The following is a 144,179-nucleotide window of genomic DNA, read 5'->3' as shown; positions in this document are numbered from 1 at the left end:
GCTATGGCCTCTGTTTGCTGATGAGAGACCTGTAATGCCTGCCTTTCAAGGCACGCTAGTATCATGACAGTTATCTTAAGGCACCTGGGACCTGGAACCACTGCAGCCATTGTGAAAATGACCAGGTGAAAGTAAGTTGAATGACTTTAAGGAGGAGAAAACATTTTCTGATGCCGTTGGACTGATTTTTATGTAATGAAAATTTAGCTTGGACTTTTTAACACACAATGGTTTTAGTCCCCTATCACCCTGAACCAGATAAGTATTTAAGAAAATGGATGTACTTTCACACCCTCAACATTTTAACATCCACCAGCTTACCATCAACCCATCTTTCCCTGACTCTGTGTATTCAAGCACCACCTTAAAATACTTGGAGTAGCATATAACTAGCACCAATCAGGGTTAAACAGAATTCATGGTACCATGTCTGCATTATATACTGTTATTATTGTTAACTAAAAAAAAACTTAAAAGCTAAAAATAGATACTTAACTAAAAACTACACTAGACAATTTTGTAATCTAAAATCAAAAGTAATCTCTGGAAACTGAAACTAAACTAAATGAAAAACCAAAAATCAACATGAAATAAAAATAATAACTAATGAGAAAATACAAAGCTAGAACAACTCTGGTCTGCACAGGTCTTTGGCTACACAAAGTGACAGATTTTGTGTATGCAACCAGTACAAATACCGATTAGTTCAAAAGCTAGCAACGGGAGCAGCAACGGAGTTCATAACAAACAGGAAGCAACAATCTAAAAATAATAACAATTTAAAAGAAAAAAAGAACCCTTGAAGAACTTACAACTTCTGCAGAAGTTGTTGTTGTTCTGTATACTGTTTGACTTTAACCTATGATGCTCTTACAACATGTAAACGATGGTCTCCAAAGATCTGTGTAGAACCTATACAGCCATGCTGCTCCATTCAGGCACAGAAGGCAAGTTTTAGGTTTGTAGAGCATTAGTAGATTAGTAGAGCACATCTTTAGAAAGCAAAATATGTCTTTTTTCATACATTTGTAAATTTCTGTTATTTTGTTAAAAGATTCAATCTTTAAAAAGGTTAGCTGCTAATGTAGCCCAAACCCTAACCCTAGATGAAGTGTTGGATGTTGAGATTAATGAAGGTTGATTGTTGTGGCTCTAAAATTATTTTTTAATACATTAAATGAGCTTACTTTTGACCTGTTTAAAGTTTGAGGAGATATATTTTCAACTATGCCATTTATTGTTGACTTTAAAGAAATTTGAAGTGAATGACCACATGCAGTCTGACTACAGGAGCTGTCCGTTCAGCACCGCAGCACAACACAAAGAGCTGCAGCCTCCTGCCTCTCCGACACTTTATCTGTTTCCCTCAGCGTCCTTCAGCTTCAATATGTACTTTTTCCTGCCTGTTAATGACTTGTAGCAGCTCCAGTCCAGTGTGATATGATTGAAGCAGACAATTAACTACATAATAAGTCAGGGTTTTAAAATATGTTTACAGCACCCCTGTTGGTAATCTCCAAAAGGCTTAGTAAATATCCCACTAAGTTGCTGCATAATGGCTTTTTAAGCTGTCTTTATTGTATAGAAGCACCAGCACTCTGTCATTATGAACTATTTTACTGCTCTGCTGTTTTCTTCCAACATTCAGCGTCATGCCTGCTCAACTTGAGGGGGGATTTTGTCCCTATAGAATCACTTTCCTGCTACTCTGCTTGGACAATACAAACCACTCTCTCTGGACATCACGTCACTTGCAGTTGTATGAAGTGATGCCTCAAAACAAGCCATTTAAATCACGATTAAAAGCAGGATCTTAAACTGAGGACTGGTCATAAATAGCTCCACAAGGAGCACATTTTATGTCTAATGTAAAGGTTTTTTTAAATTTGTTTTTTCCCATTAACAGTATTCTTATGGTACGAATCACTAAACAAACATCCCAAGTAAAATTTCCAAGAGAGAGCAGAGAAGAGATGAACACGGGACTTGCCTTAACTTCGAGAAATTTCAGGCTGTGGTGCTGCATGGTCCATATAAGGTACAAAGTTACGCTGACATGAACCAACATTCAGGTGTTGCTTCAGCTGGCCATGCACCAGATTTCTGTAAGCTGGTGTACTGTGCCTCTGCCTCTTTTTTGCCTTTTTTCTGAAATATCAATACAGAAGCTCAGAGATTATACCGAGGGAGATGCTGCAACAACATGAAAGGATGAAATTTTCTGAAAAAACAACAACTTTGAAATAAACATTCAGCAGTGTCTTTGCTTCCAGTTTTGACTTCTTCTCTTCCTATATCAGCGCTAATGTGAGGGACTGTCTGAGTGGCTGCTTTCATTTCAAGTGTCTAAGATCACCATGATACGGATGAATCTGCACAGACTCAATGATGCCCTTTGTTTGCAGTTACGGTGTATCTGGTCAGATCACAATTTACAGACAGCAACCTGAAAACAGTGGCAGGGCTGGAAGCTGTCTGGTCATTCCCAGGAAGAGGACCGTGAACCTGAGATCAGCCAATTTTAAATCAGGTAGGCTTTAGACGTTTATAGACCTGCTCTCAGAACTTGAATAAAACTCCTGCTAAACTGGCGCGACCCTACAGGTTCTATTTTGAAAGTGAATATCCATCTGTGCTAAAATGTTTTCCAGGTTCTTCCATGACCACATGAACCTTGATTTTTGTTTGAGGGAGAACTCAACCGAACCCAAATTTTTTCCTAAATTAAACAGAGCTGACTTGGAAGGCAGTCCTGAACAAAAACACCTTTTCTCTCTTTCTATTTTCAGTCACACTGCCAGATGGCCTTCTATATTTTCTGTCTGTACTCTTTTGAAAAGCTCCTGGCCGAGTCTCAGCACTCAAAGCACATTCCAAACATCACCGAGTCCAATTTATGCTTGAGGAGAAGATTCCTACTATTGCACGTGTGGAGTTCATCCTTGCATTTCTCCAACTGGTCTCTATCAAATATTAATATTTCTGTGAGTGCAGAGTAAATGTGGATTATAAAAAGAAAGGGCAACGGGACTTAGGAAATGTGCTCGAGACGAGAGCTCGGAGAAATGCACACACTAATCGAAAGACCTCCGGGTCAACGCAAATATCTCGGAGAAAATGAGAATTTCATTTCGGGGCATTTTTATGAAGCCCTGCTCACTCAAACTATAAAAAGATCTACCTCAAAGCATCATGGGAAACTCACAGTAAGCAATACAGCTGGTTCCAGGTTGGGGTGAAGGCGTTTTTGAGTGAAAGTCAAAACCAAACTTCACTCTGTCTCCTTCTTTATTGGTTTCTTGTTGCCATTACTATTTCATTGTCAGTGATGGGAAGTTCAAGGTGGTCAGTCAACACAGCAAATGGCCAGGAATTTGGACTGAAAGTGCAGTCACATTTATGAAGCAACCTTCATAAAACTTTAAGCATTCCTTACAGAGTTTGGAACTGAATATGAGTAAAAACTGAGTAAATGCACGGCCATCAGTCCGACATCACCTGAGATAAATATAACCCCTGAAATAAGGACGAGCAGTGATGGATGATGACATTCCAGGAAGTTTTACTCTGTCTATTGAAACTCTAATGTTTGAAACTGTTACTATAAAAACATTCAAATCGGATTTGCATTACTCATTCACAGTAACAGCCAACCTGATTGCTCTCACCTTGGGTCGTGCTGTTCATTTGTCCGTTTTGTGCAGCCGGTGATAAGCTCAACCCGCTCATTTAAAAAAAAGAAAAAAACAGCTTGAGCTGTTTACATCTGGCTATCTATGAGGCAGGTGTGCACGGACTCTTTGACTTTGTAAGCTATCCTCAAACACAGAGGGGATTACCTCTACTCTATTCTTCCAGTGCCAAAGGTGCATCCCGCCGAGGGGGGGGATGGGGGGATATATTTTACACAGGTTCACCATTGCAGGATGGACAGATAAGCAGTTGTGACCCGATCAGATATGGAAATGTTGGACATGTGCTGACACTGTAGCTGACAAGAGAGGCAGGTCTGTGACTGACAGGAAGAGACAAGTAGAGGGAGAAAATAGAAAACAAATGGTCTACAAATGGTTACTTAATCCTGAAACCTGAATTACAACGAACTGGACTTATTCTGCTCATTTCCAGCTCTAGATTTTTCATCTTAAACCCTACTACAGTAGCTTTCCATGATTCCCAGTTCAAAATCATCAGCTTTTCTATCAGATTTGATTCTATACATGCAGTTTTTATGTCCTGGTGATTATTGAAATTAAAGTTGATTTTGAAGCACCAGGACGCCACTACAGGCTCAACTTCCTGAGTTTCCTTCTAAAGAATGGCCCGCAGTGGCTACGTAATAGTTATAGTAATAGCTGCCCAAATTGCTGGCTGCAGACATTACCAAGACAACTGGTGAATTAAAAAAAGAGACCGAGTCAGAACTGAACAGAATTGTACTTAATCAGATAAAATTGTGTAGATAAGAGTGGGTAACGTCTGCTCATTTCTGGTGCCTTCATTCTTGGACTTTATAATAGCTTTGCATGATGCGCAACTCAAAATCATCCTTCTTTATCTCATACTAGACCTTGATGCAGCGCCTTTCTCAGTCTGAAACAAGCCGCTGTAGCTCCTCCCCCTCTTTTAATTGTCTCCATTGACCTGATGCAGAGCAGGGTGTGGTTGTGGTCACTGTTAGGTCAGGTCAGGTCAGGGTTAGCAGCCATCTGTCTTAGTTTAAACCAATGACAGGTTTAAACTAATAATGTTCTTTAGTATGAAGCACCAAATTCAACCATTATGGTTGCTGGAAAAGCAACCATAATGGCGCTTTAAAATCTGCTTATATGTTACAGAAAGAAGACTGCTAAACCCACAACGAGCAGCAACAGCACAGGTCAGCTGATAAAAGAGCACTTTTTAAAAAACACAAGTTTCTTGTCCACAAAGGAAAACCAGATCAAGAACAATGTAGCAGCTCATCTGGGTTACGATCCATGAACACCGATATGTTACCACTTGTAACACAAAGACATCAAATATGACCATGAGTTTGATGACAGTTTGGGGAAGACCCATCAGGTGATCATTTTGGGCATGATTGGTTAAATTCTGAACAATACTGTAGGATGAGTTGCGATCTTGTGAACTGTGGACATAAGAATGCCTCATCAGTCCTTCTGTCGGATGAGTTAAACATTTCCCTGGGGCTCATAACATAAATCTGACTCTGCACTAAAAGTTCCCACACCTACTAAATCCTACTGTAACATGTTAGCATAAGACTTTAGCTGTTAAAGTCCATGGTGTTGAAATATATTAAAACAACTTAATTTATCATTTATGTAATGAAGGCTCAGTGATTTGAGATCCTATGGTTTCTTACAGTTTAATAAGTCAAAAAAACAAATTACATTGGCGATCACATTGTTTGGATCTTCACTGTTAACCAAGAAGCTGACAAACTGGGCTCTTTCACTCCTAAAACAGAGGCTAAAAACTTTGACAAATAAATAAATAAATTTCAGAAATATGAAATTTAAGAAAGCTAAGGTCAAGAGCAGCTTCTTCCACCTCAGAGCAATCTCCAGAGTTTTTTTTTTTTTTTGGTAAACAATGAGATATTGCAAGGATTATGTACCGCCTTATGTAAACGCTTGACTATGAATCAGTTTACTTTATTTCCCATGGTGCTTCCATCATGTAAATATCCCACATTTAGCCACACAGACTAATTTTCATCTACAGTCAATGCAAACAGCAAGAATTTATACACAGCACAGAGGCAAAAGCATATGTGCATAAATCAGAGTCAGAAGCATCCAAATGATGAAAAGATATAACCATAGAACAACATTAAACTTGCGCACAAACACAAGCAGTGAAATAAAGATTAGTAGCAAAACCAGACTTCATATTAAGACATGTTTGATTATCCTGTAACTTGTGGATCTGGAGAAAGCGTTAAAAATATTTTCTGTGGGCATAATGCGCTGCTGAAGGGAAATAAATTGAAATAACTCATGCACAAGATGAAACTAATTAATAATGTTTAATTCCTGGAAGGTAGGTTCATGTTACTTGTAGAAGCTAAAGGACTCTAATCATGCATATAAAGCTGCATTCTTTCTGCAAAGCAACATTTGAATAATAGGAAATAAAATGCCTATTTATGAATCTAAAAAGGTCTCAGAGAACTTTCGAGCCTTGAGAGAAACATGTGGTCTCCTGCAGGTGATCAATTACAAGGACGTGCAGTTTGCACTGTGTTTCAACAAACTCTGACTGTAAAGATGACGGATGAACTCTGACCTTTATTCACTGTATTCATTCAGCTCGGGTCCAAGGTTTACGCAGTTGGGAGTTTATAGCTATGTGTACATCCATGAATAAGCACTTGACACAGAGGAAGAGACAAACCAGGAGAAGAAGAAGAAAAAAACGGCCCAGCCAGCGCACAGAGGGGCACCCGGAGGCATGAATCATCCCAGCTGACAAGGAGACAAAGGTCTGAAACATGTAATAACTCAACTCTAACTGTGAATCTGTCACCACAGTTTGAATGTTGAATTTTATACCAGGAACTATGTGAGGAGAGAGAGATATGCAACGTTCACCCACTTAGATGAAGGGCACCTCTGTGGAAAGAGGGATGGGGAGATGCGGTCTCTGTGGGATGGAGGGGTATTTGTCAGCGATGACGTCCTGGTCAAAATAATTTCAAGCTGATGCAGCTGGAGGAGACATGAGGGTGTGTGAGAGAGAGAGAGAGAGAGAGAGAGAGAGAGAGCGAGAGAGAGAGAGAGAGAGAGAGAGAGAGAGAGAAACAGCAAGGGAGGAGAAAAACTGAGGAACAGGAAAAAAAATCAGGTGAGGAGAGCGATTCTTACCTCAGCTTGTAACACGCCACGAGACTACGCTGCGGTGAAGGTTTCCCATTCTATTAACAGCATCAAAGACATTCTGTGCTCTCTCTTTGTGTGTGTGTGTGCGGGTGTGTGTGCGTGCGTGCGTGCGTGCGTGCGTGCGTGCGTGTGTGTGTGTTTTGCCTGCAAACACATCAGATTCAAACTGAATTCCCTCGTGGGCAAAATGAATCTCTCTGTGGATTTGTATAAGAGCACATGAACTCGTGGCTGTCCTTGCACATGTCAACACTGCTATGTTAAAATACAAACGTGTGCACAAGCGCACACACAGACACACACACACACAGCCCTTGGCAGAAAATAACCCAGAGGCCTGAATCAGTCAGGAAAGGCAGAGAATTCCCGATTCTGTCGCCTGATACAACACGCTGTGACCTTGAGAGCAGAGAGCAACACAGACGGCTCAGATGTTCAGGCCTTATCTCACATGAGGTTTCCTCAATCTCACTGATCCATCACCACAAAGGATTTTGAAAGCTTTTGTGCCCAAGGAGGAGGAGGGTCAAGGTATTTTCTTTACACCTTGAAGCAAGTGTGGGGTTGAATGAATGAAAGTAGGACTTTTATTTATTTATGTTTCATTTCAATAATGATTCTCCATCCACCTATTTTCTGCTTCATGCACCTCTGTAGTCGCAGGAGATTGGGTAGCACAAGACACTACGTCCTGAGCTAGTTCCCCCTGCTCCTGCGCGATATTCTAAGGGGGTTCCAAGGTCAGGTTGGATGTATACACCCTCTGGTGAGTTCTATGTCTGCCTTGGGGTCTTGTCCCAGTTGGATGTACCAGGAAAAAGGAAACTGGGGAGATGCAGATCAGATATCCAAACCACCTGAACTGACTCTCTTCTCATTGGAAATATGGAGGAAGTGGTGGATGAGTGCACTTCAGAGGTTCAAACCTCTTATACCTGGTTGAAATAAATTTCAGTTGCTTTCAGTGAGTATTTTAGTTTAAATCTGATATAAAATTATGAAGGAAACTAACACTGACCTATCAAAAGGCTCTGGAAACTTTATCATTTGACTCTACAAGAGTAGCTTTGCATGATTCACAATTCAAAACAATCCTTTATCTTTTTCTGGGCTGGGATGCCACCCCTCAGTTTATGGAAAAAGAGCTCCACCCTCTTTTAGGTAAACATCTTCTGATAGGCTGACCAAGCAAAAAGTTCAAACAGTAGATCGTGGAGCGTCTCTGTGATATCCCTATTATTGCCTCAAAATCTCAGACACCCAAGAATATATAAAGCTGATAAACTGGGATTTTAGAGCTGACAGGGATTACTCCTCTACACTGACATCTGAAACTCAGGCGAACGTCCACCAGTGGAACATGATAAAAGCAAGTTAAAGTAAAATAAAACAGAATTTTTGTGAAAAATCGATTCCAACCTTAATATAAGCTGATTAATAGGTTTATTAATGTTGATAGCAACTAAATTTATTGTTCTGATTACTTCAGGATCCTGGATTCACTCACTACTCTGTGCTTTTTAGTAAGGCTGGAAAAATGCTTTATAAATGCCTGTTTGTTCCATTCCTTGTATTTTCTGAAGTCTAATTGAACAACTTTGATCGAGTGCAGGGCTTCGTAATCTGAAAAACAAATCCTCGAACTTCCTCTCTCTGCAGAGCATCATTTGTCTGTATTTTCTTACAGATTTCCTTGCAAACATGCTGCTCTGAGCTTTACTGGCATCTCAGAGTGACCTTGAGACAGAAGGAAAACGTGTCAGAGGTGCTTCAGCACAACCTAATTCTCTGTGTAAACAGCGGCAGATAAACAGCCCCGGGGGGATGCTCGGTGTCAATTCTGAGACTGCCTTTTTCTCTCAGCCTTTTTCCCTCCTCCCCATCACTCCGTCTGTCTTTCATGCCCCCCTTTCTGTCTCTCTTTCTCTCTGACAGTGATATCATTGTTTGAACCCCCGTGACAGTGACTGATATCGGAGAAGGTGAAAATGTTAAACAGATGTACCTCCTGACCTTTTCCTTTTCTGCACAACTGGTGTCTATTTGTTTTGCTGGGACTGATATCGATGCTTTGAAATTTTTTGAGGTTGAGAAAAATCCATCGGTGTTAAAGAGAAACGGGGCGAGGACATTTATTCAAAAAACAAATCTCATATAGTAACACTTCTACCTGTGATTATCCTTATAAGAAATGTCTGCAGCTGAGAACTGGAGTCATACGTGGAGCATATTTATGATGCTCCGAATGTGACTGAGGGGGAAAGATGCCGCGGTGCTGACAGACAGAATGAAATTATTAAATGCAGCCTGAGCTCAGGAGGCCTTTGGCTGAACAGCTCACATCTATCACAAACAGTAATCGCTGGACAAGTATCATTTACAATAAAATAAATTGCCTTCACTCCGATCTTGGCAGGCCCCGGTTTAGATTTGGTTTAGTGGTTATGGAACTTAAATCGCTTATGACAGCAGAAGTGCCACCGCTGGCATGTTTCCCTGCATACAGAGAGGTGGCTGAAGCAGGGGCATCGTTTGTGTGTCTGCATGCATGTGGATGAGTCAACATGTATAGTGTATTTGCCTGTTAAAAGTCCATTTTCTTTGTAGAAGCTGTAAGTCACTGCTCTGCTCATGGATCCCACCCCCTCCGCCTGCTCTTTTATGAGTCGTGGACCATCAGCAGCAGATCTGAAGCCGCTCTGAAGAGAAACGCCCATTCAGTCTCCCCAAATGCCTGAAAAGCTGACAGCGCTATCGTGGCTCTCTGAGTGATGAATATGAACTTTCTGAACCCATCCTGCCTCAACAATCTTTGTGGATCCTACTTTTCACACCAGCCGTATTTTTAAAAGCGCCTAAAAACAGTGTGAATTTTTTCAGATCTGCTGTGTTCAGGCCCAACGACTCAAAAAAAGATCAAATATCAGACTTCACACAGCTTTGTGCAATTTTGGTCCTTTGAAGAAACCTTCGGACTGACCTATGCATATTTTTCCATTAAAATGTGATCACATCTCCACAGTTTCTCTGACTAAATGATCATGTTTGTTTTTGAACTCTGAAACAACCAAGCAGCAACATCCAGGACTATTAGTGCCAAAAGCTGTGAGTCCAGCAGTGAGTCAGTCTGCATAGATTCCCAACTTTACAGCAGGAAAAAAAACATGTTTACATGCACAAAACAAACAAACAAACAAAGAAAAACCTGATATGGTCTCTATAGCTAATTTCATAATATTAAACTTTAGGGGTGTGGCCTAATTGACTAACAGGTGGATGGTGACACAAGTGGCTGTAACTGCTAGCTGGCTGCTAGGCTTCACCTCAGCTAACAGGAATCCCTAAACTTGACTTCTGGGAACATGATTGTGCTGTTAGAGCAATTTTCTGAACACGTGGTCCTCGAAGTCCGAGCTCCAGTTTTGGAGAGTAAAATTAAATGATTTTATTTGAATGCATTGATGTGTGTAATATTTCCGGACGAGCCCCCCAAACTGCCGGGGGTATCTGGATGACATAGTCGTGTATTCCAGTGAATGGGCAGAGCATCTTGCTACTTTGTCAGCTGTGTTTGAACGCCTCTCAGCTGCCTCGCTGACTTTGAACCTTGCCAAGTGTGAGTTTGGTAAAAGCACCATTCTCTATCTAGGCCAACAAGTTGGCGGAGGAAAGGTATGCCCAGTGGATGCAAAGATCCATGCCATTTCAACCTTTCCAGTTCCATCTACAAGAAGGGAGCTACGTCGTTTTTATGGAATGGCTGGATATTATCGCCGGTTCTGTAAGAACTTCTCAACAGTAGCTGCCCCATTGACTGCCTTGACCAGTCCATCAGTTCCATTTTCCTGGTCTGATGAATGCCAACATGCCTTTGAGAATCTTAAAGGATTGCTTTCATGTTCACCTGTTCTCTCCGCCCCAGACTTCGGCCGACCATTCAAGTTGGAGGTCGATGCTAGCGCCGTTGGGGTAGGTGCTGTCCTTCTACAGGAAGATCAGGATGGACTCGATCACCCTGTGTGCTACTTCTCAAAGAAGTTCACTCTTCCTCAGAGAAGGTATTCAACAATCGAACAAGAAACTCTTGCCATTCTGCTGGCTCTGCAACATTTTGAGGTTTATCTTGGATTAAGTGTAGAACCCGTAAAAGTCTTTACAGACCACAATCCGCTTGTTTTCCTTTCGAGGATGTACAATAACAATCGTCGGCTTATGAGGTGGTCTTTAATCACCTCATAAGCTACATCATACATTTGTAGATGTAGCTTGGTAGCCCAGCTGTTTGGCCTTAGCTTAGCCTCTTCACAAATATAGTCACTCTAAAAAAAAAAACCCCAAAACTAAGATGGTGATGGAATTAAGATGAGATCATCTGATAAATATTGATAAATACAATCAAAGATTTGACATCTCCACACTTCAGGTGGAGGGTGTATGAAAAACCCCTGGATGAGCTCTGGTCCAGTTAACTCTGACTTCTTGTTTTGGTTTTATGGACATTTAGCCAAATCTTCTCATGTTTCTATATATTGAGGAGAAGCATGGTACAAAGTCATTATGTAAGAAATAGTATTTTATGGGTTTTTTATGGGTTTTTTTTCATGACTTTATCATTAGTAGGATGAACCACCATTGTACTAGACCAGGGGTGTCAAACTCAAATACACAGTGGGCCAAAATTCAAAACTGGAACAAAGTCGTGGGCTAACGTTAATATTTATTGAAAAAAAAAATCTTCCTCCAGATATAAGAATGAATCTTTTCTTATAGACTCAAACAAGTTTTGCTGAAAAACTGAATATGGAACAAAACAAGCAAAGCTTAATACTAAACAATATATATATTAGCTGTATAATACCAGTAGGCCAGCTCTAATAGTAATTTGGTATGGCTTCGGTATGTAATTAGGCTGCGGGCCAAACTTGGCCCGCGGGCCAGAGTTTGACACCTATGTACTAGACATACAGTCCAAGCACACAGTCCGCCTGTGTCTGCAGGACGTGTGTCTCGAGCGGATAAAGTTGAGGGTTATTGCTGTTGTTGTGGAGTTACATTTCAAATTGCTTCTTTGTTCTGTTTTTTTCCGCTGCAGTGGAGGGGGGGAGGCAGTGGAGGTGAAAGTGAGGCTGCGGAGACGTTTAGGTGATGGAAGAGTTGGTTCTTTTTGTTGTTTTTCCTTCCCCCGCTCTTTCCTCTGTCTGCAGTATCGCTTCAGATCTCAGTAGGGGATGCCAAAAAGGCAATCTTTTCCTTCCCGCCTCTGAAAAGCAATTCGGATATTACAGTGCTACTTCATGTTGTATATCTGTATGTGCAGCTGTGAAAGTTCACATCAAAATTTCACAGGTATTTTTGACATTTCTACAGAGTGCAGCACTATAATATGTTTCTAAATGACTAACCACCGTGATAAGTCAAAAAAATAAACTTGGAAGGTTCATTGAGCCAAAACTCTTGTGAGAATTTAACTTTTTCATTACACCTGATTTATTTATCACACCACAGAGAGCTCCTTATTATAACGAGCATTGTTCAGATCATTCATTCAGATTCTAGTCATTATAATTTGCCTGCAGGAAATCTGAATATAAATTTCGAAAAATCAAAAGCCAGAAGTTCCTAATTTTTCTTCTTTGTGTGTGCAAAGTACCATCACCATTCCCCGCCCGTCTGCGGGCTGAATTATTAAACTCACTGAGACAACAGTCTTTGGGCTGAGCTCAGTGTGTGCACCATCAAATCTGGATGAGAATTAAATAAACTTAAACCAACGAATATTTAAACTAGTGGTGTCAAACACAGGGGACTTGGAAGGTTGGGTGGGTGGGGTGAAACCACACCGGATAGCTATAGAAAATGTGAACACTGCATGGCCTGGTGTACTCCCCCAAAATAACTAATAAATAACAAACACACCTAAATTTCTGTTGGAGATACAACATTCTTTTCCTGACATTAATGGAACATGTGTTTAAGGCAACTTCTTATTGGTTGCCATTTATAAACAACAGGCGATTGAAATTTTGTGCCAAAGTGCAGAAGTGTGTACCTAAGGCCATGTCCACATTAATATGTTTTCGTTTGAAAATGCATCTTTTTTTCTCCATTTTGGCCTTCTGTCCACACTGAGATGGAAAACTGAGCTTTTTGAAAAAACTCTCTGTGGTGGGGCGTGGTCTGCGGTGCAATGGGGCATTGTACAGCAGTTTTGTTTGCTTTCAGTTTTGACAGCCCTATTAAAGATTAATATCATTTTGTACATGATCCAGATAAAACTCGGCACTTTTCTTCGACATTTTGCCGCAATGTTTCGAAGAGCCGGAAAGTAAAGGAATGGCAGACGGAAATGACACAGGTCGAATGGTCTTACATTTCACGCATGCCCAGTGCAGGACGGTAGCGTTTTCAGTGTGGATGAAAACGACTGAAAACGATAGTGTGGACGCGGAGCATTTTTAGACGAAAAAGCCGTTCTCAAATTTATCCCGATTAGTGTAGACATCATATGGAATCATGAGTAGAAGAAATTGTGTAAAACTGAGTATTCAGAGCAGTCTGCAGCCTGAGCTTTTAGCTCATGAATCTCTGTACATACATTGAACTTATTATTAAAATTCCAACCGTGTTTTATTGACTGCACGGAAGAGAAAATGGCCTTCAGTTCCCTTCACCCACACCTTCAGTAAACACATTCCTGATGGCTTTATGGTCTCATCCGCTAGTTTCAGGCCTTACTGAATACAACATTATTACAGCCTCTGCTCTCTAGAAGGAAGGAGAGTGACATTATTCAATCACAAGGAGAAAGCTGAGCCACAGTTAATGGTTTTTAATGGGTCATTCTTCCTAAATAACATGAAAAAGCACAAGAGAAGCTGCAGAAGTCAGGGAGGAGGGAGCTACTTTACCCTAAAGGAACAAAAAAAAAAACACAAGAAGATGGAGACGCAATGGAAGCAACTCTAATCTAATTCTCTAATTCAAATAAAAATAAAATAAACATTGACTTCACAATTTCCCTTTCAAATAAATCAAGTTGATTCACACACACACACACACACACACACACACACACACACACAAAACAAAAGCTAAACCAAAGAGAATAATTTGTTTCCTTCAGGTTATATTACTCATCTTTGTAAGCATTTTGATTTGACTATTTTAAAAAAAAAAGACGTAAAATAATTTCCCTTTTCTATTTATTTGAGTTTTCAGCAGTCACTGCAAGGTGCTTTACATCGATTGGTACAAACCCCACGATAATAGAGAGAAAACCCGAACAAACCTGTGAGCAACCATTTGGTGACAGTGGGAGGGAAAAACTCCCTTTTAAGAGGAAGAAACCTCCAGCAGGACCAGGATCAGGGAGGACCAGCGATCTTTCCCGACCAGCTGGGGGTGAGGGAAAGAAGGCAGGACAAAGAAGAGAAGAAAAAGAGTGGTAGAGATGAATAATAATGATGCAAAGTGGAGAAAACTAAGATGATGAGCTCTGTTAACATTAAGGTTAATAAGTGTGGGTACAAAATAAATATTTAATTGGTGAGCAATCATCAGCCCATCACAACCGTACTGTGGCATTTGCTGGGATGATGCTGATTGGCTCTAAGGCATGTCCCAAAGGCTGCATGCATGAACATCTAATCAGAATCCTAATTTTCACAGAAACTTTGGTGTTTAGATGGAAGCTGAAAATCACTGTGAGTCCCTCCTGATATTCATGAACTGCTTATTGTCTTCATTTTATCAACCCTGTATGCACCAAGTTGAGCACGTCTCCAATACTGCAACGAAAATGACTTTACACATGCTGTAAGAAGTTCATTTGTTCTGTGATGTCTTTCTAATTCCAGCTCCCTCCGGAGTTCAACCTGCCAGCACACTGCAGCATATGTGGTGTAGATCACTTTATTTTTTTTTTCTTCAATCAAGGCCACGACAGAGCTGCTAAACATTAAGATTACTTCCAACAGCCTCCATGTAAAGATCAGTGTTTAGAATAACTGAACGGGTTCATTGCCATACTGGGAATGAGGATGTGTGTGATGCTATAATGTTGACATCAATTTGGAGCATATTTTATAGGCAGTGAATGCTACATATAACAAATAGCCTTCCATTTGTGTGTAACGCACAATTGTTACTTCCCATTTGCAGTTAAATGTGCAAGCTCTCGCGTACTCATGCCCGTCTTGAAAGTATCATGTATGTTATGATTAAAGTGCCAAATGTAACTTGACAAAGAAAATTATCTCACATTGCAAGTCGCAGCTTTCTTGTTGGAAATTTCCTGAAACGAGGCCCTGGAGAAAGAAAAAAAAAAAAATTTCTTTTAAACTGAATCTCAAACGGTCCGACTCAGCGTGAGTTCAGAAGCCGCAGAGAGCAGCAGGCGAGCCAGCTGTCAATCACAGCTGCCAACAAAGACATCAAAGAGTCCTATAAGCCTTCAAATCTCATTACCAGAACAATAATTTCCAAACAGACCACCAGCACACACACACACCATAATGACTCATTTAAAGAATTACTGACTTCACTTCGAGAGATGTGAGCTAAGGACTTTAGCTTTGGCTTAAAGTCCTGGTACTGGACACTCTAATACAAAATCCACAAAGATTTTAACAGAATGGTGGACTTTGAACACATGCACAGATTATGATCTTTCCTGAATTTATACAATATACCTGGATACAAGCAGTCATGACATGCACAAATTCATTGATTTTAACAATTCAAAAGAACTTATTGACTCTTTAAATGTGTACTATACTTGTGACCAGAGTATGAATAATTGAAATTCAGACGCTACGAGCCGGTGGCCTTCCGTCAGGAAACTATAAAAATAGACATAAATTAAAAGATATATCTCACAAGTGCCTTCATAAAGCTACTTGCCTGTTTGTTAATCTGTGCATCCAGCCCTTATATAACTGCCATCTAGTGGTTGCAGTTGGCTATTATCACTGAATGCTGCGCTTATTTCAATCTCATAGCAAAACGTAGTTGCCTCCGTCTCTGAGGCTGTGTCCATCTACCATTAACAAGAAATGGAAGTGGGCAAGTCAAAACGCTAGCAGGTTTTTTCCAGTGGTCTGCGCGTGCGCATTGTTGACAAACTGCTGCTCTGTTACACCAATGAACGAGGCAAGCTGCTGCTAGTCTGCTTTCACTGCTCTGACATCAATTACGATCTGCAGTTTGTGGTAAAACACTGCTAACATTAGCAAGTAAACGAGCTTCAGTGACTTAGCATCATAACTAGTGAGTTTCTTCTTGTTAACCACCATTGGTCAACATGTGTGATGTAGAGTAGATGGAGCTCTGACAATGATCTCTGATATCATGAAGGCTTCTGTTCATGGATTCTTTTTCCCCTCATCTTTATACATTTTATCAAAAGTAAGAGGTACCTCTGAGCATATACCTGAGCTGAAAGTTAGTCACCCAGATTATCATTACATGTGTCTAGTATGTAAGATATTGACATCCAACATGCTTTCTGCCGCAACAGAGAGGATGATAAGTAGCAGATCTGCAGATGTTTGAGATGCAAACACAGTTTTACTCACTGGGTTTTATCATATTTAGTTTAACATAATTCAAAGTTTGAACAACCCGTATCTTATTCAGGAACCCCCCCCCCCCCCAAAAAACAAACAAACAAACAAACAAACAAACCCCAGACTCTTCTCTCAGTTGAGTACCAAAGACTGAATCCCTGCAGGTAGGAAGTGATTTCTCTTGTTTCTGTATCATCTCTAACTTTCAGACCTTAAAATAAAATAGAATAAAACTCTAGAGAAATGTAATAGCCTAAAATAAAAAAAAAACTAAAATCCATCAAAACTGACCATTTGAGACGGCATAAGGATCTGCAGATACACCAACTCATCTGATTGCTTTATGGCTGAATGCACATCAGCAGCGCCATTGACGTGTTTGTTACTGATGCGCAAATGACGTCCCACAGAGACCGAGATTGTGACAGCTTCCTCTGAATCATTCAGGCACTATTAGATAGACGGATGATAGATAGATAACAATCCTCCTGCTCGCTACAGAAAGGAGGGGAAAGCGAGGGGTGGCGGCTGGGTAAGTAACTAAATTATAATTGTTGTTGGTTTGTGTGTTTGGAGTGGCTGTGTTGATTTGTTATGTGTGTTATGTGTGTGTGTTTGCATGTGCATGTATGTGTTGAGGGGTAAAACAGTCTCAGCAGGCAATCATCATCATCATCTGTAAAGACTTGAAGGTGCAAATAAAAAAAAAAACAATGAAACAAACTCAGGACTGCGTGGAACAAATGCTTCAATCATTCAGCCTATAGGCACAAAATTACATTCAGCTGATAAGCTCTAATGAGCGGAGAGCTATCGGAGGGCCAGCTTCCGATGCAAATGACATTACCACTCAACGGAAGCATCGTGGTAGAGCCTGCAGCTCCACAGCAATCAATCCAGCATCTCTGAGTGTAATACTGGAGGATTTTCAGATACTGAACAGAAGTGATCGGCTCCACCGAGAAAAAATTTCAATGGCTAATGATGATAACATGACTTAGATCCCGTCAGAGAAGCAATTAAAAGGTTTTACCCTCTTCGTATGTACTGTAACATCCTGTCTCAGAGTGATGCTGAAAAACTGCATTGCATGTATTGAAACTGCATTGCATTCAGCTGATCCTGACAGGGATAAAAAAGACACACCACTACTATATTAGCTTTGCATTATTATTTAGATCAAATCTCTCTCACAAAGGAGATCTGGCCACAGTAGCAGCCATATAGATAAAAATATACCAATTCTGTTTCCTGCAGGTGGTCAGTGATGGCCCACCCACCAAATCATAAAGTGGAAATCATAAAGAGTTTTGATTTATAAAGTTAGCATTTGAATCACTTTATACGACACACCACATTCACCAATTCATACAAGCAAATTTTTTGTATGCATCCTAACATCAGAGCACAACTTGGGGTCAGTCTGTTGCCCAAGGAAATTTTGCATACAATTGGAGCCAGCAATTGAAACACCAACCTTGAGATTAGCAAATGACCTGATCTAGATCTTGAGCTACAGCCACACCATTGCAGCTATTCCTGTTTTTGTATTGCTCCAATTCCAGCCTCGTATTTCCAGATCCAAGGTTAGTTAAGAGTGGTCAAGGTTTGGTGCTTATAGCTTCACAGGGTTAAAAATGTCCTCATATAGAAAGTCCTAAATAATCAGGCCCCATACCCTTGTATCTTAAAGACCTCATAGTATCGTATTATCCCAACACAACGCTTCACTCTCAGGCTGCAGGCTTACTTGTGGTTCCTGGAGTAAGCAAAAGAAGAATTGGAGGCAGTGAACAGGAGCGTGTATTTCCCAGAGACATGCAGATTGATTTCTGGTGTACGCTGGATTTAAGACAGTGTTCTGCCAAAAGAAATGGACAAAATCTTATGATCAGGAAATTTATAGTGGACTACAAGGAGAGAGCACAAATGAAAATAAATGAATGTGTGAAATACTACAAGACTCTACAAGTGACTGAGGTGTTTTATAGGACGGGAAGGTGAGCTTTGATGCTGTATGTGACTCACTACGACTACCTTTCTTGTCTAAGCATGTGCAAGTGGATCAAACTTCACTGTTTTAACAAATAGAGGAGAAAAATACATGCAGCGCTTCCTTTTGTTCCCTTTGTGCGAGCATTGATTTCTGCAGAAATACACGTCTTTCTCTCAGCCTTAAAAAAAAATGAAGCTTACTGTGCATATGAGATTATAAACATCAATACCTGGCAGAAATACCTAAGATTTATCCATGGGGACAGAAATAAGAAGCTGGTGGCGCTCACACAGTCGTACCTAACTAAATAAAAGAATCATAATTAATTTTTCGATCTCCTGAGGAAAGCAGCGTCAGTGTTCCTTCTGTACTTTTTCAGAGTTATGTCCCTAATGTAATGTTCAGAATAGGCAGCTAATACTTTAAAGAGGTGATTTCAAAGTTTGTCTTTTCATGTGTGCACATAGTAGAATATTTATGAACAAACAAAAAGTTATCAAGTACAAAGTTGATAATGATCCTGACTGTGCTCTAAAGTTGTTGCAACCTGTTTTTCCTAATGTCCTGCCATATATCACCAGTTCCAATAGTGGGTGTTAATATTAAACATGAGCTGAGGGAAATTAAAAGAAAGTTGGAGGAGCTAAAACAGTGTGTTTAACAAAGAAGAACAACTGAGGGGCTACACCAAAGCTCAGTACATACAAAGATCCTCTATCCTCGAGTCCAAGGATAAAAATATGGAGTTTAAAGTGAGTACAACAGGTCCCCTTCAAAGGAAGCCAAACTGAGGGTGCAGTGTTTTTCACTTCCAGCTCCTTATGAACAACAAATACAAAAATAGAAGCTGGCCTTTAAGCTTGGCTCTTTGTGTCCAAGCTGTTTTATTTGTCAGTTACACAAGAGTAATGAAGAGACCAAAGAGCCTGAGACAACAGTTTAAAGGAAAAACAAATAAATCTGACATCATCCATCAGTTTTTAAACAGAAGAGGACATGCTATATGACATACTCCTGGGACAAGTAAAACACCTTGAGTGGGCTCATGGTTGAGCCCACTCAACCATGAGCTCAACAATGCTCCTTTCTAGAGTGCCTTTACATATTTCACAGGTCAAAATAGTTGCTAATCTGATAGTAGGTCTCTGTTCAGCTCCGCAGTTCATGCCGTCGGAAACAGGCTGTTTTAGCTCCACCCCCTTTAAGCCCAATTTTTCCTGATTGGCTGTGTGCGAAACCTAACATCTGAGCAGCAGGTATTTGTATTTGTATTTGTATCTTTATTTATTTCAGACATAATAAAACAAACAAAAAAAACCAATATATACTTGTCTACATGTATTTTCATTTACGAATATGAATATATGTGTAGATATACACACACACACGTATTTGTACAGACAAACAAGAAAAATATAATAAAATAAAACACATTCGTCTAACATGAGATAACAGTTGTTTGGTCTGAACAGGACATTAGGAATTGCTCCTCTTTATGATCATATACACTACTCAAAATATCCATTCTTTCATGGAAATAAATTTCAATCTATTCAACGGCACTGAAAAAAAAAATAACGGCAGGCTAGTCCATTTTTTGAAATTTCATTGCATTACTCAAAATGGTACTCTGTAGCTTGTCTGGCACCCACGTGCCTGACAACATCAGGGCATACTCCTAATGAGATGACAGCTGGTGTCCTGGAGGCTCTCCTCCCAGATCTAGACCAGAGCATCACTGAGCTCCTTCACAGTCTGAGGTGCAACTTGGTGTGGTCGAATGAACCGAAACATGATGTCCCAGAGGTGTTCTATTGGATTTAGGTTAGGCGAGCATGGGGGCGGGTCAATGGTATCAACTCCTTCATCCTTCAGGAACTGCCTGCATATTCTTACCACATGATTCCAGGCATTGCCATACAGTAAGAGGAACCTAGGACCCACTGCACCAAGGTAGGGTTTTGGCTGTTCCTCCATAAACAAACAATCAGATAAAGGTGCTGTTGGTGGGTTAAGGACCTTCTAAGGCCTTGTCCAGCTTTCCTGGAGTAACTGTCTGTCTCCTGTAATCTCCTTGCTCTTGAGACACAGCAAACACAGCAAGAGTTGGACTACCTGTGCAGTCGCACCCACCTGTAAAACCACTGCTGTTTGAAGGTTGTCTTGTTGTTGCTCCTTTAGTGCACCTTTTGTTAATTTCATTAACACCAAAGCAGCTGAAACTGATTAACAACCCCCTGCTACATAACTGACCAGATCAATAGCTGACTTATGCTATACTCTGATTAAAACGTGTTCCTTTATTTAATTATGTTTTTTTTTTTTGTTTTTTTAGCTCCAGCAGCATACAAACTAATTGTTTAAAGAGTCTGAATTTTTGGTTCACGGGGATTACTGCACCTATCATTGTATGAGCTTCAAACATGTTTCGTATGAACATTAGCATTGCAGTTGGATGTAAATGACAGAAAGTGACGACAAATAAAACCAATTTTTAATGGAAACAGTTAAATGCAGTAAAAAATTGTTTTATCTAAGTTTTCCCCATTTGGCAGTTTCACTGTTAAATCAATCAGTTTCCATTTATTCCACAAAGCTTTGATTTAAGACATTGTTTATTTCTCACAATTATACCCACTGCACTGTCAGAGATAATAATGGGTTTCACAGCCAGCTCCAGATCTGATATCTTCACATCATCACCTTCCTAATGCAAATACTGTAAGAGCCCACACTCTGTTAGTCTTTATCAGAATTCATCAGGAGTGCAAGTCTAGCCAGCTAATTCAAAGCTTGTAATTCTCAGTGCCCATTAGTGAGGCCTCTTGTTCATATATTTACTTAATCATATTGCAGCTGCATTTTAATGGCCAGCATATGTAGACACACTTGTTAGCCAGTAAATTCAATTAGACTGAAGCTCAAAGGAAGTGAGCATTAAAGATGAGTCAAAATAAATCAAAAGAAAACGCACCACAATGCACTTAACACAGAAACACGTGCATATGACTCTAAGTGACTTGATAGCTGTGGATATGGACACAAATACAGAAGTGCATATAAAGATTTGCATCTGTACAGCAGATAATAATATTTCTGTATGCCTTTGACTCTTTACCAGCTGAGATCTGCAAATACCTATCTTTAGTTAGGGTTTCTTTTGCCCCGAGCTCAGCCTGCAGGCTCTCACTGGTTGACTAATTCAACAAGAGCAGCAGCCTGAAAATTCCCTCCACATCATGCATGAATTGAGTCCCTGGAGCCAGAATGATTTCCACAAGAATATTTTCTTTAGATGAAAAAACGGCTGCAGTCAAATAGTCAAAAATATCTATATTTTCCTAATCATTTTATATTAACGTCTATCAAAATGATAAGGTTAAGGAAAGCTGTGATAATGATAATTTATGATAATCTAAAGTCTGCAAAGCAACAATGGCCAGAAATAAATGGAATTATAGTGAATGTTAAACTCACTTTGACCCTTTTAATATTAACATATCATCTTAAATTGATAGAGCTATTCTCTACAAATAAAACTAGATTCTTCATCCAAGATAACAGATTAATGACTCACCTGAAGGTACAGCCTTAATACAATTTAAAGAGGTGAGATATAAATACATTTACTCAAGTATTTTTTTAAATTTATTTTTATTATTTTATTTCTGCTGTAAAGTTTGAGATTTTTAACATGGCAGTCTGTGGAGGTTGATTTAGTTCAGATGATTCAGTGCTGGATTAATTGTTGGGAGCAACACCAAAAGTGCAGAAAATTTCAAAAACCCTCTAAATGCCTTTACATCTGCTGTTACAGGTAAAATTGTACCAATATGAGTGTGGATGCTCTAATTTTGTTCAGCTCCCGTTGATGTGAGAGTCATGTTGCGCATTTCTGACAGTAACAATCATCAAATATGGCCCAGCACAGTTCATAACTATTACAGTACTTAAGAAGCGGTTTTGCTATACGATGATGAATTGCTCTGCTGAGTAAATGCAGAGGTAGCTTTACTGCACCGGTGGAACTTTTCATTACGCTGGCCATCTGTGCACAGCCTTATATATAGAAAAGTCTGACACTGAGTCAGCTTCCACCATTTTTCAGTCCACTTAATGAGTCATAGCTCTTCTTTCGTCGTCCACACTGACCTTAAAACAAACTTTTTTTTTTTTAAAGGTAGGTCTACTTCCTTCCTATGGAAATACTTCCTTCTAGCTTTCCACACTCTGGTGCTGCACACACCTCGTTTTCTCTGCTCTTGTTACCCGTACATACAAGTCAAACTACCGGTTAAGCCTCCTTGTTAAAAAGATACAAATCAGTGTAATTGAGAGCAGATGGTGTGGAAGCATGTGTGTTTGTATGTGCGTGTGTGTGTGGACATTTATACCTGAATGAGGCCTGTGTTACGAGGTGAAGTGGGCACTCCACGGAGCCAGCTGGTGGCTGATAATAAGGCAGCCTGAACTCTTCCTAGCTGTGGTTTTCAATCTAACAGCCTTTGCATAGTGCACAGGTGGGGAAAAAGCCCAGGAGCTTCTGTAAAGGGCCAAAAATAATGATGAATGACATTCAGGCATCAAAAGCTCCCGTTGACACCAAGCCGCGCCTGTGAAGCAACACGTTGACATAGCTAACAGGAAGGGGAAATAACTAGCTGCCTTTCTCGAGGCTTCTGACTGAATTTGGCTGCCATTATGAATGCAAAGCAACAAATACTCAGTGAGCCCACTCGCCATTACCACAGCCTGTGAGCCAGGGACAAAGCTGAAAGTCAAATGAGGCATACGGCTTGTAATGAGCTTTGCAATTTATATTCTCATTTTCAGTGTGCTGCCCTCTGCCATCTCAGTCCCGCTGGCTTCCCTTTATGTGAAAGAGCGCACTAAACAACACACTTCTCACCATTTAGCAATTAAAACCTGGTTTCTTTGGACATGCACCCTTACCTTCACACTAAAGGAAAATTACATCTCATTTCAGCCTGGTCTGTAACCCTGTTATGGCTGTGTGGATCCAACTTGTGGTAACCATCAAAGATTTCTCAGGAATAAGGGCTCCAACAAATAATCAGGGTTTTTACATCCATCAATTCAAAAGCTTACATCTGAGTCTGATAGAAAACCTTGGCAAACTGAGCTGAATTTTCATCCTCTTTAAAAGATGGCACTGGGAAGCTGATGTCTGGAAAAATGCACCCGTGTAGTTGTTGTGTAGCTACACAATGGTATAATTTATGTGTCCACTATCAGGGCTATGTTAAATTCATGAACTGGATGTAAAAGATAGTCTTAGACTTCACATTTTGTCCACACAATTTTTGTTTTTGGAGCCAAAACTGGCCATATTTGGATACTATGCTATCAGCTAATGATAGGTAGCTTGGATAACAAGCTGCATGCATAAATGAATGAGTGCAACATGCAGACACACACATCGCAGAATTGCACTCATGAAATCTGGAACAGACAGTTGACCAAGTTTTATGAAATTCACCCATATAAATTTACCTCAAACTTGCAGACAAACTGTGCTTTATTGCATTTTGGCTCAGTGTATACCTTTGTGGACGGAAGTTGTAGTTGCTGTAATGTAATGAGTGTAATGAGTTAATTTAATTCAAAATCAAATTTGGTTTAAGAAAAGTTCTTTAATGTGAAAAATTCACCACAAATATAGATATATATTTAAACCAGAGGTGGCCATATCTAGACACAAAGCTCCCACTTAGCTCTCAGTAACATCCAAATATAATTTGACCAGCTCAGAATTCTTGGATGGTAGAAGTAACTGCACAGCAGCCATATTATTGGTCAGATAATTGTATTTAAAATGCTCCAAAAAGCTCCAGCAGCTCAAAACACAGTCCAGTTAAGAGACTCCAATAATCCGAGGTGAAGCCTAGCAGACAGCTAGCAGCTACAGCCACCTGGGTCACCTTCCAGCTGTCAAAGAGTCCACATCCCTAGTAATGTAAACTCTAAGTCTTAATACAATTTAATCAGATGAGGTCTGAAAAATTCACCCCTGTACAGTTTTTATGAAGGAGTAAAAATGTGCAACATCAGGCTGTAAGCATGTTTATTTATGGTGTAAAGTTGGACATTTTAACACGGGAGTCTATGGGGACTGACTCACCACTGGAGTCTCAAATGGACCATTTAATCTCCTTTGGTGCTAAAGTCGACACTGCACTGCTTACCCCTTTCACACAACTCTGTGCTCCCCCAAATCTCGACAATGAAGGGAAAGACTGCAAAGTTGGCACAGCCCCCAGAACCACAATAGCCACACTATTGGGAGCTACACCAAGTTGAAATAAGCCAGAATTACCCTTTAAGCATTGCTACAGACTGTGTCATAGGCAAACTGATGAGGCAATAAAAGAAACCATTATACATTTCAAATAGTTTCCTTCTAAGTTAAGATGATGTGAATGTCCAGTGGCTGATGATGATTGTCCTCTTCGTCTCCTCCTCTTGGTTGAAGCAGACTTATTCAGGTGGAGATGAAAGGATGAGGCAAGGCCAGGGATACTTCAGAGGCCTCACCGAGTGATGTGCTGTTTGAAGCGGACACCGACCATTTCAAAGACATCTGGAGACCGAATGGCCAGTGGCACTTTGTTGCCATGGCAGCCACATGCTGCACCATCCTCTACCACCTCTGGTTAGAATAAAGTACTATAATATTATATAATATAATATGATAAGAAAGCTAAAGCAGATCCAATGGTGGACTTGGGGCAGATGGTGAAATTATGGTTTATTGCCTGAAAAGGTGATTACTCCAACTGCCTCTCTACCCGCTGAATAAAAAGACATTATGTGGCAGTTAGGTTTTCAAAGAAGGGCTAAACTGGCAGTAAGCCTCCCCGCCTGATGCAGCTGTATGATGAAAAATGTTGGCGTGTAAAATATGGCATGTGATGAAGCTCTGGGAAAGTTTCTGAAAGAAAAATCTTCTTTAATGCTGGGCCTTCACTCCTTTTCTGCTTCCTCTTATCTCTCCAATCTGAAACTCTAATCTTCTTTGTCGCTTTTGTTTTTCTCCGAGCTGTCGAAGTCATTCACAGTCCTACTGCCACCATATCTCGCCATTGATTTCCATCACTATCTTTAGTGCACCAATCAGTGCTTTGAAGTCTTTTTTCATCACTGTGAACTTGTCAATCTGTTTTTTTTAGACGTATTCCCACCATCATGACCTCCAGGATGTCCAGAGGATTCAGCTGAGAGTTTCCATCAACCACCTGCTGGCTCGGTCCCACTGTGGACTCTGCGGGGAAACACTATATTTAATAGTCAGACTAATGGGGTCGGAAATTGTGATGAGTCCTTCCTTTCCTCAGTGCTGCACTATAAACCCAGTTTTATTTTTTAATTCGATGACTGTAAACGTTTTCACAGGAATATTTTTATTACCTTCTACATCTACCTGTTGGTCACAACAAAAATACTGACTACTTGTTAGTTTACTTTGCGTCGCAGTTTTGGGCTCTTTCTTGGAGACGTGGGTAGGAGTCAGGTAAATGGAACAACATCCAGGGAACCTACCAATAAATATAATTTAACATTGAATCGACACATTTTTTAATACTTTGACTAAGATGTGTGCCGTAGCCCACAACTATCGAGAGAGCAGATAATGCTGAAAATACAGAGAATTTAACAGTACATGAACAAATTTGTCTTTTTTGGAGGTTTTTTGTGTTTGCTTTTAACTTTTAAAAGCTACAAAGCTGATTTAATGTCTAGTATGATTTTAGTTCCATAAGAATGTACCCAATTTTCCTTATTGTAGTTTAATAATTTCATAAATCCAAAAAATATTACTGCAATGTTTATGTATCCAATACTCATGAATTTATACTTAACATCAAGGTTCACCTTGACTATGAGGACCAAATATAAATGCTAAGCATGAACAAGCTGGACACCTGTGATGCTCTGCACACCCACTAATGTGCCGACATCAAAAACCTGACTCAGAAATGATCTTTTAAAGCAGTCCTTTCTTAAATCAGCAAAATATTTCAAATTAATTAAAAGAATAGTGTACAATCTTCTGCAAAGGTTGCATCTACAGTATGGATACAGCCTGAAGAGTAAAAAGGCATCATGGTCTTGGGTGCAAGCACAGTTAATTAAATGGGTTTTATAAATTTGTTATTTAAGTCTTGAGTTAACCCCCATTGGACTTTTCAGAGTTGATTCAGAATCAGAGAATCAAAGATTGAGCTCAGACTTCAGATTTGGTTGTTAATCAGTGACTCATCAGCATCATCAGCAGCAGCAGCAGCAACAGCAGGAGTACTGATGGACAAGAGCACCAAACATCCCACAAACTCCAACAAATCTCAGACCGCAGACATTTCTGAGGAAACCTGTCGTGGGTTTGAACTCTGTCAGCAGCCTGACAAAGACATCTTGGCGTATAATCACAGGCAACTCATCTGGAGCAGATGTTATTTATGTTTTCTTTTGTTACCGGCTGTCTAATAAGGCATTCAAATTGATGTTTTCTCCTGACATAGGAGAAATTATTCATATCTTTATGTGAAGGAGACAATGAAGCTCAAGTTCAGACACTTGAAGTGCAGACTTTGTTTCAAGGAGACCCTGTTCTTGAAATTATAATTAACTTGCATGCCCAAACCTCCCAATATTGCTCAGGTATTTCCTCATACACTTAAAAAAGATCACAGTGCAGCCGTGCCTCTAGTAGCGGAAAACATCCAGTAATGTAATGTAAAATATATTTCATGATGTAGTGAGAAATAGACATTAAAAATGGAGCACTTCACCAAGAAGACCTTGAATGGGAAAAGGGTGTTTTTTGATCCTACATGTATAACATATTAAATAAGAAAAGAAGGTCTAAACAGGCGGGTATGAAAGATCACACGGGAGAAACGAGCCCCGAGGAAGCGAATGTAATCCAGGATTGGATCGAGCCACGGGCTGCTCTTCATCGGGCGCAGCGGCGGCGCCTTGTGTAGACACAGAGAGTTGGATGTGGAGAGATCAAAAGAGGGGTAAATAAAGTATAATAAAAGCAGAGAAATACACAGAGACAAAGTAAAGCGCCTGAAGCTGAAAACAATCTCATGAGCTCTGTTTCACCGAGGACCACATATAAGGTCAGAGCTTTCATTCTGTCCTTTCATTTTGAAAGGGGGAAAAAATGGACCACCTACTATGACTGTTTGCTGCTGGAGATATTAGTTCTTGTCTGGTGTGAGTTTTTTTTTCTTTTTGATGATATAGACATCTTGGATGAAAACTGCAGCACAGAGAAGTGAAACAAACAAACAGAAAAAAACTTGCTGAGAGGTGAGAAAGACTCCAGCAATCAGTTGAGCAGGAAGGCTGCGTCTCTTCTGTCAGCCTCAAGACTTTTCTCTTTGATGGTAGTACAATTTCATATAAATACATAATCAGTGTTTTACTTTTCCCAGTTTTTACACACCATGGAGGCAAATTTTATTCGGGAGTTTATTCACTAAGAGTCAGAGTCCAACAATATTGGATTTAGTTCAAAGACTGCTTTACTAATGCTGGCTAAGAGTGGCTAATAGCAGCTAAAAGCGCTTCACAGCAGCAAAGTTCAGGGTGTCCTCAACATCTCATGTCAGAACCACTATCAGATCAAATTTATCTTCACTGACTCATATCAGACTCCTTTCAGAAACTTTTACAGTTTCTTCCAGAGTAAATAGACATGAACCTACATAGACAGAAAATAAATAAATTAGAAATTTAAAAAAACTCAGTGGATCCAGTCCAGACTGGATCGAGCCACAGGTTGCATTCTTTGTGAGCCAAAAAACTCTGACTGCTCTAAATAGTCACTTTTACACATTTTACACTTTTTATTTTTACTCTTGAATTTTTATGATGTCTGTGGGTGGGTCACGGCAGACATAGAAATCCGACCCCCTTGATGTACTAGCTGGCATCAGAGTCATAGCTGGCAAACAAACGCTGCCACTGGATCAGTTTATTCAGGGTACACAGACACAAAATCAATGGCATTAACTCGTTCGCAGTAAAAGTCAACCATGGGAATAATAAGGGTCCGTTTCCGGTTCGGAGAAGGCCTCTGGCCCCTCTCAGAGGACCCTGCAGCTCTGCTGGCTCAGTGGTCTCAGCAGAAACACCAAAGAGGGCCAATGCAAATGGATAGATTGACCCAAGGTCAGTCAATCAGACTTCAGCACTGGCAGCTCGGCCCTTAAGGGCCCTCACCGCGCCATTATATCAATCTGTCTGCCTTCAAAAGCAATTCCAGCACATCAATAGTGTGCTATTGTGCAGCCCAGACGTGGCCACGAGGGCCGATCAATGCTCATATATTCCTTCTGTAGATACTCTCTTTGTCTCTCGCAGGGCTGAGGAGTATTTACCAGGCGTTTTTCTGAGAGCAGCTCTTATTTATTGTTTAGGCATGTGATGGGGCCTAACATGGGGAGTGCTGCGAACACAAAGAATATCTGGCAGATAAACGAATGCAATAATATGCAGTTAGAGTTTCTGTGCAGCTTTTTTGCAGAAGAAAGTTGGATTTAAGGTAGGAGACATAATTACAGTAGCAATCTTTGTGAAGAATGCTCATTGAAGCCAGTCGGTAGCTGAACTGTATGGATTATAACTGGCACATTCGTGGGTGTAGAAATGATTATTGCCGTGTTTTGTTTAGTTTTTTTTTTTTTTAGTTTCAACTCACATCTTTTCCTGTGTAGCTGATGAGAGTGGCGTATACGTAATAATTTCAGCCCACAAAGGGGGAGGGGGAAGCCTTTATCTTGCCTTCATATTCTTTTTGCTCATACAGTGCATGACTCAGGTTGTCATTTCATTTTTATTAAACATCAATCAGCAATCAAGACAAGATCAAACAGCTAGTAGTAGATGTTTTCAGTCTTAATTTAGTGAAAGTGAGGCAAGTGTAAATACTACTATTCCATGGACTGCACCTACTACACATATAGGATCATTACACTGCTTAAATAAAATGTAATAATACTTGTGAAACAAGTTAGTTTCACTTTCAGTGTCCAAAACATGAAGGAAAATTATTAAAGACAAAATATGCTGCAGTTAATTGTTAATATAACAGACATCAGGACACCCTGATGCAAATAAATCTGGACCCAGGTGACCTGAAAACATCAATGGATTTAACGTCTTGATGCATTCTCAATCATCCAGGGAAGTAAATCTCCAAAAGTTGATTCTGTTCATCTGGACGTAGCGTTTTGTGGGAGAAACGTTTCGTCACTCATCCAAGTGACTTCTTCAGTCTCAGCTGACTGCAGGTTTCCTCAAATATTATAAACAGTACATTTGCATAATGACTGAAACCAGCCCACTGAAGGAACAATGGGCTGGGAGGTCAGTTCTTTAATCTTAATTATGCAAATTCTCATGACCATTGATCAACAAACACTGACCAAAACCCACTGATCAAAGACCCCCGATCAATGGCCATGAGTACCATTCACAGAGAGTTGGGGAATGACTGAAAGCACAGCACTGTAAGATGGCGAAAGATGTACCCTTAGGCCCCCTCCTCGATTCAGAGATGGTCTTTCCCTTTTCATGTAAATGGCCTCCTTGACTGCCAGGAGGATTGCCAGGATTTATACATCTGGGAAAACAAACCTCTGGCGAAGCGGATGGCAAAACACAGAAGAGCTACCTCATCAGGCCAGGACTCTGCAGTCTATTTACACCTACAGGCCAGTGGACACTCTTTCAAGTATGAGGATGTACACATCCTGGACAGGGAGGAACGCTGGTTTGAGTCAAGGAGGCCATTTACCAGCAAATAAGAAAATGTATAATAGCATGTTTAGCCAAACGTTGTGCTTGTAGAGTCCTGTCTGTGGCTCAGTAAATGATTCAACTGGAAGTTTCCTATTAGCTTTAAAAGTGTTAAAAGACAAGAATAGGCCAGATATAATTTAATTTTAAGAAATAAGAAATAAGAAATAAGATAACCTTTATTAGTCCCACACGTGGGAAATTTGTTTTGTCACAGCAGGAAGTGGACAGTGCAAAAGTTATGAGGCAAAAATTAGAATACAATAAGAATAAATACAGTACACAACTGTACAGAATAGAATAAAATAAAATACTATATACAGTAGAATAAAATAAAATAAATATACAATAAGATAAAAATAGAATACAAATACAAATACTATATACAACTGAGTAAAAATACAACGATGACAGAAAGGATTATTGCACTTAGTATTATTGCATATGTATGGATGTGTGTGCTTGATCAGTTAAAGTCTTTATTATGGAGTCTGACAGCAGTGGGGAGGAAAGACCTGCGAAATCTCTCCGTCCCACACCGTGGGTGCCGCAGTCTCCCACTGAAGGAGCTGCTCAGTGCTGTCACAGTCTGCTGCATGGGGTGGGAGATGTTGACTAAAGTCCTGCTAGACATCAATCATAGCAGTAAGCTAGCAGGACTTGCTGTAAAAAATGTTTTTAAAAATCGTTCCGCACTGTTAAATTTTCCGTTTCCCTTGAATGTTATTTCTTTGGATTTGGACTTCATAGCTTGAGGACTCAAGAAGAGTCATTTATGTGTACTGTGTTCACCACTGCTATAGAGGTTCAGCCAAACTGGTGATAGATTTATCCTATGAAAAATATATATTTTAGTATATATTTTTTTAAATACCATGCAATTCCACACTTTGTTTTAGTTTTCATTTAAGCTTTAATTAAATATAATGACCTTGGGGAATAGCTCACTGGCTATGGTCTCAGTCTCATAGGGAACCTTTATTTGAGTTAATGATTCTTTCTGTAAAATAACAGATACAACTTCCGAGCAACATATGGCAGTTCCTTGATATTTCTTTACTTAATAGTTCTGAATTTTTCAAGTCACAAGTGGTTTTATGGTTAAAAACTGGCCTCCCGGTAGCCCAAATAAAAGGGAAAGCAGGAAGCAGCAGACGTTCTTAAACTGCCATAAGTTGTCTTAGAGAGAAGGTCAGGGAAAGATGGATAACTGTGAATAGTGTCCAAGTTCAACACCAGATCCAGACACACCCCATCCACTGGTTTCTTTGAAGACATATTACTCCAATGTTAAAGCTGCATTAATCACTTTTTACTCCAGTTGTTGGCAAAAGTCCACTAAAAGCAAGAAAGCACGTGCTGGACCTGTGAAGCATGAAGATTTGTGAATGGACACGAAGGTCCATGTGACATCAATTCCATCATCTGCACATCTGATTACCTGACTTACAAAAGGCTGGAGCAAAACTGATAAATTACATGAGCATTAGCTGAAGGAGATCTGCCAAAGTCTCTTCTCTACTACTTTTTTGCATACATATGAAAAACATTTTGGTAAATGACAGCTCCTTCTAAATCTAACAGATCGTAGTTGGATGGTGTTTACTGCTTAAAAACAATGTCGTTTTACTGCTAAGGGGATATAAATCACAGAGTCTAGCCCGACTGGCAAGAGCCTTCGATTTGGCTCAGAAACCCATAATCTGTGCCTTTACAACCCTGTGGAGAGTCTACTGACATTATTGGGAAACCTTTGAGCGAAATACAATGCAACTAGGAAACTTATTTTAAAGTCTGTAGTTAATGTAAGAGCAATAATGCATGGTTGTGATACAAACAGCACAAATTAATTCTGTTTAACCCTGGGTTATCTACTTTGGGTCTGCTCTACTCAAAACCTCTGAGGCGTCTGTGAAATATTGACGAATGAAGAAGGAGTCCAAAAACTTTAAGAATGGTTAAGACATCTTAACGTAGTCTTTTTTTTCTTCAAATATCTCACAAAGTAAAAAAAAAAAAAGAATCATTAACTGTTGCTGTGGTCCCACTTCAGAGGTCTTCCAATCTATGCTCAGGACTCCATACAGCCTTCGTGGATTAGCTGAGTCTTGATGCAGTGGTGCAGTTTACTCAAACATTTATGAATCTACAATTCACAACTCAAAATCCGAAGTGTTTATTCCATTTTATTATGACTGTTTGGACATCACCTCATACTTCAGCTAACAATTAGATCAAGTTTGAACAACACCGATTGAGTTTCTGAATCTAACCAATTCATTCTGCTTTTAAGGCTTTTTGGCCTCAATCAACTCTAAAAGACAACTCTGAAATAAATATTGATGTAAAATCCCCCAAGATGAAGATGAAGAGGATAGTAAATCATTACATAGTGTCAGATGTTAGACGTTGGTTCTCTCATTCAGCATGTTGTGTGAGGGGAAAATAGGCCGGTATGAACACGGCTTACATGTTTCAAACTGAATAACACAGAGTTTGTTGAGTGTATACTAGCAGAGGTGCAGACAAACCACTGATGGGTGACAGGAAACCTCTATGGCTGCAGCCTACTATGTCATTATCCAATCAGCTGATCACCTTATCTTTGGGGCTTCTGGGAACAATGAACAGTTTGTCGTGGCTTACCAGTGGAGCCAACTGATATCCTGACAAAAACATTTTCTTCCATGCTTTAGACATTGTTCATGAACGTTGGTAAAATTAAAATTAAAAGTATCATGATTGTTTTGAGATCTTTCATCCCCTCTTTGGCTCTCCATACAGACTGTACCTGTATGCAAAAAAAAGAAGAAAATCCTACTGAAACATGACCACAAAATACAAACAACAATTTGTAGGCAAAGGGATAAGATTTCTGACCCATTACCTCCAGGGTACCACAAGACTATTAAAACTACATTTTATTCAGTGTACAGTAAAATCTGTTTATATCTTGTCTTCATTAAAAATAAATAAATAAATATATAAAAGAACTTACAAGGATGTCGATGAATATTAGCGTGTTGCCATTTTCAGAATATTTGTGTCGTAAAAACTTCCAGTTGTATTAAATGAGTTGTAAAGACGCACATTTCTGCTAGTGCTGTAAACATAATTTGAGGGACTCTGCTTGCTCTCTTCACATGGCTGCTCTCAGAATTGTTTTTTATCTGCACTCATTCCGTCTGTGATGACCTCGGACAGACATCATTTCATTCTCCATTACCCCATTGATACGGCAGCACCGGAGGCCGGCCCTTTGACGCCACTCTGCGTGAACGTACAACACCGCCATCTGAGAAAAGCCTAAGTTTCAACCATAGCTTTATGCAACTTTTGAAGCCTTGACAATGTAAACTCAGGGAGAAATCAAAAAGTCAAGTCTTAAGATAAATACCACTCAGCAGTGTTAAAAGAAAACCAATGAAGGCCGTATATTGCTGTCCAAAGAATTCAAGCTCTATTTAACCTTGTCAAAGAGTAACCATGATACAAAATTGCTTTTACAAAAGAAACTACTCACTGTAACTCAAACCTTTATATTCAGTTCATGCATGCAGTGTTTACGAGGTCAGCAGCATGACATTCAGAGTTTTTGTGCTTTCACACTGCAGCATGTTAAAGGCTGTCAAATAAGCACAACTAACTTCTGAAAACACAGATGGACGTAAATCATCTGCAGGAAAACATTAAGGACTTTAAAGAATTACTTAAAACCATCCTACAAAAACCTAATTCTACAAAGCACACATGTGGAAGCTCAGAATTATCCACCAAGATGACTGCAGTGAAGATGACTACACTTCTACTTCAAGTTGAGCCATGCTTTAGTTACATGTTGATCAGTTGATCAATTCAATGTTCAGAAAGAGGTGCAAAACCGCTATGACGAGATGAAGAAGCAAAATAACTGATGCTTATGAAGATCTGTATCCCATGTATGGAGAAAAGAAAAAATGCTACAATGAAAACTCAAATTTAAAAACTCAGACTACACAGAAAAAGAACTCTTTACATAAATACAACATACAGGATGTTTGTCTTCGTTTCCACCGCCAACCAACCAGCCTGCCCCACGTGAGGTGGAGTTCCCGCTGAGTGATATGATTTGCATTGTGTGACTGGTGAGCTCTCGCCTTCATTTCCTCCCCTAACAGCCTCACACCTGCTGTGCCGCACAGACCCGGAGCTAGCGGGCCGCATCCTATAGATGAAACTACCTGAAAACAGCAGCAACCAAGTGCTTTTTAAACAAAGTAATTTTATCCACAGCAGCTCCGTGTGTGAGAGATGGCAGAAAACGGAAAATGTGAAAGTGGAATCAGTTTGTACTATGACGGTGCTGACAGACTTTCAGGCAGTCAGGGGAGATAGACTCAAGATAATTCATTTTCTATGAATTCTAAATATTGCCTGATCTCAATCTAGTCGACCACTTTCACACTGACATTACAATCCACTGGTGATGCATTCAGTCAGACCTCTGCAGATGTATCAGCAGGAAATAGGAGATGCAACCATCCATGTTTTACACTGCATGGTCTCCAGTAGCAGCTGTTTGAATCTCATGGCCCTGCTAATGTCTGCATCTTATAAACATACTAAAGGCTTCTGTAGAACCTGATCTGACTAAGATTAACAGTTTGTTCACACTGGGTTTGCAATTCATGTCAGCGACTCGCAATACGGACTTCTTTTGATTTTTGACTCACCCTATCTACAACTTTTGGGCATCCAGGTTCACCCAAAGAGGAGGTTGTGGGTGGAGCTGGTTCAAATGCAAGTGGACCAGACCATCTGATGAGATAGCATGGCTGACAGCAGTAATCAATCTAGTTCTTGCCTCTGTGGTTTTCCCCCTTTGTGTTTACAATGGTTTGCAAATGTAAAGTTTCACTTTTTTCTCACTTGGTTGGATTAATTTGCGCGGTGGCTGTGGCTCAGGAGGCAGATTGGGTCGTCTACCAATCAGAAGGTTGCATGACAAAGTGTGATCTTAGGCAAAGCACTTGGGTATAGAAAAAAAGGGTGATTGGGTGAGAGTAAAGTAACTGAGCACTTAAAGCTCTTTTTTACTGCATTCACTCAGAGTATATAACTGCCAGTCCATTGCACTGTAATCAGCCAGAATCTGCCCAGTATCTAATATCAGAGTGTAGAGCCTGATAGAAAGAAGAAAATTACACACTAAAAGAACTATGGTGTATTTATGGCCAAATAATGGCATTTGTGAAATTATTTAGAGCTTCGGATCTGCACTCAAGTCCAATAGGTGGCAGTAATTCACCAGTAAGCTGGTTTGCGCACTGCCAGTGTACCCATAAATAAGTAGAATTATTGGCAAGGGCGTTTTCTTTGTTAAGCAATAATTTTGAGTTATTCCTACAGAAGCATGTTTGATTTCTCTGAATTTGGGGTAAAACACATACACCATGCATGTCTGTACTTTCTCTAGTTATCTAGGAGGATGATGAATCATAAATTATGGGGCATTTGAAAAAGAAAATTAAAGTAAAGAAGTGTCTGACTTTAAGTACCAACTGCATGACCTCCATCAATTCTACAATCAGCCTAAAATCAGCTCTAAAAATGAAGATTCAACAGACTGCTGTGTTTGGAGCGGAGCTTTTCAGGCTTACCAGACCTAAAAGTGAAACCGAATTAATCAGTAATGATCTCGACTGCTCAGCATAGACAGGAGCTATCCTCGTGATGGGAACGTCTGTCTGAAGTTTGAAGCGTGAAGTTGCTGAAACGGTCGGTTTGGATCAGGAAAGTTGTTCCTGCTTCTGCATGAATGTCTTTTCTCTACAGGCTGTTTCTGCCCCAGAGGGTCTGAATATGTATATCTGATGGAAATTGCTTAATGATTTGCTTTCATCTGCCAATCTTCCAATAGAGCTGGAAACCTTTGTGAAGGAGGAAAATAAGTCAGCTCTGATTGGATGTAATTAGGCCTGCCAGAGGCTACGAATAGTAGAGCAGGTAGAAAGACGAGGCTCAGCGAAGAAGCAAACTATAAGGGAGCTGTTTGTATCCAAGCAGTCTTGAACAGGAAGACATTGCTTCAATGTTGTGACACTTTTTTCAGTACTCATTCACACGGCAGCATGTTCTTGACATACAACAGAAGCTCCACAAGCCTAGAAGAAGAGATTATTCTAAGAGCTTCTGTAAATACGGTTACCATCAAGATTTTAAAAGATGCCCTAAATATAGAAACACTACTTACCACATTTCCTTTAAAGCCTGATACTAGATTCATCTTTTAAACCTGATTCCTTCAGTGTCTAAATACTTTCCTAATATAATCATATTTTAAGACTCACTGGTATAGCTTATGGTTGTGAAAGAGAGAAACAACAGTGATGATAAATCGGGCACATAACATATATTAAATTACTTTGGGTGAGGAAGTTTTCCTAAAACCTGGATGTAGGATTGGATCGAAAGGGTCACGAGGGTCCCAGAATCACTGGATGATCAAAGTGTAAGAAGCAGTCACAGCAGTTGGATGTTCTACTCCAAAGTTTAATCAGAGTGTCTTAAACTGAACAGGCAGTAAAGTAACAATAACAAGAAAGAATAACTTCTTAAAATTTTACCTAGTGAATTATTGGAAAACAGATTAAACGGACATATTTATTCTCACAGGCCTACAGTTAATAGGTGTTGTTTTGTTCTGTTTTTGCTGTTTTCACTGCCATAAGGCATTGTAAGACGACACAGGTTGTTTTGTCTTCATTTCTGTGTTAAGCACATTGAATTTTCACATAATGAAATGTGCTATATAAATAAAACCATCATCTAGGGAACCAGTGCTTGTTTTTGCTCCTCTACATCACAAACAGCTGTGATAGATCCATCAAACTCTTGCTCAGTTGATTAAAGACAATTCACGACACCGTGAGTTGATGTAAAACTCAGTTAGTTGCTGTTTTTAACAGCGCTACATATGCATTTGAGTCCTGAAAATGTCATGTTGATATGTCCTGTATATGTCTGAAAATAACTGAAAAGCATTGGATTTGAATCCACCCCTCTGCACTTTAAGGTTCTATAACTATTTTAAAGTACATAGAGGTAAACCTTTGCATGATTCCATTAAATATAATCATTTTATTGTACAAAAAATACAAAAGAGGGGATCAGGTGGGATCTGCTGATTGTTTTTGTTCCTGAAATGACCCATGAAAAGATGTCCTGTCATTTAGCAAATATCCAGCATTGTCTATAACAGTCTCCACTACCTGCCATCAGCTGATGTTTTTCACTTAATCTTCTGACAGAAAACTGAAAAATTCCACAGAAAGCAGCTGTGATTGAGTGACATGTAGCTCTGCTGTGACTTTGACAGTCCAAAAAAAAGGCAGGAGAAATCTTCACTGCCCGCTGTAATGCAGTGCCACTTACTCCACATGCCAGTTGAGCCCATGCTGGCTCTTCCTCCCTTCTCCTTTAGTGCCGTGTCTGTCCAAGCAAACTAAATAACTATGACTTAAAATGCTACCAGGCTGACAGGCTTTGAAAAGGCGCTGTCTGCCCCCGTGACACACAGCTCCCTTTGATCCTCTGCCGTCAAGACCAACACAGCTCCACTCGTCATAAAAACCTGCCTCAATTAACTTTTCAAAATCGCTTTTTTTCTTCCTCTTCCTCACACAGACACACTCCTCGTTCCCACTTTCCTCTCCAGCGCTCTGTTGCATTTGGTTTTTCGTCCTCGTTTTGCTCCCCATAGGTTTCTGTTGTCTGCATCTCTTGATTTGGCTTAATGACGACATCTGAAACAGTACAGTAATCAGCTGAAATGATTCCCCCCGCAGCTGCTGATAGACACTGAGAGGAAATGGGTATCTGTAGATGACGATTGGCAGCTTTTCGCATTTACATATCTTCTGTTTGACTCCCTTTGCCAGGCTTTGCATCAGGGGAATATGTGCACACAGCAGGGGAACCATATTCTGAATATTTTGTCACCTGCAACAGATTTCATGGAGCAAAGTGCTTTTTTCCCCCCGACGCTGCCTGGAAGTAAGTCATCATTTCTTATGTAACTGACTGAAAAGAGTAAACCATACAGTAATGTAAGTGATATAAAAAAAATGCATGACAGAGCAAATCCATTAGCAATCGAACTGTACGGCACCTGGGATTTTTCCCTGTTGAAAAACTCTCTCTTTATGATTTATTCATTTTACACGGTGGTAGGATGCTGTTGGAATGGAAAATATGCTTCTTTATTGAAGGAGAACAGCTAATGCTGCTATTAACAACAGAAATATCTTCTCTAGCATCCACCTCACCAAACAGTCTGTCAGCACAAGACTGAACTTAGGCTGAATCCAGAGTCGCTGTCCTGCAGCTCACTCTGACCTCCATGTGAGTGAACACAGCTTGTGTACAGTAGAAACACTTTTACAAGAAAACCCATTTTTGCAGTGCACGGCTTATGTCACTACAATTTGTGTGATTTCATATTTCACTTAGTGTCCTTTGCTTGCCATCTGCACGGATTCAATCTGTGCCAGCCTGTCTTCTGCTTCTTTAAATACAGCAACAATCCAAATGCAATTTTATTTCAACTGTCTTGGATTGTGGTCATACAAGCTGTGCTAGAAACTGCTCCAAGTTTAGATTCTGGGCCTTACGTTGTAAGGACAGTCTTTTAAATCACTTAATCTACAATAATATAGCTTATGTTATCAGTAGTTTATAATAATGATCCACGAATGCAAAATAATTAGTAAGTAACGTGCACTGTTACAAGGGAGCAGATGAAAGGGTGACTTTTGACACAAGTGGGATCAGCCTGTGAGTTCAGTACTTAAATTTGAACATTTGGATTGATGGTTTTGGTTTCCACTGAGACAAATTACAGATTGCACTTCAATAAAGTGTGATTTTTACATTTATATTTTTAGTTAAAAAATAGTGCTGTCAGCATTAATCTCATTAAAATGTCGTTAACGGCATAACCGCATTAACGCAGCAAATCTCCTTTAGCGAGTTAATGGGGATCGCCCGGAGCGAGGGGCTGTATGACACGTTAAGGAGCTAACCAGGCTAACGCATCGACACTGTGCAGCCCTCGCACAGAACGATCCGCGGTAACTTGCTAACGGAGATTTGCTGCGTTAATGCGGTTATGCCGTTAACGGCACTTTAACGAGATTAATGCTGACAGCACTACTAAACACATGGGCTGAAAACGTGCATGCCCGTCCATCCACCCTAACCTCCTCCCAGTTTTGTCTTGTCTTGTCTGTTGATTTGTTAGTAGACAACAATCATTTTATCAGTAATAATTAAATAAATATTACGTGTATGGCTGACGAGAAGGGAGCCGGAGATCGACAGACGGATTGGGGCTGCAGCTGCAGTAATGCGGACGCTGCACCGGTCCATCGTGGTGAAGAGGGAGCTGAGTGTAAAAGCGAAGCTCTCAATTTACCGGTCGATCTACGTCCCTACCCTCACCTATGGCCACGAGCTGTGGGTAGTAACCGAAAGAACGAGATCGCGGATACAAGCGGCAGAAATGAGCTTCCTCCGAAGGGTGGCTGGCCTCTCCCTTAGAGATAGGGTGAGAAGTTCGGCCATCCGGGAGGGGCTCGGAGTAGAGCAGCTGCTGCTCCACATCGAAAGGAACCAGCTGAGGTGGTTCGGGCATCTGACAAGGATGCCCCCTGGGCGCCTCCTGGGTGAGGTGTTCCAGGCATGTCCCACCGGGAGGAGGCCCCGGGGCAGAAGATGGATGGATGGATGGATGGTGTATGGCTGACACATAGGTGCAGAATCACCTGATTCCTATATTTATACATGTCAAAAAATCCTGCAGTTATTACAGCTTGTCCTGTGGGAAATCTGCATGTTTGTGCCAGGTTTCATGGCAGTAAATCCAATATGTGTCACATCATTTTGCTGTGAGCTAAAATGTGATGACAGGCAGTGAGATTTGTGTAGATCTCTAATATTAGTGTATTCTATAGCATTCACAAGCTTTCACAGGCCATGATATTATTGATGAAAATGAAGCAGCCAGTCTTTTACTGATCTTCACTATGATTTATTGTGACAGGATCATTATAATGCTGCAATAAAGCGATAAAACAATTTTCCAAGAGCAGCAGCTGTGTGGTTTGATTGCACATAACGGGCTCCTGATGACACTCTCCACTGTTTTTTGTAATTAATCAGGACGTCTCTTACTTGCCTCTTTCAAACTTTTATTCCCAGATTCTCTTTAAAATTAAAAACAGAGAGCATTTTTATTTTCATCATCAGTCATCGCGCAGGTAATTTAGTTTGTCAAGCAGTGAGATTGATGCCACTCTGTTGTGGGAGTGAGGCCAAAATGCATCAAAAGCGTTTAATTCACTTTTTAAAAACTGCAGCATTGGGCCATATTTAACAATCTCAGTGGGTGCTACTCAGCGTTAGAGCTGCTGTATGTAACTCTTTTATACCCTTGTGCATTCAAGCATGCAGTTGTGTGTATATTTATAGGTGAATTCCTAGGTGTCTGTATATGTGTGATTTGAAAAACACATGCAGAACAGTAGGCGTCGTGTCCTTTTGCCAGTAAAAGGCAGAATTTATTTCAGAAGTAGGCTGCAGTGTTCTTTACAGCACCTCCATCTTTGCCTTGGGGGAGCAATGCTGCTGATTTAGCTCCTTTCACATTACACCATACATGACCAAGCAGACCTAATTTATTTTCCCTCCAATTTCCGCCCTCCCCGTCTCTCTGCATCTCTCTCTTCTTCTGGAAGTTTTTACAACTTTACATTTAACGCAACACTGACTGAAATGCACTCCAAATGTTTGGCAGTTTCTCTCCTGGCTGCTAATGTCAGCTCTGCACATGTCATTCGTAACTGCCCGGCTACTGCGGCCACAAAGCTGCTACAATCACACATTTCCAAATGCTTAGTGAGGGTAGCTGCAGTTAAAGTTGTTTTATTAGCTGTGTCGTTGTGAGAAGCTCAGCCGTAAATTTGCCTCCTCTGCTCCCGCCGTCTCTCCATCTCAGAGTGCTTTGTGAGGCAACTAATTAGGCCCGAGTAACAGACTGCACACTGACCTCCGCTTCTTTCCCTCTTTCATACTCACTTCACTTCAGTTTTCGTGTCTTGCCACACTGGCACGCCATATGCGGGACATTCTGAAGCCTTGGTGGCATCTGTCTCTTTATCTCTGGGTGACAAAACATGTCCGTGAGCATAATGACAGAAAACGTACAGAAAATGCACATTTAAATCAAAGCTACGACAAGAATGAGGAGCTGAGCTCTGAGCCCACCCTAAACTTTACCATCAAAGTCCAGTGTTTGGTTGGCCCATTCATCCATCCTGACCTCGTCCCTATGGTGACGTTGTGGTTTCACCTGACTTCCTCCTTTGCTTTTATTATAATCAGGGCTGCACATAAGTGGTCCGCAGCTGTGCATTCGCTGTCAAAATAAAAGACGCGCACCAGATAAGAAGTTGCAATGCGTGTTTGCGTACATAAGATTTTCTGGAGGAGGACAGACATTTGTTTAGAACTCTTAAAGATGTTGAAGAAGCAACCTCCTTTAAGCATTTACTTTGGTGTTCCTCCACCTGCAAAGAAATGTCAGAACGAGTCCGAGCCGTAAAAGAAGCGCGTATTCTCGGAAAAGTGGTTGCAGAAGGTGAGCTGGCTTCAAACAAATGATGAACGCACAAAGATGTGGTGCAGAATATGTTGTGAAAATCCCACTCTAGCAGACAAAAATAGTGCCTTTTATATGTACGCAAACGCGTGTTTCAAATTCTTATCTGGTGCGCGTCTTTTATTTTGACAGCGAATGAGCACCTGCAGACCGCTTATGTGCACCCCTGGTTATAATCGCTGCAGTCTCTAGAGGACATTGTAACTGGAACATTAGCTTGTCATTTAAGTTAAAAACTGTCCATATTTTTTTCAGATCCAATAAAATAATAGCTGGTCTCCCTATTTGCCATAAAAAAATGTAACGCCCATAAAATTGAGGATTAAGGTGCTTTTACTGAGTTAGATGTTAGCAGAAAGCGAGCTAGCTAGTTTCCATTTAAAGATGGTATACCCTGTTCTTCCTGAAATATTTCTAAATGGCATTGAAGGGTTTAAAAAGTTGCATAGAAATAGTGGCATAAAAAACCTGGACAGGCTGAGTTGAGTTTCTGTTGTGCAAAACTGTGACACCATGGGCGCAGTACGATAGCTTGTTTGATCAACTTCAGCTGTGTCAGTACAGATACATCTGCGCAGAGTGACAGAAAATTTAAAGTTTGGAGAAAATAAATTCTGTCTATAAAATATGAGTCATCGATCACAGTGGTACAATCAGATTAATCCAATAACTTGGACAGTGCAAACAGAAGTGTATTACTGAGGCTTTGTATATATGACAATAGCAGCTTAAAAAACTTAAAAATAGTAACACCTCCTGTACAAGCCTCAGCTGTTGCATCATGAACAGAGTTTTACTGTGGATCATAAAAGGTAGGATTTTCCTGGGTTGTCATGAGGTGGCTATTTTTGATAAAGGGAGCACATCAGACAACAGACTACTGCATGTCTCATTGCAGCTGGTCGAAGAAAACATTGATTTCTTTCTGAAGGATCAATTTAAACAGATATCAGAAGGTTTTGTGTAAAAATGTGTAGACAAACCAACCGAGTATATTGACCTTTTCCATTTTTACACAGTTAACGTAAATGCAAACTTTACAAGACCTAATGTAACATCCAACTATTGATATAATAATAATAAAAAAGCATCTCTTGCTTCAGATAACAGCTTGAGAGCTACACTATGCCACAGTTTAATAAAGCACTGCAATTTAATGAACCATTGATGTAATCATACCACATGTACGCAACCACTCCTCCTCAAGGAACTGAGTGGTTTAAACTGCCCAGTTAGTATGAAGAGCTCTCTCTCTCTCTCTCTCTCTCTCTCTCTCTCTCTCTCTCTCTCTCTCTCTGCGATGCACTCAGCAGTCAGATGTTGTAAATACTTGGGCGTGAAACAATGAAATATGTTTCAACATTTAACTACATGAAACTGTTTGCATTGTGGTTTAATTAAGAGGGGAAGATAAGAGGATAATTGCATAATTTTATTTTCACTCTAGACTTGGTGTCATAAAAATTAATTTGTAAAAAATATATATAACTAGATACACTGCATACCCACTGAGTTGATTGATGAGACAAGCATGTTCTAATGGTTCTAACTCACTCTACACCTACGACTGCACAGCCACTAACAGCTCCAACATCATTGTGAAGTTTGCGGACGACACTACAGTGGTGGGTCTTATCACCAACGGTGATGAGACGGCTTACAGGGAGGAGGTCAGCGCCCTGACCCACTGGTGTCAAGACAACCATCTCACCCTCAACGTCGCAAAGACAAAGGAGTTGATAGTGGACTTCCGGAGGTGCAGAGAAGTACACACCCCCATCACCATCAACGGCGCTGCTGTGGAGAGAGTGAGCAGCTTCCGGTTCCTTGGTGTACATCTGGCTGAGGATCTTACGTGGTCAGTACACACAAACAAAACAGTGAAGAAGGCGCAGCAGCGCCTCTTCTTTCTCAGGAGACTGAAAAGATTCGGCATGAGCCCCCGCATCCTCAGGACCTTCTATCACTGTGCCATTGAGAGCATCCTCACTGGATGCATCACCACCTGGTATGGCAACAGCACCGCCTACAACTGCAAAGCTCTCCAGCGAGTAGTGCGGTGCTCTGAACGGATAATTGGAGGTGAGCTTCCCTCCCTCCAAGACATCTACAGGAAGCGCTGCCTGAGGAAAGCGGGGAGGATCATCAAGGACTCCAGTCACCCCAGCCATAAACTGTTCAGACTGCTTCCATCAGGAAGGAGGTTCTGCAGCATCCGGTCCCGTACCAGCAGACTGACAGACAGCTTTTTCCATCAGGCCATCAGACTGCTGAACACGTCATAGACACCTCAGCTTCACTACTGGAACTTCAACATTATGCACTCCACACTGTATATAAATGCCACTTGTTTTGCACATATTCAACTCTGTATATTTTATATATTTTATTATTATTATTATATAATATACTATTATATATTGTACATATATTTATTAGTTTCAGGTTGGACATTCTTGTATTTTGCTCGTTTGTGTTGTTGTGTTTGCACATCTCTGTTGCTTGTGGGGCTCGCACACAAGAATTTCACTCGCATGTGCTGTGCCAGTGTGCCTGCACATGTGATGTGACAATAAAAGTGATTTGATTTGATTTGATTTGATTTGATTTGAGGGTGGAGGAAACAAAACTTCACCGTCCCCTCAGTGACTAAAGTCTGTCTCTATCATAGGGCATTGCACTTTTTATCTTTTCTCTTCTGACTTTCAAAATGCCAACATTTTTTCCTGAAGCCTCAAGCTGATACCTTTATTTCTAAAGAACAACTGCCAGGTCTGCTAAAATGAACGTGTCAAGACCGAAAAGGGGAAGTTTCTCTAGTGGGGCTACAGCAGGAAGTCAGTCCCATAGACTTAGAAATAATACTAGTAAGGGTTAAAGTTAGAGTTGTGGCTACTTAAGGGACTAGGCATCCCTAAGCAGGCAGCTTTAGCTGCTATCTGTATGCTAGAAGCATTTGTAATTCAATTTTCTGACCCATAATATGACTGCAGTGTGATTAATTGTACTAACAAACCGTCCAAGAAGTGGAGCTCCAGTTTTGGAAGAACAGAAATTCTGTGATTTTATTGGTCTGCCACTTAGGAGTGATTATCAGGTCTTTGTCTGTGCATTGTCCCCCTGCAGTACACAAATCCAATGAATGCATTAGCTCATAACTAAGCACTCCGTCCTCTGATCCAAATATTTCAACATCTCATTCTGAAAACCCAAAATGCTCCTGGCCAAAACAGTGAGGCTTCAAAATGTGGAGAGCAGAAAGCAATGAGCGACGTCAAGGTGGCTGCATCCATTTTTTATACATTCTGCTTTCTAAACCACAAAAATGCCCAGAGACCAACAACAAAGTCAGACAAATCCTTACAAAATCCTTAAATCTTCATAAGTGAGAAATTAGAAAACAAATATAAGATTTCTGTTTAACGTGTTAAATGCCACAATACATGAATGATTACAGTAGTAATGGCTGGAAAATCTAGTGTTAAAAGATAGACGTACCTAAAGCAGAACACTGACTCTGATCTGAGGGTAGAAAGAAAATATTTCAGTTTGGTGATAATTAAGCTGAGATTTGCTGAAAATGGTGGGTGGTAATGATAAACACACTGATGTGCAGGCAGAAGGGAGTCTTTAAAGTGTGATTCAAGCAGCCTGAAGGTGGCAGAGCGTGGAACTCGTTGCGTGTTGATGGAGAATTTTAAAGGTTTTGAGTAGAGGTCTTCACATGCTGTTCTAGCAAAGCAATGAGTGTTTAAGATGATACTGCAGAGCCTGATCAGTGCGTAGCTGTCAGGTGTGGAGGCTGATTGCAAGAAATGATCGTAGGGATAAGCACAGATGCACTTGCTCACAAAGCAGAGACTAAACAGTGACCAGAAGAAACACAAAGGAAGAGGAAAAGGAAAAAAAAGGAATGAGAGAAGGAATGAGAGAAGGAATGAGAGAAGGAATGAGAGAAGGACTTCGTTTGGACGATGATGATACTGTTGAAATTCCTGGGAATTCTCATGTGATGTACCCTAACAAACACTAACAGCAGACTGAATTGTTTCTGTGCCTGAAACAGTTTGGCTGAGATCCTGAAAGTCGGACCGTGGTGCCTACAGTCAAACCTTTGTAAAGAGAAGCTCCCTTTGGATAAAGCTGATTATTTATTAGCACTCAAGTGAAGTCACCAGTCACCAATGTTAGCTGCAATATGCAACATGTTTGCCTTGAGGACACTGCTGTCGTGATTTGGCACTATATAAGTAAATTTTGAATTGTATGGAAATTTTAACCCTTAATAGGCCAATATAATTGGTTAACCCATTGTATTGCCATATAAAGACCTAAAGAGCATATCCAGGTTTAAATAATTAATATTTTAAAATAATTATTTATATTATGCTTTGATGCCCTCAGTTCATCTTCTGTCTTAAACTTGCAAACTTCATTTTGAAGCTAAAAAAAGTTCAGACCTCGTACCTTGAAGCTTTTATCGGTGACTAAAGTTTGAAAGGGAATCAAATTTAACATAAATGTCATGCAATAGCAAACAAATGGTTTCATCTAGCATCCTCTCGACTGGATGTCCCTTATAAATGGACAGTTGAAACAACAGGTGGGTGGAGCTTTTGTATGTTTGATATGACCATTTAAGAATACCCCACCTCTCTGACATCAACATTTGTAATGCAGCCTGAGCTTTTGGATCACTAGGTTTGCTGTTCATACACTGACTGCTTAAATGTCTTTAAGCAGTCTTCAGGAAAATCTCTCCAGACTTCTTGAAGGACATTCAAAGCTTTTCCTTTGATTTTGACCACCTTTCATCCAGATTTTATAACAAGCCACTGCCAATCAGATATCATTGTTTTCCAGATGATATCGCCTGGACTCATCTGGTTGTTGCAAAAATATTATTTTTTGCCTGTCGAACTGTTTCATCTTTGGCATTTTTCACAGATTCAACTAAAGAAATTGGAACAAATTATGTTTTTGCAACAGACTGCTAGAGTAGAAATGGCCTTGTCTGTTATATGCAACACAAGGTACAAGGACTGGACTGAAAATCAGTGGGAAAAGCAGCCAGTGTCCAAGAAAATACTTTGAAAGATGCTGAAAGACCACTTTAAAATTTAAAAAGTGAGTGGACATCCTGTTAAGTTCTGGCACGCTTTGTGTATCACTGACATAAGAAACCCATTTAATATGCTTAATGCCAGTGCTGAAATGTGGTTGTCACATGGCAGCTGGTACTGTATACACAGCATGGATGACCACACAGTATGCATGAAAAATGACAAGCAGATGGAGGGAAGACTTGAAGTGGTGTCTTCCCCAGGAAGGAAGGACACAAAGCAGGTGCCTTTTGGTGCAAATGAAAGCTCTCCAAGGAAACTGTGCCTCAGATTCATTTATCTCCACGGCCACCTGCAGGTCTTTCTTTGCTAAGTGCTGAAACAACATCACAGGTTTGTGAAGAATGAGAACGAGGGGGTAAATGTGTTCACTTTGTTATGTTTACTTCTTCACATCCATCCCTACATGGCTGACTCATTTATTTATCCTGAGGAAAGACCAAAACACAGAAGGAGGTGTATAAATACACATACTCCAGTTCAGGAAGGGTTTTTTTTTTGTAAGGAGGAGTTGTGCTGTAATGGTGGTCTCTCTTTTTCTGCTTTAAGTAAATAAATACTTTTAATGGTTTGGCATTTGCTTCCCCATATGTAACCTCCAGGCTGCTCTTAATTAGGAAAGTATGCTGCTGGACTTATTAGTACAGCATGATATGGATTTGTTTGATGAGTACACAAATATACAAGCTCATTTATAGCTCTTTACCTAAATGAACCTCATCTTTTCTGATTTTTTTCCCTAGTTAAACACACACACACACTGCTCGTGTCAGTGTAAGGTTATTTCACACACGTGTTGCATGTATGCCACGTTACCCGCGGGATGTCCTTTGATGGTGGTCCTTTGGCACACAAGTCTGACCACAAAGTCCATGTTAGGAAGGAGAAGTTGGGGCATGTGCTGCAGGTTTATCAGCCACATTTATCGCTTTCACGTGCTGGTTAGGTTTAGGGGGAAGACATCTGGGTTAAAATATACACAGTTACAACAGCAATACTGCACAATGAAAAATGACCCCTATCTAGTGAATTTAAATATAACATCAATGAATTGTGGGTTTTTTTCTTTTCTAAATGTACTTGTATATTGTTCACATGTTGAAATAAATTACCAATCAATCAATCAATCAATCATAACCCGGTTCATCATCAAGCACCGCCAAAGGTAAATGTGTGTAAGTGTGAAAAGCCAGCTGCTCTGACAAAACAGCAGCATTCAGTTAACTGGAAATGGTCTGGAACAGAATTGTTGTCGAGTCCTCAGTTCTAAATAGATTAACGGGCTTAAACTGATGATGTAGTAGATCACCTGTGTTACCTCGTGAGCTGCAGCTGCCTCTCAACAGCTGGAGTGTGGCCACGGCTGTAGACAAGAAACTTCTCGGAGTCTTGGGGAGAGGTGGGTAAGCAGCGATGAGTGCTGGGAGTTGATCCAGGAGATGTGGCTGAAACACAAATACTACCTTGTGTATTCTTTATTGTACAAAGACATTTCTGAGTAACTTCATGGTCAAACATTTGATTTGACAATACCTTCATTGAAAGACGGTAAGTGCTGTTGACTTTTTCAGTGGCTTTCTTTTCTTGAATAAATAATGTACACTTGTACTTAGACAAACATTCTTTTGCTTCACTGTGGGGTTTTTTTGACAGCTCGAGTTGCTTTTTCAAAATAAGACACCAACTCGAAAAATGTAAGAAGAGCTTCTCGGATGTTGTGTAATTTAAGCCTGAGAGCTGAAGCACTTAAAATAAAAATAAAATACCATCATTTGATGGTTCCAGCTTGCTGTTTGTCATTCCAGTCATTTTGATAATTTCAGGTTTGGGCTGTTGGTTGGACAAAGCAGCACTGTGATGGTGGCACTTTCATCTGTGACACTTTCAGAAATTTTACAAGCCTTTTAGAGGGTTACAAGAAAAAAACACTGTTTATTATGATTGTTGGAGCAGGATGATCTGAGCTCCACCTTGGTAAAGTAATGTTCTCATCTTTTATAATCTACAAACCACTTTGCAGAATTTGAGATGAAGAAAACAACTGTCCACAGTGCCTTCATTTCAAGAAGCCTGCAGCTGTGTTGTGGGTGATTTTCCACGGTCTTATTGTGACAGCAGATATAATGTTATATTACTGCTGCTGGAGACAGAACATTAGTAACAGCACAGTGGAGAAAATTGTCATTTTACCCCCGAACACGTTGACCATTTAGCTGGTGGTGGTCAGTAAATTACACTTTCATTATTACAGTCAATACTAAGAGTGATGAGCTGACCATGCAAGAACAGAAGATTCACAAAGTGTTTCCAGAAATCATCAAAAAATACACGTGTGCTCATATCCAGCTTGTTCCAATCTGCACTGCATGTACAGTCTGGGTTGTTTCTCACATCCAGTTCCTTCAATATTGATATAAACCTACTTAAAAAGAGCAGAGACGTGTTGTGTTTATTATTTAATTTCGAAGGACACAAAATGTCCCAGTATTAGAACTCTATGAAAAGAGTTACAACTTAGACTGAACATGTTTTTTCAATCACTCTAGATCTCCCTTTGGCATCTCTTAAATTATATCATGCACATTATATTGTGCTTATTTAATTTTACCCATAACACCCTTGACCTAATGATGTGAAAAGTTGTCAGAAGCACAAATGATAAATGAAGCAACTGTTTTGAACAAAAGCAGTTGAGCTCATCAAATACTAAGGCAGAGTTTGAACTCCATGACATGTTGGTCAGTCACAGGAGCTCGTTCAGTGAGAGACTGAGATTACCGAAAAGCACCACTGAACGACACAGGAAATCATTCCTGCCTGTGGCCATCTCCCTGTACAATGCATCCACTTAACACACTGTTTGCTGCTACAACTACACATGTTTCTTTTCCAAATATTTATTTATAAGTGACTTATGTATGTATGTATGTATATATATGTATATATTGTACTATTCTTAGTTAGCGTATTGTCTGTCTTGTCTTAATGTTGGTTTAAAATGGAGCACTGTAACAAAAAATAATTTCCCCCAGGGATCAATAAAGTATTCTGATTCTGATTGATTCTGAATGTGATCACAGAAGTAGAAGTGTTTGCTATCAAAGCTTTCAAAGGGTCATTAGCTATTAGTCACCTATAAGTGAAAAGGCTTCAACTCAAAGAACCTTTTGTGAACAAAATGTGTCCTCCCAGCTCCATCTACAGTCGCCATCTCCCCTGAAGCCAGGCTGTATGAGAATAGAGATCATTTCTTACAGCTTCTATTGTAGTGCTGTCCGTTTATTACGGTACACAAGTTGAAGGTTGCCAGCTCACAAATTTCGATCAGGTCACAGATGGTTCAGCAGAATGGGCTCAAGTGTCAGGGTGTTGGATGAGGAGGAGATAATACCCTTAACCCCGTCATTCATCCCTCCTGGTCCACCCTTCACCCAGCAGATGCCGTAAACAAGTCAGGCGTTCCTGCTGCATTCTCAGAAGGGTTAAGTGGTTGAGTACATGTCTGAAGGACAATCTGCAGTGCTGGTATGAAACACGTTTAGCTGCATGTAAAGCATTTACAAACCTTTATTTATTCTGAAAGGTTTGAAAAAGGATAATAAGGGCTACTTTTAATGTTAGTCATACTTTTTAGATTGATAATTCATATTCACTGAGATAAAAAGCAGACATCTGATTGTTGCTCTGTGTGGAGTAACAGCAGCAGCAGCAGCAAAAAATGTCACAGGCATTTCTGGACCTTTGATTTGACTGAATTGGGGTGTCTCTCTGAATAACAAAAGTTTACTTCCTCCTGTCCTGCCACAGTTTTGTCCTTAGCAATAGTGCTAGTTCAGCTAAACTGCTGCAGTGCAATGTTTTATAATCTGACCATCAAACAAAAAAAAGGCATCGTAGATGGACAGATGATGTTCTTCCAAGTATATTGTTGTTACAATACAGAACTTAAGTCCATGTGTCTCTTTTAATATATAATGATTTTTACAACTAATTTGATGTAAACAGGCAGCTGCAAAAGTGTCATACTAGTATGATGTTTAGTTTCATAGATCTTTATTAGTCCTGAAGGAAATTCACCATGGTTGTCAGCTGATCACGCACACAATAAAAGAAAACATTCACTCAACACCAATAGCATCGAGTCGATCAAATGAAAAATAAAAAAAAGATTATTAACAATAATTTAGAATAAATTAATTAAATCAAACTACTCCGATAATGCAGGGCAGCAAATTAGTATCTTTGCTGCAGTGGTGGCGCCACATTAGTGCAGCGCATCAAAACTCTGCTGCAGGCGGTTCAGTGTGTGGACGCTTTGCTCAGTCAGTGCATGGGGACATCCTGTGTACACTGAAAAAAAGAGCATGTCGGATTTACTTAATTCAATAGTGGACATGGGTTGCACGCAGTTGTTTTGCTTTGGCAGAACCTTAAACAATGGAGTTAAATCAACACAACTTATTCATATTCAATAAACCTGTGCATTTCTTGTTGATAAAACGTGATTGACAGATGTTTAGATGAAGTAAGTTGAGCTCTTGGAATGTTTTAATCCTTCACAATTTTGTCAACTTTTACCCCAATACTACTTGGTCACTTAAATACTACATGTTGTCTTCATATTACATAATAGTCTGGTTAACAGAAAAATTGAATCAACCTGCTATCTTCATCCAAGTTGCAGGGGCATAAACCCTGAAGTGATGGTTCCAAAGCAGGGTACACCCTGGACAGCTCACCAGTCTATCACATAGAGACAAAAAACCATTTGCAATCACATTCATGGGTAATTTAAAAACACCAATAAACCTAACTCTAATAAATGCACGACATTTAACCAGTATACCCAGAGAGAACCAACTGCAAACTAGCCAGTTTGTGGATTTGAACCCAGGACCTTTGTGCTGTGAGGCAACAGCACTAACCACCACACCACCAAGTTGCCAATCGAGGTTTAACAAAAGTAGGAAAGCTATGATTTCAAGGCTTGATGCGCAGTTTTCTGTAAGATTTTGTCCTTGACAGGTTAAACCACAATAAATAGCGATAGCATACATGTAGTGTGTGTGTAGTTGTCTACCTCTTATAACTCCAATGATTTTCCTGCAGTTTGAAATCTCATGTGATCTTGTGGATTTCATGCGTCCAGCAACTAACCGCTCTTACTAGATTGTTCTTGCTGAGATGACATGATGCAAACTAAGTTGTTGAATTTCATACAGATCCTACAGATAATTACGTTCACCATAGAAACATGAAATTATTTTGTTCAAGTTAGACTTTTGTAAATGTAACAACCACCCAATTTCCTTTTTTCGATATACTGGAAAAAGTAGAGGCGGCTGCTCGACTTGACTGAGATGGATGCCTTCCTCAAACCACGATCCAAAGCGCACGAGATGAAATCATGTCGCGAGATTTAACATTGCTATATTATTGACTTACTTCACTCGAACATGATATGAGCAATTTAATATGCCCTCTGCATATCATGTTGTTTCTACACTATATAATTACACATAACTTTAAAGCATGAAGCAATTGTGTTGCCAAGATGCTTATATAAAACCAAGAGATTTCCAATCCCTTTTTTTCAGTGTATTTCAGGGGTCTGGAACTTGGAAAGTTTTCAGGGTATGTGGGTAAAATCTTGCATGTCCTCATTAAATATACCACAGCTACTGCAGAAAAAACACCCCTCTCCAGCAGGTCAGGCCAGAGGCACTGATTGATTTTTTATGGAATGACCCTGATAATAAAAATATGGATGTATACTCTGTGTGCACGAGTTCACAGTGACTTTGGTGGATGGGTTTTTTTTTGCTCATCTTGAACACCCACACTTTGTTTTCAGGTCACAAGGACACCCGATCTGACATGAACTGTCAGTCTCCCATTATATCTGTAGCAGTCTGTCAGGACTAAAGAGACCAAGCATCCAGCTAACCATTATATCAGTGCTGCGCTTGATAGAAGCACAGAGAGCAACCATCAGACCTCGACTGGAACTAAATGACAGATAACCCCCCCCCCCGTCTGAGTCTCTCTCTATTCTCACTTTCCCTTTCTTGATCTCTTTGTCTCTCTCCTCCCTTTCAACAAGCCCTCTCTTCTCTTTCCTTTCTCCCCATGGTCTCTCATCTCTCCTGTTTTAACTCCCCTTCTACCGCGCTGCCTGTCTTTCGGTTTTTCACCGTGCTTTTATCTTCCTGCCCCTCTTCTCTGCCTGCTCACTTTCATATTTCCCATCTCCCTAAATCTATCTCTGCTCCTGTCCGTCATGTCCTGTCATCTCAGCGGATCAGGCCGCTCGGCAGATGCAGAAAATGGACGATGACTTACTTTCCCCTCTCTGTAATAAACTCGGGGTGGGGCCGGCTGAAGCCAGGCTCTGAGCCAGCATTTGTGTCAGCGTGACAACATGAAGTGGGCGCTTAATGCAGACAAGATTCGCAGCTTTAGTTCACAGAGGGCAGAGCAGAGAGACGACGCAGAGAACCTGGAATTGAAAACAGGGACACGTCCTTCACGCAAAGAAATTCAGACACCAAGAAAACAATGCAATATGGTCTTTATTACCAGTGGGATCGAATGTGTTGTGATTCTGTCATTCTTTGTATTTTTATTGTGCGATGTGTACTGTTGATATCAACTGTAGTAATCCAACAAATAGCACCACATGCTCTTCAAACCTGTGGAGGCTTTGAGGTTTAATCATAAATCTGTAACAACTCCAGGTATCTTACTGACGGACCACTGGGGACCGGGCTGTGTGGAAATTACAGCTCCTCAATGCTTAACAAAAGTGAAGAAAGAAAAACAGCAAACCTGACAAAGATTGTTGTCCTCAGGTTGGTCTTAAAGGTTAGGAGTGTTGAGTTTGATAAAGTGCATACTGGCTTGCTCTTCAAGGTCATGATATAGGACAGTCACAAAGCCTTTAGCATTTTACTTGTGCAGGAAAAGAAGAAAGCTTTGAATCCATACTCTCTGTGGTGGGTTATAGGAATAATGCTGGTCGATCACTATTTTTCATCATTTCTGGGTAGAACAACAGGAACTGAATATTTTTAAAGCTCCAACTTTCATTCTTGATCAATGTTTGTGCTGCTCCAAGTCTCTAGAGGCACAATACAAATCCTCCCAGTTCAGAGAGAAAACTACAAAACAAAACCTGTGTCATGTTCTTTTATTTCTCGCCGCACTATGCAGTCATCCATGCCTGTTATGGACATTCCAATTTTTCCAAATCTCTGGACCCTGTGGGACACTCGAGTTATGAGCATCAAGAGGGCGCTGAGAGTCAGGGGCTGGAACAGATGGTAGCACGCCTCGAGGGGGCCATCAGCTCAATCCAGAGATCCAACAACCAACTTTTAGATCCAAATATAAGCAGGGACAGGCTCTGTTCACCCTGCAACCCTGAACCAGATAAGCTGTGGAAAAAAAGATATTTGATCAAATGACATGCTATGAACTCTAGACTGAAGCCTGAGGACCTATGGGAGTTATCTTTGTACATATACAATAGGAAAAAAAATGGGTGGGTGAGCACATATTGTGCTTTCCACCCTAATGAGCTGCAACTAACTATATTTGCTGAATTTACTCATATAAGATGCAACTTTGTTAGAGTTGAAAATTCAGATTCTCTCAATTGCAGGTAAGCCTGTGAACCCTAAAGTTCACTAAGGACATGAAAAGTACAAACATCTGTGAGATTGTGATTCTATTATGAAAATCTGACAACAGTTGATGAGGATGTGATGTGGAATATGAAAAATAATTTGTGTCTGATCATAAATTTGCAAAGACAATGCCCGGGGACGGGGAGGACAGATATGTTCCATATCATCCTCGTGGCTGTCAGGGCCCAAGATTTCTCAACAAATTGAGCAATGTTATTCATTCCACAGTTATTGGTTCTAATATTGTGGCTGATGAGTGCATGTACCACACTGTGTCAAAACACAAATCATTTTTTTGTCTATGAATGAAAAACATTTAATCACAGAATCCTCTCCATATTTGGAATCTGTGGAAAAGATTTGCAAGGAAGATTCCCAAACAACTGATTTGTGAAATCCCTTTTTTGGAGCCAAATGTGACCATACTTTGATGAGTGAGTGCTCTAATAGCTTCAACATCTAATAGCTTCAACATTAGGCTGAATAAACTGAAACTATATGCACAAAAGTCTAAGAATTTCATGCACCAAAACTGGAACAGTACAATTAAGCACACCATCTTACTCGTCAGATAATTATATTTAAAATGCTTCACATCATTTTTGCAGCAGGCTGTAAACATGTTTATTTCTGATACAAATTTGGACATTTTAACTTTGAAGTCTATGGGGGACTGACTAACTGCTGGAGCCCCTCATGGCCATTACAGGAACTGCAGGTTTTATTTTTTCAGCTTCTGGCTGTTGATCTGTTTAAAACATAACTGATTCCGCCTTCAGTGATTCCTCTTGCACTTTAATATGCTGATAGCACCATGGAAAGATCAGTTTAACAGCAGGTAGCACCGTTGCATCAGACACTATAGACAAACTGTAATCCTACACAAAACCCATTTTCGTTTGGCAATAGGACCGCAAAAAGATTTTTACATGTCGCAATTTTGTATCTCTCAGAGAATAATTCTGTGACCTCTCACTCCCAAAACCAAAGTCAAAACTCGCATTTTAGAGGGGAGAGAGAGCACATCCATTAAAGGTGACTCTCCCAATCGCCCCCTTTTACTGTATCTGTGGAGGAGATAGGAATCAGTGCTCTATGCAGAGAATGCTCTGTATGATCACTGACAGTGCAAATAGGCAGAAAAGCCATTTCAGTCAGGAAATGAGAAGGCAGCGGCTTGTGGAGGCCCTCCAAAATGATACTTATCTGCCAATCAGGGAGGGAATCTGTGATAAGGAAAAGCGGATCGCAGGTGAAGAGACACGAGGAAGTGAGGTGTCAGACGAGGGTAAGGAAGTAAAGGAGAGAGTGCCGGAGAGAGATACAAGGGGGGACGAGAGATTGAACAGCGCTCAGATTGCAGGCGAATGAGGGAGGAGGATGTGGAGTAGGTAATAGATTGCTGCTGAAAAAGCACACGTGGGTCATGAAAGAGAAAGAGGGTGTGCAGGCAGAGAAAGCAAGCGTGACTCAGAGAAATAGTAGGTGGGTGAGAGGAGGGAGGAGAGAGAGAAATGTAATGGGGAAAAAAGAACAGCAGACCTTTTTTTCACTTCGTGCAATTGGGGAAGATACCAATTTTGCCACAAAGTGAACATTAGATGAAAATGTCATCTCCATACAGGTAATTTACTCTCCCCTGCTTAAAATGTGCTCTTCAAAATGGTAAAGGTCAGGAGAGAACAGGCTGATGGGTACATGCACAGTGTGATGATGAGTGGGAAGGGCAAGCTGAAAATCTCCCGAAATAAAATGACACAGTCCAGACACCGCAAATATAATGGATACCTACAAGTATTGAAATATTCAATACTTAAAGTAAATCCATGTACAATTCCAATAAAGTTGGGACGTAAATAAAAACAGAAAACAATGATTTGCAAATCCTTTTCAACCTATATCCAATTACGAATACACTACAAAGACAAGATATCTAATGTTCAAACTGATAAACTTTATTGTTGTTTTGCAAATCTTCACTCATTCTGAATTTGATGCCTGCTACAGGTTCCAAAAAAGCTGGGACAGGGGCAGCAAAACACTGGGCAGTTTGAGAGATGTTCATAAAAAAAACACCTGTTTTGAACATGCAACTGGTGAACAGGTTAATTTGAAACAGGTGTTTGTCATGATTGCATATAAAAGGAGCATCCCCAAAAGGCTCAGGCGTTCACAAGCAAGGATGGGGCGAGGATCACCACTTTGTGAACAATTGTGTGGGCAAATAGTCCAGCAGTTTAAGAACAACGTTTCTTATTGTACAATTGCAAGGAATCTGGGGATTTTATCATTTAATATCATTTAATTGTCCATAATATCATCAAAAGATTCAGAGAATCTGGAGAAATCTCTGCACGTAAGCAGCAAGGCTGAATACCAACACTGGATGCCCATGACCTTCGATATGTCAGGCGGTACTGCATTAAAAACCAACATCCTCCTGTAAAGGATATTACCACGTGGACTCAGGAATACTTCAGAAAACCATTGTCAGTTAACACAGTATGCGCTACACCTGCAAGTTAAAACTCTACCGTGCAAAGCGAAAGCCATATATCAACAACACCCAGAAACGCGGCCGGCTTCTTACCAAGATCCATTGTCATGTCTGCATTAGTACACAATATCTACACCATTTTATGTGACTAAATTTAAACAGAATTAGAATAATCTTTTATATTAACCCTACATTTTCCACCCTGTAAAAAGTTCTATGTGTAGGTCATCTAGGCTTTCTGCTCCTAATTTATCCAAAGCTAGCTAGCACTTATTATCACCTATAGCCATGTTGAAATAAACAAATGTGGAACTTATTTATTGTGCTGCGTTTGGTTTACTTATCGCTACTTTTGAGATTGCTCTAGTTATGACGTGAAAATTAGGTGACATTTTAGGTCATCAACAGGTTGTGTTAGTTTTAAAGCAAGAAGTGCATTCAAGGGTAGAATACAAAGTTATCAGCTAATGCTAAAGCTTGGTTGCTAGGCTACAACCACAGACTGTATGGGAACATTGCACAGACACAGATATCTGATAGGTGGTGCTCAGTAACATCAAAAAAAAATCCTAAAACTTCATTCATCAAAACTGGTGCTCACATTTTTTGGGCAGCCCGTTAGTACAATTAACAGCCATATTATCAATGAGATAATTTCATTAAAATTACGCCAAAACGCTCCATTTCAGGGAATACAATTAGCTGAGCAAGCCTAGCAGACAGCTAGCAGCTACAGCCGCCTGTGTGTGTGTAAGAAGTGCAAAAGTGCCATATCCAAAATGGATCAATAAGTAAATAAGTATACAAAAGGTATTTATAAAGTTCTTTACACAGAAATATAGATAAAGAGTGCTGTACAACTAAAATATATGATATCAGAATACAGTTAAATATACAGAACAAAAGGGAATAAAAGAAAAATACAATAAAAGAATTCTACATCAAATGACTAGCTGAATAAAAAAGTTACACAAATGAGAAACTGTATGACAATTCCCTTTATGATGGCAAATGCAATCTTTCTAATGGTCTAAAGTAGAAGGCAGACGGCAGACTGTTTTATGACCTCAGTAAAAACTTCTCCTGTTTGTTTTTTCATGTTTATTTAGTAAATTATGGTCCATTTAGAGTCAAACAGACAATAAAGAAATGTATGACTTACGGCATAGCTATCACTTTATTACACTGACTACCATAAGAAATATGGTAGTCAGTGGTAGTTATCGCTTGACTGCGATGTCTGGTTTGAAAATATGAAGCTGGTGAAAGCCAAAAACTCAGCCGAAAGAAGTGGACAGCCGTGGTTAAAAAAACTGCAAAAATTTCTCAATGGAAAAATTGTGTTATGAAAGCATTTTAAAGATATTGCTTTTAAATACAAATTATCTTCAAGTTTCATAATAATGAAATCATTTTTAACACCTGGGATTTATTGGTTCATTCTCGAATCAGGAAAAATTAATGTTGTCTTCATTTGGTTTAACGTCGAAAGATCTCCGTGAAATACTCCATGAAAAGCACGGCAGATAATAACACAAATGGATGAATTTGAAATGACAAGGAAACACGGCACATCCATCACAACGACAAATTAAAATTTCTTGGGGATTTTGTTTTTGCCCGGTTGGAGAACAAAAGCGTACAAATGCTCCTTGGCTCTCCGGCGTGTACCAGGCCTTTATTCCCCTGCAGGAAACATTCTCCTCTGGCAAGCTGGGTGGCACAGATAAGCAAGTGTGCTGTCAACTCAGCACCTTGGCTCGGTGGTGGAAAACAGCCCAATCAATACATCATTAATCATTGGTTTAATGTGGCCAAGCCCCGATGTGGACAAGCATTAGAATGGAGGGATTAGTGGGAGCAGAAATGAGCTTGACGGCTCTCAAAAAAAAAAGAAAAAAAAGAAACCAGATAAATGATGAGAGAGAAATTTGTTCCGAGTGCTGAACCCAACCTGATGGATGGTGGCTGGGGTGTGCACAAGTAGGCGGTAATATCTCTGCTTGTAAAATGTGCCCTTATTCGTCGGCTATGGTGTTCTTTGTATGACTTACTCATGTAAAATTATGACTTAATCATGTGAGTGCATTCAGCCGTTAACATCCAGCCACCAGCATCTTCAGCAAACTATAAAACTGTGATTCACAGCTCTGACTCATCTGTCGGGACTTGTAACGAACGATTTATTTTCATCACTCATATAAAAATTGACCGAGAGACAAAAATCACAGCACAGCGACTATCTTACCTGTTCTGACAAATAAATTAAATCACAACACATGTGCGAAATGATTCATCAGTTCCCGCCCATTAACCTGCCTCAAAGTCTTTTCGCTCAGAGACAGAAAAAACATAGATCTTCTTCCTTGATCTTTTCCTTGCAGCTGGATGCCCGTGGATTTCCTCCTCGCCACGTTCCTCGTGTAAATAATGAATACTGAGCACTCAAAAGCCTTCCTGTCTCAGCGATGCTGTTTGTGCTCCTGCTGTGGGACAGTGCGGCTGACAAGATGGGGACAGCGCTCTGGCGGCTCTGACAGCCACACTTGAGCCGCTTTCACTCCGCTATAAATTTTTAACAAATTTGTCAAAGCCCTTGGAACTTGTTACATGCTTTGACCTCCTCTAAGTTCTAACATGGGCCACAGGCTACGACTTTAGCTCAGTGTGTAGATTACTGCACCTACTGTTAAATATCCTGGGCATCTGCAAGCAGAGAAAAATATATCAAAAGATAAAAATCAAGGAAAATGATCAATGAGAGAGAATTAAAGCATCCATACTTTTCTAATGTAACCTCAAAGATAATATTATTAGAGGTATCCGACTATAATAGAGGGGGTTGGAAACTGTTAATACCAAAGAGACATTTTTGAGTTAAGTCCTGGTTATTCAAAAAAATATGTATGTTAGCCTCATGATGAAGGCAGCAGCCTGCTGAAAAGAAACAAGCGGATCGATAACACTAACAGGTGTAAATAATTAAAACTTTTTATCACCTACCCTGTAGTGAACTGTTTATTGTACAATGTCATGGTCCTATCTAATCTCATATGTTTAGGCCTACTTTGGAACACTGCCCTGCAGGCACACTGAGTCCTACTCATGTTTGTGCAAATGAATCAAATTAAAAATATTTTTCCTAAGATCACAAACATAGCAGCTCAATAGTTTTAATTATAGTCAAAACAAAACAAAATCGACCAGTTTCTGTTTAATTTTGACTAAAGTCCAGGTCACTACAAGCTAATCCTTTATTGTTTTCTCCAGCTACACACTGCCTGCGAGCACAACAATAATGTGCTTGTTTTTCAAAATTATTTAATTTTTTGTTCGCTGTTGCTAATTTCCCTGTGATTGAAGCACACAAAATTTTCCTCTCAATGTGAACTTTCCTATTTATCAGCACGACTTTCTTTCTTTGGTATTTAGAGCCCATACCTGGGGGTATAATCAGGTGTATGCATGCATGCTATGTGTTGAATAGGCTAGACAGATTTACAGTTTGGGAACGTAAATACAATAATAATAAAAAAAAAATATTCACTTCAAATCAATATATTTTTGATTTGTTTTGCTTACAGCTAACAGGAAGCCATTGGAGGTCAAAAGGTCAACATGTTGGCGACTGAGGGTTATATTTTCTAAAATTAGACACTGCTGTTGTATTCTTAAGATTAAAGTTGAATGAGAGGATAATGATTTGTACTTCTGTGGCGTCAACTTGACTGAGATCAGTGCTGAACCTCTAGTATCAGTTTTGCACCTCAATGTGATTGTGCAACATGGACATAAATGTGCAAAATTAATTGTAACTTCACCCATCTATTTATTTTCTTAACAACTTATTAATTCAGGGTCACAGGGGGCTAACGCCAGTCCAAATTATTAAGTCATACATTTAGTAATAGTCTAGTACTGTGCAGCACTTTTTGAACCTTCTTGCTGGGAAGTGACAGTCACAATAACAGCAACACAATGCAACAAGGCAAAAGAAAAACTAAAAAAAAAAAAATTGTATATATTTTTTTTAATAGATAAAATGTTTTTAATTTAATGTAACCTAACACTTCTACTTGTTCCAAAACTTCCCTGGTTTTGAAACAAGTAGGTTTTACCTTTTCCATTAAGTCTCTCTGGTATACATTTGCAGGTGTTCAATTCAGTTCAGTTTTATTAATATAGTGCATAATCACAACAGCAGTTACCTGAAGCCATTTTATATTGTAACATAAAGACTCTACAATAACACAAAAAAACCCCAACAATCATGTGACCCCCAATGAGCAAGATTTGTAATTAGTTGTGTTATATAGATGAAAATTCAATATAAAATATTAGAAGCAAATCAACCCTAACTATGATTTGGAGAAACATAAAACACTTTTTTGAGGAAATCATTTAAATATTTTTGTCTGTGTTTATATTTTTACAGCTTGCCAAGACAGAGCAGTTTAAAAAATGTAATCTGATTGTCTAGTGTTACAGTTGGGGTTCAGGCTTTTACCGATGACTTCAGCCTCGCAGGGTTAAAAGGTTAACTAAATAAAATGGTAAAACCTTAAAATCTGAGTCTAAAATGTATGTTTTACTTTATTTGCAATGTAAAATCTTGAAGAAACCGTGCAAACGTAAGCCTTTTGCGGCTCAGACACGTATGTGCCATTAGGTCCTGAAGGAAGGAGGTTGAATAATTAACCCTAAGGGGTACACTCATGTGGATCACATGCATGGAGTAGCTTTTACTACACCCTTGTTTCTAGCGATGTGCTCTTCAATGAAAAATTTGTTCATAACACTAAATAAATGACAGACGTTTCATTACTGTATTCACTCCAAGTTCTTCATGTTCAAAAACATAAAGAGGCCATTTGCCTGGCGTGCCTCTTTAACGTGTCTTAATTGGAGCGAGAGAAAATGTATTTAGTGGAAGTGAACTCGCCCAGTGAACCATTGCGTGAATTTTCTTTTACTTTCAATTATTCTGAAATTCCACGTGAACTCTCCATGAACCCAACATGAGCTAAATATTATTATAGGATCAAGAGGTCTAGTCTACACGTGTGAAAGAATACAGATGGTAGAAAAATGAGCTTGGGACCATTTTATTATTGTTATTGGCAAAATACGTTGAGCCAAATCTGAGAGTATTAAGTTCAGATTGACCCAAAAACCTCCCGTTGACCGATTTTGGCAGCCCCTTGTCAGCGAGATCTTCCCTTTCGGCAAACTTTATATCATGCTAGGTCTGCTCAATGGGCAGACATCCTGCCAGCTGATGTTTACAGCCTTCCTCCTCAGCCTTTGGAGGCGAGGGTTGGGCATTTCATCTTTGTATTACAGAGTACTCATGTTTTCTCCAAACCGAAGCTCAAAATCAAAGCTGATTAATCCATTAGCCAACAACTGTTAGCCAGCAGAGTAGAATGAGACATGAAAGCATTTCGATATGGCCTTTTGTATCGAGGGTGTGACAGATTAGTGCCTAGACAATTCTACCCCAACGATAAAATCTGTGCCAGGGGAAATGTGCCACACACTTTAAATGACCCGTTCCAGAAACATCAAAGCTTTTCATTCCCAAATCCTCTTGACCATCACACCTTTGAGACAGTCCCATGCTCCTGATGATTTGATGAAGGGGAACAACATTCATTGTGGATATCATCTGGAGGATTTTCAGAGTGCAAACTAAATCTAGCTCATCTTATGAGCACACATGCAATAAATTCACTGATCCGTCCATTTCCTTTTTTTTTTTTTTTTTTTTTTTAATAAATAGGACAGGGGGAATGAATGAGAGAAAGAGGGGGAGAGAAAGAAAGAAAACCAAAGGGGAGAAGAGACGGTGAGAAGGGGGGGGAAGAGAGAGAAAAAAAAAAAAAGAACTCCTGGGTCACCTGTATGGAGAAAAAAAAAAAAAAACAAACAAAAAAAACAAACAGAGGAGACAGCAAACAACAAAGAGCAACATAATAATAGAGAAAACAAAGCACCATCACAATAAACTAGCTAGTCATAGATATCAATATTTACTAAATAATAAACGATATTGTGCAGCACGCAAGATAGACAGCGCACAGTGTGCTTTGAGGCAGCAGCCAAGAAAGCTTTAGTCCGCGTCTGTGAATACCCATGTGTGCATACCTGTGTGGATCAGCATGCTTGCATTCCAAAGGTTTCTCCATGTAATGATCTGCTAGGGAGTGTGGGGGGGCCACAGCCCCGTCCTCCAGGGTGTGAAGCGGGTATGGAGGAGATCAAAACTCCAGACATCCAGAGGCCCCCAGAACACAAGAGACCATGGAAGACCAACAGAGGGGCAGCCGCGCCACTGTTCCAGTAAGAGCTGAGGAGAGTCCCAGATGAGGGCTCGCCCAGCAGCCGCGGAGCAGAAGTCAGGGGGAGTTGCAGTGACGCGCCCGTGAGCTCCGCCGGCCCCCAGCTGTGCCTGAGTGACCGAGCCCCAGGCCGAGAGGCCGGGGGCACCCCACCTCCAAAGGGGCCCGAGCGAGCCCCAGGCCCCAGGCCCCGACAAGCGGCCGCCAAGGAGTGAGCCGGTGTGTACCCGGACGCCCACCCCCAGACACAAAGAACCACCAACACACCGACACCTGAGGGAGTCCGCCACCGGCAGGGGAAGTGGTGGTGGGTGGAGATAGGCCTCCAAACCTTGGAGGGCCTGAGGTGTCCCCAGAGAGGTGGCGTCTGATCCGTCCATTTCCAAGTTATACTACATGAGATCTTTGGGACTAGAAGACAAACATCCAAAAGCAAAAGGGGAAACACACTTTTGCTATTTGTACATCATAATTGAACAGAGTATAGGTTGTCTTATATATCAATGTCTCAGCAACTTAAGAAGGTAAGTTTCCATGCTAAATGTGGGACAAATAGATAGGCAGTCATTATGGCCTCTAAACAACAATGCTTGGTTATTCTCAGTCAGCCGTGATGAGTGCTACCATCAGTGGTCTGATGAGAGACGCTGATGGCATGAATTAGTTACAGGGTGTTTGTAGACGAGCTGGAACAATTCTGATCCACCGAGGCTCCACTCACAGCTTCCAGGACTTTCAGAGCATCCCCTGCTGATGTCCTGGTACTCAATACCAAATAGCACCTCAAGGGGTCATGTAGAGTCCAGGCCTTCAAGGGTCAGCGCTGTTTTGGTGCCACGCAGAGAACCAACAGCATATTTGGCACTGACACTTTTTTTTAATCTCCTACAGTATTTAAGATTTTGGCTGGAGGTAATGTGATAAAACAAGCTGTCACTAGTGATTGATAATCATGAAAACAGTTTACTTCACACACAAACCCTCGTTTTCAGTCATGACTCATAGTTCATGACTGAAGTATAGTTTGTTTTTGTTTTTTCAAACGTAGCAGTCACTGCTTCATGTGAAAGGAACCAATGGAGGTGGTTCAGGTTTCCGATTTGGATCCCTCTTAGACAATTACTGCTGGATGTTTTCCAGTCATGTCTCACATGAGGTGCATATCTCATCTGGCCTGGATACACAATGGGATTCCCCAGGAGAAACTGGAAAACACTGGCGGGCGAAAAACATGTCTGTAATACCCTGCTTAGTCTGCCACCACTGTGACTCAACTTTGGATAAGAGGAAGAGAATGAGTGAATGGATATATGCTTATAATCTGTGTAAATACTCTAGTGAATACTATGAATGCTTATGATCTATGTAACAACAAAAACAACTCTTAAAGTTTTTGTATTGAATTGGAAAAACCAATTACATCCAGTGTGACCCCCACAAAATCAGATGAGGGTTTAAGGTAGTCATTTAGTCAATTAATGCAAACGTTTGCATTAGAAATATTTTTGAGGTGGCGGGTTGAAATTTTGCACTATTTTCAATTTTTGTTATTTTTTTTAAGCATTGTTGAGAGCTCAAAGCCCTCCAAGAAAAATGTTTGGTTTTTTTTGTTTAGCACGATTTCTTTCTATGACCAGCTCTGAGCATCAGTATCATACTGTAGTTGGGATAAACTGCATCAGTGATGTAGAGGAACTAAAACAAGCATTGGTACCCTGGTTGGCTGATCTGTTTTCTAGAGAAAACTTCCAAGAAATTGCATTCTGGATAAATAATAAATTCAAAACTCACAGGTGTGGGATAGTTGGCTCATTTTTAGCCTACATTTGACACCAGGATCATTTTCTAGCTGGGATTCCTCGTGGGCAAAAATAATGGTTTAATGTAGCATTTTTTTTAATAAGTATGTTCAAAAACTTCCCACGATGAAGTGATAAAGACAAAGAAGTCATAGCAGTCCGAAAAGGCTTGTGTGCTGTTTGGTATTGAGCAAGGTAAACTAAACAAAAATCTAAAACTAGTGCAATCATTTATAAAAGAAAACCATATAAAAGAAAAACGATATAAAATAGCTGTTCTGAACTACTGCCCTTGATAAATATTTTCCATATTTTAAAAATAAAGAACGAATGAAACAAAAAAAACTAAATTAAAATATTTTCATGAGATGAAAAGGCTAGACTGAAATTAACCACTTTCTTCTGAAACCAAAAGAAACAACAGATTTAAGGTAGAAAACAGACATTTTTAAAAATATCACGAAGAAATGAAAAACTATAACGACATTGGCACGGGCCTGCCAATGGCGCCAGTAGGTCAAAGTTAATAATAGGATTACAGTGAGCTATCATTATGCTCCTCTTTCCATGTTTAAGGTAAGAGGAGGTATATTGTGTAACCCTGGCTGGAAAACACAGTCTATATGACTGACTGCCAAACCAATGTTGACAGTACATTTAGCACAAACTCCCAAATGGCTGATTTCCAGTGCATTTTAAGTTTTTCAAATCCTATGAATGAAAGCTTCTTAAACCATTAGCACTTATTTGACTAATGTATTTCTCAGCTTCCTGTGTTTATGACTTACCAAATTACAGTATGAACCCCAGAGGAGCCGCCACAGCCAAGAGTACTGATACTCGGCTCTCAACGACCCCACGCTTTGGCAACAGACCTGATCTCGCCCATCTTTCCCGTATTTTGGCATTGTCCCGTGGCTGTTATCAACAACTAATTAACGTGTAATGAATGGGCTTTTTAAATGGCGAGCAGAATAACTAATGTGTTGCAGACGCTAACGCTGCACTAATAAATCAAGCGAGTGACTGTAAACACGAAGCGCTTTCACGCACGCCCTGCCTTTATGAATGAGTTGCTGGCGCGGCTCTGTCCAGCTACGGCAGCTGAAGTTCAAGACTGCGACCTTTGACGAGACATATCTGTGTCTGAGGCTGGTAGCTGAGGGGGAAGCGTGGGAGGAAATATTTAACCTTTGACTTCTTCTTTAGTGGAGAAGTTGTAATTGAGACAAACGTTTGCAGCGGCCTAAGACACGGAGCATTCTCTTTGTTGGAAATAGGAAACAAATGTTGATGGGACGAAGTCACTGTCAATGGAAGCGACAGGTAGAGCTCAGTTTTGGCCCTCGGGCCCCTCTTCTGCCTCACATTAATCAGCTAATGTCACAGCTGTTAATGCAAACCCTCCAATTCCAGCACATGTCAAACATCTCTGTGCCATTTTCATAGCGTTTCATATACAACCCTAAAAAGAGAAATGAGAACTTGTTCCCATCTCGTGCGACTTAAAACACGGGGCCCCACAGTCCTACCATCAGCCCCATTTAGAAGAAGCGAGACACTGACAAAGAGGTGAAATGGAGGAATCCGCGCTGGGAAGCCAACGGGAACCGTGAATCATATCCTCTCTCATCAAGTCATATTGCACAGAGTGAGCCTGTTCACCGAGATGAAGCCGTTTGCTAGTCTCTCAGCAGGCCTCATCAGTGAGCTTGTACCACTCTAATACATGTGAGGCGCTCTGTCAACCCCCCTCTGCCACCAACCAACCACCCCATTATTATAAACGCCCACATAGTGGCGCACCACTGTTACACTGAATGGACGGCAGATTGAAGGAGGGAATTGCCATGTTTATGTATGTAATTCGTGTCACTGCGCGGAGATTCTGTGAAATTATTTTGCGACTGAATTTTTCTTTTACTGATCCTAGAACACCAACACCTGCAGCATGTGAGTTAGCAGCCTCCCCCTTTACTCTGCCACCTCTGTGTAAGACGGGATTTCAGTAACGATGTCTGCCAGCATCTGGTCGCCTCGCCATCGAGGGATCATTACAAAATGCTCCGGTTCTGATGCGCCTGTTCATTAAAGTTGTTGGCAGGACTTCAACATGTGTGCTAAAGTGAAAGGTGCTAAAGTACATTTCTGGTCTAGATGCTTTAGAACGTGCTGATTACTGCGATGTCTCACATTCAGTTGATGTTCATGTAACCACAGGCAGCAGGTGTCAAACATATTTTTATCCACCACAAAGACAAACTTAATAAAGAAAACTGAAGAAAGTAGATAAAAAAATAGTCTCAGGCATGAAAATGTGTGCAAAACTAAAAATATTTCTTGGTTTTTTTTAGCTCCAGAAACTCTAACATAATGGTGTTGTGCTTCTGTACATCTACTGTGATCGGTAACACACATGTAATAAGACAAAATGTTAAAATGTAAGGTATTTTTTAAAATTTCAATCTTTTTAACGCTCATTTGTAAATAAACAGTAGATTAAATATAAATGTTTACTTTGATTAAAAGAAATGTCGTTAATGGTTTTATACATTTGTGGGAGCTCAGTACAGCCGCTGCTCCTCCACAATGAAACAAACAGGAGACATGCTCGACTGGTAGGAGGCGTTAGGTCAGACCAGGACACGGGAGGGGTTATATCACTTGTATAGTTTGGGAACACCTCTGTGTCGCTGTGTTGTGGGTGTAACATGCTCACGTAGTAATTTAATGTGTTCCTGTACTAGCCACTCCTACTCAGTTTTCTAGTGTAATTACATTACAGTTATAATTTATGTTGTTACTTGTGTTGAAAAGTTTCTTCAGTTAGTGGCACAGCGTCGACAGAAAGAACACAGAGAGACAAGGAGTCATGGAGACTGGAGGAACGGAAAGGTATCACAACAGGGAAACTGGTTAAACACAAAAAACTAAGCAAGGGACTAAAGGCAGGAAATAACAAAAGCTAATATACACAAGACAGCAAAATCAAACCACTCAAACAGGAGACTATTAAACTTGAACTTAATTCCCTACTCAAAACCAAAAACAAATAATAAACTCACAAAGATTTAAGACCAAGGGTCCCTAACAGGTGGAGAGATCTTTACCTTTTAAGGAGTGGAGAAATGGACATTATTTTTACTGTTAGCGCATAGAAGGAAAAGCTTCCGATGGTCCAGGATAGAAACAGCTGCTCACACAACATCAGGTCTTTGCAAACATCTGCACTGACAGTACGCTAACATAAAGCTAGCTAAGAACCCAGAGTAATGTTAAAGCGAGTAAATGCCGACCACAGCCATTTACTTTTTGGAAATTCTGTAATTTTATCTGAGAGCTGAAACAAACACACAAAGTTCTTCATACAAAAAACAAAATGACCAAGCGCCTCATACCTCGATTCACCTGGATTTGTTAAGCAGAGTGATCCTATAAGACATAAGATATCCAGTGCAAAATATGTAAAACACGTATCCTTCATAAACTTTTCACTCTCCTGTTTATGTTGTTTTTAAAAACCATGTCAACGACCTGTACGTGACACGCATATTAAAGTATTGACTCTGACTCATAGCAGCATAAACACATGAATAATCTGATTCATTAATAAACAAATCACAGAATCTTAAACCCAATAACGTGTCAGCTGAAACATCAAAAACACTCACTGCAACTTTACCGCTACTGAGTATTTACAGGAACTCCCTGCTGCTTAGTTGTTATTCCTCTCGTGATCGAGACAAGAGGAATACATTCAGCTTGAATCCACAGTGGGCCATTCTGCCACTTCCATCTGTGGATGTTATAAACTGCTTCTTGTTCTATGGTAGCTTGTGCTTTGATTCTGCACTCTGAGTCTTTTGAATACATTTTCCTCAGAGAATATCATATTTATTTAGCACACTGCTGAACCTAAGTTTGAAGTCTTTATTGAACTGTGTTCACCCATGTGTCACCTCTGAAAACAAGGATGGGAAACATTAGAAGTTCAAACCAAGGCTGCCCCACTTTTTTCCTGTCAGTCAAGACATTTCATGTATTTAGCTGCTCCAGCTTTGCTAAAAATAAACAGAGCTGGAAATGTAGCCTATGTAGAAAAGAAGAACCACTACATTGGCTAATAGTCACAATACTCCAGTGCCGTAGATTACATGTATAGCAAAGGTTCATAAAGTTTCATATTCAGTTAATATATCTTAAAACCATGCTTGGTGACCAAGGGAGACTATATGACTGTATGGTTAGCTATCTATGCTGAACTGCTTAACCCGTACTGATCACCTTTATGCACACTGTAACTCTTTGCAAAAAGATTATGACAAGTATGTCCCGAAAAAAATGATTTATTACTCTGGTACAGGAAAGGCCCAGAAGAAAAAAGAGTGGAAGAAAGTAACAATTAGATCACAAGTTAGTTAAACTCGTGGTGTTTATGTTTTAATCACATTCCTCAATAGCCCTGATCATTTGAACTTACATAGTACATTGTGTAGAAACACTCTAACAATGATTTATTATTGATTAGGAAACATTTTCTGTAATGAAACAATTTTTTTCAACTAAGGGAGTATGCAAATCACATCCTCATATCATATCCCATTAGTTTGTGACTAGTACTAACCCATTTTTAAAACAGATATTTATTTTATAGATTTGGCTCTGATAACAGTGTTACATTATGTGCATTATTATTTTGGGGTCTTTGAAGTTATATTGCAGAACCGTAATACCTCAGCTAGCTTGCTTTATTTAATCAAGGCCTGCACTGGATGTTCTTGTTTTGCTTATTAATTCCTCTCGTGGATTTGAGTTAGCTGGTAAAATACTCATCCCCTGTCACCAACTATTTCCCCAGGAGCACTGCTGAAATATTTTGAGGAACACCTGCTCATGATGCTTCCCAAAGATCGTCTTTTTAACAAGGGGTATTTTTATTAACATCTCACACCTTCTCTGCAAGTGAAGAGCATCCTTCATAATGAATATATTGTATTTTAACCCTTTAAGACCTACCATAGAACCAAGTTCGCCAGAGCTTATATTATATTTTTACATGCTGTGGAGCCATTTTTGGGAGCATTTCAAGTTGCTATACATCAATACAACCATTATAGCCCAAACTTTAATAATATGTCTGCATTAGGTGCATAGTAATTACATAAATTGCAAAAAAGTGCAATAAACTACAAAAAAATTGAAAATCGTTTTTGTTTTTTTAACATATATTTCTAGTTAGAGAAATTTAAGAGGCTTATCCCTCAAAACTGTAAATACAAAAAAGTTACACAAACTAGTTTCCCACCACAGGAAATTTATTTTGAGTGTCTTCATAGTTTTATTTTTGAAATACACCAATTTTTATATACTGCAGGAAAAACGAAAATAAATATTATAGTGCAAATTTGCAAAATAACAGCATATGCATCAAAATAAACTATTTCCAGCAGTGCAATATGAGTCTTAAGCATCCCAGAAACGACACAGAAAGTCATAAAGTCAAACATAACTTTTTAAAACACATAACAAGTAAAACACAAGCTCATAAGGCCCCGATCGTAAAAAACTACATTTCCGCAAAATGACGTCACTTCCGGTTTCGAGCAGGTCATGCGGTCATGTGATAGTTCGCGCTGATGGACGTAGGAAGTGTTACAAACAGCTGATGGATCGGCGAAGCGTGTTTCTGGAATATCATGTTTTTGTTGCTGCAAGTGATTTTTATGCAGTTTTTGCAAAGCTATATGTGGAAGGAAACTGTGACCTAGGACAAGCTGATGGCATAAGATGTAAGTACAACTCCTCCAGTTTCATATGCAAAAAAAATTATTGCGCTAGCTTACTTGGTTGCAGAGCTACCGGGATTTAAAAATAGTTACGCAAAACAGAGCGTGCCCGCTCCGATCGGCTGTAAAGGGTTAATATATTGTATTGTATTTTGAAGTCCAAATGCTCCATCACTTCCAAAAATTAAAAAAAAAAACAACAACTTTGGGGCACAACCGGGGCTGGACTGGTATTCTGTCATACTGAACATTTGCCAGGGGGCAGACACACTTGACCCACTGCTCACCAGCTCCACAAGCAGTGACAGCAGCCCACTGGTTCATTTTCATTACTCACACTGGATTGTCCAGTCAAATTTCTTAATATAACCAGCCCCTCCCCTACCATTCCTGTCCACCCATGCACCTTGCAGAAAAGTTTAGTGTGGAAGAAGTGGTTGACAAAAATTGACAAACATAAGCAGAAAGGTGGAGCTGAAAATCTGAGAAAATAAAAGAAAGAGAAACTACAAATAAATCCAGTAAAATGTGTCAGATTTACCGACATGTAAGCAATGGACCAGTAACAACTAGTAAAAAAGAAGCCTTCATAGTCACTAATGGTTGCTGTTGCTAGCACTTGTCTTGGAGAAGTGCAGCAGGAGATAGAGGGAGGTGTGAGTAACTTTGTAAGAAAGTAGATGGTGGGACATAATTAGGAAGGGAGAGATTTAAGTAAAATAAATGGCTACCTTACTCACTGTTGATAGCTAAAGTGTAGGTTATTGTGGCATGCTGCACTACAACTAAGATATCATTATTTATTTATTTTTTATTTTGAATGATCATTCATGGTGGGCTGGACCATTCCTGGACCAAAAATGCAGATTTTTTTGAGTCCATATTTGGACAAAACTAGTTAAAAATTGTCTAAATACTTTCAGTTTCAATAAAGTGATTAGTGTAGCTGTTCTCCCAGGTTTTAGAGTAAGGTTTAATGCCCAGGCCTTCATGAGAAAAACAATTTATGAGGGAGAGTTAGCTAAGGTGGAAGTTAGCAGGAAGTTAGCATGCTAAGTTCCCATCTAAAGATAACATACAATATTCTCACTGAGGGATTTCTAAAAAACAAAAACAAATAAAACAAAAACTAAATGTAAACCTAAAGCTGTGAAGTAATTTTGGAGGTAGCCAAGAAGGAAAACTAAGTAGTAAAAATGGTTAGTAAAAATAGACTATTTGACCTATGATGATGTGCTTACTAGTGGCTAGCTACAGAGCTATAGTTAGACCAATATAAACACTTTTACTGTGAAGAATTAAACCCTAATATTTCATTTTCCTTGTGCTAGAGTTCATTTTCCTGTAAAGAAAAAAGTAAAAATTCTATGACAGGAAGAAGATGCCAACAAAAGATCAAAGAGAAAATCTGAGATGATGTTCCACAATATGAGGTTACCCATCATTTGTTGCTCAATGGTATGGATTACTTATGAAAAATAATAGGTGCTCAGGATAGCACGAGCCAATGGGCTGTAGTTACATCTAGTTTTTAAAAACTGAGCTTTGAAATGTGCTGCACGTGAAGAGAGCTGATAAAAAGAAGAGTCTGAGAGTGATGGCTGAATAGTTTCAGGGTTTTTTTTCCAAAGATAAAAAAGAGACAAAGAACTGCAGCACGATAAAAAAAAAAAAAAAGGAGTCTCATCCAACGCAGCAGATGCATCTATACATCACTGCTTAACAAGAGGATAGCAGCTTGGAGAAAAAAAAACACCTTGCAGGGTTGTTTTGTGGGGGAGGACAGCCTCGAGACTCTCCTCAACACAGGAAAACTTCATCTCCAGCTGGGATTTGTGCTGAAACTGTGTCGTCAGACTTAAAAGATGCATTTATATTTATACCTCTGACCTTCACAGCACAGTCTTCAGTGTCAAGCCCCTTATTTTCTATATGAAGCAAAATTCTTCTGAATCAGTCGCTCAGTGCGGCTTGTTTTTAATCTGGGTGTTGAACAGATATTGAACATTTATTATATGACTGGGTATTGCATGCACATAACTCTGCACACCTCACTAAAGTGCCAGCTGTAATAAAGATCGCCCATCCACAGGGTCAGTGGTGCTTGATGAGCGAAGAAATTACACCGTTCCTCATTTTGATGAATGGGCGGATTTACTGTCATTATTATGTTCTGCCGTATTAGTTATTTTCATCAAGTGGATAAAGGCTGATGCATGCATTTTTCTCAATCATTCTGGTGTAAGTGCCTACTTATTGTTCCAATATATTGTGCAACTTAATAGGCTAAGGTGACATATATGTGTCAGACGATGAGTTAGGGTGAAATAAAAAGACCTAACAGGCTGTGATTTTATTGAACTGTATGTTTGAGAAGCTTAGTGGGGAAATATATTTTCTAATCACACTGCCTTTGGGTATTTAGGGTGTGATTCACACGTAATAATGAAAACTGTTACCAATTTTTTTTCAGATTATGCTCACTAATTGTATAATTACAACTATTGTGAACTCTATTGTATGTTAATAGATCGTTTCAGACATTTGTAGACCTGGAAAACACTGAATGTTATTTTGTTACCATATTGATAGATCAACATGACAAATTCTGTATTAAAGCTTTAGATTTTTGTATTGAAATGAGTCATAGAATGAATAATGGTTGTATTTCATTTAGCTGCTTCTGTAACAGGGTCTTACTGTTAATACCAACCTAGGCAGCACAGAACCATCATTATTTGCAACACCATTGCCATTTCCTCAGAAGAGAAGGCAAAATGTCTGCTGTAAAAATGACCTCAACAGAAGCTTACCTTCTGCAATTTGGAGTGCCAGTGTTAACCGAGATGTTTCCAATGTTCACTAAATATAAATGGCTATGTAGATCAGCCCAATCATTGTGGTTTGCATCTTTGCGTAGAAGTCATAGACGACATTTTGGGTCTGTTGGCTTCATCTTAGGAATAACAGTGCATGCACGAAAGTCTGAAGCAGATAGGGTGAGAGTCAGTTCCTCCAAGCTGGAGGAAAAATGTAAATTTCCTCCCCTGGGTTGAAGAGGCTGTGAAAAGTGAAAGAATTCAAACAGGATAGTGTTCACGAGTGATAGGAAGGTGGATCAACAGATTGCTGTAGTGTCAGCAGTAGTGCAGGTGTCTTACCTGACCATGGTTTTGAAGACAAAGCTGAGGTGAACTCTTTGACTTCTTTCCAACACCTTTGCTTATGAGCTCTGATAATGACACCAAGAAGGAGGATTTGAGATTTTTCAGGCACACCCCACAGGGAAAGACCTCAAATTTCTATTCAAAATTATTTCAATGTTTAACGCCTCCATAAACCTTGACTTGTGTTTACTGAGCTGCTCCTTCTATGATCAGAGTGTACTTAGGATCATTATTCTGTTCAAAACATCCACCTATGATTCATCCTTAACTTTCGGACAGATGGCCTCACAGGTTGGAGTTCCTGAGGCAGCAAAGCAACCCCGAACCAGGACATTTCCTCTGCCAGGCTTCACAGTAGGCATGAGCTTCTGCTCCAAACAACTTTATCTTACATTAACCTGTTCAGAGCACATTATTGAGTAAGACCTGGTGTTCACTGGCAACCTGTGATTATTATTTTGTGGGGAGACCGTGGCTCAGGGGGTTGGGAAGCGCATCTGTAACCGGAAGGTCGCCGGTTCGTTCCCTGGCCTCTCTGTCCTGGTCGTTGTGTCCTTGGGCAAGACACTTTACCCTACCACCTACTGGTGATGGCCAGAGGGGCCGATGGCAGCCTCGCTTCTGTCAGTCTGCCCCAGGGCAGCTGTGGCTACAACCGTAGCTTGCCTCCACCAGTGAATGAATAGTGGCATTGTAAAGCGCTTTGGGTGCCTTGAAAAGCGCTATATAAATCCAATCCATTATTATTTTTCCATTTAGTACCACCGAGGTTTGTTTTTCTATAAGGCCTACCTCAGACCTGATTAACTTTTAAAAAATATTCTTACCCATTCTGAGAAAGGACAAAATGTGTCATCATAACAAATGCAATGGAAATTCACAAACTTCATCCAGATCCAGACTTTAATCATGCATGGGGGGCTTGTTTGCCATCTCTTAATGACACCAACAATTGCAAGAGTTACTGACAATCTAGGATTCTTCGACCTTGTACTCATGATAATAAAATTCCACGAGATTTGTTTTACGTTTTTGCTTTTGTGTTTTGTTTTCTAAAATTTAAATTATCAAAATGAATCTGATTTCCATGGAGTGTACAATTTGGGATCCTGCTACTTCAAGATTATTATTAGAGCTACCGGAGTGCCTTGTTTAAAGGCACATCTGCAGTGAGTTTATCCACCTGCATACATACATTTATCTCCCATCTTTTTCTGATTGCTATTTGGCAAAGATTTATTGTAATTATGATTTCTCAGAAATCATTAGTTTGGTGGCATAAGTTCAACAGTAGCACTGCTACAGGACAAGCGATTTCAATCTAAGAACTGTAAAAATAGACTGCGGGGTGACACAGCTCGGTGCTGCAAATCAAGAAATCTAATCTAAATACGGTGTTGCAAATGTCACGAGCAAAAGATTAATATTGACTGAGGGGAAATTAAGGCTCTTGGAGGGGAAAACTGCGGGTATCAGACAGTTGAGATGGAAAAGGCACTGAGAATTCATTCAATTTCCCATCTGCCTCTCTCAGTTCTTCATTTCAATAAAGTTCATTTGCAGTTGCAAAGTGTTTTTTATTAGCATGATGCTAGTGGACAAAACCAAACTCTAGTTGGAAAAAACATTTATAGCAGTAAGTGATTTTCTGTGTGACAATAAACAGTCTTTTCATGCTTGGTAAATTTTGAAAATATCTGAGGGACCCTGCTCTGTTTTTCTCTTGTTTTCTCTCTGACATACTTTCCTGCTTCACACATTAGCCAATTACAAACACGCTAATCAAGGTAATCAAATCTGCCTTTAGATCCACACCCTGGTCATCTGCTGGGATAGAGGGATAGCATTAGCAGTGATCTCTAGGCTTAAGTTTCTATTGCATTATGGGGCACAGCCAGTCAGGCAGGTCAATTAGATTTGTCTTTAACGCAGCTGCTCAGTCACGGTTTCAAAGGGTTAGCGTGTTTGCCTATGAAAAGACTTCACAAACACATATGAGGTTTCTGTTCTTCTACGTCCACTTGTAGACTCTCAAAATTGCGATTGTGTGTATTGTGTTGTTTCCATACATGCTTCTCTGCATCTTCTTCTCCAGGTCACAGGTTGGTCAGTTAGATGGAGCCAACGGGAAGAGACATCTGTTGTCTGATTCTGACGAGGATGGATTGCATGACTGATGTGCACGGGGCACATCCCGGGCTCCCGGGTCACACCGTGCTTGCCCTGAGGTCGTCAGGAGTCAAAGCCCCTCCAGAACTTTCTACTCCAGGAAGCAATCAACTTCAAACACCAGCTGATCATCTGGGGGGTAATTGCAAATCAAATCGACCCCTCATTCTGGTTGAAGTGCACCCTCTCTCTTTTCATGCCAAACAAGAGGCCACTTTCCTTTCTGCCCCCCCCCCGATCTGCAGTTTGTCTTTTGCTACCCCACACCCTCCCTTCTTTTTTTGGCTACATTCATCCCATAATCGTGATGGGAGGACATTTCCTGTGGCGGGTGGAGAAACTGAGATTCAGCAGGAGCGGAGCAAACAGGACAACAATCTCCACAGATTCATGTGTGACAGTGCATGCACGGTCCTCTGGAGTGCCAGCTGACAAACACACAAGCCTGCACCGAGCCAGCTGCCTCCAGAATACAGCGGCTGTCTTTAGCTGCGTTTATTCCGCATCAGCACAGCAGCATTTTTCAAATAACTCCTTTTGCACATGGAGCACTGCTGCTCGCATGTAAGAGCACGACTCCCCTTCTGTAGTTGCTGCATTATGAATGGCATCGAGATGCCTATAGTTTCAGATTTAAGTGGCGCTGTGTATGTTTGTCAGTTGGTCCTCAGAGTGACATGCAGCCACTTAAAGCCAGCTGACTTCAGAGTGTTGGGCTATATGGCGAACTGGGCGAGCTTGTTAAAGGACAGCCTCAAGGCTGGCTTTCTCAAATTACTCCTGTGTGGCGATGGGAAAGGCGAGCCTGCCGCTCTCCTGTGTGGCTTTGCTTAATTGCAAAAGGTGATGACGGAAGCGGTGCTCCTAAATCTCTGCACTCATTTGGCACAATTTCATGGATGAAAAATACAAAAGAGTATTACTCCTACATTGTGTACGTAATGTTCTGCATGTCAGGGGAGGGCTGATGGAAAGGTCCAGAGCAGGGTTTTTTCCCCCCTGCAGTGAGTAATGCAGGGTGTCCTCACTTGCTTCTATTGCTGCATTTCTCAGGGGTATCAGTATAAAAAATGAATACCCTATAATTTCTCTGCTCCGGGCACTCTTTCAATTACAACATTTCAATTTAAAATACTAAAGATCTTCCTGTGCTGCATCCCTGGCTGGGGAAATGGGTGTGAATTTATGGAAAGGTCAAAATGAAATTAGAAAGGATGGTACCTGCAGAGAGCTGGGGTCCAAATGACCGTCACTTCATAAAAGTTATAGAGATATGTGGTCCACGCCGGGGTGGTTCTTGGATTTGTTTCCATTAACAATGGGGTTATAGAGAGCATTACATGCATTTTCACAGCGCCTGAGTAACCGATACGCTATTTCCCTTATCCCTTAAGCCCTCCAAGTGTCGGAGCATGTTGAAAAAAATGCATGTAGATAATAAAAAAGCAATAGATAGGGCTGCAGTCCTTTTGGAACAGCTGTCAAATAAAAAGGCTCGACGACAGACTGCTTTTCAGCACAAGTGCAGCTGTGAATGTGAATAGTGTTGGAGTGCAACGTGACACGCTGTCATTTCACACAGCTGATCATGCTTGTGTGTGTGTGTTTTGTGTGAATGAGCGAGTATGATTTAATACACGTACAGCATGTCAGTTAAGTTAAATTTATGCATGACTGTTATAGTATATTCGTTCATTTCTGCACTGAGCTAATTAGCAATTGCATGTTATCCGTTGCTGCCACTGTCCTCATTCAGGCTTCATCTATTTATTCATGAGCATTTCTTTACCTCATTGACAGAGCCGACATTCGTTTGCATCAGATTTCTTACATCATCTGATGTCTAGTCACCAATATTTCTGTATCTTGTCCTTGTAATTCAAAGCAACAACATTGTGCTTTAATGAAGACATCCTAAAACTTAAGAAACAGCAACCAACTTTGGAGCATGGAATGTGGCCCACTCAACCCCCTGAATTATGCCACTAATCAACCATTTATAGCTGAATGTAGTCACCATAACATTCATCAGTTTTGGGGTTGGACTTCTAAAGGTTTTTGATCCCCACCATCTTAGTGCTAGTGCTATCTAACTTGGATAGCAAGCATCATACATGCTAATTAGCAAAATCGGATTAAAATCCCAGAATTTCACTCAAAGTAGCCCACAGACTGGTTGTACCACATACTTTGGACACTACCTTCATCTGGCAATAGACACTCTCCAACATACAAAGTTTTCTGAGTGAGACTATTGTTAATTGTTCCTAAATCTGGCAAGGTCACCACCTTTTTACTGCTTCTTTTTGTGGACGATGTGCACCCATACTCTTCGTTGATCAATGATCTCTAGACTATACTTGCTTAAATTGCAGTGATTCTCTGAGTCTGAGGCCATGGTTCTCCAACAGAAATGAATGGACTATTCACTCCAAGTTAGCTGCTGCTTCAAAAAGAAAAATTCATATAACTGGTGGGTCACCACTTACCAAAAATGGCACAACAGTGGAAACACCTCGGGCACTGCTGGAAGATGTGGCTTGGAATAAGGAAGTGAGCTTCTTGTGGATTGGACCTGGATAAGTTTTAGAAAATTGGCGGCTGTTTATTCTGGTATTTGGATCTCTTTGTGACATTTAAACAGTCTGTACAACAAACTACATAAAGTGTTGTTAAAGTTAGATGGAGATTGCATGAATGACGTCTATAATAAGTATTATTTGTTCTTCTCTTTTCCTTGCCTTTCCAGCCAGTCGAGGCAGATGGCTGCCTTTTCCTCAGCCTGATTCTGTTGGAAGTGAATGTATCCAAATATATTTATCGAATGAAGGTAAAAACTAAAGTTATACAAACAGCCCCCTGCGACTGATTTGAGGGGGGTAGGTGGGAGAGAGTCACTGATTTTTCCATGGAATGACTCATATATTGCAAACACACCACCGTACCACATCATTCTGAGCAGGCTTTGGATACTTAAGTTCCCACAGATGTAAGCAAGGTGAAGGGAAAGAAAAAAGATGCTGCTCATGATTCCCATAGAGCAGAAAGCTTTGACTCTTTGTATTGCCCTCTGTGACACAGTGATATATGGTACTGTCTGAGCCGAACATAAATCAGCCCTCAAATTAGCTTTGGCTGAACTTCTGAAAGCGTTTTTGCACAGAACAAGTACAAAGGTTTCATCCTCTATTTTCTATAGAATAGCCACTACTGCAAAGGTACTGCTTCATAGACAAAAGGAATGATTACAGGCAGCCTCTCCTCTGCTCCTCCATCTCCGGCTCTCAGCGGTGGAAACAACACTAGGGAGCACACTTACTCCAGAAATGAGAGGATGACTGAGAAGGAGAGAGAGAGTATAGAAGGAGGGGGTCAGGGAGAAGGAGGTGGCTTATGAGCTGCAGGGTGAGCGATTTAAAGAAAAGAGGGAGAGAGAAAGGCTGTGTGTGCAGCTCGCTATCAGGCTTTATAGGCTCGATAGAGAGCAGTGCCACATCAGAGGCAGAGGGAACTGAGTGTGTGCGTGTTTGTGTGTAAAAGGGGAACCATGGTGTCAGGCTTGATTTCATTACTGGGGCTAATCAGGTCCATATACTTTAAGTGCTGCTTTAATTTGTCTAATCTCTGCAGGATATGGCCGCTGCCCTCCAGGCTACATGGCTGCTTTGCCTTTAAAAGCTGTTAAAGAGCACACGGACGAGCACGGACTGACCTGGGGACAGGAGATGGTGTCCCTGTCACATTAGCGCATACATATTTTCATTAGCATAGGGCCTCACCTTCACACATGAGGACGTCGTGCCACCTTCTGCTCAAAGCCATACCAACACTTCAACTCTGATCCAAATACGAATAAAAAGCAATGTAGAAAAGATGGTACTCTAATTTTAGTAGCCACACCTTTTTTATTGGATATATTTTTGAGCCTTTGTTTGCTCAGGAAAATGTCCGATCACCTGCTTTAAGCATCATGGACACGTGGCAACCGTACGAGGCTCCACGTTTGTTTAGAGTCTCATATGTGAGGGGAAAACCTAAACTGGGATACTGACAAATTACTGGCACTTAAATGACAGGTTTGCCTTTAATACGGAGCCACATTGTCAGAGTGCCAGATGGCTTTTCAAACTCAAGGCACATCACAGACGTAGAAATTTAAATGTGTTTGACAAGTTCAGCAAAGCAACTCTGAAACTGAGTTTGGGTGTATTTACTGTGGAAACAATTAGTTGATAAATGCCAGAGGTCCGAGGAGCCGTGCACATCAGTGTCATTCTCTTCTGACAATGACTGGCATGTTGCAGTTTAGTTAATTTGACACAATTTTCAAAGGGAGCAGAGTTTTCAGACCGATCAGGTAAGTTTCCTTGTTAATTGCTGACTGATTTAAACGGCGGTCAGTCTGTCAAACACTTTCTAACACATCACATATGGACATTTCGTCCTCTTGCATCACAATTTTACATACTTGGTACCCCAGCAGCATGACTTTCAATGATAGAAATATGGATTTTGTTAACATAACCCAGCCCTCAAGATGTAAAACAATGGAGCATGACAAGCCAGGCTTTGGCATCAGTGAGACACGTCTGTTACTTCCAACTTCCAATCCACGAGATACTGCCAGCCGCGCCCGCGCCGGCGCGCATCCAGGATCCGCCGGACCGCATAGGCCGGATGGCCGCCGATGAGCCGGGCGGGAGGAGGGGGCTCGGAAGGAGGGCACAGGGGGCTGAGGCGGACCGGCTTAAGTTGAGACACATGGAACGTGGGGTGTACACGCCGAGAGGCCGGAAGCCGGAGCCTGACCGCCACTGGGTTGACGACTCGGTCCACCTCGTACGGCCCGATGAAACGGGGAGCCAGTTTGCGGGACGTGCCCCGGAGCGGGATGTTCCCAGCAGCCAACCAAACCTTCTGTCCCGGCCGGTAGTCAGGGGCTGGGGCGCGGCGACGATCGGCGTAGTGCGCGTGTCGTTCCTTCGCACGCAGGAGGGCGCGGCGAGCGCTGCGCCACACACGTTGGCAGCGCCGGAGGTGATGTGGAGCTGACGGGACGGAGAGAGTTAAGTCCTCTTCAGGGAACAGTGGAGGCTGATATCCGAGGGACGCTTCGAAAGGAGATAATCCGGTGGAGGACGAGGTGAGGGTGTTATGGGCGTACTCCACCCAGGGCAGGTAGGTAACCCAGGAGGAGGGGTTTTGACTAGCCACACACCTCAGCATAGTCTCCAGCTCCTGATTGAGACGTTCAGTTTGCCCATTGGATTGCGGGTGGAAACCGGAACTCAGACTGACCTTGGCGCCGAGAATGGAGCAGAAGGTCCTCCATACTTGTGAGGTGAACTGGGGACCATGATCGGAGACAATGTCCAGGGGAATTCCGTGGAGCCTGAAAACCTCAGTGATTAATGCTTGGGCAGTCTCAGCAGCCGAGGGCAGTTTGGCCAGCGGGATGAAGTGAGCGGCTTTAGAAAACCGGTCCACAACGGTGAGGATGACACACTTTCCAGAAGAGGTAGGGAGACCAGTAACAAAGTCAAGGGAGATGTGAGACCAGGGCCGGTGGGGTGTAGTGAGCGGGTGGAGCTGACCTACGGGATGCTTAGTGGATGACTTATTACGAGCGCAGACGGCACAGGCAGACACGTAGTCTCTCACGTCCCGTGTTAGCGATTTCCACCAGAAGTGTCTGCTGAGGCCGTTCTGCTCACGCCCGGGTGGCACGTGAATCGTGCTGTGTGGATCCAGTGGATGACCGCTCCCCGGGCGGCGGCGGGAACGAAGCGCCGTCAGGGTCCCCCGGGAGCGCTCGGCGAATGGTCTCCTCAATCTCCCAGGTGAGAGCGCCCACCACGCAGGCGGCGGGTAGGATGGTGGCGGGGGGGCGCCTCACTGTCGGGGGAATACTGACGGGAGAGCGCATCGGGTTTGATGTTCCGTGACCCGGGACGATAGGAGAGCGTGAAGTTGAAGCGGGCGAAGAACAGGGACCAGCGAGCTTGACGTGGATTCAACCTCTTGGCGGTTCTAAGGTACAGTAGGTTCTTGTGATCTGTCTATATAAGGAAGGGCTGTTCGGCCCCTTCCAGCCAGTGACGCCATTCCTCCAATGCGAGTTTTACTGCTAGGAGTTCCCTGTCGCCGATGTCGTAATTCCTCTCCGCGGGGGTGAGACGGCGTGAGAAGAAGGCGCACGGCCGGAGTTTATTCAGGGGCCCGGACCGCTGAGAGAGAACCACCCCAACTCCCGCATCAGACGCATCAACCTCAACAATAAACTGTTTTGAAGTGTCAGGATGGGTTAGAATGGGTGTGGACGTGAATAATCGCTTCAACTTAGCGAAGGCTGCGTGGGCTTCAGGGGACCATGTGAAAGGCACCTTGGGTGAGGTGAGTTGGGTGAGAGGTGCGGCCACCTGGCTGTAGTTCCGTATGAAGCGGCGATAAAAGTTCGCAAACCCCAGGAAGCTCTGAAGCTTCTTCCGTGACTCCGGAACCGGCCATTCCAATACCGCTTTAACCTTCACCGGGTCGGTCTTCACCTGCCCACCTGCGAGGATGTAGCCCAAGAAGGAAATGGATGAGACGTGGAACTCACATTTTTCCGCTTTGACATACAGTCTGTTTTCGAGCAGCCGTTGCAGCACGCTCCTCACATGGATGCGATGGTCCTCAAGCGTCCTGGAAAAAATCAGAATATCATCCAGGTACACAAAAACAAACACGTTCAGGAAATCCCGTAACACGTCGTTGACTAGGGCTTGAAAAACCGCCGGGGCGTTCGTTAACCCGAACGGCATCACCAGATATTCGAAATGCCCTAGCGGAGTATTGAAGGCGGTCTTCCACTCGTCGCCCTCACGTATCCGTACCAGGTGGTAGGCGTTCCGCAGGTCCAGTTTGGTGAAGACTGTGGCTCCCTGGAGTGAGTTAAAAACAACTAATGAGTGGGAGGGGATATTTGTTTTTGACGGTGACGTCGTTCAGCCCCCTGTAATCGATGCACGGGCGGAGCGTCCTGTCTTTCTTTCCCACGAAGAAACAGGGGGAGGAGGACGGCCTAATACGTCCTGCAGCTAGCGACTCCTGGATGTAATTCTCCATGGTTTCTCTTTCGGGGCGAGACAGGTTATACAATCTGCTGGAGGGCAACGATGCACCCGGGAGCAGCTCAATAGCACAGTCATATGGACGGTGAGGCGGGAGTGAGAGCGCCTCGTCTTTACTGAACACCTGCCGAAGATCGTGATAGTCGGAGGGCACGGAAGAGAGATCCGGTGCGGGTGGCGGGGCGGGACTCCGTTCCGCTGAGGCGGAGGGAACGGCTGACCTCAGGCAGTTCGCCAGACAAAACACACTCCAGCTCGCGATACTCTTTCCGGCCCAATCTATGTGTGGGTTATGTCTCTGTAGCCAGGGGTAGCCTAAGATAAGCGGGGTGTCAGGAGCGGGAAAAGTGAAAAAGGACAGCTGCTCTTGGTGGTTACCTGATGTGACTAACCGTACAGGCGCGGTTTGGTGAGTTATGTATGCAAACACTTGGTTGTTCAATGTGGACGCAGGGATGGGCGGTTCGAGTGGGGTAAGAGACACAGCTAACCTCTTAGCCAGCTTCTCATCCATAAGATTCTGTTCCGCCCCGGAGTCCACCAACGCGGGGCATGTAAAAGTCTGGTTAGGAGTCACAATAGTAACGGACAGTAACAATCGGGGTCTACTAGTGCTTAGAGCGCTGCCCACCCGTATCCCCGAACTCACCGGTGGGCCGGGTCGTTTGGGCGGACCGGGCAAACAGCGATGCGGTGACCGGGCCTCCCACAGTACAGGCATTCTCCAGCCCGAAATCGGCGTTCCCTCTCCTCCGGAGACAGCCGAGAGCGTCCGATCTGCATGGGTTCGGGCGGGGGAGGCGACGGAGAGCGCGCACACGCAGCCGGGGGCAGAGAAACGCGGATCCCGGGGCGCAATACGGAGCCCATAGGCTTAAGCCGCCGCTCGGCATCCCTCTCCCGCAAGCGTCTATCGATCCTACGGGCGAGGGATGCTAATTCTTCAAAGGATCTAGTCTCCTCGTGAAATGCTAGTTGGTCCTTCATCTGGTCGTTTAGTGACCGCAAAAAAACCCCACGGAGGGCCGAATCGGGCCAACCTACGGCGACCGCTCGGGTACGGAAGTCAACTAGGTACTCCGCAATACTGCGCCGCCCCTGACGGAGCCCCAGCAACTTCTGCGCGGCATCGTCCTCCGAAACCGGAGGGGAGAATGTAGCCTGGAACTCCTCCAGGAATTCATCGTACTCACATTCGCGAATGGGGTGAGAGGTTAAGTAAGCCTCAGCCCATGCTAGAGCACGCCCCCGTAACAATCCCACGAAGTGGGAGATCTTAGCGGCATCCGTGGGAAAAGCGTGAGGCGTGCGGCTGAAAAATAAGGAGCACTGGAAAAGGAACCCCCCACACAGGTCTAACTCCCCGTGGAAGGGTTCCAGCGACGGAGGCGAAACACTGCGGTGCACGGGGTCGGGTGGCCTGGTTTGCAGCTTATCCTGAGTGTCGCTGAGCTCTTGGTAACGGTCTTGGAGAGACTGGAGCTGCTGATCGTGGCGACCGAGGATAGCGCCCTGTTTATTAATAGCGGAGTGGATCTGCTGGGTCCATACTGGCCAGTCCATACTGTCATGAACCGAAGTTCCGTGCGCAAGCTGGACCCAGAAGCAGAACACACACACCAGGGTAGGAGGGAATAAAGAAAGCAAATTTATTATAACTAAAGGTGTCCCGTGAGGGTAGCCGAAAAAACAACGTATGGAACCAGAAGAAACCGAGGGACTGGGGAGGTGAACTGCGCAGGGAACGCCGAGAGCGGGGCTGTGAGAAGCTGCAAAACAAAAAAAGAGAAACAGATTACTGGGGTGCGGAAAAAAGGCAGCATACGAGGGAAGGTGGAGTATACGTCTTACGGAGGTAGCCGGGCTGAGTGAACCAGAGGGGGGGGGGCTCCAAAAGGGTCGAGACGGCGAGGCTGATAGTGCTTCCGAATCTCAGGCGGACAGGTGGACAGGCAGGTGGCTCGCAAAAACGCAGAGTTGTGATCTGAGTACACAGGGTAAAACAGAGTCAGTTCCAATGGACAATTTGTCATAAGGGTTTTTTTTCCCGCAGGTGTACGTTACCGCTGAGAGGCAACTACGGACTGGCGTGGAGCAGCAGGTAGGGCAGGATTAAATAGTCCACCTGGTGATCGCCTGGGATGGGATGCAGGTGTGGGGTTAGCAGCCACGCCCGTGGGCGTGGGCATCCCAACAGCACCCCGGACGCGGGGCCGCGGACCATGACAAATGGAAGTTTTAAATGAGCAGACCTCTTGCTAACCAGTGTTATTCTGCAGTACTTTGATGTATTAAACAAAAAGAGAAGCTGTAAATCGGCTTTCTACAGAGTTACCTGGAATGTAACCGGAGAATCGAAGCCAGGTGTGAACAGATTCTGCACCAGGATGAGGATGCTAGCTGCTGTTAGGGTAGGGTAGGCTACTGCTGCTAGCAATACTAAGGTTAGCCAAACTCTAAAATCTGATACTGTTTGAGTTTGCCACATTGCACACATTGCAAAGTGCTGCACATTTCAGCCACACCTGATTTGATTAATGAAGAATGTGATTAATAGTTTCATATAGCACCTAAAGTATGCATTAAATGTTTGCCTGGTCGATGTTTGTTCATTTCATGTGTACTTGGTTTTAAATAGTTTGTGAGGGTTTTCTGTCTTTGGGATGAGCTGACTAGCCAAATTTAATTTTTTAAGCCATTAGCAAATTTATTGTTAACCCAAAGCTGCGTCTTTTCATAAGGTTATGCTAAAGAAAGGAAAAGCAATGGTCCTGTGTTAGCACCAATCAGTGAAGATGGCTATGTTCAATTTATCATGGTATACAGGTCGTACTGGATACCCGTCTTCCACAGTGGAGTAGAGACAGTAGGCCTAACTTGCAGCGAAGAGCAAGAGACAAAGAAGAAGAGATGAAGTTAAAATAGTCTATATTTAGAAACAGCACAACAGCAGCGCAGACTCAGGACAAAGCTTTACACAAGAACATAATTAATGTAACTCGACACACAACATGATGTAAAGGCCCATGGATTTAAGGTGAGCCAACTCTGTACTAAACTGGAAATTTTGGAAGTTTTGTCATTTTACCCTTTATTGCCGAAACCTAATTGAGGGTTACTTGGTTTTGTTTGTTTGTTTGTTAACCACATCTGAAGAGCCCCAAATACTGTGCTGAGGGGAGAAATTTGTGACCAGGAACAAAAAAAAACTGTGAAACATTGTTCCCAGAAACACAAATTAATTGACTGAATGTTGTGACTGTTTCACAAACTGCCACAAGACTGTGTTGAGCAGTCCCTGCGGGGGCTGATCGAATACTCACTGGGCCTACATGTGAAGTTATGATTGCTGTGGGCTGTCGATCAGCTGATAAAGCTCACTGGTGGTTTGATTGCTGGCCAGGTTGCACAGCTTATTTCTAGGCTTGAGATTTCATAAATTAGGCTGCTGTGAAGTTAGGAAATTCATCAGCCATTAAAACTGTGGTCCTGGTGCATGCACTCATGCTTGTTGGCATGTGCTTGTGTCTTTGAATATCTCTACCATTGTGCTCCTGGACCTGACCACTCCCGTTCTGCACTCACCAGCCAGTATTCATGCTGTTAGCTTCTCCCTGCCTCCTCCTGTCTTGTCAGATTTGGCAGCACCTCTGGTAAAAGCTAATCCTCATGTTCTCACTTGCACATAACATCAAGCATTTATGTCTGCTACTGTCAGAGGATGTGACAGCAGATATTGTGTACCACACATTTCAAGCATCTCTTCTCTTCTCAACCACATTTTTTTGTTTTCCAATTTGAAGACCTTACCTTTGTTAGATAGAAAATCTGCATCCTATTATCAAGGAACAACACATGCCATGACATATAGTGTCTTTAAGTCAGAGATTTGAAGCACAGCGAGTTCACTCATTCAGTCACAGAGGCTTTTTTTAACCTCACTTTGGACTATAATGGATTTCCACTGTGGGGAGTAAACACAAAATAGACTTGCATCGCAAATCTCCTAGCAACCACATCTGACACCATCATCATCAGCATCATGTAAACCCAGTAGACAATTGGCTGTGCACAAAAAACCCACTCAATATAACAACCATGCTTCAGTTCAGCCCATTTTGTGCACTATAAACACTAATAGCACCCAAAACTCCATTAACAGGATGTCAGGGTAACAGTTAGAGGATTATTACATATGGTAAAGTGCCAGGGTGATGATTTTCTGATGAAAATATTATACAATTATTATAGTTATGATTCCTGAGTGGGATACCGCTGGGAGAACTGGGAGAAAAAGACTATCGGGTAGAGTAAGCCATCTACTAATCAGAAGGCTGGTGGTTGAATACCTGGGTTTTCCAATCTCCAGTCTGTATGCCTAAGTATCCTTGAGCAAAACAATAAACCGAAGTTCCTCTGTTATACTTTAATTGGAGTTTGAATGTTAGAAACCACTGAGGTGTAAAAATGTTCTGTAAAGTATTGAGTGCAAAGGAGAGCAGAAACGTGCTATATAAGAATCTGTCTATTTACGGAATTAATGACTCAAGGCCCACTCACCTGTCATTCAAATCTTCTGCTTGTCAGGGACAACCAATCAAAACAAAGATGGGAGGAGCTAAAACAGCTGAATAGTCCCACATTAACATCTCTTCAGGTTTTCTGATACTACCAGAGATATCTTATATCTTTTCAATCAAAACCCAGTAGATAACACATTGTTTTCCCATTATGCTGTTAATGACTAAAAATATATCAGGTAGTCTTCAGATTGTTCCAGCCTTTATAATTCACTCTAACTGTACTGCATCAAACTGTAGTGACTGTTAAACCAGTCAGAACCAATTTAAATATATAACAAAAAACATTAGCTAAAGCACAAAGTTCACACATAAAGGCAGTCAAAATAGCAAACATTACAAACAGAAACCAAGAGAAAAGGCAGAAATCCATATCTACACATTAACAAAAGAAAGCCCGTCTTCGACCTGTGTCTCAGCTATGGCAAAGGTCAAACACAAAATGAGCAGACAGCTCAACTATTACGAGTACAAATACATTCTTGCAAACACAGGAAGTACACAAAAACTGGGATGCATGGAGATGAGTGATTTCAAAATAAAGCAGGAAATAACAAAGTCTGATCACATAATCGTACAAGTCAAACACTGTATGCAAACTGTAGCCATGATGTGGTACAGTTACAGTCAAAGGTGTAGAAAAAGTGTAGGAAGCTAACTGGCCAGTTATAACTAATTAGCTAACATTTGCTTATATTAGCTGTAATTAGCAGAAAAAGATTTGTTTCATATTAAAAAAAACTAAACTACTAGGAGACACTTAATAAAAGATAACACAAAAGCAGCATGATGGAAATGTTTTTTCACTTACAACAAACAGCATACATGAGGTGTTAACAGTTAGTTTGTGTTTTGTGCCACTGTATCAATTCTTAAGAAAGAGTAGTTCCTGCCCTGCTGGATTTAATGTACAACCAGGATAACCGGTAATTACAAGATCTTTTTTGTCATTACGAGATAGCAAATTGTAATTAAAATGATAAGGAGTTCTTTGTGGATGAAGTGTGAGTCAACTAATGTTTCACCTTTTGCAGTAATTTAAAAATATATTTTAGGGTTTTTTTTAACAAGTGAAAAATGAATGCAGTCACTCTAACGTCTTTGAGCTGAGTGTGAAGCTGAGGTTTAATTGGTTGGTCATGACGATGCATCGATAAAATGTATGTATGTATGGCAACAGATACCTGTTAATTAACACCCAAGTAACATTCAAATTAAATCAGAAATTTCATTTTGAGAATAATTCTGAGAATCATGAAACTCGCAAAGTAGCAGATTTGAAGATTTTGATGCCTTACTAAGTTTTCTCTCGACTTGTGGTCAGTCAGTTGAAAAGAACAATTTGTGGGGGTTTTATGTTTAATCCCCATATCTGATTAAGGATTTTAAAGTAAGAAGAAAACCTACCAAACTTATATTTGATTCCCAAACTGTAAATCACAGTGAAGGACACTAGTACATATTCCTATCTCTGCATTTACTGAAATCAAAAAATGTCATAAACCCAATTTTTTATCTCTTTCCTCCAGCTGTCAGCAGAAAACAACAGTAAGTATTTTTGTATCAATTTTTGATTTCTTCTGCTGCCTTTAAATAACTCAAATCCAAAGATTAAAACATGCATCAATTAATCTTTACAGCATGTCGGCTGTGTTAAAAGAAAATGCCAAGAAAAGCATACGTATTTAAGGAAATAACCCAAAGTACCCATCATGGCTATCAGCTGTGTACTGACCTGTAGGATGGATCTTTCAGTAAAGTGCCTGTGACTTTATGAGTGGTGTCTGGCAGGCATGTCAGAGTGCCAGATAGCATCAGTCTGATTTCCAGATTTGATATTGTCTTTTCTTGTGGACACTCTTGGGATAAAAACTGTTTTCAGCTATCAGCTATCTCACAGAGACTGCAATTAATCTCAATGTCTAACAAATCCAGATGAATTTAAAGGGAAGGTCTAAAGAGAAGCAGTAATAACTGTATTTATCGTCTCCTTCAGCACCATTGGGGTATTGCTGTAAAAAGGTGGTGGGAAAAAAACAAGAAAAAAAACCCACTCAGCCTGAGAAAAGGCAGAAAGTTTGTTTCTTGTCTTTTATTTGCAGGTCCAGCCTTCAGGCTCACAGGCCTAGCTGATCTTGGAACGCAGCCACCGTGTCATTAAAACAGTACAGTACTTTGCTCGTCCTGGGTGGTGCCATCACACGAATCATCCTTTGAGGCCTAAAGAATAACTAAACAGTCTCTACAGTGGTTGTTATTGCTTTTGAGATTCATTTGCCATAGTGTGACGCAGGAAGCCGTCCCTCTACCCCTGACATACTGCACAATAGTAAATCTGCTTATCGCTCACTGCTGTGACATCTCGTAAATAAAGCGTGTCACATCTAGAGAATGTTGATGCATAACCTTATATTTTCACGCTTCATGCTTGGCGTAGCAATCACTATTTCTCAAGGCTGGGCATAACCAGCTCTTGACTGTTCTTATCCCGTTTGCACACAGTCATTCACGCTGGACTCAACTGTAAAGATGCAAAATGGCTCGAGTCATAAACTGTAACTAAAAATTTGGATAAATACATCAATCCAGTTTAGGTTTCCTTTAGCTGCTCACTATCCACACAGTGTGACATCTTAGATTTCTGACGGAGGGGAAAAAAGAGACAAGTCCCTTTTTGGAAAGAGACTTTCACAGCTTGGCTCTCACAGAGATGAATCCAATATGACTGCATCTGTAAAACCAGTTGAACATCTCATGTTGGGTCATGTTGTGTACGAGACTACAAATCCAACTGGGGCATGTCACCAGAAATCCAATTTGTTGTACTCGACTAGATAGGACTTCTTCCTGTTCCAGCTTGTCACAATAAAAGCCTTTAACATATACACTGTATACTGCTACACATAAGCAGTAGAAAAAGAAACTCAACTGAATAAAACAACTTACAGATGTTATCTTAAATGATTAAATTAATAGTTTTTCTTCTTTTTTTGTAAGAATGTCTAGTACACAATAAAACTATAAAAGAGAATTACATTCGCTCAGTTATTCACAGAACTACGATTAATCAAAAATCCTTAGTTATTACATGCAACAATTTTTAAGTATGATTAGTTGGAGTTATCAGTTAAAGTCGGACTTTAATTCAAGATTTCCTTTATAAATCTCTTCATAATCAATGGACCAGAACGTGCTAGAACAGTCTTTTGGCAAATTCAGTTAATGAGTTAATAAACCAGTTAATAAATCTAATAAACAGATGGATTGCAATATTACTTCTGAATGAGTTATTTGTTCTGTGTGCTGCAGCCACGCATTTGCTCAGTAATAAGAAAATAATGACATCTCACAGATCACTTACATCTTCAGCACATCCCTTTTCATCCCTGTGATGCATTCATGGTGCAGACATAAATAACGTTGCTGTCATAGTCACTACGGAAGAGGAGGGAGCATATCTTTTTTCAAGTGGCAAGATAATTTCAAATGCAGCTTTTCAAACAGCTCAACAAAAATATCAGCAAACACAAACTGCTTTTGTGCAGTGAGTTAAATGTACAGCTGCTGTATTTACGGGGAGAGAAAAAAAGTTGATGTGTGATGCTGAGATGGAAAAAATGTTACGGGGAGAGAGCAGGAGAGGAAGATGAGAAATTGTTTTTAGAAATAAAGACTCCTCAGCAAGTGAAATTTTGTAAACTGTAATTTTTTTATCTTACGTGTAATGTTCTCATTCATTTAGACTTTTTAAATCTGATTTTGAATCTATACGTGATGTTTTTATGATCAATCTTGGAAAACAAATTGAAGTATACTAATTTTGTGTGATTTAAAGGTTGCATGAAAATCTTCTACTTGGCTACACTGGTTAGTTTGAAGTATTGTGTTGATCCATTAGTGATTGTCTGTGTTACATCAAGGACAGAAGACATCAATTTATGTTTAAGATGATGCTGATTAGATTCACTCATTGAATTCTACATGTGGAACTAGCTATGTAGTGTCTTTGCATTGAAAATCATCTATATAGCTTGGGCAATATCTTATATTTTGTTGAATTCAACTGGGTAAATCAGAGAATGTTGGAGTAGCTGCACAGGTCAGCCGATAACAGTCTGGATCAGTATCAGTCCATTTGTAAGAGGGGAAATACCTTCAAGATTGTTAGATTATTAGGAGTCATCACATACTGATATAGCATGTGGTCAACTGTATCAGGTGGTGATTCTGAAAGCAGAACCAACGAGCATCCAGTGAGAATCGATAAGGAATCATATTGACAAGTGATATCTAGAAAGGAAATGAAATCACTAATTTCTCATCAATTCCCATCCCTAATAAAGACATCAACTTAAAAATAAGTAGAAAAAGTAGCAGACACTTTCTTGATTATTTTAAAAGCTTCCAAGTGAGAGTGTGGAGGAGACCAAAAGCAGAGCAAGAAAAATCAGAGCAATGTTCATACGGTAGCCAAAGCACTGCCAATGCTGCTCTGTGTATGCCAGCATTAAAAATGGTCTAAGGACTTCAAACTCATTCATAGCATTTGATACAACCCACACAAGCCTTAAAATGAATTTGTATTTCCAGTGTGTTTTAGATTTGAGTCCAGTTCGCTACCCTTAACATGCATATCAGAAAACCCACCAAAAATGATGCTAAAGGATGGAATGGAAATGGGAGAAGAAATGCTCCAAGCATCAGTATGTGATGACTCCTAATAATCTAACAACAGTTAACAGATAAAAATTTGCCTTCATTTACATTCTTTCAATATTCACGCGGAACTTTGGCCATACTTCCATGAAATCCAGCTAATAGGGAAATATGGATGGATACTTTGTGAGAGAAAGCATCAAAACACCGAAGCAGTCGTTCAGGTCATAGTTTGTGAATCCCATAACTTTACACTCAGACAGAAATATGACCATGTTAATGTAACATTTGCTCCTGGATTATTTACAGAAACATTAACTTCTGCAGATAAACTGAGACATTTGTGAAGCCGAGCGTTCCCCTGAAGGAACATGATTATGTGAGTTTATTTGTTTGGCTTTGCTAATGATGTAAAGCCAGTGACGCTCTCTGGCAAAGCCTGGGACATTTCGGAATAATTCAAATCAAAATAATGTATTCCAATGTCAACTTAATAAACCATGGCCAGTGGGGCTCATTTATCCTCTGATTTGTTGTAAGTGAATACGTTGTAATTGCGACACAGTCGTGTACTGTGTGTGTGTACTGCTTTCTTGTACCTCTTTCTTCTATAAAGTATTTAATGGAAACATGCTGGGCACATTGAACAGGAAACCATTTCTCTAATAATAGGAGACGTCACGAACTGAATGTCAGGCCATAAATATGCATACAGTCAGCGGCTGACTCAAACAGCAATTCAGGCTGGGACGGCATCCAAGGTCATTCAGGACCAAAAAAATTCACTAGAAGGATATTATTGGATTTCTAGTAGAAGATATTTGAAAACAGAGAGACAAGAGAGTCCATAACTCTATAGACATTAGGATTCCTTTTACAAACAATATTAACTAAGCATCATCATCAATATCATATCAGTGGAATATAGCTAGCCCTATAAGGCTGAAGAGTATCTATTGCAGAATTTCTGCAGAATTTCATTTAAATATTATTTCCCACCTTGTTTGTTTGCAACTTCGTATCATAGAGAAAAAAGGGACGTGCTGATATCTGTTCTGTGCTGTTGAACAGTGGTGAAATAAAACAATTCATCAAACTAACCAGTATTTCTGGTGGTGATGGGTGATGGTAACAAAGTTTAATCATACGACTTGACTAGTTATACACATCTCTGCTAAAAACTAACACTTTAAAGCATGCCATAGAGTAGTAGAGTAGTAGTAGAGTAGAAACTAGATCGCTGCATGCAATTGGGCTTTGCACATACAGTGCTGTGCAAAAGTATTGAGCCTCCCCTCATTTCTTTATATTATACTATTTTGTACTTAAAAGTGATCTAAAGTAGTAGTTCTCCAGGCTTTCAGATGGTTTTTCAAAGTATTTCTTTGGACTGCTTTGTCGCTCACTTTTAGTTCAAACCTCGCACCTGAACACATTCAAATTAATGTGTTTTGTTGTTGTTGTTGAACAAACATTTGAACCATTCCAACATAAAAAGTGGATTGTGTCTGTTGGATGTTGATCCTCTATGAAAAGCATCTGGAAAGCATCTGCTTGGAAATGGTGTCAATGTACGACAATAATCCCAAACACACTGCAAAATACAGTAAAAGAACACACACAACATTATCAGTCATGGATTGGGACTGTGTGGGACAATCTTGATAGAGAAGTGAATATACTACATCATTAATACCCACAAACACGTTACATATTAAAATTTGGCTATATTATTATGCTGTATCACCTTGGCCCCACATTATACATACATTATATATACGTAAGATTTAAGAAAACAATGTTTTCAAGTTAATTCATTTATAAAGAGGTTAAGATTAAAGCCACACATGTCAGAAGGACAATTTTTGTTGCCAAATAATTAACTTTGGCCTCGTTACATTATCTTTTTGCATCTCATGCTAAAAAACCTGACCTTTCATGGAAATGAATGGGTTTTTGGAGGCATTTCAAGCACTGTCAGGTCAAAGAAATCAAGCTCATTCTTGTCACCACAAACTGCATCTTTTGGCTTCCAGTGACATTATAGTCCCTCACATTTTGGCAGAAAAGGTCCAATCTTAATGAACCTCAGCTTCAACTCGCACCCTTTGTCCTCTCCTCTCTCTTACCCTGCTCACGGATTTCCACTGACCAGCCCATGATGAATGATAGGACTGGCTACAGGGTGAACAATTACACACGGCAACTGGCTGTGGCGGGGCTTGGCTGACTCGACATCATTCACAAGTCGCCTAATGGCTGCTTCTGCTCTTCATTTGGAAGATTCATGAGTCACCAGGGCAAAGAATTCCTCCAGATTCACAAAAAGATGAATGAATGAATCCGAATTTGGATCACAAATCACCCACAGAGCCAGAATGGTGCTTTTGAACTTGTTTACAACAGTAACAGAGGTATAACTCCCTAGCGTCCCGCCAGTTGAATGCATTAATGTCATTAGAAAATCGACCAACAAGTATCGATGATGTTAAAATAGAAACGGCTGTATGACTGTCCAATAATTTGGTCAGCACAAACATCAGACACGCAGCTCTTTGCCTCTCCTTCGCAGTTCTTTTGGTGACTGTCGATTCGTTTCACAGCTGTCTCGCTGTCCTTTCCCTCCTCTCAGTGACAAACCTCTGGGGTGAGCTGTAACCTTGAGCCACTTTGGAGAGACTGAGACTTTGTCTGTCACCTTCAAACTCCACCTCCCACTGCAGATATATATTTATATACATACATGTGGCTGCAGCTGCCTTTAGCCTCTGCATTGCATGGCGGCCCCAGGGAGGAAATAACGAGCTGGGGTGTTGTTAGGAGTTGGCTGATGTATTTCTGAGCGGCCTGTGAGGCTGCTCGGGTCACTCTGCTAGCACAACTATTATTGATCACTATCATTGTGCTGCTTCTGTATACAGAGCTTGCACGCCCACACAGGAAGATGTACCATTATACATGGACATGTTAAAGTGGTGGTGACAGTCTTCTGGGAATCAATCACCTCCTCCTATGCAACTTTCACTAGTTTGCAGAAACATAGCCGTGCGTTTTTCATTGCAGGAAACAGTGTAAAGGCTGCAGTATGCCTGAAAAACCAGAGTCTGTATGGAACTGCTGGAAAGTGAGATTTTAAGGACAGTCCATGTATTAGAACTACTTTGATTTTAAACACAACTGCAGATTATCATGAAAACAATTTTAACTTCAGATTAACCTCAGTCTCACAGCTGGTCGTAATACAGTCATAACCTCAAATCGATTTATTTCATACTTCCCATTCAGCAGCTATAGGGTATTTGCAGAGGAACACTTCCAACAAATAAATGTGAAAACCCGGCTAAAGACGCAGGCCCAGTCTCGGCTGTGCACAAAATGATGCACAGCAATGACACAATCGAGAATCACAGCAATCACACATGCCTGTGACTGCAACATGGTGGAGACTTCCTCTTTAGGTTTCTAAAGAAAGTTGGGCTCCAACAAGGTGGCATCCCTGGTTAGCCTGTCATGGTACCTAAGTCACCTATACAACTCACAAAGAACAGTGGCTGATTCTCTGCTCTCTTTTGAGCATGATCCTCATGCAGCTTTCTGTTTATTGCTGGCAGTTTTAATCATAAAGCACAAAAATCTACATAGTCTTCATTTGACTTGCAATTTTTCACTCTGTGCAAGCCTTACTTGCAGCAAAAGATGTTAAATAAATGCTAGACTTTAGGATAATGTCTCTCCTACATGGTTGACTTTTGCAAACTAACCAACCACAATGCAGGACACTGTCCTAATATGAGTGACAGGGGGACAAGAGGACATAAAGGCTGTGTAGTTGCACTACTAAAATATTGCACTTCTGTAACATTTTAGAGCAGAGTTTCATGGATCGTCTTTTGTTTCACAAGGTCTGAAGGACAAGAGTCTTTGTTTCGATCCATTTTATATTAGAAAAGAAAATGGCGACATGTCAGTTCACAGTATTCAACTCTACTCCCCTCAAAGAGTGAGGCGAGAAGTGTTGAGTGCCACAAATGGCCATAAGAAGATATAATTTAGGACAGTCCTTGCTTCAGGTCATTGCTAGTGTTGGACTTTCCGTAAACGTTCTCACTTCCCCACAGCTGGCCCATCACTCTGTAAGTAGGTGCAATTTTCAGGTTGTCCACTTTGAAAGGTTACAGAAATTGTCGGATGCAGCGCTCCCACAACCCACATGGGGAAAGGTGTCGGGGGAGGCGGGGTCAGATGCTGTTAGACAATCTGACAATCATAACGAGGCCTGTAGCTACAGCTCGCAAGAGCTCAGAGCTTACCATCACCTCCTGTGAAGCATGCAGCTCCTCTCCACATATCACCTGATTTGTTTTATCATCCTGCACCAAAGGTTTGTGGTAGAACACTTAGACTGGGGACAGGCAGCTCTTTCAAAGGTAGAGCTGCTGGTCCTGACAGCAGTATAAGCAAAAAATGTGGACTGACAGGGAATGTTAAGGAAGAGATGGTTAGCGACAGGGAAACTGAACTTGGTTGTGCAGGTTTCACCAGGAAGGTCCCTGTGGTGTTTATTGCTTTTATCAATAACTTGTAAGCTTTCTGAGAAAAACCCAGTCTTGATAGTAGAGATGACATCCATCTCACTTTGGGTAGAGCAGCTCTCATTTCTCGAAATCTGGCCAAATTTATTGACACCCCACTCCCCTACAATAACATATATGATGATCCATTTTTTGGACCAATAAGCAGAGTTTCAATCTTAAACGTGTCACTGCAGTTTCTCCCCCACCTGTCATCCCCTCAAAACCCCATCCCCACAGAGACTGTGTCTGCCTTCAGACCATCAAAAAATAAGTAAAAAGCTAAATGTGGATCATTAAACTCACCTTTTTTCACTCGCCATGTGTTTATACAACACTTTTCATCATTTAACCATTAATCTCTGGCCCTGTTCCACAGTCCTTTTTGTCTTTTCTTTCTCTCCTCACCCTCAGATGGCAGATGGCTGCCCCTCCCTGAGTCTGGTAAGGTTTCATCCAGTTAAAAGGGGGTTTTTCTTCCCCGCTGTCACCTAAGTGCTTGCTCATAGGTCATCTGATTGTTGGGGTTTTCTCTCTAATATTGCAGGGTCTTTACCTTATAACATAAAGCACATTGAGGCTGTTATTGCGAATGCTGTGATTTGTTGCTATATAAATGAAAAAAAATTGAAAAATTAAATTAATTTCAATGTTTCTTGTTTGATATTTTAAGCTTTAATTCTATTGTAGTTTGCTGATTTTTAGTTTAAATCTACTTGAATCACTATTATTGTAGATAAAGCTAATCAAGAATATAAATGCCATTAATATGACAAACATTAGTGACACACATGAATCCATGATTATGGCCCAGTAATATCACGTATTTGACTTTAGCTACTTTATGGGCGCTAAAACTTGAGTACTATCACTAAAGAAGGATTAAAACTTTTATTGAAGTAAACAGTTGAAATACTCAATTCCCAGAAAACAGTTATAAACTCCAACAAAATCTTGTGCAGCCATTTCATGTTTTACCATCTGTATGAGGCTACAGCGCTGCACCACACTGTCATCCACAAAAGCCACAGTCTTAAGTTGAAGCCTCAAAATCCAAACATGTCAGTTATAAATTGCTCACCCCCACATAGTTATAAAGGAGGTACCCATCCATACTAACAAAAATATTTTCCTTGTCAGACTATGAACGTGTTTCTTTCTGAACTCAAGTACCGCTGGTGCCTCTAGTGGATGTTAGAAGAACTGGAGAGTTTGGCACTAAGTGTTGGCTTCATTTTTAGCCCAAGAGGTTTGCGCTTGATGCAAACATACACAATACATTTTTTTTTCCTACACAAGCTACGCTGGAGCCCTGGAGGTTTCCACTTTGGTTACACAAGCATGTGGATCCCGCCTGTGCCAAGTCCTTTCATTGTGAATGTGACAACTCAGTCATAGCCTGGTGAGGTGAGCCCAATTGCCCCATCCATGATTTAGCAGGCATCTTAACTAAGAGTTTAAATGCTTTCCTCTGAAAATATGAACTTAAGTTTCAATAAATGTCTTCAGTGAGTGCTATGACCTGTACAGAAACTCCATCCTTAACATTTACTTAAACTCCACATACCAAAATCCAGGCAAAATCTCTGAAAACCGCAGCAGCAGCTACTGCAAAAAGTAAAATAACCTCATGTAATTGCTTAAGATTAAACTTTAATGATCACAACCAAGAAATTGGGCCACCACAGTTACAAACAGGCACAGAGGAGCCCGCAAGACAGAAAAACATATACACAGCTGACACGCAGTCATTTACACATGCTTCACACCCACACAAACACACACGCAGACTCACACCTCCAGATCAATATTCATGACATCCTCAGCTAAAGTGTGCAGTCAGTGTGAGCACATTTTAACATGCATGAACCCAAACACCCCTTAACTCCGTCTCACTCTGCAGTCACGCTGCTGGGATGCATCAGGAGGCGCGTTCGCACTCGCTGCTGATGGAATCCACCTCTGGCTATGAAAACATGTCATCCCGCGAAGCTGTGAAAGCCCCGACTTTATCTAAACACCTAATCTGACATTTCATCCCCACCATCACCGCTTCCCCTCAGTCGGTGTAGTTTAGAGGTTACTGCCACCTCAGTGCTTGGCAGGGTGTGAAAACAACGTTCTGTTACTGATGTGAAAGACTTGAATCAGGTGCAAGTATCTGTAACTCTTATGTTGTACCCTCATAGGTTTTATGAAGCAATACCTCAGCTCTGACTTTTACACAACACAGCGCTGGAGACTAAATACAATAAATAAACCATAAAGAGACAAATTGCAATCAAGTAATAAGAGAACAATAAAGGGGTAATTACACCGCCATCATTTGGTTTTAATGCCCTTAACAACACTCACTTAAAGCGATTTAATAAATGTTTAAATTTAAAACATTTACACACTTGACAAAATGACCAGCTTTTTAATAAATTGCCATTTTATTGACCACTTGACTACAGGACCTTTATCAGTCTGGATCACAGTCACAGAAACAGTGTAAGAACTGTGAGGTCAGAGGACTATTGGCTTAGTTCTTTAGGAAATGGTTGACTATGGTATTTTAAGTTGATATTAAATCAATTAATTAACAAATAACACAAAATGTTTTAATTAATTTCATTAATAAATAAGATTTGCGTACCTTTCATAAAGACTAAATACTTCCTCCACACCGTGCATGAATTGGGTTCCTGGATCCAAGATGTTTTCTTGAGAACATCAAGATAACATCTCCTGTTTTTCATGATTTTCATGTGGCCTGAAGATATTGGAATATTTCCACTTTTGCTCCATCTCACATGGATATTACAAAAATTACTTTGCCCACCAGTTCATAGGAGGACATCTCAAAGCGCTTTCTATTGTAAGAGAGAGAGTACTCCAACAATCTGGTGATCTCCTATGAGCAGCACTTGTTGACAGTGAGGAAGAAAAATACCCAGGACCTTAACATTGAACAAAGATCACGGAATGACCACAGACTGACCGTGTGAGTTTAAATGGCACTTTTTGCCCACTAAGAACCATCACTGAATTGAATCTGGATTTGTAAAAGACTTCTAAAGGTGATAAAAGTCTTTAGGTCTGCCCATTCCCACTTCTCAATTGAAGAGTCTTCATAAGAATTTATTTTAAAATATTTTTCTTTGTGGTCTGAGACCTCTAAAAAGCAAAGCCTTAGAGTTGTTTCTTGGAGCCAGCTTTGGGCATGGAGGAGGTTTAGGACACAGTAACATTAGACTTACAGGGAAATCGGGAGCGAGGGAGCGAGAGAGAGAGCGATTGCATGTTTGCATATTCTCATTAGCTACAGTTGATTAGGATTAGTGTTGGGATCACCAGTGATCACTGTAATCACTGATTACAACTTTGACCTGAGAGAGTTATTGTTCATCCCTTTCTATACACCTTTTAACTATGTGAAGACAGCCAACTGGAAAATCTTTCACAAAAAATATGTGATGGCAAAATATACCGGAGCCTTCATTTTGAAGTGTAACATCTGCTAGTTTCTTAAAATTTTTTCGTTCAGCATGTTGCCAAAACTAACCCTAACTGAAGGGTTAGGCTGGCTCTCCAGTATGTAACTGAATTTTTCTTCCTTCATTCTTGATATACTCTGACTGTAGGTATAGCTGGCCTAAATAAGCCTTTTCCTCTGTGGCTGAATGTGTGTGCGGTTCCTCTGGGATACGTCGAGGCTCTCACACAGACTGATTTTACACGTTGGAACAGATGGCTATTGGCGGACTTGTGCATGACAACTAGTCACTCTCTGCTGTCTCTTGTTCCACTCGTGCCTCAGTAATCACGGGTGCTTGCAGTAGCTTATGAGCTAATCATCAGAGCAAAACAGTGGACAGTGATCTAATTCAGGGTGTTGTTGAGCAACAAAAGGCTGCAGGAAACAAAGACGGAGGAACACAGTGACTGGGAGCTGCATTCATGGATTGTGCACATCTTGGCTGAAGATAATAGCAACATCTGTTCACTTCCTCCCTATCACGGCATACTGCATTCATGTCCCATCACTGAGTACCAAAGAACGGCTGCTTCAAGTAGTTAAAGGATAAAATCAAACATTGCTGCACACTTTGCTGTTATTCAGCGGAAAACAGCAGAGATCAGAGCCAAGTACAGACAGGATTCTTCACCATTGTGAAGATCGACACAAGCGACTGAGTAAATTCCTCCAGAGAGTTTCTCATCGATTACTCACATTCCTCCTTTGTTCGTTGTTGGACAGACCCTTTAAAAAGGCAGAGAGGAGAAGCGGCAGACGTTGGTGGAACACCGACAAAATTAATAAGCCCTCAGAGGCCGCTGTATAAGCTATGCACTTGCCCCCTAAGCACAAGGAGACATTCATCTCATCCCCTCCTTCTGTCTGATCTCTTAATGACAATGAAACAGGCCGGCAAGAATTCAAGCAATTTTCTAAATTGATTTTTCTCCTCGGACGATTTACTTTGCCGTTAGAGCGTCATTCATAACTTTGCAGGGGATTTAACACGAGCTCCTCTGTTGAAGTCTCTGTTACTGAGGAGACACACAGCTCACGCTGCTCCAAACGCTTCGATATAAATTTACTATTTTCGCACATGTAGCTCAGCATGAGCTAAATTTTCTGGATAATGCTCTGAGATCATGTCAACAAAAATCTGCCCCTAACTGCGCATTTTCAGGATATCAGATACTGCCATCTTACCAAAGGTCACAAAGGGAACGGCTTAGAAAAGACACGCAGAGACATTATTGTGGTTTCCGACCATTTACTCCTCTTGGTTCTCCTGTGTCTCATGAAAATACAAGAATTATCAGGGACCAAACAAACGTGTGGCTCTAAACATTCAGGGTGAGAAATCAATGAAGAGTTACAGGACAGAGGCATAGTTTTGGTATTCTGCGCAGAGCTTTGAGACATCCACCCCAGCAACTACAACCTTGTTCTCATAATGACCACGTCGGGCACAAAATTAGACTTTTCTATGTTCAGTTCAACACGATTTCTAGTAAACTGTGTGCTGCAGACTTTAGTAAATTATATTTGTGCAGTTCATTTAAATCTTTTCCTCACAAAATTGTGTGCTCTGAAAGGGAAACTCCTACAAAAACATATGTAATAAGAAAAATATCTGTGTCCACACCTTTCAGTCGCAAAGCTGACACTGTAAATCCCCACAGGAGCATTTTAGAGGCAAAAGGTTTCGTGTTGGTGCAGACTGTTAGTAAATCTGACTCTAAGAATCTTTTTCTCATGAGTATTGTAAGGCAAGAAAGCCACTGTTTATGCTTTATGTCATGGGTAGAGCAAGATACTCAATTATCCAGCATCATTCTGCATTTATCTAGCAGGGCTCTGGATGCTGAACTGGTCCAACTGCGGTTCAAACCTTTGACTGACTGAAAACATTTGGAGAATTAAGTTTTTAAAAAAAGAAATAACAACAAACAAAGAAGACCCAGGACTGCTGAGCAACTACAATCCAGTATCAGACAAGAGACATGGGGCAACGTTCCTTTCCCAAAAGTCCTACAGCCAGTCTCCTCAGTTCCCAGATGTTTATTCAAACTGTTTGGAAGTGTGTACACTTCTGGTTATTCTGGTTCTTTATAATGGTAAGAAAATCCACAGTGTGCAGTCACATTGTGCAGCTGATAACTAAGTTCTTGAACCCTTGGAGCCTTCTCAGTGCTAACCCTGATAACAAAAAAAGTACCCAGCATATGGTTTCTCAAAGATCAGCTTGGAGCATACTTCATGTGTTTAAGCGCGCATTAGTTTCACAATCACTAACAACTATGATGCATCGGCAGAACTTGCACTCCCCCACACTGCATACTCCAGACATATGGTCCAGTACGTGTTTGTGCATGTGCAGATATGTGTCTGTGCTGGTGTGGGCCGGCACCAAGAGGGTGTTGTCCACTATGCAATCAGTGACTGACTGAGAAAAGCTGCCCAAACATGAAGACAAATGGGGTGCAATAGGAAGGGGGCTGGCAGGCTGCACCGACGGCCGGGGCGCTCGATAAAATGAAAGATGAGGAGACGGCGTTCAATAAAGCCACTGCGCCTTGCCAGGCTACGATCTGCCCGCAGGGACTGCCAGAGATGAACAGAGGGAGGAAGAGAGAGAGAGCTGGGAGGTACAGAGGTGTGAGGTGGCAGGGGAAAGAAGGAGAGTGATTGCGAGGAGAAAACGGCTAGAGACACAGGAATTACAGCTCAGGCAGAGAGATGGTGGTGATACCGACAACTACGACAGATTAAGTTCTTCCGGTTTCATTTTACATCTGTATGTGATACCTGGAGGAAGGGGTTTGGTTGTGGTCGTCAGTAGCTCAAACAGAACGATGATGCTAACACAAGGCTAGGCTCACTCTCTGTCCCCTGAGCTGTCAAACTCTGCAGTTTTGTTTTGCCCACGTAAACCTGTTATTAAATTTCGGTGGTAAGCATAAAGTTGTTTTCTTCTTCATGGTGCTTGTCAGACTCCAGGGACAGGAAATAAAAATGAAGGTGAAATAGAAGCTTCCAGGGGATTGAATGGAACTCTCCGTCGGCCGAAGGGCTCTCCTTATAAATGCTCTGTTTTGGCTCTGGTTAGCCAGGTGTAATTAGGGTTAAATCCCAAGCTGTCAGTCAGCTTGTCATTTACAGCCACTAAAGGGGCCATCTCCGGTGCCGAGGAGCGCAGGTCTGCCACTCCAATCAGCTTTACGATGCTGGGGCCTGTCAGATAAGCAGGGGCCAGGCAGAAAGAGGATGATCTCTTCTTTCAATGAGCCAATCAATGAAGGATGGAGGATGCAGTGTCACACAGCTATGAAAACACTCAGCATTGTTAAGGGACAGAATTGACAGAGGATTTAATCCAATGTGATGGTTAATCCCTGGAATTACACATGCCAATATGAATTGGCTGTGTTTGTAGGAAGCACTTAAAATTAATTCTAGAGTCAAACTTGAGGGAAGAAATTACTTCACTTCTACAATGACTAAATTCTTTTACTAAATTCACCCTGTATGTCTTATATCTATGTATGTCTTAAGTATGCTGTACAGATAATCAGAGCATCAAACCAACTGTGAAACAAAATTCATTTTGAATATTGATACCTTCCATCACTGACGTGGTCACCCTGACGTCACCCATACGTGATGTGAGCATTTGTGCTGCCAACAATTTGTTGTTTTGAAAGTAAATCTTAGATTAACCCTCCTGCCATCCTTTAAAAAACTCACACCCATCACCCTAGGGACCATTCTCAGCCACGCCATAAAAAGACCATATATCCATATTTTATTCCACTTTAAATTAACCAACCTTGTAAAACTACTTCTCCCTGAAATATTCATGTAAAGTTTTAATTATATTTTCGTTGTTTTAACCCTTCAAATCCCAGTGTTATTACATGAGCGCCCTGTGTTATAAGCCCCAAAAACCAAAAAACGAAACTAAATATTTCCACAAAAAACCAGTTGAAGTAATATGTGATTGTCATTATAAGTAGGCCTTTAGATGGACCAAAGATTGGCACCAACATACATTTTGACCTGCCATTATTTTTTTTGCATTTTTTTTGCAATTTAAAAATTAAAACTTCAAGGCCCCGAGTCTTCATTGACATCCAAGAAAAGAAGAAAAAATAAAATCATATGATGATAATTTGGGGTTGAAAAATAGCGTTTATAATGGAAGTCAATGGGCAGAAAATGGTCCCCAGGGTGATGGGTGTGGGGATTTCTGCTGCTCAGCCATTTTAGGCTGATTTAAGGAATTCACACTGGAATATTAACATTGACAGGTAAAAACTATCCTGTGGCAAGTTTGGTTATATTCCACTGAACACAGTGGAAATGGCAGCCATTTAACACATAGCAGTGGCACAAAAAGGTCCCAAGAAGGCAGGAAGGTTAAGAAACTGAGGTACACTGTATGATTATAAGCTAGCTACTTATCATTCACACTGTAAAGCATGCATCCTGCTTTTTTACTTTATCGGTACCTGTAATGTTCATCATCCAGAAGGATATCTGTTTTTTCTTAAGAATCAAAATGATGTCCCCTTATTTTTCCCCTAATGTTTTCCACTTTATATTCATTGGTGAACAGGATCCTGACCTCTTTGAACTCTGAATGGAGGAGCTTTCAAACACAGTCGCAGACATAAACAGCTGAAATAAGGTTCATCCACTCGGGCTGTCTCTGCTGGGCCTTAGAGATAGAGTGAGCACCTCAGAGTAAATCAAAGTAGAGTTGTTGCTCCGCCACGTCAAATTATTTAGTTCAAGAATCTGGTCCTCCTAGTCGTCTCCCTTTGGAGGTTTTAAACTCACACCCAGCTAGAAGGAGACCCTACAGTACACCCAAACATCATTTGACAGATTACAGGTCTCATGTTGACTAAGACGGTGTTAGAATCCCCCAGGAGGAACTGGAAAGGATATTCAGAATACCCACTATGACCCAACTTTTGATTAGCAGGTGGAAATGAATGGCTGGATTTGTCAATATAATTGCAAAATGTCCAATTTTGCTCTATTTTGCAAAAGTAAAGAATCATTTAAAACATTCCTGGATAAAGCTTGACTCCAAAAGTAAATCACATCTATGCTAAGCCAAGAATAAAATTTATAAACAAATTCAATCATAATTTTTTTAACAATGCATGTTCAGACAGCAGTGACTTGATCATTTGAAATGATCATCACATTTCATTCAGTTAGCGACTGAGACCATAAACTCATCAGGGAAGCAGTTACTGAGCTTAGAGTTCAGGTGAGTAGGAAGCTCATTTTCTAACACACTTCTATACAATCAGACTTCTTTTCACAGCCAGAGGAGTTTCCCCTGCTGGTCACTCATTGGCTTCACTTTTTTGATGTGGAACATACTTTCAAGTTTGATTTTTTTTTAAGTTCTTTTATGTTACTTTTATGGAATTTTTGATACATTCCGTTCAAGGCTACACTTAAATTTCACAGCCAGCCAGTGACATTTTGATTCAAATCTTTCACTTATTGATCCCTACAGTCTTAACCAAGAGAGACACAGACCTGCAAAGAAATGTATTCTTTTCACCTGTTTTTGCCTGGTTTAACTCAGCTCTTAAGCCAAAGCAGAGGCTTTGCCCTAAGAGCTCCTCATCTCTGCACAGGTGACATAGCCCTGTCTGCCCACTTCAACAGGGGAAAACACAGCAACCTGATAATCTTCTTCTGCCCTCGTTCTGAACCTTGTCAGATGTTCTGGCACAAGATTCAGTGCTAAAAAGAACAGAGAACAGATAAAAAATAAGTCATAATATGACAGGCTGAGGGGAAACTAGCCAGCAGCTTCTCCTTTTAATGATGGTTTAGCAGCAGAAACATCTTCGGCGGGTCCTCGCCGTGATGGTAGAAGTCCAACTCGCCACCAGCAGCACAAGTTAATTAGGCAAATGTCATATGTTCCTCTCTTCCTGCAGACAACAGCCTGGCCCAACCACTGAAAAATAATACTGTTAACCAACCAAAATGGCTGACCTCATTAATTCTTCTAGACGTCTCCTGTCATCGGCTCCAGGTTCTCCTTTTACTTTTTTTTTTTTAGCCTAATAAGGTTCAGAGGTAAAAGCAGAAAAAACATCCAGAAACTTGTGAGATGGAGCCTCTCGGTGTCACATCTAACGAAGCCCCGCTACTTTTACTCTGTCGTGACTCACCGCCTGCCAATGTGACATTTGCTGTTGTAGGTAGGTATGCACTGTCTGTGGACTATAATTAAACAATGGTAATGTGACCAATGGTGTGTTCACACCGAACACGATGGACGTGAATAGAACGTCAGGTTTACATGTAAAGTCAATGGAAAAGCGTGATGACCCGCGATTGCGGCTCCCGCGAAAATTCGGAAGCACACTGAAAAAAAGGGACTGGCCATCTCTTGGATTTATGTAAGCATCTTGCATGTATTTAACACAATTGCCTCATGTTTTAAAGTTAAATGTAACTATATAGTGTAAAAACTACATGATATGCAGAAAGGGTGTATTAAATTGTTCATATCATGTTCAGGTGAAGTAAGTCAATAAGATAGCAACGTTAAATCTCGTGAAACCACGCGTGATTTCATCTCGCGGGCTTTGGATCGTGGTTTAAAAAAGGCATCCATCTCAGTCAAGTCGAGCAGCCAACTCTACGTTTTTGGTATGTCTTGATTTTTTGAATTAATATTTACCATATTTCAGCCAAATGTAGTTAAACGTCTAGAGTGTCGCCATGTAACATGCTAAAAAAGAGCCGTTAGCTTATTTGCTGTTTTATCTGTTGTCAAAGAATTGGCGCTTTTTCATTTGAATTTGTCTTTGGCACAAGAGCCGTAATATCACATTAAACCTAATTACGAGGCACTCATAACATAATTTGGTTTTCTGTGTGAATAGATTTGCCAACTGACTCTTCAGTTACATTGTGTATTTACTGCACCATGGTGTTAGTGAGATTTTGGACATTGAACAGCTTTAGCTAATATCATCAGCGGCATTATGCTAGCTTACATCCCTACCCCTCCTGGCCTCACCTGCTGTCCTTTTGTTTTTGTTTTTGTTTTTTTTGCTGCACATTGAGAGACGACCTCTATTCTGCATTTCACCAGGAGTCAGCTGATGGATTGTGGGTTCAAGGTGTTATGGTAAGAAAGTATATTCTATTTTCGTTTCTGTAACTTAATTATAATAGGTTTTTTATAATTATTAGGTGCATGCATACTCACCCTATTAATACAACTGAGAAATCCAAAATCTGCCATAGGTTTAACTTATACCTGTATGTATTGCCAGAAAGGTGATTACTGGACTCGCATTAATGCACACTTGAACTGAAATGAGGTTGTAACTTGTGGGTTGTTGGGTTGCAAATCAGAAACAAACATCTTTGGATTTTTTTTAATCCCATAAGATCTGGAAACACAGTTTTTATTCAACAAAACATTACTGATTAACCAAGCACAGTGCCTGCTGTTATTTCAAAATAATTTTATGTCATTTCAGATAAAATGCAGCATTCCAGTGCATCCCAACCATGCCTTTACAGTCAAGGTTTCTGACGGAGCTGAGTTTCTCTCTGACAGTCTGCTGAAAGTGTTTGCAAAGTGATCGGGGGAACAGGGCACAAAGCTAAAGGATGTAGCTGCCATTATGACAGTAAGAACTTTAAAATTCTTTAACTACAAAGTGTATATGTATTGCATTAGGTCAGTAAAATTTTTATGCTACATCCATTGAAACAGTCAACTATTACCTGTGAGTAATGATTCCACTAAAAGGATGCCATAATTTTCGTCATGCATTTACTGGCCCACTGAGAAAAATTTATCTTTTTTTAAAAATAAATGTTCTGGAAACTATATATCCATAAAGTTGATGTCAAACAGGAACTTTTGATATTGCTGGTGATATTGCTTTTGATATTGCTGGTGTTGCATGTTGACTGGTTTAAAAAGTCAAGAGTTTTTGTCTGGGATCATTTTCTTCTGTGCTACTGAAAAGTTCACAAATCTCTGTTTTCTTTGTTATAATAGTCAAGGATGACATTAATGCTCGGAGTCCCTCATCAAAGTGCTCCGCATCTGTGTGAAAGACAATTGCAACATCTTGGTGCAGGAGTTCATGGTGAGTGTTTTATGAGTAGATTGTGGATTTGCAACCTTTAAAAATGCATTTAGTTATCCACTTGATCCTCATTGGACTGGTTAGGACCAGTAGTCCTCTTTAATAATTTGAAGTTCACATGAGGCCTGGTAGTGAACTCGGCCGCCGGCCCTTGAGGCCCCACCCCCACCCCTGTATTAGGGGTCACATCAGTGTGAAAAAACTTTAAATTTGTCATTCTAATGAACAAAGGAAAATCCCACCAGTATTTACATTAGCTTTTGTTTGAAAAAAAAAAAAAAAAAGACCAACTGACCAACAGCTAACCAAATTGTGGGGCTGAAAGTCTAAATTCTAACATCTTCTGAGTGACATAGCCTGGATTTCTGATGGGCCGGTGTCTTTCTAACAAAAACTAATGTAAAGCATTTGAAATTATTATGTTTTTCACCCTCTCTTAGAAACTCTGTTAGACCATGAATGGCAGCATGGCAGGCCACTCTTTGGCTATAGCTATTTACTATGTTGCTTGCATTGGTTTAAATTACTCTAACATTAGAACTGGTAGATTCAAAAGAGATGAGTTTAAAAAGGAATCTTAAAGAAATGTTTTGTGTTTAACCAGGACTTGACTGAGGCCACTGCACAGATTGAGAAAACCACAATGAACATCTGTCTCCAGAGATGCGCCAGGCAATGACTTTTCTGATGTTGTTCTTCAAGATCTGGATAACGTGACCTTTGCAGTAGCCATGCTGTTTGGACCTTTTTTATTCCTTCAACATGAGTTACCCATCACAACTCTGCTACACTTTTGAGGTGATTCAATGGGTGGTAATGGAGTTGGATGCAACTCAGCTCTCAAGAAAAGCTCACAACTAAGACAAAACTGCTCCTGCAACGAAGCTCACTGTTATGCATGTGAGGTGACCAGCTCTAGGTGAGAGGACATTTAAATCTCACACTTGTTCTGCTGCATTTTTGAAGCTCAATTCCAGGAACGGATCGCAGGGTTCATTTTTATATACTCTGCAACTGCCATGAGGACGAGCTGTTTTTTGTTGTTGTTTGTTTTTCCTTTTGCTCTGTACAAGTTCTGTTTGTCTGTTTGGCAGCATTTTTAAATTTCTCTTTGTATTTTTTCTTTCTTTTACTAGTGAAGAGATGTAGCGTGAACAGTTATACAGTCTAAATATCCCATATGGGTCGTGTGAAATGGTATTTTCAGTTTCATTCAGTTGAAGTAAAGAACGTTGAATATTTCTAAGTGTGCTGTTTTGAACCAAGATGTCACAGTATGATCAGTGCTGTAATTTTTGACAGTCACTGTATCAATGTTATTTTTGCGTCTCTTGAATAAAGTTTTTGACCTGCAAGTGCTAATTTCTTTAGTTATTGGGGTAAAATGGGTAGTGTTAATAGGAAGGTGTTTGCCAATTCAGTAACCTAATTTAATGTTAATGGAAACTAACATTACCTCAAATTGTTTAGTTATAATTGTTGTTTAACTGAATCTTGATGTCAGAGGCCTTAAATAGAATGTTTTGTATTGTTCTTTCCCAACATTTTTCAAAAGAAACAGTCTAATTTCTTTGCTGCGATTGATTCCAGAGAACACGGAAGAACTGACATTATTTAACTGTTGATTTATATAGATTCAGTAGAGGAGTAATGTCAGTTTAATTCTTTACCTACTGCAGTGAAATTAGACATGTTGTTTTGAAAGGTTACTGGTGGATGCCAGCAACCATCTTGGAAGAGAACAATACAATCTGTTATAAGGCCTCCATTTGAAAATTGTGTATTTGATACTAGAATATAATAGCAAAATGTAATTTGAAGATAACATGTAGTATTTAAGTGACCAAGTAGTATTGGGTAAAAGTTATTGAATCGTGTTGGGATAACGTGAGAAAATTGTGAAGGATTAAAATATTCCAAGAGCTCAAATTACTTCATCAAAACATGTTTAAGTCACATTTTATCAACACAAATTGCACAGGTTTATTGAACATGAATAAATTGTGTTAATTTAACTCAATTGTTTAAGTTGCTGCCAAAGCAAAACATCTGTGTGCAACAAATGTCCACCATTGAATTAAGTAAATCCAACAACATATTTTTTTCAGTGCAGATTTGAGTTGCGAAAACGCCTGAAACATGCGTCGGTCTGTTTGACTCGCGAAAAAAACCACGCGCGTGAGTGTTTGTGTTGCATTTGTGCATACGCGCGTTTCGCGTCTACCGCTCGAGTTGGAAAAATCTAAACTCCAAAATCTAAACTGTCAAATCACGCCACGACAACCAATCAGGAGCCTGGTGACGTGGCTGTGACCTAGGTCAAAGGGGCAGATCCAGCCAAAGCCCTTCATACTTCAATGGAGGGAAGGCTAATCAATGCCGTAGCAAACAACCTGGAGCTGTACGACACCAGCTGCTTTCTGTACCGAGACAGGAATAAAAAGGACCGAGCTTGGAGGAAGATATGTAAAGAGATCGGGCAACCTGGTAAGTTCATTCATTTCTCTTTTGAAAGTTTTCGCTGACCCGGGGAAGCCGCACAAAAGCTAGCAAGCCACCGCTATTTTCCCACTGACGTACAAATACCGTTCTGCTTTTATGCATGTTGTCATTTAGGAATATATTTTATTGTTTATTAATAAACAGCACACAGTGGTCCCGCTGTTCATCTGTCACTGCTTTGCTTTTTCTGTGATTTTTTATTGCACAGTACAGCATTGCATTCTGCAGCCTGATTGACAAATCTGCTCCGTGTCGTGTCTCCTGCGCTTGCCAAATTTATCATGTTTGGTTTTGATAACCATCACGTCCAATAGAAAAAACAGCACAAAAACACCCATAACTATGACCCTCATTCGGAAATAGACACCTGCACTGTGAGGGGAAAAGGCGCACGAAAGTGGCAGGCAGATGAAGACAAAACGCGGCATAATAATACTTTTACGTTTTGCAATCTACAAAGGTTTGCACTTTGAGAATCAATTGTGAGAACTGTGACCAATGTTCATGTGTGTGGGGAAAAAAGTGTATAAAGTGTGTGGCGAGGGGCTAGTTATTCTGAGAACCCCTGCTGCAATAAATGAGGGACCACTGTCTACTCTATGATTATTATATTCAACCTGTTAACATTTAATACTGTATTGATAGAACCAACTGATTCTGCAGCAGAGCATCCCCTGTTGCTTCTCCTGCCTCCCCAGTCCCTGAGCTTCTGCTGCTGCACCACAGGTATGTAATAGTGATGTTCGATTCATGAACGAATCGTTCAATACTCGAGAATCACTTTACTGACTCGTGAATCATGATTCACAAGCCCAACTGACTCACTGACTCATCCCTGTTTCTGTTAGCAAACTAATTCGCTTAGTAGAAATATATCTAGCTTATAATTAAAATTGTGTGGGGGGGGACAACAGCCAGTTTCTTAACAAAAGCATTTCTGCTCTGAACTGGAAGAAAAAACCCTGAGTAGAAGCTCACATCAAGAAAATAGCTCCTCGGTTCACAGTAGCATTGCTCTGCTAACAGCACATTTGAGCTACACACCCCCTCCCTCCTGTGCTGAATCATAGAGCGAACGAACGAATCACTCACTCGCTCACCCCCTCCCTCCTGTGCTGAATCATAGAGCAAGCGAACAAATCACTCACTCACTCACCCCCTCCCTCCTGGCTCACAGCTTCTTCTTCTTCTTCTTCTTGGTTGGCAACCAATGTTAAGGCGCATTACCGCCCCCTGGCTCAGTGGACATTTAGATGAGAATATATATATTTAACACATTTAAGGAAAGTGCTAATAAAATAAAAATAAACAAAATAAATGTTTATTAAGCAGTTTTGATAGGAAATTGCTTAATTTTAGAAATGTTTTTGCTCTATAAAATAGTTGTTTTTTTAGAATCATTCATCTTAGCAGTGGGATTTACATGAAAAGAGAAACAAATTAAGTTTGAGTGAAAATGTAAATTTTTTGCACTCTCTGGTCAACTGACCCAGTGAATCAAATGACTCAAAAATCCGATTCACTTTGGTGAGTGACTCATTAAAACTCGATTCAGTAAAAAGAATCAAATTTACCATCACTAGTATGTAATTGTAGCATCAGATGTACAGCAAGCACTGATAGCTTTTTACTCAGTGGGATTCCCTTGTGATCACCTTTACTAAATGTCTACAACCAATCTGATTATATCCTGTTTGTTTGTTTTTTTCGATGTTGAAATTAAAATCTAGTAGCAGCCTTCTCATTTCTTTGTGTTTTGTGCTGTTTTACAGGCCCACAGAGGAGGACAGCTCCGAGGCAGATGAGGGACGGGTCCCAGGACGGTCCATCGGCGGTGGAGCTGGCCATCCTGGAGTCCCTGAAGAGGCCACACCAGTCTCCAATGGAGCATTTCCTCCTCAGCCTTGTTCCTGCTCTGGAGAGCAGCTGGGTCCTTTTTATTCCTGTCTCTCTGTAAACACTTATATTTTATATATTTATGTTTAATGTTTTTCTGTTTGAGAATTTTAATATTATTTCAAATAAATTTTTATAATGACTAATGTCTCAGTTCTATTACACAGCAAATGTTGGCACACGACTTGACACATGTAGAATTTATTTCATATTATACTAATGACAAAATATACTAATACAGTGGGATGCAAAAGTTTGGGCAACCTTGTTAATAGACATTATTTTCCTGTATAAATCGTTGTTACAATAAAAAATGTCAGTTAAATATATCATATAGGAGACACACACAGTGATATTTGAGAAGTGAAAAGAAGTTCACTGGATTTACAGAAAGTGTGCAATAATTGTTTAAACAAAATCTAGCAGGTACATAAATTTGGGCACCACAAAAAAAGAAATGGAATAAATATTTAGGATATATCAATGTGTGTGTCTCCTATATGATATATGGGGTTCCTTTGGGCGTGCTTCCCATCCAGAGCTCCACAGCACAGAGGGAAGTTCCAGCGCTCCTGGAATCCCTCTGTGATGGACCGCCAGTCTTCAGTTGAAGGCACAGCCATGAAATCGTCCACTAGACAGTCCCAGATGGCCGTTGCTACCTGGGGGATGATCTGACTAGTGATGGGTCGTTCGCGAACGAAATGGCTCTTTGAGCCGATTCTTTGAAGTGAACGACGCGAGCCGGCTTGTGAGGTTTTTTGTTTTTTTCTTTCTCTCACCCTCTCGGGCCCTTTTTTCCGCTAAACTCCGCATGCGCGGCCTGTACTTTGCGCTGGGCAGAGGGGGGAGGGGCGTTAGTTACACTCGCAGTAGCACAGGAACAGAGCCAGAGAAAAAAAGAGCGCGGGACAACAACGTCACATTAGAAAGGTATAGTAGATTCAGAAATCATGCAGGCCCATATGACAGAGAATTTGCATCTTCTTTTTGTTTTAATATTTTAATTTATATTTAATTGTGTTGTGGTTTGCAGTGTTTTGTGTTGTTTCACGTTAAATTTGTTTCAAAGGAAAAAGCTGAAAATTTAAATAGTTAAAAGTTTAAAATGTAAATAGTTGTTTTTTGTATTATATGATTTATTTATTACATTTTATGTGGAGTGAATAAATAAAGTATATTCATGGTGGCCATTAGAGACAAAGCACGTACAAAGTCCAAAACACGTACAAACTCAGAAACACGTACGAACTCAGAATACAGTGGGGCAAAAAAGTATTTAGCCAGCCACCGATTGTGCAAGTCCCCCCCCCCAAAATGATGACAGAGGTCAGTAATTTGCACCAGAGGTACACGTCAACTGTGAGAGACAGAATGTGAAAAAAAAAATCCATGAATCCACATGGTAGGATTTGTAAAGAATTTATTCGTAAATCAGGGTGGCAAATAAGTATTTGGTCAATAACAAAAATACAACTCAATACTTTGTAACATAACCTTTGTTGGCAATAACAGAGGTCAAACGTTTACTATAGGTCTTTACCAGGTTTGCACACACAGTGGCTGGTATTTTGGCCCATTCCTCCATGCAGATCTTCTCGAGAGCAGTGATGTTTTGGGGCTGTCGCCGAGCAACACGGACTTTCAACTCCCGCCACAGATTTTCTATGGGGTTGAGGTCTGGAGACTGGCTAGGCCACTCCAGGACTTTCAAATGCTTCTTACGGAGCCACTCCTTTGTTGCCCGGGTGGTGTGTTTTGGATCATTGTCATGTTGGAAGACCCAGCCGCGTTTCATCTTCAAAGTTCTCACTGATGGAAGGAGGTTTTGGCTCAAAATCTCACGATACATGGCTCCATTCATTCTGTCCTTAACACGGATCAGTCGTCCTGTCCCATTGGCAGAAAAACAGCCCCATAGCATGATGTTTCCACCCCCATGCTTCACAGTAGGTATGGTGTTCTTGGGATGCAACTCGGTATTCTTCGTCCTCCAAACACGACGAGTTGAGTTTATACCAAAAGGTTCTACTTTGGTTTCATCTGACCACATGACATTCTCCCAATCCTCTGCTGTATCATCCATGTGCTCTCTGGCAAACTTCAGACGGGCCTGGACATGCACTGGCTTCAGCAGCGGAACGCGTCTGGCACTGCAGGATTTGATTCCCTGCCGTTTTAGTGTGTTACTGATGGTGACCTTTGTTACTTTGGTCCCAGCTCTCTGCAGGTCATTCACCAGGTCCCCCCGTGTGGTTCTGGGATCTTTGCTCACCGTTCTCATGATCATTTTGACCCCACGGGATGAGATCTTGCGTGGAGCCCCAGATCGTGTGAGATTATCAGTGGTCTTGTATGTCTTCCATTTTCTGATGATTGCTCCCACAGTTGATTTTTTCACACCAAGCTGCTTGCCTATTGTAGATTCACTCTTCCCAGTCTGGTGCAGGTCTACAATCCTGTTCCTGGTGTCCTTCGAGAGCTCTTTGGTCTTGGCCATGGCGGAGTTTGGAGTCTGACTGTTTGAGGCTGTGGACAGGTGTCTTTTATACAGATGATGAGTTCAAACAGGTGCCATTCATACAGGTAACGAGTGGGGGACAGAAAAGCGTCTTACAGAAGACGTTACAGGTCTGTGAGAGCCAGAGATTTTCCATGTTTGAGGTGACCAAATACTTATTTGCCACCCTGATTTACGGATAAATTCTTTACAAATCCTACCATGTGAATTCATGGATTTTTTTTTCACATTCTGTCTCTCACAGTTGAAGTGTACCTCTGGTGCAAATTACTGACCTCTGTCATCATTTTAAGTGGGGGACATTGCACAATCGGTGGCTGACTAAATACTTTTTTGCCCCACTGTACGTACAAAAGACAACAGAAGTGCTCCAGGATGCTAGGGCGCAGTGTTGAGCTTTTGTTACCTAGTGGCTACACAAGCCAGGAAGTATCAACAACCGGATTTGGTGTGTGGTAGTAACAGGTAAATGAACTTTTTTTTTTTTAAATTATTTGAATAAATATGAGTGCTTGTCTATAAATACACAAACAATACATACATGCTTTCAATTGTGTAATTTAAGTGATCTGGGTAGCTCTGTTTTGGAAGTTCGGTTAACGCTAGAAATGTGTTTTGGAGTTTGTACGTGCTTTTTGGAGTTTGTATATGCTTTAGAGTTTGTACGTGCTTTGTCTCTAGGGGCCATATATAAACATATATTAATAAAATCACTTTTTTTACATTAGTAATTCCTTTTCTGCATAATTTTATATTATTGTTAATGATAAATTAATTAAAGCAACAAAACAACCTGAAGAGCCGGTTCGGAGCCAAAAGAACCGGCTGTTTTTAGTGAGCCGAGCCGAAAGAGCTGGATCTCTAAAAAGAGCCGGAAATCCCATCACTAGATCTGACACACCAACTCGAAAACTGAACGCGATGGTCCTGAAGGAGTCCCCGGTGGCAAGGAACCTGGACAAAATTGTTTAAAATGAGTATTATGTGTACTGCAGTTACAAAATACATTATTGAAATTCCAAAATTACAAATTACAAAACATAAATCTTACATAAAACATTTTGTAATTATAAGGATAATTACATGATATATATTAGATATAATCTAAAACAGTCTGCGGTGATTATATACAAATATTCAACTATCCCAGAATTAAACCAGGTCTAAATAAAAAGGAGTGAGTATCACTACAAAGGTTAACTCAGTGGTCCTAATGCTACAGTTTGATATCAGCAAACACCGAGCGCATACATTGATATGACACCACAGCCATGCTGTCATTGCAAACACTGATAACAGCATAAATCGAATTAAATCAGGACTTCATGAGACCGTCTGAGTATCACTAGAAATATTATAAACAGTCGTCTCTGTACCACAGTTTGCTATCAGTAAACACCGAGAGCATTCACTGTTAGCATAGCACATCCATGTTAGCAGTGTATAAACAGATGGTTTAGCATATATTAGCACAGGTATCAATAAAGGACTACTGTATTAAATACTTTTACTAACCTCAGGCAGATGGACAGGCGCTCTGCAGGTGGGATTGAGCGCCTGTAATTGGTGTCTAGGCGGGCGATTCTGGGACCAACGCGGGCAAGCAGGTCATCAAACTGGCCGAGTGAAAGACGGTGATATCGCTGGAATTGGCCGTCATCCAGGCGCAGCTCCTGGAGCAAATGGTGAAACTCACCAAACTGCTCACGCCTCTGGAGGACCTGATGGACCCAGGTATGGCGAGGACGTCTTTTACGTCACTGCTCTGCTCTCCACAGTACATAGAGAAGGGAGACTCTCTCTTCAAGCGCTAGCTCGACAGCTGCCATCTTGCAAAGATACCGTCTGGCAAAACTTCCTCCCACATTCCCCGTTCACGCACGTCAAAATGGATTTTTCTTGGACACGCGTTGAGGCGCGAATGTGCACATGTCAAATTAGGGGCGTTTTTGTTCGCATCTATCGCGTTCTAGTGATGGGATTTCCGGCTCTTTTTAGAGATCCGGCTCTTTCGGTTCGGCTCACTAAAAAGAGCCGGCTCTTTCGGCTCCGAACCGGCTCTTCAGGTTGTTTTCTTTCTCTAGTTAATTTATTATTAACAATAATATAAAATTATGCACGAAAGGAATTACTAACGTAAAAAAAAAAAGTTTTTATTTATATATGTTAATATATAAATATATGCGGTGGCCCCTAGAGACAAAATGTACAAACGCCAAAACACATTTCTAGCATGAACTGAACTTCCAAAGCAGAGCTACTAGATCACTTAAATTACACAATTGAAAGCATGTGTGTATTGTTTGTGTATTTATACACAGGCACTCATATATATTCAAATAATTTAAAAAAGGTTCATTTACCTGTTACTACCACACACCAAATCCGGTCGTTGGTACTTGCTGGCTTGTGTAGCCACTAGGTAACAGCTCAACACTGCGCCCAGCATCCTGGAGCACTTCTGATGTCTTTTGTACGTGTTTTGAGTTTTTATGTGCTTCTGAGTTTTCACGTGCTTCGTTTGTACATGTTTTGGAGTTTGTACGTGTTTTTACTTGTTTTGGAGTTTGTACGTGCTTTAGGGTTTGTACGTGATTCAGAGTTCGTACGTGTTTTGGAGTTTTTACATGCTTTGTCTCTAGGGGCCACCGTAAATATACTTTTATTTATTCACTCCACATAAAATGTAATAAATAAATCATATAATACAAAGATCAACTATTCACATTTCAACTTTTAACTATTTAAATTTTCAGCTTTTTCCTTTTACAAATTTAAAGTGAAACAACACAAAACACTGCAAACCACAACACAATTAAATATAAATTATAATATGAAAACAAAAAGAACAAGCATATTCTCTGTCATATGGGCCTGCATGAATAAACTTTCAGAATCCTTTATCATCTGCAACTGAATATAGTTGTGGATGATTACTATACCTTTCTAATGTGACGTTGTTGCCCCTTTTTAATGTCACAATTCCAACCTTGCTCCTTTACCCGGGCTTGGACCGGCAAAAGTGACCCGAAATAGGCACTGTGGTGGAGCTACTTTGTGTGTGTTTGTTTATAAGTAGTTTTAAACCTCGTGATCCACAAAACAGCACAAGAGTAAAAGAGTAAAAGAAGAACTGACTGCGTTATAGCACCCGCTGCTTGTTGAGAGTAAAAGCGATACGCGCTTTCACGTCTTTTTGTAGCGCCTTTTTTTTTAGAAAAAAAGTTGCTAAGGGGTCTGAAAACTCGCTAAATATAGCGACAAAGTCGCTAAGTTGGCAACACTGCATCTGGCCTCAGGAAATCACATGATAGGGTGGGGCCAGGTTTCACAATGAGCTCACCCGAAACCCTGGCTGATTGTGACCCACACCTGTTTTCACACCTTGGCACATGTGATTAGGTAGAGGATCATCAGGGGGTCCTTGTCCCTCTTTGGGGGGGTACTCTCACTGGGTTTAAATCTGGGACTCTCCACCATTTGACTCTTAGAACTGAAGAAGCCTCTCGGATGAGAGGTGAAACGCCTTCAAGCAACTAAAAGAAGTCCAGACGCTTTTCTTTCCAAGCTCCTTAATTTTAAGCATTATATTTTTGATCTAACTATTACAGAAACATAAAATCATATTTTGAAATCACCAGTACTGTTAATCTAGGGCAACTGTTGCATAAAGCTTAACAACAGTGGTTCTGTTCTGTTTTTAAAAAGTCACACCTGACTTGACTAATTCACTGAACGGACATACACGCAAATTCAATCCAAGCTCAGATTGAGATATAGTTTTTGAGATTGTTTTTGTCAATCTCTGCAGTCCTCAGTGAGGATGTTGAATATTTAGGTTAAGTACAAGGAACAAATGTGGAATTCACATATATATATATAGAAATATTTATAGAAATAAATAAATAAACACAGTTTGTTAAATTATTACGTTATGTCTTAACAGTAGCTTAACCAATATTGCATGAATTACATCATTTTTAAATCCGGTAAATTGCCTCTGCTTCTGCACATCTCCGATAAATTGCAGCAGTAATTTTATGGCCAACCTTTGCAGACAGGTAAGAGAGCGCAGACTGTCATTAGCATCACAGCGCATTCTTTTGTCACACATTAGGTGATCAGTCAAACAGCTCACAGTTCACACTGAGCATAGACGGATATTAAGAAATATCAAACTTTCTTGAACGGACATTAACAAATAAATTCAATCGTAACTATAGCATCAAATCACATCCGTCGCTTTACATCGTAAGGTAGAGATTCCACCATATTAGAGAAAGAATCCCACCAATCAGACAGCCCACTATGAGCAAACAATCAGCAACAGTGGGAAGGAAAAACTGCTGCAACCTCTGCTAGAATCTGTCAAGACTGGTTGGGGGTTAGGGCAACAGATGCAAGTCTTCAGAGCAGTGGCAGCGTGACTTTTTTGTATATACCTGAACCTGATTTACCTTTTAATTTGCTTACTTTTCAAAACACATCGTAGGTAAAATACAATCCTTGAAATAGTAATAACACAGTATCCTCAGCAAAGATGAATTAAACAAGTTTTATTTTAATGGAAGTTTACTTCAAGTCTTCAGATTTTTACTGTCTTTTATTTGATTACTTTAAAGTATATGATTACATTAGAGTAATTAAATAAAGACAGTTTTGATGGAGCTCCTGACCCAGCCCAAGCTCTCTATGAAGACGAGGAAAAACTCCCCTGGGGGGGCCAGATTGACGGGAAGAAACCTCGGGAAAGCCCATTCAAAGAGAGATCCCCTTTCCTGGGATGGCTGGGGGGGTTACAGGAATTCCAAAACACTGAAATTTAAAGTGGGCCAATTAAAAAAATTATTTCCTGAAAAAAAGCAAGGTAATTCATACATCACACATAAATGATAACGTCTGAATTGTGTGTGTTTGTGTGTGTGTGTGATATGCTTATCTCAGCCACGTGTGATGCTGTAGCTCCTCCAGCGTTGGCCGCGTCTCCGGGACTTTGGTTAAACACGCGTCCAAGAAATCCCGGCAGTCTGGAAAGAAAGGAAAGAGAAAAAACATGAAGATGATAGTTCCAGTGGTCCAAGCCATCAGTCAGTCTTGAAGTGTGACGTTTTCTTACTTTTGGACAGATGTCTTTTGAATTTCAGGCGCTTTTTGAGGAAGCTCGTGGTGTTAAAGTCTCCCGCATGAAGCGCTTCGTACAGAACCACTCCCATTTGCCATACCGTGGTGGGTCCACACCTGTAGCAACTGCGCCCGTACCACTCGGGAGGGGAGTAAATTTCTGTACCTAATAAACAGAGACAATTGCAATTTCTTCTAAAACAAAAGGCGAAAATTGTGACATCTGTGAAGAGCAAGAGCAGAATATGTTACCATAGAAGACGCGGTACTGCGACTGCTCCTTAACAAAGCAGCTCAGTCCAAAGTCGATGATACGAACACGCGGTACATCTGAGCCGGTCTCAATTAGAATGTTCTCACTCTTGATGTCCCGGTGAAAGATGTGTTTATCCTCCAGGTGCTTCGCAGCATCAACCAGCTGCTTCAGAATGACCTGGAAATAGAGCAGGGCGATATGACCAAAAATATTTATCAAGATATACATTTGAAAAGTTGCGATAACGATATAACTGACGATATAATTGACACTAGACAAAATACTTTACAACTCTACAACTTTATTAGTGCAAAAAACCCCATCAATGTATTTTCACTTAAACAAGCAGCTGTTTTTTTATGTCCATTATAGTTATATAAAAATGTAACAGTGCAAATTCCTTGCTGACAGTTTAACCAAAAGGCATTTCCAGTGGAAATTGGCCGACATATCCTCAGCATAACCATGTATAATATCCACAAAACTTAAAAAGAGGTTATACACACACAATACGGTAATATAATGTTGAGGTGCAGTACGTATCACTCCGCGAGGCGCCTGCCTACGATAGCCGTAATGCTCCGACAATCCATCGAGCGGTGCAGCTTTGTAGCTTAGCAAAGTTGCCGTGTACATAAAATCGTTTTGAGGTCAGTAAACACAACCAGAATTCATCAATAAGTCACACGGGATTATAAGGGGCACTGTCGAGTTTCAGAAAAATCAAAGGATTGATTTTAAGTGTGCCGTATTTTCCAAACAACACGGTAATAACGACGCCCCGCTAGCATTCGCTACCAAAAATTGTGCTTTGTTGTGTATCTGACGGACAAAAGCTAAACCAGTTCCACACCACTAAAGTTGCAGCATTTTTACAAACCAGTTCTGGTTCATCCGTTTCATTCAACGATCCACTTTTGCTCTTCTCTTTCTGCGTCACCGCCATGTGCGTATGTAAACAAGGGCACTGCGCATGCGCGTTTTACCCATATTCTATCGTGATATTTCATTTTCCTATCGTTGCCCAAAATTACACCGGTATTACCGTGAACGGTATGATATAGCCCAGCCCTACCTGGAAACGATGAAAAAGACAATAATCAATCAATGGGTTAATGTTTCTCTAACACTCTGTGCTTTGATTGAATGATGTAGAGTCTAAGACTCTTCTAAGGCAAGTCAACTTGCCTTGGCCTTGTCCTCTGGCAAAAATCCTCCATTTTCTTCTATGTATTTATCCAGGTCCACAGCGGGGACAGGTCTCTCCATCACCAGGATCAGCTCTCTGCCAAAGTCAAACCACTCCAACAGAGACACTGGGGCTGATGTTTCCACTGATCCATCTGCTTCAGCTGCAAGCTTCAGCATGATGGCAACTTCCACTGACACATTCTTCCCGTTATCATCCTGAAATATTTCAACAAAGTGGATGATGAGGCACAGACGTTCCACAGGTGAACGCTGCATGCAATCCACTAATGTAAAAGCAATTCAAGTCTTGCATATTTACCTTCACTTTGCAGTACACGTTCCCCTTTGGGATGTGTTTGATGGCCACCTAAAAGACACAGGGCATTGATGAGCATTTCCTCAGTATGACATAATTAAAGGTGTAAAACAGCTTACGATATTATCCCTTATCTGCGTTACTGCCTGTCTTACTATCACCATCTGAACACTTACTGGTAAATGATCCTTTATGCGGTAGCCAGCAAACACTGCTCCGCATCCTCCTTCTCCAAGCCGGTGCTCCTCCACGTATCTCGCTTGGAAGTCACCTAAACAGACAAACACAAATTGGGTTTTACTACAGCTGTCACACAAATTACTCTCTGCTGTACCCTAAATGTTCATTTTGCTCTTCACCTGAATATAAAAGCCAAGCTGCTTGCTACTCACGTTTCTGTTCAGCCACTGACTTTTTGGCAACAGTTTTGGTTTTGTCCTGGTCCACTTTCTTTTTCTTAGGTGGGTCCCTGGTGTCTCCCGCAGCTTTCCTTTTGCCAGCCTTTTTGTTTTTACTGCAGCTCTCTGAAATCTCTATGCTGCAGTCTGCAGATGTGGAAAACACCAAAAGCACGTCAGCTTATTAGATAATAGACACAAATATCTCCCAAACGCTAATATCTTCAAACTAGCAACCAGATGTACACTTAATCTACCTCTCACTCAACTAATTAGCCTACCTTTACCAGTGTCCAACCAGGAAGATGCCTGCCCCTTGTCACCGCTCACATGGTCAAGAAGTTTACGCTTCTTTGCTGTGTTGGCTGTCCCCGCTTCATCTTGTTGGACCTTTCGCTTGACTCCCCTGACCACATGAGCATCTGAGCTGGTGGAAGGACCAGCCTGCTCAGAGGCCCTCCTTCTTTTTATGGGGGTCGTTTTTTCAGGACTGGCCTTTCTTTTAGCCATCCTGCTCTTACAATCTATAAACAACAACAACAACAACACATTAGTGAAAAAGAGCGCTCGACATCAGGACTAGAAGGATTTTGATGTCACTGAATTTTAAATTATTTTTTTCTTACAATATAATAACAAGTTTATCCTTTTGATAAAAAACACACCAACACGAGTCCATACTAGGTCTACTAAGTCTAGATACTGATGACACTTGTTGCTCTGTTTTCACTGCTCAGTCCAAGAATAAACTTGTCACATTATTTTACCAAAAGACAAAGTGCCCCAGTAACCTTTCTTTGATTAGACATGTTGCACTTAGGTTAGTTTCAATCAAAACCAGGATTTAAATCCTCTAAAAATGAATCGTTTTATACACAGAGCCTCAACATTGTTAGAAATGTACATTCTGTTATTTGGGGGATTTTTTTTTTTTTACTTACTTTGATCTCCTGGATCTTTCTTATCTGCCTCAGTCGTAACTTTTCTTGTTTCCCTTTTCATCTTAATTTTTTGAGAACTTTTAAAATAGAAAATGTCACCTTAATGAGTGAATAGTCCTTCAAATGTCTGGATGCTTGACTTTTCTAACTAAGCTGTATAAGTCAGTTCTGTAAGTGAGCTTTAAAAGTAAACTCCGGAGACTATGGCAACACAACATTAGAACCTTGCCTTTTAGTGACATCACTAAAAGGCAGTGTCCCAAGTAGTTTAAAGAAAAACACTCTGGCAGACAAAGCCATAATATTTCATATAATTCAGTAATTTCACATTAAACTTTCTTTCATTATCCTTTCATTATTTGTTTAAAGACTTGATGTGTGGATGCTACTATGAAGACTTCTAGTTGAGCAAACACTAATAAACACTGACTAGTTTATCTGAGATAAAATATAACACTTTTTTATTAAGTCAGTGTTAACTCTTTTTTTTCTGTTAGGATCATTCAATAGTACAAAGCGAGGGTAGGTCCACGCAGCAGGAAGTGATCATCAATTTCTATCACTTTGTCAAAGGCTGAGCGTAGGGTGTCACCAGTGGAAAATCTTCTGTGGGGCGAATCATCGGAATCAGCGTCGGACAACCCTGCATCACCGCAGAGCGCCACGCAGACACTACACACTACTTAATATCGTGATCAGAACCCCACATACTGCCCCAAAAGTTTATTAAATCCCTGCCAACGTGTTCCTAAAATTAGAGGACGCCACAGGTACAAACTGACTGCAGCCTTTATTCCATGTGTTTTGTCTGTGAATGCCCCCATGTACACATTTAACCTCCACCCACTCCAACACCAATAATGTCCCGGGGCAAAGCGGGGTTTGGTGAACCAGGAGCTGTGCGCAGCCCGTGTCCACCAAAGCCTGGTGTATACCCCCTTGACACCTTATTAGAATGCTGTACCTCCATGACTGCCTGGCATGCTCTGCTCCTTCTGCCCTGGCAACCAGATGATCCTCAGCCAGGGTGGCTTGCTGGTTGATGGCAGGGGACCCCTCGGGTGGGCCACTTTGTCCAGCAAACCAATGACTGTAGAAAACATGGATGATCTAACAGTTCTCCAAAAGTATATAAAGTACTTACCTAAAAAGCAGTTAATGTCATGTTGCATTTATTTATTGTTATTACATTGTTTTACAGCAGCTAATTAAAAACCATCATCTTAACTACATGTTTTGTTTTTTTATTCTTTGTTGTTATTGTTTTTTTTTTTTTTGGAAGTTGTCCTGTAGGTGATGGTGTAGCACAGAGACTGAACTAGTGGCCAGCTAACATAAGAAGGATGTACTTGAAATGTACTGTATTTGAAACTTGCATCTCATCTTTGCAGCGTTCACTTTGAAGAGAATGTCTTTACCAAGGACTCACAGGTTAAGTAACTTTACAATTTTCCTATTACAATATATAATTTTAGAGCACGATTACAGCTCTGCCATCTTGATTGCAAATTAAATACATCTGGAATACGAACAGCTGATCGGATCGGCAAAGCGTGTTTCTGGAATATTATGTTTTTGTTACTGCAAGCGCTTTTAATGCAATTTTTGCAAAGCTATATGTGGAAGGAAACCGTGACCTAGGACAAGCTGATGGCATAAGATTTAAGTACAACTCTGGTTTCATATGCAAAAAAAATTATTGTGCTAGCTTACGCGGTTCCCGGTTCTACAGGGATTTCAAAATAGTTACGCAAAACAGAGCGTGCCTGCTCCGACCGACTTTAAAGGGTTAAACATGTAACAATCAAATTGCATCTTTCCATTGCCAGCCTTCTCATTTTGTACAAATCCAGCCAACTCTTCCAAGTTTGTGTATTTTTTAAACCCTTACAAGAATTGAAATGTGTCCCAAATATCTGTATCCCATCAGAGGCTAGTTTCTTAAAGGAGAGGTAATAGCTGCTCCACCATAGGACCAGTAGGACCTCCAGCACACAATGAACACTTAATTAACATTAACACATTTATTAAAACACAATTTTAAACAATAACCCTTTTCTTTTAGTGTGTTTCAATTTGTTCCTACCGCTCCATTGGAACGGTGTACTATCCAGTAACAGCATCCAGCTGGCAGAAGCATACACCTGCAGCAAGGAGAATCTACCAGGCAGGATAGCACAGCGGAGTCATCAGATCAGGATTATCATGAAGTGGTTCATCCAGCAGGAACAGGATACCAAAAGGGGAGAGAAAAAACACAGAAAGCATAGTCATGACTAACTCAGTGTCACTAACAGCTCATCTAGCAGTCTTAACAACTGCTAGACGGGCGACCGTGGCTCAGGGGGTTGGGAATCGCATCTGTAACCGGAAGGTCGCCGGTTCGATCCCAGGGCTCTCTGTCCTGGTCGTTGTGTCCCTGGGCAAGACACTTTACCCTACTTGCCTACTGGTCTTGGCCAGAGGGGCCGATGGCGCGATATGGCAGCCTCGCTTCTGTCAGCCTCGCTAACAAAAACATCACAGTTGTGGATTTGAATCTCGCTGCAGCATAATAAGACCCAGAACATTCAATTTGAACATGTGCTGCAAGCTAACTCCCCAGAGGAGTTCATGCAATGGCCTGTCGGATTCGGCTCATGACTTCTACTACCGAATTATGTGTATGTATCCTCTCTTGATTTATTTCCAAAGTTTACTCACTTGATTTGGATTACTGAATGGAACCTAATCATTTTATTAATCTATACACACAGAAATAGCCACACAAACTAAATTAGTTGGTCAAATTTTATTCAGACACTTGGTGAAATAATCACACAATGTGGTCCTTCTAATGACAGCAACATACTGTTGTTAGGAGGTGGTGGGATTGTCACATGCAGTGAGCTAGCATGATTTACTTAAAGCTGATGTGATTCCCAGATTGGATGAACTATTTGCATTTTCCTCATCATTATTTTTATTTTGGTTTTCTGATTGCTGATTGGTAGTGGTTGCCAGAATTATGCTTTCGCTTAAAATACAGTGTTAGCCACTAGTGCCTCAATTTCTTGGTTGTCTAAGAAATTCATCCTATCAGAGCCTTCAAAAACAAAAAATAAAAACAAAAAATATACTTTACAAAACATAATTCCAATTAAAATAGTTAGCTGGGTAAAATGCCACATGTTTTATGTCATGGTACAGTTAGTGCGATTCTTGATTCTTATGATAAAATGTAATTATATTTTAATCCCACAAGTTTCTTTTTTCTTTTTATGAGAGCTCACACACTTAAAGGATAACCCAAAGTCACACACTTTACAACAGCAACCTCATTTTATAAATGCAATACACTAAAAAACAAGGGGAATAAAAGCACAACATTAAGAGCTTTTTACAGAATAAATTGCATGACTGTAGAGCTGGGCGATAGAACGATAACGATATGTATCGTGATATAACTTTTACTCGATAGAGAAATTAAGCTATCGCGATAGACCTCGCCGCTCTTGTCCTCTTAAAAAAAAAAAAAAAAAAGGTCAGCCGATCCAAATTCAGTAGCGCAGAGCTGAACCAATCACAGCCGCAGCGTCACGTCGCGTGACTTGTTACGTACAGCACAAGTGCCAAGCCGCACGTGTGTTTGTTTGGGAAGCAGCCAGCGGGTAATGGAGCCAGCGCGTAATGGAGGAAATGAGTGTGCCGACTAGAAAAATCAACCGAGCGTGACCGAAGAGAAAACAGATGATGGTTCCAATGCCGGAGAGATTGTCGAACGGAAGAGCCATAGAAGTTCCGTAGTTTGAAGGTATTTCGGTTATTTCAAGTCTGACAAAAAACAGAGTAGCGTGCACTGTAAATTGTGCCGAAAGCAAGTCTGGAAATACAATAAACTGGTGCATGCGTCACACTGTGCGCCACGTTATTGTTTCGGTGAAATGAATTTCTACAATACTGTTACTGTTAATTCTACTCTCTGCAGTGTTTAAATGCTTACATATACACACAGTTACTGTCCGTCCACACATACGACTCGGTTCTGCTTCTATGCCCCAGCTTTGTTTACTTTTTCCCACCGAGGCTTCTAGACTTCTGATTGGCCAACATTTCTGCACGGTTAGGAATCTAGCGCCACCTGCTGCTTTGGCATGTTCATAGCAGCGTTTTCCTTCATTTCTGCCTTTACGTGTGAACGGGATTATTTTTTAAAACGAAAACCGAAAATCTCCGTTTTCAAAAATACCCGTGTACGTGTGGACGTAGCCTCAGTCTCTGACTGGAAGCGCTAATTCGTCATTCGGCTTTTGTCAGACTAAAGTAACTGTTAAAACTGTTTGAAAAGCTAAGCTATACAACAAGGAGAGATTGAGAATTTCCTTTTAGTTCTCAGTTTATTTGATATTGACAAAAGTTAGTCAGTTTTGTCTGTTCTTCTGTAAAACAAACTAAGATTTATTTTTAGAATTAATATTTTGTTTCTAAGTGGAATTGACAATTTAGTCTGTTTCGTTTGTTCTATTTTGAAACTTAAACGCTTTAGCGGCTGCCTTTTGTGTAGTTTGCAATATTTGCCTTTATTTATCTGAAAAAGTCTCATGTTCCTTAAGTACATCTACCCTGTTGAACTTATTATGGGAAATAAATATTTAAATAAAAACAAGCTGCTGATTATTTCACATTTTACTTGTGAGCAACGGCACATTTAAATCTTACAAATATAGTTATTTGGCTGATATCGTGATAGATATCGTTATCGCCTGAAATGAAAAAAACATATCGTGATATGAAAAAATCTCATATCGCCCAGCTCTACATGACTGCAGTGAGAAAGCAGTAACATCACGACAATGTCAGTAGGGACTGGGGAGAGGGTTTAAGGAAGGATTCGAGTGCCGGTCTTACAACTGCAGCACAGAGCAAATTCTGCATCTTCAAGTTAGGATTTTAAGGGGGATAAGGGGCGGGGACACCAACTGATGTGCAACTTCTACTAAAGCTTTAGCATAGGAGTAATACTAATGATTCTTGACGCCAGCGAGGCTGACAAAGTGGTGTAATTGTTTTTTGTTAAAGATAGAATTTCCTATTACTAACATCATTTAGAAACTAGGGTTTGACTCGTGTGTGAGACCGTAATTTTCTTTACTTTTCTTTATTTATGTAACTTTTGTTTTCACTGGCAATTTAGTGTTAGTGGACAATCACAAGGATGATTCAAGCACCTGTTTTCACACCATAGGACTGATCGTGGATGCAAGCTGCAGCAGAAATCTGAGCAGTCTGCTGATCGAGGGCTTAAGGAATCACTGAGGTGTGTAAAATTCACATTGCATAGCATCTGCTCTCAATGTACAGGACAGAGCTCATAAAGTGGATCTTGTGTCTGCCTCCCCAATGAAAAGGGCGCTGCCATGTAAACGAGTAATGTAATTCAATCTGGACGACACAGCAGCTTTCATGTCTGGAAGCGGACAGCAACCACATCTGCAGGTTCCATCTCTGTGTAGCCTAGCCTAATTTGTTTATCATTACTGGGTTGGCTTTCATCTGTGGGTTCGGAACAAGTGTTTCTGGCAGCCTCAACCTCCACAGTAATGACCTACTCAGTCTTCCTCCAGACGCCGTGGGATCCAGTGACCTCCCTGTCCGGCATATGACTGTCCCCTCTGAAATCACTCTGAGACAACACACACAATGACGTTCTATGGTTTAAAACAAATAAGAGACACCTTTTTGTTCAAGTCAGGGTTTTGTCAGAAAAGTAAGGTAGACTTTAGAAACACTGTAAACCCGAATAAGTTACCAGAACTCAAAAAAATTGAGGCAATCGATTGCCTCAATTTTTTTGAGTTGATCAACTCAAAAGTCAAATTTTGAGTAAAAGTTTGGATTACATGGTACTTGTATCTTTTGAGAACGGTCAACTCAAATATTTGCAGTTAATATGACTTAAAGTTTCAAGTTTACAAATTCAAAGAAATAAGTTCACAGAACTTATAAAAAATAAGTACACAACCACAACTATTTTTATGTTAACAAAACTCAAATGTTTATTAGTTTGTGTTGTCATTATTTTAAGTACACGTTAGTCAAATATGTTGACTACTTGATACTTAAAAACATGTGACCCAAAACTTAAAATTTTTGAGGCAATTGATTGCCTCAATTACACTGAGTATCGGTAACTTAATATGCAAAAGTCATAAACATCTGCCATTGAACAGTATCTTGCCTGCTCCCTTTTAGCACTATGTTGAAATTAAATACATAAAAAAAAAAAATTAAATTAATTAAAAATAATTAACAAAAACATTTATAAATTAAAATAAGTAGACCAAAAATTGTTTAGTCAGGAAAACTGTCAGAGTAATGAAAAATAATGCCAAATAATAATTAATAATATCAAAATGTGCTTTTGGCTCTCTGGCTAATATCTGAATAAGACAACAAGGCAGCAATTTGAGTGAATTACAATGCTATTTGTTTTACATTAACTAGTATCAAACAGTGAAATTTAGGTCATCTTGCGCAGCCCACAATGTTTTGGAAATAGTATTACGAAAAACATTAAAACATACAAAACATTAGTGTTGCTTTGCATTATGTTAATGAGAACAAAGGCACATTGTATAGTTTGGACCTATTGGCTGAACACCTGTAGAGTAATGCAATAATGTTTTGAGGCATTATTTAGATGAAAGGAGAGAACTTTGAACTAGCCTTTTATAATGCTTCACCCTGCATCCTTCTTTCAGATGAGTTCCTACAATAACCAAGTCATTCTTGAGGGTCTGTAACCTGGGTGACAGTTTACCACTTTCTAGACCAAATAAAATCTTTTGAGTAAATTCTAAAGTGTTGGTCAGGCCTTTGGGGTAGCTGAGGTGAAGTGCATAGATCAGTCCAAACATTACCAGGAAGGCTTCACCAAATCTGGGGAGACTGAACACGGCATCACTTACAATGACGACAGAGATTTTCACAGGTTGGTAGTGAACTGGACTTGTTGTGTCATGGTCACTGATGACAGTGAAGAGGGCCACTTCAACACCATCAAGCTCCAACTCATCAGATTCGTCCTGAATTAATGAAAAAGAGATACTAATCACAATCTAACCCAAGAAATACAACAGACGACATATAATTTCTCATTTTACCAACTCCCACTGAGATCAAATACCTCTTTTACAAGGGAGACCTGAGTCTCACTGTAAGAGGTGAAAAACAGAAGATCCATGTTCTGCACACATAAATCAGCTAATTCACCAGAGAATCAAGTGGTGTGAGATAGACTGAAACTAAGCTAAAGGAAATACACAGGAAAATGTTTTACTAAACATCTTATCACTTTCAACAAAACACCAATTCAGTTCATTCGTAGTGAGGAGACAGAAAAGACCATACATGGAAACCTTATGGGTAGACTAAACAAAGATAAGTCCAAACAGTGCATCAAAATACATGTTTGTACTTTGATGCACTGTTTATATACACAGTAGTATCTGTTAGATACTTAAGGACACTCACAGTGCAGGTTCTGAAAAATCCAGAGACATCCTCACGCAGATAGACAGGAAGGGCGTGGAGAACGGTAGTGCGCTTGGTGTGGATATCATGGATTTCCTATTTCCAGATAAAAACAGAATTGTATATACTGGTGAGTTTACTGAACAACAACAAAAACAACAGTCAAATCAGAACATATGTCCACAAATAACCTGTTCACATCTTTAATACAGTCAGACAAATAGCAAACACAAAGTGGAGTAATAGCAAAATTCAAAAAGCTCATTTAAATCATTGAACCTGTCCAATGTTCCACTGGTTCAACCTATGAAATGTGTAACAATCTATTATTACCTGTTCATTGTGAATTCTTAGAATTTCAGCCAGGGCATCTGCTGTCTTCCCAGTTTTTGATGCCCTGGCTGAATAAGGTCATCAGTCGAGGAAGATGGCGGTCAAGTTCAGCGTAGAATGTATTGGGCAGGTTCTGATTTGTAATCCGCTGAAACTCTGCATACAACTACTAGTGATGGGTCGTTCGCGAACGAAATGGCTCTTAGAGCCGGCTCTTTGACGTGAACGACGCGAGCCGGCTCCTTATCGCGAGCCGTCACGTGGGGTTTTTTTTTTTTTTTCTTTCTCTCAGCCTCTCTCTCGCACTTTTTTCCGCTTCACTCTGCACGCGAGCCTTGTGCTTTACGCTGGGCAGAGGGGGGAGGGGCGGTAGTTACACTCAGTAGCACAGGAACAGAGCCAGAGAGAGAGAAAGAGAGGCAGGGACAACAACATTAGAAAGGTATAGTAATCATCCACAACTATTTTCGGTTGCAGATGATAAAGGATTGAGAAAGTTTATTCATGCAGGTCCATATGACAGAGAATATGCATGTTCTTTTAGTTTTCATATTATAATTTATATTTAATTGTGTTGTGGTTTGCAGTGTTTTGTGTTCTTTTCACTTTAAATTTGTGAAAGGAAAAAGCTGAAAATTTAAATAGTTAAAACTTGAAATGTGAATAGTTGATTTTTGTATTATATGATTTATTTATTACATTTTATGTGGAGTGAATAAATAAAAGTATATTTACGGTGGCCCCTAGAGACAAAGCACATACAAACTTCAAATCACGTACGAACTCTGAAGCATGTACAAACTCCAAAACACGTAAAAACACGTACAAACTCCAAAACACGTAAAAACTCCAAAAACACGTAAAAACACGTACAAACTCCGAAGCACGTAAAAACTCAGAAGCACATAAAAACTCAAAACACGTACAAAAGACAACAGAAGTGCTCCAGGATGCTGGGCGCAGTGTTGAGCCTTTGTTATCTTGTGGCTACACAAGCCAGCAAGTACCAACGACCGGATTTGGTGTGTGGTAATAACAGGTAAATGAACTTTTTTTTAAATTATTTGAATATATATATGAGTGCCTGTGTATAAATATACAAACAATACACACATGCTTTCAATTGTGTAATTTAAGTGATCTAGTAGCTCTGCTTTGGAAGTTCAGTTCATGCTAGAAATGTGTTTTGGAGTTTGTACGTGTTTTGTCTCTAGGGGCCACCGCATATATTTATATATAAACATATATAAATAAAACCACTTGTTTTTACGTTAGTAATTCCTTTTGTGCATAATTTTATATTATTGTTAATAATAAATTAATTAAAGCAACAAAACAACCTGAAGAGCCGGTTCGGAGCCGAAAGAGCCGGCTCTTTTTAGTGAGCCGAACCGAAAGAGCCGGCTCTCTAAAAAGAGCCGGAAATCCCATCACTAACAACTACAGCAGAAGAACAATACAGTTCAATTTGAAGAATCTCGCACATCTTTATAAAGCAGCAAAAAGCTGCCACATGAGTAAGAATTACAATTTTCATTTTAAAGAGAGCTGATCCATATTACCTCAGACTCCATTTTTAGAGCAGGCCAGAGGTCCAAGAGCTCCTTCACAACCCTAACCCTGAACATATAGTTTAAAATATAGCGTTTCTAACAAGAAAACTGCTTGAAAGCACTCTCACTGCAGACAGGCATCTCCGTTGTGTAACTGCAGGGACAACGGGCTTGTTTGGACCCAACTATTCTGAGTCATGAGAGGGGGTTTAAAAATTTAGAGAGATTAAAATACTTTGTTTTATACTAGGCGACCAGGCGCCACCTCTAGAACAAGTAGTATCTAACTTTTTAAACAGCCTGCGACCCTCATTACAACAACTTAATGCTAGCTCTGCAAGCGCAAAGTTTCCTTCGGGGAGAGCAGCAAAGCACATAAAAAACACGGACCGACATTTCTGCTATTCTTTTCGACACGCACCCAAAATACAACTAAATATTCGTATTTTAACAATAAACTAATATCAACATTGAAAACTTACTGTAAGTCCAGTGATGCTAGTTGCTGCCGTTAGGTCCAACTTTCTCCAGTCGTCCGTGTTGCCTCTTTGGTGCTGTTCCCGCCCATATACCTTCACTTCTTCTGTGTTTCCTATTAATGCTCATTAGCGCCGCCTTCCGCTTCGGAGGGTGAATCAGAGATTAACTCGGAATAAAAATTGATTCCTGCAGCTGCTCAACACTTACGGAAAAAATTAAAAATATATATGTAGGACACATTGATAAAACAATGAATATTAAAATAAATACATTTTGTCTTCCACTAATGCATTTAAGACAATTTGATTTTACTTATTTGGTGAAACACTTTGAGATTTTATTGTATTTTAGCATGTGCTACATAAATTAAGTTTATTATTAAATCCTACTTGAAACAACAAAAATAACAGGACTTTACCATTCTTATATGTCCTAACTTAACTGTGTTACGTTGTGCTTAAGTTATGATTTTAAGTGATGCTTACTTAATATAGAAATAGTTCAATTCAATCAAATATTATTAGTTTCATTTACTCAAAAAGAAGAACATGTTATACGAACTTGACATATTTAAGTTAACAGAACTTTTTAAAGACTTTGAGTATACACTACTTAATCTGTTTAATTACTTTGAACATTCGGGTTTACAGTGAATGCATGATTTGAGATTATTTGCGTTGAAGACATTTTTATTTCTGATCACTATGTTATTGTTTTTAACTTTGTTAAGAGAGGATACATACAGATACATCCAGCTCTAGATAAACATGGCATTTACGATAAGTTTCAGTCCGGTTTTTGTTGATTTCACTGCACACACTGTAAACCCCAACAGTCTACCTGACTTATAAAGTTTGTGGATATAACAATTAAAATTCCTCACAAAGTTGAAACAACTTAAAACTTTTCTGTTCGGTTAACGATTCAAACAGTTATAATTGTACATGGCTTAGAAGTTAAGAGTAAATACTGCTTTCTTAGTTATGATTTTTGAGTAAATGTTTTTTTCCGAGCTCCGCATGTGGACGTCATGACGTCATGACGTCTTCTCTCTAACCTGAACGACGTTGACAGAAAATTCTGTTCAATATGGCTGCCCTTCTCGAGCGACTGGAGAACACATTTGGAGAAACTTGTAAGTAAAACTGAACCTTCGTTATGTTTATTTTTTCCGTAAAAAAGCAAGTATATTAATATGTTGCAGCCAATAACTTGTTTTCGAATGCGCTGTTGTGTTAAAAAGCACAGACCCAGGTGGTGAATAGTTGTTCGCGGTTGTTCGCGCTCTTTTTCAAACATAGATTATGTCGTCAGTTTTACAGTTTTAACCGATTAAAACACAGTTTTACGAAGAATCACACATAAAGAAAGGGTCTTAGTGATATTTTAACGACCCCTTGCCAACGCAAGAAAGTTGGCGTTTTTACAACAGCAGCCTCATTGTTCGGCAGGTTTTTTTTTTCTTCTTCTCATTAGCATCATTCAAAAGTGACTTAGCTAGCAGTGGCAACTTCTATCTAAAACAATTGAAATATAGCAAGGTGTTGTATATTTAGTGTGCTGATAAGGTTTTCAATATTTTTATTTTTTCTTCCAAGGCTGAAGGCCAAAGACAAAAAGACAGAAGAAAAAAAAAATTCAGACTGCAATTAATTTCAGGTGGAGACAGTAAACACAGGTGAGTTGAAAGATCTATTGAAGAAACCATTCATTAAGTCCCTTAAGGTGAAGATTTCATATATTGATAATGATAAAATTAACACAAATTAAAAGTTTCACTGATAAACACACAATTTTTCCTTGCTTTGAACCCCATGTTCTATATAGATCACAGCTCTGATCTGGAGAACACTATTTTAAAATACTGTGTAGGGTTTTTGTCAAATGATTAAGAAACATACTCTCTGTCACAAGAGACAGAAAGGTTGTATCTTAAAAGAAAAGTCTCCAAAATTTAGTAGAGTCTGATGTCATGCAGTTTCATAAACATGTATTCTCCCCAAAGAATGACACCTGAAAACTTTGCATGCAGTTGAGCGTCCCTGAGACGGTTTCTGACAGTTTGTGCAGAAATTGTTTGGTTGTGCAAACCAATTGTTCCAGCAGCTGTCTGGGTGGCTGGTCTCAGACGATCTTGGAGGTGAACCTGCTGGATGTGGAGGTCCTGGGCTGGTGTGGTTACACGAGGTCTGCGGTTGTGAGGCCGGTTGGATGTGCTGCCATATTCTCTGAAACGCCTGTGGAGACGGCTTATGGTTGAGAAATGAACATTCAATGCACGGGCGACAGATCTGGTTGACATTCCTGCTGTCAGCATGCCAATTGCACGCTCCCTCATTGCTTGTGGCATCTGTGGCATTTTGCTGTGAGACAAAACTGCACATTCCAGGGTGGCCTTTTGTTGTGGGCAGTCTGAGGTACACCTGTGCACTACTCATGATGTCAGATCAGCATCCTGATGTGGCACACCTGTGAGGTGGGATGGATTATCTCAATATAGCAGATGTGCCCACTACCACACATTTGGACTGATTTGTGACCACTGTTTGGGAGGGATGGTTATATTGTGTATCTGGACTGAATTTTAGGTCTCTACGTCCATCCCATGGGGAATGGGAGCAGTAACAAAGGTGTTGCGTTTATATTTTTGTTGAGTGTATATATATATATATAAATATAAATAATATAAATATAAATATATATATATATATATAATATAAATATATATAAATATAAAAATATATTTATAGATATTACGAACACACTGCACCCATCTTCTGATGGCTGGTTTAGCAGGATAATGTGCCATGTGACAGATATTTTAAAAGTGGTTTCTTGGTTTGGCCTCCATAGCCACCAGATCTGAGTCCAGTAGATCACCTTTAAGATGTGGAGTCTCATCATGAATGTGCAGACAACAAATCTGCAGCAACTGTTTGATACTATCATGCCAATATGGACCAAAATCTTTGAGGAATGTTTCCAGCACCTTGTTGAATCTATGCCATGAAGAATTAAAGCAGCTCTAAAGGCAAAATGGCGTTCAACCCAGCACTAGCAAGGTGTAGCTAATGAATTGGCTGGTGAGTGTAGTTCTGTCTTGCAATTCTGAATCATTTTATATGTATTTTGACTTGCAAAATGTTGATTATACTCCTGAGCTATGGTTATTATTTCTGACCCCAGGAGATTTTTAAATTTGAAAAACCTGTACACTCTGCTACCTTAGATTGTAATTCCATTCCATAAAAACAAGGAAAGTGATATTAGTCTGCACATCTTCCCTGTTGGCAAGTAAAAAAAAAGAGGCAAAATGCTCATGGACAATGTCAACTAAATGCATCGAGAAAGGAGCAGAGAATACAGCAGACGCTCATTTGGAAGTTCTCTAAGAGTCACAAATGCTGTAAGAATGAAAAAAGAATGACTAAAACCAAATGCCATACAGACCATTTTCTCCCAGGAGGAGTCCAAAGGCCCCCTGAGACTGAATCAAAAACGGTTTTAGAAATGTGAAAGACTGGAAATATTAGATGTTCTCAAGCTGGCAGGAAACAATCCATTCTGAAAGTCAACCAACGGTCACGAGCCTGGTCATGGAGAAAGTGACAACCTGCCAGTAAGCCCAGGAGTCTGTATATTGACAGATGCAGCTACAGCAACCAGTGTTTAAGAACAGTGTTTACGTAATATAGATAAAAAAGGCAAGGGGAATTATATGATGGTGGCAGATGCTAATCTGTGAAATTACTGTTCATCCCCATGCTAAGGTGATTGATCTTGATCCTGAATAAGTATAAAGTGCGTGTATCATTTAATAAGGTCCACAATAACTGAAGGGCATCTCAGTGGTTTCACAAGGATAGTCAAATGCTTGTGTGTGGGAAATATGATGTGTGTGTGTGTGTGTCTATGGTTGTGTGTGGGTTTTATTCTCAGATATTCAGCTGATATCGGTTGACTCATGTCTACTAACTACTCTAGGCCGAGGCATTCCTCATTGTTCTGTCAGTGGTATGGTTTACATTACCTCCCTTTCACACAATAAGCAGATTCTACTTCCAACTTGCGTTCTGCATGTCTTAGATTTTTAGAAATATTATCTTCATTCCTTCCCCTCTTTCGTGTCTAGCCAGCCCTCATTAGTTTCGGCTGATGTGGATCGCTTCACCTGTATCACATCACTAATCACCCTTGTGTGTATAGTCCACTCTTTCTATGTTTCTTTGCCAGTTTGTCTGTTTGTGGTCTTTGAGTTTTCCTGGGGTTTGCGATTTCCTGCTTTTGGATTCCTATGCTACTTTTTTAAATTTGGTGTTGGTTGGTCTTTGCATTAATCCTTTTTTTCATTTAGACTACTTCCACATCCTGTGTTTGAAAAATCTGGAAAAGCAGACGTCTTCCATGCAGAAAGCATGGGAGCTGACATTTCTTTATTGTATTTATATATTTTTTTTGTTTTTAGTTCCTTTTGTTACTATGTACAAATGTCTTTCCATCTGGGTATCTGATGCAATTTTCCATTTTAGTTTGTACACACATAAGCTGGTCATGAATTGGCAGGCACAGCATACTGGGTGTAAATGAACCTTGGGGCTCTGCTGGGTCTCACCTCCCACTTCTTAATGATAGTTTGCTGAATTGTTCAGTATACATTACACAGAAGAATAAAAATTTATAGGCATATCAGTAACAGCCAAGAAACACACTTAGTGCAAAAATAGTGCAAACATATATATGTTAACTTAAATTTGTAATTGTGTTTTTGAAATGTGGAGTAGGAATTAAGTGTTTTAAAGTCTCTGAGCTGCATAATGGGAAATGAGTGTTCACATCTGCACAAATAAACTACACCAAGGGGGAAAGAGTTTGATTTAAACTGAGTAATCAGTGCAGGTGTGATAACACCCTTAGTTTCTATTTCTTCAATTTTGAGCTTTTTTCAATTTACCTGGTACCCAAAAGCTTTTTTACATAAGCAGTCCTGTAATATGATGTTGCTCAATTCAGTGTTTTGTATGTCAGCCGCTGAGTGAACAGTGTATTTACAGCACACTAGAGTATCAGTGTAATGCCTATTTAAGCTGACATGGACATGAGGAACCTACCAACAGCAGATGCTTGCTGTTTCGCTACGTTAATGTTAAGTTAACAAAAACCAAATGATCCCTCCATAATTTAGAAGTCCCGCATATATTGATAACAGGTTTCTGCTGATGGTAAAATTGCTGTTTAAACACGCAGACTTCATTAGATAAACCTGGCTTTGTTTTGGCTAATGTTGGCTAACATTAGCCTACATGGTTAAAAAAAAAAGTAGTAAAATCCAAGCTAGCTGGCTAACTGTAAGCTTGCAGCTTGATGTTATTCTCCTTTAAATCGTCTGTGAAGCCACATTTGTGTAATGGTTTTTAATGTGGATTTCATTTCTAAGAAAGTGTTACCTTAGACCAAGCATAAGTGTTGAGTTTATAAAAATCTCATATTTTAAGATAAATCTAGACAGTAGCAACAAAAAATGTCCTATAATCAATAAAAGATGCCCTTAGTTTAAAATCAAGTTACAAACCAGAATTTGTAGAAGGATAGCAGCGCATCTAAACACTCTGAGGCCCATGTAATAATAGTTGGCAACCCTAATCCTACATAACTATTTTTGAAAAAAGGAAAAATGAATACAACAAATTAATAAAACAAAAATCACATATTCTGAATGTTTAGGGCAGGGGTCGGCCGCATGCGGCTCTTTAGTCCTTATAGTGCGGCTCCGCGTGGTTTGGGAAAATAAATTAGAAGTATTTAGCTGAAGTGTATTTTATTTATGTTAGTTCTTTTTTAACTTGTAGTTCTAAATTGGAAGATTATTGTGATATTGAAATATAAAAATATAATTATATTCTATTATTTTTTCATCGCTCAAAATAAGCGTCACACTCGTGGAAGCCGGTATACCCGCCGACTTTCAACCCCAGGTAGGCCAATTATGGATCTTCAGATCCACATTATGTCAGCAGCTGTTCTCCACCGTGAACTATGTTAAAAACAAACACCGCTCACACCTCACAGATGACAGCTTACAGTTCTGCGTAAATCTGAAAGTGACTTCGTACAGCTCCGATTTGCAGACGCTGTGCGCAGAGGTTCAGGAGCAGAAGTCCCATTGTAAACATATCACAGCAGACCCGACGATGTTTGCATGAACATGCTTTACAGCTTCTCTTTATTGACCACTTTTCACACATGGCTGCTGTACACACACAGCCAGCTGTAGCTTTGCAGCTCGCAGCCCGACACATACCAACACAACAGCATAGATAGCACAGACGTTAAGGCGGCGAGGCGTGATAGTGGGTGCCGCTCACGTGCGTCCGCCTCCCCTGCAGCGGCACTGCAGACCACGCCCCGCCACACACATTAACCAGGTAAAATACATATCTAGGCAGAATTTTGCAAATATCTATTTTTCATTTTTCCGCAGCATAGTGCTTTTTTTTCCAATTATTTTTTAAAAGTCAGGTCAAGGCTCCAAAAGCACAAAGGCGATATAAGGGTGGCAGCTCACAACAGTTTTTGTTTGCTACATGGATCATTTTAGTTCAGCTGGGTGTCTTTCCTTTTGTTATATTTCTTTAAGAGTTCAAAATGTGTTAATTACATAAATAAAATTTAATTTTCTCTGTAGCACTTCATGGATTTCATAAGCAGCACACCTTAGTTGTTCACACAAAGCATAAAGGTAAAAAACAACATATACAATGTTATCTTCATTTTAGATGTCAAAAAGTATTTGCAGCTCCAAGTGTTTTCTTTTGCGTGGAAACTGGGTCCAAATGGCTCTTTGGGTGTTAAAGGTTGCTGACCCCTAGTTTAGGGTAAGAGTTTCTCAGCTCAACGTTACTTAATTTTAATGTTAATGTAATTTAATTGAATACAGAGACACAGAGAGTTTCATGATGACTGTTCTACAGACAGAAATTGCCACAGTGGAAAACAGGAAGGATAAATAGAAGCTTCATATTTCCTGGAGCTGTTGCACAGAAACATAGCGAGGCCTGACAGAGTTACTATAGTAACAGATGAAGGCCCGTGATTACATTGTCTAAAGAGAAGATTATTTGGTGATAGGGATAAATTTAGTAGCTTTTAAATTAGAAGGCAGACATTGAGGCAGATCAGGTTCATTAAAAAAAGTCTGGCCTGATATACATGCACTTCTTCTTGAATTATATTAAACATTGTTACAATCATTTTATTTCTTTGTCCAGTCTTAAAATGATGTTCCCACATCTGCTCACATCAAGGTGCATGTTTCCACTCCATCCCTGAGACCCCTTCAAACAATTTATTGCAACATCCTGTGTTTCATTACTAGTGACAGATTTATGACCCTGGGCTCTAACTTCTACCAAATTTCAAGATACTTTCTGCATAATAGAGAGTTACTCTATCAGCTCAGTTTCTTGTTTAAGTTCTCTCTTCAAAAGCCTCCCCTGCTGTCCAGCACAACTTCTAAACCTTTGCTGCACTGTGAAGTACAAAAGCAGCTCATTTTAGACGTCCATCACTCTCCCGCAGCTCTTGGAAGTGCAGCTCGGAGGCATTTGTGGCCTGTTTTCAACCGAGCAGATTACAATTAGAGGTCCTGGCACCGTGACGGCAGTTATTTCCATATCACTTTTACTGTTTTGATTGAAGTCTAATTTATTTCTTATGAGTCTAAGTTTAGCACTTCATAAGGGGGTCTCCTACAAAAATGGATTCTTTGAACTCCGCGGGACTGACTATCCAAACTAAATTGCAAATGAAGAGTGTATATTTCATGTTCTGCTGACATAAAATGGAACTTGTTGATATTATGTTATTAGCTCATGTTGAAAAGTAAAGACCTAATAAATGTTTGTTTTCCAAATAAGCCTCCTAAGAATGATGAAAGTGGCCTCTTTTTGTATTTTTTTATGCAACGTAATGTTTACTTGATTGATAGTTAATATGTATAATTAGGCCACATGAGAAAAATGCACAAGTAAATCATATCATGAACCACAGAAGTCTTATAAGCCATGAAAAATATAACCATTCACTGTTTGAGGCAATGGGAAAGTGTCCAAGCAATGAAGTGAAAGAACTTTAAAAAACAAAGTTGGAGACTGTAGCGTTAACAAAATCTTAAGTAATAGGAAATAATGCATTTATTCAGAACTGTTACTCAGTGTGTGTGTGTGTGTGTGTGTGTGTGTGAGTGTAAGAAAAAAGTTCCTTCAAAATGTTTTTATTTGTTGTTCAATTTCTTTTTTTAATCAAAAAATGAAAGAAGTAAAGATAACATCTTAAACTTTAATGTTTCCTGGTTGTAGTCCCATCCTTTTAACTTTAATCCACTTTAATTAAAGCTCAAAAGCCAGTTTTAGTTTTGTTTATTTTTTATTTAAAGGCTTTTCAAAGTTAAACAAAAAGGGAGATGTAATGTGAACAGATAAATTTGTTTAGGTAAACCTTTAAAAGTTAAACTCCTGAAGTTTAAAGTCTCTTTTTGTTCAGATAGGTGGTATTAACCTAGCATGTTATTATGCCCACTTTGGCCATGTCCACTCTAATACGTTTTGGCCTTTCGTCCACACTGAGACGTTGTTTTTGGTCAAGGAAAACTGAGCTTTTTGAAAACGCTCTCCAAAGTGGATACATTTGAAAAAAAAAACTGTTTTCGCGCAGCAGTGTGGACTGCGAAAACGGAGGCTTTCGAAAACAATGACGCATTTTAGTCATATAATGCAGTCATGTAGGGCTGCTCGATTATGGCAAAAATGATAATCACGATTATTTTCACTGAAATTGAGATCACGATTATTTGACGATATTTATTTAACCCTTTAAGACCTACTATAGAACCAAGTCCACCAGAGCTTATATTATTTTTTTACATGCTGTAGTGCCATTTGTGGGAGCATTTCAAGTTGCTATACATCAATACAACTGCTATAGCCCATATTTTAATAATATGTATGCATTAAGTCCATAGTAATTACATAAATTGCAAAAAAGTGCAATAAACTACAAAAAAAATTGAAAATCGCTTTTGTTTTGTTTACATATATTTCTACTTGGAGAAATTTAAGAGGTTTATCCCTCAAAACTTTAAATACAATAAAGTTGCAAAAAATAGTTTCCCACCACAGGAAATTTATTTTGAGTGTCTTCATAGTTTTATTTTGGAGATACAGCAATTTTTATATACTGCAGGAAAAACAAAAAACAATCCTATGATGCAAATTTGCAAAGAAAACAGCATGTGCATCATTTCACTGTGGGAAGTGTTACGAACAGCTGATAGGAACGGCAAAGCGTGTTTCTGGAATATTATGTTTTTGTTCCTGCAAGCGCTTTTTTTTGCAAAGCTATATGTGGAACGAAACCGTGACCGAGGACAAGCTGATGGCATAAGATGTAAGTACAACTCCTCTGGTTTCATATGCAAAACAAATTATTGCGCTAGTTTACACGGTTCAGGTTCTACAGGGATTTAACAATAGTTACGCAAAACGGAGCATGCAGCTCTGACCGGCTTTAAAGGGTTAACAATGACTTTAAAAAAATAATATAAAATAGTGTGCAACACCACTGAAGTTTTTTTTTTTCTAAACTCTCTTTTCAACCAACGGCAGTCACTCTCCAAATAACTTCTGCTTAGCTTTCCGAGCTTCCCTCGGGTCCTCTTAATCAGCGGTCTCCACCCTTTTTTGCGCCACGGACCGGTTTATGCCCGACAATATTTTCACGGACCGGCCTTTAAGGTGTCGCGGATAAATGAGGGAGGGGCTAATAATCGGCTCAGTCATTTTTAATGATCGTTGAAAGCCCAGATCGTAATCGTGATTAAAATTCGATTAATTGAGCAGCCCTACAGTCATGTGACCATATCAACTAAGATGGCGGACGGCATTGTACAGCAGTTGTTTTGTTTGCTCTCAATTAAACAGGAAGTACACAGAGACGCAGACCAGAGGGGAAGAGAATACAGACAGGCTGGGCAAAGCATGGA

The 144,179-nt window shown here is 40.4% G+C and overlaps 3 protein-coding genes and 1 long non-coding RNA gene across 8 annotated transcripts; 2 read left to right on the top strand and 2 right to left on the bottom strand.

Moving 5' to 3' along the window:
- Positions 1–54,501: 54,501 nt before the first annotated feature.
- Positions 54,502–84,648, bottom strand: LOC309690442 (uncharacterized protein; the record flags this gene model as incomplete). The annotated part of the gene is made up of 4 exons (XM_082507474.1): positions 54,502–54,538; positions 74,375–74,445; positions 79,039–79,124; positions 84,311–84,648. The coding sequence occupies 4 exons, from the start codon at positions 84,646–84,648 to the stop codon at positions 54,512–54,514; spliced, it is 522 nt and encodes a 173-aa protein (XP_082363600.1). The 3' UTR covers positions 54,502–54,511.
- Positions 84,649–107,364: 22,716 nt separating this feature from the next.
- Positions 107,365–110,364, top strand: LOC309691255. 3 transcript variants are annotated; one of them, XR_014271924.1, is made up of 5 exons: positions 107,365–107,660; positions 108,081–108,144; positions 108,503–108,655; positions 109,033–109,123; positions 109,728–110,364. It is a non-coding gene; the product is annotated as an uncharacterized lncRNA (long non-coding RNA). The 3 variants fall into 3 exon arrangements; XR_014271926.1 differs by having other exon boundaries at positions 107,374–107,407; positions 107,529–108,144; XR_014271925.1 differs by having other exon boundaries at positions 107,366–108,144.
- Positions 110,365–111,271: 907 nt separating this feature from the next.
- LOC309691253 (uncharacterized protein) lies at positions 111,272–122,742 on the top strand. 2 transcript variants are annotated; one of them, XM_082508854.1, is made up of 4 exons: positions 111,272–111,610; positions 112,271–112,351; positions 113,398–114,454; positions 122,662–122,737. In XM_082508854.1, exons 1-3 carry the CDS (start codon positions 111,481–111,483, stop codon positions 113,580–113,582), a joined length of 396 nt encoding a protein of 131 aa, XP_082364980.1. In that variant the 5' UTR covers positions 111,272–111,480; the 3' UTR covers positions 113,583–114,454; positions 122,662–122,737. The 2 variants fall into 2 exon arrangements, 1 of the variants encoding a protein (XP_082364980.1); XR_014271923.1 differs by lacking the exons at positions 111,272–111,610; positions 112,271–112,351; positions 113,398–114,454 and adding an exon at positions 121,055–121,129 and having other exon boundaries at positions 122,662–122,742.
- On the bottom strand, positions 120,584–131,948 carry LOC309691248 (serine/threonine-protein kinase pim-1-like). Of its 2 annotated transcripts, XM_082508846.1 has the most exons (13): positions 131,778–131,948; positions 131,213–131,329; positions 129,854–129,927; positions 126,352–126,425; positions 125,230–125,355; positions 123,606–123,848; positions 123,319–123,471; positions 123,103–123,197; positions 122,930–122,977; positions 122,608–122,826; positions 121,416–121,596; positions 121,159–121,329; positions 120,584–121,069 (listed from the first exon to the last, which is right to left on the bottom strand). In XM_082508846.1, the coding sequence occupies exons 3-13, from the start codon at positions 129,901–129,903 to the stop codon at positions 120,978–120,980; spliced, it is 1,452 nt and encodes a 483-aa protein (XP_082364972.1). In that variant the 5' UTR covers positions 129,904–129,927; positions 131,213–131,329; positions 131,778–131,948; the 3' UTR covers positions 120,584–120,977. The 2 variants fall into 2 exon arrangements, with proteins under 2 accessions (XP_082364972.1, XP_082364973.1); XM_082508847.1 differs by lacking the exons at positions 125,230–125,355; positions 126,352–126,425; positions 129,854–129,927; positions 131,213–131,329; positions 131,778–131,948 and adding an exon at positions 124,266–125,170.
- Between the last annotated feature and the right edge of the window lie 12,231 nt (positions 131,949–144,179).

This window comes from Aulonocara stuartgranti (genome assembly GCF_965226115.1).
Source record: "Aulonocara stuartgranti genome assembly, chromosome: 16".
Classification (NCBI taxonomy): Eukaryota; Metazoa; Chordata; class Actinopteri; order Cichliformes; family Cichlidae; genus Aulonocara; species Aulonocara stuartgranti.
This window is presented reverse-complemented; position numbering and strand designations above follow the sequence as displayed.

Coding starts and splice junctions, on each gene's coding strand:
- LOC309691253 (XM_082508854.1), top strand. CDS start 111,481: ATGGAGGGAAGGCTAATCAATGCCGTAGCAAACAACCTGGAGCTGTAC. Junction 111,611..112,270: donor TAAAGAGATCGGGCAACCTG/GTAAGTTCATTC, acceptor CTGTATTGATAG/AACCAACTGATTCTGCAGCA. Junction 112,352..113,397: donor CTTCTGCTGCTGCACCACAG/GTATGTAATAGT, acceptor GCTGTTTTACAG/GCCCACAGAGGAGGACAGCT.
- LOC309691248 (XM_082508846.1), bottom strand. CDS start 129,903: ATGCCGGACAGGGAGGTCACTGGATCCCACGGCGTCTGGAGGAAGACT. Junction 122,978..123,102: donor GCATAAAGGATCATTTACCA/GTAAGTGTTCAG, acceptor TGTGTCTTTTAG/GTGGCCATCAAACACATCCC. Junction 122,827..122,929: donor ACGTGTACTGCAAAGTGAAG/GTAAATATGCAA, acceptor GAAATATTTCAG/GATGATAACGGGAAGAATGT.